Source organism: Diceros bicornis, chromosome 8 (genome assembly GCF_020826845.1).
Source record: "Diceros bicornis minor isolate mBicDic1 chromosome 8, mDicBic1.mat.cur, whole genome shotgun sequence".
NCBI lineage: Eukaryota > Metazoa > Chordata > Mammalia > Perissodactyla > Rhinocerotidae > Diceros > Diceros bicornis.
Genome location: NC_080747.1, coordinates 12,723,032 through 12,867,210, shown reverse-complemented (window position 1 = coordinate 12,867,210; position 144,179 = coordinate 12,723,032). Strand labels below are relative to the sequence as shown.

Sequence of the window (144,179 nt, the reverse complement as noted above, 5' to 3'; positions counted from 1 at the left end):
TCCAGCCTCCAGAACTGTGAGAAATAAATTTCTGTTGTTTAAAAGACACCCAATCTGTAGTATTCTATTACAGTCCTATGCTGCACAGCGATGTTTCAGTCAATGTTGGATCGCATACACAATAATGGATCACGCATGCAATGGTGGTCCTATAAGTTATAACGGAGCTGAAAAATTCCTGTTGCCTAGCGACATTGTAGCCATCATAACGTTGTAGTGCAACACATTACTCACGTGTTTGTGGTGATGCTGGTGTAAACAAACCTACTGTGCTGCCAGTCATATAAAAGTGTAGCACATACAATTATGTACAGTACATAATACTTGATAATGATAATAAATGACTATGTTACTGGTTTATGTATTTATTATACTATTCTTTTTGTCATTATTTTAGAGTATACTCTTTATACTTATAAAAAACAAGTTTACGGGGCCGGCCCCGTGGCGGCGTGGTGGTTAGGTGTGCTCACTCCGCTACTGGCGGCCCTGGTTGGGATCCCAGGCGTGCACGGAGGCACGGCTTGTCAGGCCATGTTGTGGCGGCGTCCCACATAAAGTGGAGGAAGATCAGCATGAATGTTAGCTCAGGGCTGATCTTCCTCCCCAAAAAATCAAAAAAACAAAAAACAAAACAACAAGTTTACTGTAAAACAGTATTCTGTGTTATGCCAGCAGCAGCCTCATATGTCTTGTGTTTACTGTGTCTCTTGGTTGCATCATTTTCTCTTGTGCTTGATTTAATCTCATGTTGTTTTGCTCACCATGGCCCCTAAGAGTACAAAATTCACTGCTATTGTTGCCAGTGAGAAGCTACATTGAGTGATTGACCTGTAAATGAAATTAAAAGTGATTAAGGGCTGTGAAAGTGGAAAATCAGTGATGGTTATTGCTTGCCAATCAGGCATGTCCCATTCCACCATAGCTACGACCTTGAAGAACAAGAACAAAGTGAAGGAAGCTGTTAATGGGTCTACTTCATTGAAGGCCATGAGACTCACAAAAATTCAAGAAGGGCCCGTATCAGACATGGCAAAACCTCTAAGGATCTGAATTAAAGACCAGACACAGAAGTGTATCCCTCTCAGCACGATGACAATCATGAAAGCAAAAAGTTTGTTTGCAATGTTGAAAGAAAAGGCTGGACCTGAGTGCAATATTGAATTGACTGCTAGCTCTGGGTCGTTTAAACAATTCAAGAATTCTCATTCACTGCATAATGTGAAAGTGAGAGGTGAGTCTGCGAGTGCTGATATGAAGGCAGCTGAAGAATTTTTGAAAACTCTAGATCAGCTGATTGTGGAGAAAAGATATTTGCCAGAGCAAATATTTAATATAGATGAAACTTCTCGTCAAATACCGTATGATTTCCTTCATTAAGTAGTAGATAACAACAATAAACAAACACATAGAGACAGAGATTGGATTGGTGGTTACCAGACGGGAAGGGGGGAGGGAGGAGGGCGAAAGGGATAATTCAGTACATGTGTGTGGTGATGGGTTGTAATTAGTATTTGGGTGGTGAACATGATGTAATCTATGCACAAATAGAAGTATAATGATGTACACCCGAAATTTATACAATGTTATAAACCAATGCTACTGCAATAAACAAAAAAATTAAAAAATAAATAAATAAATAAAAATAAAAAAAATAAAGTATAAAGTAATAAAAAAAAAAAGATGAAACTTCTCTGTTTTGCAAATGGATGCCTGAAAGTGCTTTCATCCATAAGGAGGCCAAGACAATGCCAAGCTTCAAGGCTTTTAAGGACAAGATAACACGTCTTGCTTGGACACCATGTTGCAGGCTACAAATTGAAACCGTCTGTGATCTGGCATAGTGAGAACCCCAGGCCAGGCCCTTCAAGCATATCAATAAACACACACTGCCAATGTACTTCAGGAGCAATAAGAAGTCATGGATGACCCAACTCCTCTTCCAAGATGCCCTCCTGAATTACTATGCCAGCAAAATGGAGAAGTACTTTGAAAAATAATATAACTTTCAAGATTTTGCTTATTGTTGGTAATGCTCCTGGACATCTTCCTTTTATTGGTGACCTTCGTCCCAATATCAAAGTGGAATTTCTCCTTGCAAACATCACCTCTTTGATCCAATCAATGGCCTACTACCTGAGGAGAACATTTGCCCAGTCTATTGCTGCAACTGAGGAAGACATTGATGCAATTCTGGAAGGATTTCAACATCTATGATTGCATCAAGAATCTTACTTTGGCTTGGGATGATGTCACCAAGGAGTATATGACTGGCATCTAGAAGAAGACACTTAAAAAGTTTGTCCATGCCTTCAAAGGATTTCCCAAGGATGAAGAGGTTGCAAAAATCAACAAGGTTATGGAGGAGATGGCAAATACCTTTAACCTGAGTGTGGATGAGGACAACATCGAGGAGTTCCTAGAGATGGTTCCTGAGGAACTGATCAGTAGGACGTTGTTGGAACTGAAACAAGAACATACAGCTGAAGTAGAGGCAATAGAAAAGAAAACTGCAAGAGAAGAAAAAGAAGAGGACTCCCCAAGAAAATTCACAGTGAAGAGTTTAGCAAAAGCTTTTGCAGACCTCAGCAAGCTCCTTAGAAAGTTTGAAAAGGTGGAACCCAACACTAAAAGGTTTTCGTTAATAGAGAGGAATGTTCATGGTGCATTATCTGCTTACGGGCAAATCTATGATGAAAAAACAGAAACAAACACCGCAAACCACCATGGACATATGTCTGAAAAGAGTGACACCTCCCCAAGAAGAGCCTCAGGCGAGTCCTTCAAGAGGTGTTCCAGAAGAAGGCATTGTTGTCATAGGCGATGACAGCTCCATGCGTGTTATTGCCCCTGAAGACCTTCCAATGGGACAAGACGTGGAGGTGGAAGACAACGATATTGATTATCCTGAGCCGGTGTATGCTTAGGCTAATGTGTGTGTTTGTGTCTTAGATTTTAACAAAAAAGTTTAAAAAGTAAAAAAAAAATAAAAATAGACAAAGCTTGTAGGATAAGGATAGAAAGACAGAGAATATTTTTGTAAATCCCAGCTCAGTTATGTTTCTCACTTTAGGCACGTCCAAAAAAGAGGCCATCATAACTAGGGAGACAAATAACAGCTTGTAAGGTCCAATCTTCCTAAGCAAAGCTGAGACCTGATTGTATATACAGTCATGTGTCACTTAACGACAGGAACATGTTCTGAGAACTGCATCATTAGGTGATTTCTTCATTTGTGTGAACATCATATGCTTTAACAAACTTAGGGTACATCCTACTATATGGTACTAGTTTTATGGGACCCCCTCATATATGCTGTCCATCATTGACTGAAACATCTTTATGTGGTACTTGACTATATATATTGGGGAAGAGGAGAATTCAGAGATTGATGGATTTTTCAAAAGTGAAGGTGTTTACAGATTGGATTCCTGTGCAACACTGTTGCTGACTAAACGACTTTCAGCTGTGTAGGTGCCAATGTAACGTAGCTATCAATCAATTAGGATGGGTTTATTTATTTATTTATTTTTTTGTGAGGAAGATCAGCCCTGAGCTAACATCCATGCTAATCTTCCTCTTTTTGCTGAGGAAGACTGGCTCTGAGCTAACAGCTATTGCCAATTCTCCCTTTTTTTCCCCCAAAGACCCAGTAGATAGTTGCACAGTTGTCATAGTTGCACATCCTTCTAGCTGCTGTGTGTGGGACGCGGCCTCAGCATGGCCGGAGAAGCGGTGCGTCAGTGCGCGCCCGGGATCTGAACCCGGGCCGCCAGTAGCGGAGCGCAAGCACTTAACCGCTAAGCCACGGGGCCGGCCCAGGATGGGTTTAAAACCAGGTCTGGCAGTGACTTGTTGCTTTGGCCAAAGAACAATGAGCTCTTTCCTCTAAAGGTAGGAACTTTCTATTCTCCTTGAAGCCATTTCATTTATCTGCAACATGAGAAGACTGGAGATATTGTAATAACAGCTACTGTATATTAAGTGCCTATTATGTGCTGGTTGCCATACATTCTCTGTTGCAAAAACTCAACTCAACCATTGTAGAGCAACAGTTACTATAAACAGTAAGGAAACAAATGGATGTGGCTGCGTTCCCATAACACTTTATTTACAAAAAAAAGCAGCAGGCCAGATTTGGCCTGTGGGCCATAATTTGCTGATCGTGCCCTAGATTATCTTTAGTGTCAGCTGTGTCATGCTCCTTCTCCTCTCCTGGCTTCTGGACATGCTGTCCCCTCTATCTGTATCACACTCTCCCTTCTCCTAAAATGCTTTTCTCCTGCTCATTCTTTAGCTCTCAGCTAAAGCATCACTTCACTGTGGGAAGGTGTTGTCCCCTTTAGACTATTACAGATTCCAGCTATGTGCTTCCCTTCATAACGTATTTCCTCCATCATAACCTGCATCTCCCTTTATTGTGATGATGTGTTTCTGTGTCTTCCTTCCCTGACAAACTATGAGCTCCATGCAGGCAGAGATTAGGTTTGTCTTGTGTACCACTTGATTCCCAGGGCCTGGCCCAGTTCCTGGCACATAGCAGGTACTTGATAAATATAGGGGGAAAGAATGAATGATATTACAGAAAGCATCTAAGACAAATTTTGAGCACTTCACACTTGTATCTATCTTTTTTACAATTTTTCCTAAAGCTACGTTGTTCCCAAGAAGCAAATTCTAGGCTTGTATATTTTGTTAAACTCACCGACAATTTTGCCTCTATTTTATAGTGTAAGACTTTCAAAATGAGGAAATGTCTGTGAAATTTGTGTTTAAGGCACTTTCATTCTCTTGCCGCTACTTCCCCGCAATGGTGACCTTTAAATTTAGCCTGAGTATAAGTGGGGTTGTCAGAACATCAGGTTACATTATACAATGCAGCTATTTGTGCCTTTTAAAGACGATGTAAGTTCCAACACGGACTGCACAGCGGGAAAGATACCCTGATCATATTCTCGAAACCGCAGCAGCCAGGATGGAATCTGGAAGTGGGTCAGCAGTCAAGAAGGCACACGCTTCTTGGAAATCAGTTTCACTGATTTATTTATCAGTGAAAACAGGTCCTCGTTTATCCTTCCAGAAAATAAGTAACCCTTGGCTCATGCGTGGCCTTGCTTCTTCAGGCAGATGGGAGCGAGCCTTGTGTTTGAGGGAGAAGCCTGGAATTGTGCTGAGGGAATTATTTTTCTCTTTCAGAGGTGGTGTGTAGAGCTGTGTACTGGGATCTGCAATGAATTGTGGAGTCGATTGTCCCACCTATGCTGAGGCTCAGAGGGCTCCCGGCTGGCGGGCAGCTACTCCTCTCAAGCTGGGCCATCCCCCCACATTTTAACAACTGTTTGATTAGCTGCTTCCACCTCCTTGTTGATAAGCAGCTCAAAGGTTGAGCTAAGTGGCTCCCAGAGACAATTCCAGCTCTGGGTCATGCAGTCAATTTCTTCAGGGTAGTTTCAGAGGCAGAGCTGCTGCGAGGGCAGGTGGAGGCAGGAGGGAGAGGGGATCGAGCCCCAAAGGATGAGGCAAGGGCTTCTCCACACGCTGTTCTGTTGCCATAAAACAAGGCCTCTCACTCTGCTCCCAGGCCCAAGGAATATGCTATAAGCAGAACTCTGAGAAGAAAGACGAGGAGCAAACAGTGCAGACACACAGAGATCATCAATGGGAAAGAACTAGCCCAATGCCCAGCTGACTCCTTGTGGAACTTCAGCACAGCCTTAATCAAAGGACTTGTACCCCTAGCCTTGTACCCCTAACCCAGTCCAGATTAAATAATAATGGCCCCATGCAGTCTTATAGTTTTTAAAGCCCACTTGCTGGTAGACAGGCAGGATCATCTAATAATAAAGCAAAATATTGTTGGGCACTGACTATATTCCAGGCACTGTACATATAGTAGGTGGAGCCGTTCTTCTAGGCCAAAAATGGCTAAATATCAGCAATTTTTCCTCTCATATTAATTCTTTTGGTTTTTACAACAATACTCTAAAGACTGTTGTGTTCTGGTGTGACGAGCTCTAGCTGCCACTCTGGTCAAATGGGCCTTAGCTTCCCTCCCTGTAAAATGGGACTAATAATGCCAGTTGCTTCCTAGGGTTATCAGAGGATTAAACAAGTTAATCAGTGTAACAGTGTCCAGCACATAAGCATTCAATAAATGTAGGTCATTTCATTAGCTCTGCATAAAGTGATGTTTAAGGTCTTTATTCTAGAAATACCCCGTGCAGCAACATCTGATGTTTTTTCCTGCCAGGCACTTATTTCTTCTTCTGTCACAGCACTCCAATTTCGCCTTCACATAACTGGTCCTCCCCTGGCAGGGGCTGTCAGCCAAAGACCACAGCCTCCCCTAGCTGTGGAGTATACACACGGCCCAAGGTGGGTCAGTTCCAATCTTTCCTGCATCCTACAGTCTCCAAAGCCAGACTCAGCTGCTTTTCCTCTGATTCTCCAGCTATTCGGGGTCCTTCCTATAAATTCTTTTCTGCACAAAGGGAGAGGGGAACACTATGGGAGATAATTTAGCAGATTGTTAGCAAGTTAATTGGTTTCTATTGTTGCAACCAAAAATCCTTAACGTATGTATCATTGGAAATAGGCATTTAAATCTATTCTTTCTAAATAATGAAACTAGCTAATATTTACTGACTCTCTGTCTATAGACCTTTATTACATGGTTATGTTTAACACAACTTGGCAGCAGTAGGTATCATTAGCCCCAGTTCACAGATAAGGGAATTGAAGACCTAGAGTTTCATGCCAGCTCTCCTAGTGGGTGGCTGTGCATCCTTGAGCAGGGCTTTGAACCTCTCTGAGTCTCAGTGTCCTGATGTGTGAAGAGGGATTGGTGACACTGCCCACCCACCAGGCGGTTTTGAGAATCAAACAAAGTGATAGAGATATAAAAGCACTTGTAAACTGGTTAAGTTCTATATAAATGTAAAATTGTATTATGATTGCCTTTGGCCCAAGGATACATTTTAACTCCTCTTCTTGGTGCCTAATTTAAGCCATTTGTTCTTTCCCCATAATAATAATAATTTTTAAAATGCAGATTTTTAAGTGAAAGTCCCAACTAATATGCAACCCAGAATAAAGAGAGTCTTTTTCTTGAAAGCAACATCGCACCTCCGTGGATTTCCCTGCTGCTTTATTCCCTTGCCAGGCTGACCATGGCTGAAGCTTGCATCCTTTGCTTTTCTGATCAAACTTAGGGCCCTTTTCTCTCCTTCCACTCTTATTTCCCTCCTGTCTTTCCCAATCTTACAGCTACCCAAGGACCAATATATGCCAGCAATGACTACACACAGCCTTATGAGGGTCCTTAGTAAATTAAGGATTAGATCCAACTTCCTGTATTAGAACTGGGATCAAATGAAGGTTTTCCAAAGTCTACTGAGGATTATATAAAGAGTAAGCAGGAATCGTGAAAATGAGGGATATTATTTCCAAATGCCAGTATTTTTAATAGATAAATAATGGAGGGGATCAGGCTGCAGTATATTAGCAAATGATAAAGAAAAACCGAGAGGAAGGTAAACACGCTTCACTGGTGAAGGCAAGATGAATATTCTTATTGGCCCATAGTGCCATCTTGTGGACCATTTCTAAATAGGGCTTAGTTTCCTGTTGTGATTGTGCTAGCTTTACTATTCCTAACCATGTGAACCATCCATTAGAGCCTGTAAATGCTTTCCTGATGATCCAAGAAAGCACAGATGCTCGCACCTGGTAGAACTCAGATGTTTGTTGATCTCTCATCCTCGTTAGGCATGGTTAATTTTGCCTAAATGTTAGGCAAGTCATCCCATGCTGTGGTTAACTTTTCCCTCTTGGCCCTCTGCAATAGTAGATGTTCATGGTTTTTCTCTGACAATTTCCTTCTAGCCTCCTTCACCAAGTCCACTTTGTCAATGTAACTCCTAAGGTCTGTTCTTTGCCTTCTCATTCTATGTGCAGTGGTTCTTCACTTGTCATAGGTTATCTAACCCATAGATAGCCAGTGGTCAGCCATAGACCATGGTCCTTCTTTCCAGAAGATGACATTCATATGACCATCCCCTCCACATACACAGTCTCTCTCATAAAAACACACAGACGCACACACACTCTCATACACACATACACACACACATATATGTTTGCCAAAAAATTTCAGGGGATCCACAAAGCTCCTGACTCTATGTTTAGAATGTTTATCTTACAGTATTTCCTTCATTGATGTTATGGAATACCAGACAAGTAACTCTCACATCTATGAAGATTCATCTGGGATTCCCACGTCCTTTCTATATTCAGTCCTTCATTTCCAACTGCCCTCACTATTCCTGATTTAAACATCCTGTCCTTTTCTATAGCTTTGGCTTTAAACATGCTGATCTCCTCTCATAGAATGCTTCTGGGCACATTCAAATCCTGACCACCATTCAAAGCCCAGCTCATGTGCCACCATCTCTGGGAAGCCAAGCCCTAATCAGAGAGAATTAAACTTTCCCTTTTGTGATCTCTCAGACCATTTTTTTTATTCTTTGCATAGAATATTTCAGACTTCCCACAATTTATAACTGGCCAAATAGATGGTAAGTTCTTGAGTAAAGACAGAATGTCCTATTTATCTTTTCAGCTTCCGTAACACTACAGGGAGGGCCTTCCCTTGAAGCAGTTCCTTTAATATCTGTGAAGTGGGAAGACTTGGTTTAATTTTCGCTCTACACCTTACTAAGTGACCATGAGCAAGGCGGTTGAGCTTCCAAGCCTCAGTTCTTCATCTGTGCACAGGGCTCTGATAGTTCCTACACGGGGGTCCTTGGGAGGACTCAGTGAGGTGGTGTGTGCAACGCACTTAGTACATTTCCAGGCTCACAGTTGGGTTCAAAATATGTTTCTTAAATAAAGGTACCCCCAGAGGAGGAAAAGGAGCTGAGGTCACTGACTCCAAAAAAAGTCTTTCTATGATTTTGGAGACAAGTGGCTTGTCCCTTCTTTCAATAAAAAATGATTACGAAATCCCTAAGTGTTAGGAAGTAAGCTAGGTACTAGAGATACAAAGATGAATCAGCATTTTGCTCCGATAGGTCCAATCTTTGAAACTTCCCAATCAATATTGAGATGCCTCCCCCAGGAGGCATTAACGTATTCATCATATTTATTAAAGTAATTTGTTAAAGCACTATTTTATTTAGGCCTGTGTGGCTGGTTTTTCAATCTGAGCTGACAATTAGCAAGAGTAGTCTGCTATGGCTGGTTTCAGTCTCGTGGCAATAATGGTTTTAACAGCACCTGCAAGGTGTCCCTGGTGCAGTAGAAAGAGCACTAGAGTTGGAGGCAGAAGGTCTGACTCCAAAGGGCGTGTCCTTTCCTCCAAACCACACTGCCCAGAGAAGAAGAAACCTGGACTTCTGCCATTCACTGAGGTGCTCATAACTGATAATAAAAATATATTGATGTCCCCCAGCATAATTTTTGGTGCCAAAAAATCTAGTTAGAAGCTCATGTTTCTGATTAAAAATCTATTTTGCAACTTAAAAAATAATATCTTCCTGAATTCTGCCATATTACTCACCAGATCACTCCCCAGAATGTTGATCCACTTAACACTCCCACTGGCTGAATGTGAAGCTTCCTGTTTCCCCACAGTCTTGCCATCCTTGACTGACTGAATATTCTCCTATAGTCTGATTTTTGTCAACCTGATAGGTGCAACGTGTTCTCACGGCTGTTTAAAAATCAGGCATTTCTATGATTATGAGGGAGGTTGAACTCTTTTCCAAAATTTGTAAGCCATTTGACTTTCCCATTCTGTGACTCTCCTACTCAAGTCATTGACCATTACGTTGGTTTTCCTGTCTTTTTCTTGTTGATTTTCAGGAGTACTTTGTACATTCCAAATACTAATTCCATTCAAAAATTCTCCTATTTTTTTCATTACCTTACAGGTTTGTGCTTCATATTAAAGTCTCAAATTATCTAACAGGTCCCCCTTTTGTGTATGGTATGAAGCAGAGATCCTACTTTATTTTTCTCCATAACATAAATCCATTTCCCAATATCAACTTCTTGCAAACCTGTCCTTTCTCCGTTGGTTTGTCTTGCCATCTCTATCGTATATCAAGTTCCTACATGCGTGTGGATCTGCTTCTAAACTTTATATTCTGTTCCATTGTTGTAGTCGGTGTTTCCTGCACCAGCACTGCTTTTGTTACCAACGGCTTGGTAGTATGTCTTCATATCTGCTAAGGAAATTCCCCTTATTTGCTCTTCTTTTTAAAAATTGTTTTGGTTATTCATGGGCTTTTAATATTAATCACAAATTTGAGAAATAGTTTGTCAACTTTATCAAAAAATAATGCTGGATTTTTTTTTGAATTGCCTTTAATTTATAAATTAATTTTAGGAGATTTGACTCCATTACAATTTTAAGTCATCCCATCTGTGAACATAATTATATAGTTATGTATTCGGGTGTTTATCTATGTTCTTAAATAAAGCTTTAAATTACTCCCTGTGAAGATGTTATTATGCATTCTTTGTTAAGTAAACTCCTAGATGTGCTATAGATTTATCACTATTGTGTTATTGCTGTCTAGAGGGACACGAAAACTTGAATGGTCTCTGTTAATATTACTGCTATCTCGGATTAGTTCTAATAGTTTGTGACTCTGTTTGAGCTGTTATGTGGATTGTCATGTCATCTTTCCCAAGGTAATCTGTACCAAGAGGAGAGGCTAAAGTCCAGCCCCTAGTTGTCTCCCAGTGAGTTGAAGGAGGAGAGGGGACCATGTCTCAGGACGCTGAGCCCCTGGTATTACACGTTGTTCTCAAGCTCCCATTGCCACCTGCACCAGGCAACACTGGCCTTTGTATTAGCTTCCTGAGTTTGCCTTAACAAAGTACTACAAATTGTATGCATTAAACAACAGAAATTTATTGTCTCATGGTTCTGGAGGCTAGAAATCCAAGATCAAGGTATCAGTAGGGTTGATTCCTTCTGAGGGCGGTGAGGAGGAACTTATTCCGTGCCTCTCTCTGAGCTTCTGGTGGTTTGCTGGCAATCTCTGGTGTTCCTCGGCTTGTAGAATTCTCAGCCCGATCTCTGCCTTCACCTTTATGCTGCATTCTCCGTCTGTGTGTACCTGTGTCCAAATTTCCCCTTTTAATAAGGACACCAGCCATATTGGATTAGGGGCCCACTTTACTCCAGTATCACCTCATCTTAAATAATTACATCTGCAATGATCCTATTTCCAAATAAGGTCACATTCTGAGGGGGTTAGGACTTCAACATACAAGTTTTGGGAGACACACTTCAACTTGTAATAGCCTTCAAGGGACCTTCCTGGTCCTCTGTCCTGAGTGTTACAATTTTATAATCTAATCATCTCCTCCTCAATATGTAGGGAGGAATGAAGAGGAGGTTTGCCCTCACCTGCTATTTGCTAACTGCATGAGAGTGTCATTTCTCTGTGGTCTCAGCTGACCTTATGGTTCTGTTTTTCTGATTTACTTTGGCAGAAAACAAGGAAGAGAGAAACAAACACAAGAGAGCTTCCTCCACCTGCAGTGCCCACCCTCGCCGTTCTGAGCCGCCATTTTTCCTCCATATTGTGGCCCAGCCGCTGTTTTCTCTCTGGGACTTTATTATAGTTTTTATTCATATTATCAGATCCATCACCTTCTCTATTGCTTCACCCATTTCAAAGGTTGCTTTTGAGGGAGGGAGACATAGTCCACGTTCATTTGCTCTCTAGTCAGAATCATCCTTTGTCTAAAGTTGTTTTCTAGACACCTCAGTGTGCAGGCCAACCCTTAGCTCACCAGCTATCCCTGATTTAGGGAAGAAGAAAAAAATGAGAGCTTTCACAAGTCTCACAATGGAAGCACATGGATAGGTAATTAAAGCTAAAAGCAAGGTTTTAAAATATATTTTAAAGTTAAAGATTTTTGCTCAATAAAGAGTAAGCGGCTATAGAAAAGTTAGGACATTGATAAATGATGGTTTTCCAGACATAGTTATTGTTGAAAACAAAGCATGCTTGTTACAGGGCCACAGATCCGTGCGATTTTCTTTTCAGCATTATTCAGTTGATACTTCGTTGAGGTAATGATGTAACTTCTCTAATGCACTTTGAATAGCTACATGTAACTGCAGGTGCCATGAGGTGAGAAGCAAGGTGCCCAGGGCCCTGCCTTTGTCACTAACTAACTGAGTCACCTTGAGCAGGTCACAGGGCCTCAGTTTTCCTCTCTGTCAAGCAAGGAGTTGGACCCACATCCTGTCCAAGTTCTCACCAAATTTAACATGAAGTAGAGTTTGCTTGTCATGAAGTGGAGATGCGTGTGTGCTGTGTTTTTGCTGGTTTCTCTGAGAACATAAAGGAGCTAAATCACTAAGAAATTTTGCTCTTATTTTCTCTCATATTTATTTAGCTCACAGAGAGATGAGATAACCTATTGAAACGATTTGAAATTGAGTTGGTTTTATATATCTGATGGTAACATGAGATTCATAAATACACAACTTGACCCTAATGTCTAAATCTCTACTGGGATAAATAATGAATACATTCTGAAAACATCTGAAAGAATGCAAAAAAAAACAGGTGCTCTTTTGATTTAAGGAATTTACTTCAAAAAATGAAGGAGTTATAAAAGGCCTTCAAAAAAAATCTCTACATATGACCTGAGAGCTCTGATAATTACCACCTTTTCTTCTCACGGAAAAAAGGCCCAGGCCTCAGAACAGGGGCGCCAAGAATGCTGTCCCCTTCTGAGAGAGAGAGACCATACACCTATCATGAGGGAAGGAAACATATAACGCCATCAAAAGTCCTTTCAGTTTAGAAATCATGCTTGATTTTTTTTTAATAGACTATTTTTTTAGAGAAGTTTTAGGTTCACAGCAAAATTGAGCAGAAAGTAATATGCACACCCTGCCCCCCTCACCGTCACCATCTGACATCAGAGTGGTACACTTGTTACAATCAGTGAACCCACACTGACACATCATTACCACCCAAATCCGTAGTTTACATTAGGGCTCGTTCTTGGTGTTGTACATTCTGTGGGTTGGGACAAGTGTATAATGACACATATACACCATTATTATATCATTCAGAATAATTTCACTGCCCTAAAAATCCTCTGTGCTCTGCCTATTCATCTCTCTCTCCCATATAGTGCTTGCATTTTTTAAAATCTCAATAAACCTTTTTATTTTGCAATAATTTTGGATTTTCAGAAAAGTTGCAGATATTACACAGAGTTCCTATTCAGCCCTCAGCCAGTTTCCCTCGTGAGTATCTTACATTTTCATAGCACATTTGTCAAAACCAAGAAACTGACATTGGTACGTTGCTATTAACTAAATTCCAGACTTTTTTTTGATTTCATATTTTTTCATTAATATCCTTTATTGTTCCAGAATCCAACTTAGGGTACCACATTGCATTTTGTTGTCATGTCTCCCCAGTCTCCTCTGGTCTGTAACAGTTTGTCGATCTTTCCTTGGTGGTTATCACATTGAGAGACTTGAGGAGGACTAGCCAGATAGACTATAGAATGTCCCAGAATCCAGGTTAACTTGATGTTTTTCTCATGATTAGCCTGAGATTCTGGGGTTTTTGAAAGAAGACTACAGATATGAATTACCTTTCTCATTATATCAAATTAGGGTGTGCATGATATTTGCATGTCATCATATCACATGACATCGTGATGTTAACTTTCATGGTCTGGTTAAGGTAGTACTTGCCCCAGGTTTCTCCACTAAGTTCCTATTTCTCCCATTCCCTATGCTCTTCTTCGGAGTCACTACGTATAGCCCACTCTCAATGGTGGGGAAGGGGTAGGAGAGTGTGTGACAATTAAGCTCGAAGTCTTGAAGGGGCGACCATCTACATATATTATTTGGAATTCTCCTTTATTCTTGCTCTTTTGATGTATATGTTCCATTTTCTTTTCTTTTGTTTTGTTTGCTTTAGCCATATGCCAGTGGTGTGGAACAGTTGGCTCATACCAGCTTGGAAAAGCCTATTGTTAAATTTTCAGGAATTTTGCAAGCTGGTTGAAATACATTGGTGGTCTGTAATCAACCATGGCGGGGGTATTTACACCACAGATATTGGCAAACACTACAAATGAGGGCTCCCCCCACCCACCAAGAGCTGGTTGTTAAACACCTACCGCACATCTCTATATGATATATATGCCAGATAAACATAAAATGCCAAAAAAGGCAAGGAAGATAGTGATCAGATATCACTATGGACCCTTTATTTCTTTGCTGATTGAAACAAAAAAGACTCAGAACGTCCTCTCTCTGCCTTCTCGCTCCTACATCAGCCATTTCACTGCATTTGAAGAGGCTCAGCTGTAAGGCTAGGCACCCCATCTGCCATTTGCCCCCACCAATGAGTAAAATATACCACTCTTCAGACTCCCAGCTGACAAGCTTGTAATATCTATATTTATTTATATTATCCTGAATGCAAACATGAGGTTTCTGGATCAAGACAACCATTACTGCTTATTACAGCAATGACCGCATCCATTCCTCATGCTCCGATTCCTCTCCCTTCTGGAGGGATGCAGTGGAGCCACATCAGCACATACAAACAGAAGTACTCAAACTACAGGGGAGGAACCCTAAAAATATGAATGTGGGAGTTTCTATCCATCTTACCCCCTCCACTCCAGAGAGAGGGAGAGAAACCTAATCTCCTTAAGGTACCTGTATTCCCTTTGGGAAGAGAAGGGGAAAGTTGCTGGGTTTTTACCCTTTGGAATGTAAATAAATGTGCCCAGGGGGTAGATAAGACAAAGGAGAGTTTATAACCAAGGGTTTTCTCCTCCTTTGAGACATAAACACAAGGAGAGATAAGCCTCTTGGCTAGTCAGTCGCCCTTTAACTTCCCAGGCTGGTCCTGTAATTCAAATCCCAGATTTCTCTGCTCAGAAAGCCCTAACCATATAGAAACATAAAAATATTTTCTCTGCCATCCCACACCACCTTCTGGTAACAGGACAGATTCTGAAGTTTTATTTAACAAGAACTAAAAGGAAAACAAAACTCTTTGGCTGTGCTCAGTCTCTGGGGTCTTGCATTTTCTGTTGTTATAATTCAAAACACCAATGTTACATTTTTATCAGAAAAGGTAGCCCCAACTTACAGGAATCTAAAATCGAGCACATAAAGTTTTTGAGGACGGCGTTTGTTCTCATGAAGAGACATAAGGAACAAATCCTGCTTCTCTGGGGAATGATAAACAAACTCATCAGGCAGAGTTAGTGATATGTCTCCCAGGGGCAGCCCTAGGGGTAGACTAGAAGCCCTCTGAGGACAACAATTCTCAAACACAGCCTATGGCGACTGTATCTCCAAACCGGAGCTCACCGCAGACCTGAATTGGAATCTCTGAGATTCTGGTTCCCAGGAATCCATATTTTTACAGTCTGCCAGGTAATCCCAAAAAGCCAACAGATTTGGCATCAACTGCTCCAAAGTTCCTCTCAAGTCAAATGATAGCTTTCTGGAAAAGGTGTACAGCTCCACCTACAGATGTTACTCGGTTTTGCAGCAACTCAATATACACCAATTACCAGAAATATTTCGGTGGGATGTACACATGGAAACCTGAAACATGCAGTTTTCAACAATCATTGCTTTCAGTTATACTCTTTAGAATGTCTTTTGAAATCTTTTAGGGAAATCTTGGGCAGAGTCCATAACTTTCTAGACATATTCAGTTATTAAGAGTCTAGATCAGTGTAAAACTTCAGACTTCAACACTATTTAAATCTCATCTCCTCTCTACACCCTCCTCACACCGCCCGACTCAGGCTGGACTGGTGGCATAAGGGATAAAGACAGAAGTTTGGAGCATCATCTACTCATTCCTCAGACCCCTGAAAGTGGGAGGAGAGATGTGGTCAGCCCTGAAACACAAACCCCTTTCCCTCCCTCTTTTTGGTCTTGCTCTCCTGAGGTTGGTGGAAAGCTGGGAGGAGAGACACTTGCTGGAGAGGGTGGTGCGCAGGGGATGCCCAGCCCCCTTTCTGAGTGAAGTGTCCTCTTGGTGGTCACCTGGGGAGCCCCTCTGCTCCTGCCTTATCCTCTGACTTCTGTTTTCTTCACATGGAGCCGATAGGGCTACGGGTTCCTCGTCTACATCCTCTTGGTCACCCTCTGAGGACAGTGGGGTAGGTGTTTCTCTCATTCTTTTCTTCTCAGAGACTTGTCCTGCTGTCACAGAGGGCTCAGCAAGCCTCCTGCCTTTGGGAATGTGGAAGCAGAAAGCAGTTAACAGGATCTTTGATCATGTGTGCCTCCAGGAGACATGCTGTGTCTCCCAAGATCTCCTCACCACTGTTCACTCCACTCTGATGGAAGCACGAGGGGGCCTGTAGGTTCAGCTGCACCTCATCAAGCTACAGGCAGGGAAGCAAGACGGCAGTCTGTCCTTCATGCAGATACCTCTGATCCCTACACATGGCTTTCTTGGAGCATCCTCTGGTTGGGCTTATGGAGGAGGGAAGTATCCCTCTCTTCCCTAACAGCCCTGGACTTGGGTGAAGGAGTACGGCATGGCTTATAGTGGTAAGGCCAGTTTCACCCACCTCTGCATAATCCCCAGCAGGAGCCATCAGACCCCAATCAAAGGTTGGCAGCTCTATTTAAAACAGGGCATACTCCATACCTGTTTGTCTTCAGCCTTGGGTCCTTGTCACCAACAATAGAGGACAAGGAAAATCCTAATTGGTACTCTGTTACACAGTTGTATCCCCCACAAGACTGACTGTAAGATAGACCTTGAATTCCAACCAGTTGTTCACCATTATATTTGTCATGTCCAACAAGATGCCTGTGACATGGTAGGCACTCAATAACTCTTAAAGGAATTTGGTTCTAGGTTGCGAAACAAATTAGAGAATAGATTCTGCATTTTCTTTACATTGGTACTCATGGGTTTTGCTAGAAGGCAGAAGACACCCAGCAGCTAGAACTGATAAAAGTAATAGCACAGACACACACAACCAAATGCTGTGTAGGGATTATAGTTTTAAATCCTTCAATACCCCTCTGAAGTAAGTATTATTATCCTCATTTTGTAGATGAGAAAACTGAGGCTTAGATATTTTAGTAAAATGCCCAAGTACTTTCAGGATATACCTGGTTCTTACCAAGATTTCGCTCATTAAGCTTCTTTTCTTGGGGCCGGCCCCGTGGCTTAGCGGTTAAGTGCGCACGCTCCGCTGCTGGCAGCCCGGGTTCAGATCACGGGTGCGCACTGACGCACCGCTTCTCCAGCCATGCTGAGGTCGCGTCCCGCATACAGCAACTAGAAGGATGTGCAGCTATGACATACAACTATCTACTGGGGCTTTGGGGGGAAAGAAAATAAATAAACAAAATCTTTAAAAAAAAAAAAAAAAGCTTCTTTTCTTGACCAAGAACTTGCAAGTTTTCATTTTTGACTCTTCAGAGTAGAGGTGGTAACTAGGTGCAATTTCACATGACAACATTTGAATGGTAGTGATTGCCTGGAGCACTAGGTTGATGACAATGATGGTGTCCCAGAATGGTCAATTAATTATGCCTGCCATAAGTATGTAAGGGGGCAAGTGGTGAGACCCACGTGCCATCCCTGATCCAGGCGTCAATACTTTTTCTAGTCAAAGTTAGAAGTTGGCAAAATCTATCTTTAGAATCTCCAGCATTCCTTCCCTTCACCACCTCATTTCCCTCCTCTTTCTTGGGCTTGGTAGTTTTTCCCCCACTCTTGTTTTGATACAGGTCACTTTTATTTCAATTTACACATGTCTGTATTTTCTCTCCCTGTGTGCATTTGCATTTAACCTTTAGACTCATCAGGTGCTCTGCTAGAGTAAAGGGTGCACTGGACCTAGAATCAAATGGCCTGAGTTCAATCCCACCTCCAGTCTTTACTACTTGTGATCCTGTAAAACTGACTTAATTTTACTCAGATTACCATGACTCTTGCCAATCCAACTTCCAGGGCTGCTTTAAGAATTAAATAAAACCATGAAACTAACAAGCAATACAAATCCTTATTATCGGAACATGCCAACATTTGTCTGCTGTTGAAGGAGGTTCAGGACCTGGTGAGAAGCTGGAGGAGATATTCTCCACAACCAGTACAGCTTCTCAGAACCTCTCCATTACCTGTGTGGGCAACATCAAGCAATTAAATTATAGTGGCTAAGATGCTGAGTTAAAATTTCAGCTCCACGGTGTACCAGCCATCTGACTCTGGCCAGTCCAAGTCTTTTTCCCTATCTGAGAAATGGAATGACAGCTTCTCCTCAGAGGGTTGTTATGAGGATTAAATGAGACAAAATGTAGAACTCTTATAACAGTGCCTGATGGCAAGTGCTCAATAAATGTTAGCTATTATTTTCTACCTAAGCTTCCCCTTCTCCCTAGCTCTGATCATCTTCATCTTGGCTTGGAAAGCCAGTTACTAACCAGGGAGAACTGCATGAGGGGTAGACATCTTGGAGAGGTGAACACTCCCATCTTAGGCATTTCTCGTGTCTGAGCCAGTTCCTACACCTGCTCTCGTCGTCCCTTCACAGAGAACTCCATAACTGTGACTCCATGGCTATGGAATAAATGGCTATTAGGGCTTATCCTGTGTATTAATTTCCCCACAAGGCATTCCTATGGATTGTTAGGAGAGTGACCAGCATCAGTGATGTAGTGAAATCATACACTTTGGAAGTCAGCAGGCAGAGTGTGAATGGCAATGTGATATTGCACAAGTTACTTAACCTCTGGTACACTCTAGCAGACATTCTTGTTTGGTCAATCCAGTATTTATTTTCATCTCCTGTCTCCTTTTTCATCCTCTATTGTAATGGTTGGAAGGCTAAATACCCGCTTTCCTAACTTCCCTCTCAGCTTGATCTGACATCTGACAATGTATAGAGAAGTCTTCTGGGGTTGCAGGGAGCTTTTGGGGAATTTTCTACTCTTCTAATTAAAAAAAAATTCAAATGAACCTAACGCGACCCCTTTCTCCTTCCTCTTGCCTTGAATGCAGATGTGATTCCGCGTTCTTGAATGCAGGCTGAAAGCAGTAGCATCCATCTTGCAACCAGGAAGAAAAGACCAAGAGAATTGCACAGACGTCAACCCTGACATTGTTGAACTCCTGAGTCAATACCTAACTTCCGTGAGAAAAACAAATGCTTATTAGTTTCAGGATTTTTTAGTTGAAAGCATTTCTACCTGAAAGAATCAATTTCATAACTATAAAATGAGATTACCTGATTCATAAGGATGTCAAAAGAATTAAACGAGATCCTGTATGTAAATCACTTTGAATAGATGTTCAATAAATATTAGCCCCCAAAGACAAATTCTTTGCCTTTCCTCTCACTTCTTGCCCTTTGGATTTAGTGAGTTGTATCTTAGCCAACAATTACATCAGTCACCATAGTTCTCCACTCTTCTTGTTGCTTCCCAGAAACAGTTCGAGTAGCAGAAAGCAGTACAGCAGAGTGGATAAGGAGGGTAAACTTTGAGCCAATGAGATTTGGGTTCAAACCCCAGGTCTGCCACTTATTAGCTATATGACCTTGGGCAAGTTGTTTAACCATTTCTGAGCCTTGGTTTCCTCATCTGTCAAATAATATCAACGTCAGAGTGTTGTGGGGATTATTATAAAAAGTAATTTGCTTATCATGGTGCCTGGCACATGGTAAACAGTTGATGTAATTGATGGTAGTTGTGTTCTCACTAATCTGTAACTACAAAGAGGGCTAGGACTGTGTCTGACTTTTTCTCCTTTGATCCCCAGAGCCTAGCAAAGACTAGCCACCCAGTATGAATTGGCCAAATGAATCAATGAATGACACAAGATGCTGTTGGAAAGTAAGTTCCAGCCATCATGTTTGCTGTTGTAACCCCACATCTAGGACTGTTCTCTGCAAATTGTGGGAAATCAGGAAGTATTTGTTGAATGAATTTTTGGCCTGTAATCAAAATGGGTCTCCGATTATATCATGGAAAGCACTGAAAGATGAGATTCGATATAAGAAACGTCATTTTGTGGACCTTTCCAAGATAAACCTATTTCATTCATCTGAACATACCCAATCTTGATGCCCCCTCCCTTTGGAAATTGTATATAAATAAAATTCTTCTATATCATTTCTTCTTTGTAAATGAAGACAACCAATGATAAAAGTCATTTTAACGTCACATTACATTTTCTCCCCTCTTTGGCTTAAACAAATATCTCTGTGATACAGGCTGAATTTTCAGATCTATATTTAAAAACTTGCCATTTTCCCATTTAATGACATCATTCTCTGCATTTTGAGAAGTTTACAATTTTATCTAATAGATTTTTCAGATTCACCAATTTTTTCTTCTTTTTTTTTGTTAGTAATATACGCATATCCCCTTCAGAACTTTTTTATAGATTTTTTTTATCTGAAGCGCTAGCAGGCCCTCCCATGAAGGGTGGTATGGCCTATCACCAACATCATGCTCTCTATTGATCTGAATTGAATTATTGCCAATGGCTTTTAAAATACGTTGTCTTTTATAATGTTCAATTTTCTACGATTACTTCTCCTGTTCTACCTACATGACTTCTTTCTCTTTCATTTTCCAGAACCCAGCCTAGAATTTTTCATTGTCGTTCAATTGTTCTGAATTTAAAATAATATTAGTGGTTCTCTTTAATATTTTATCAGAATAAAAAGGAATAATTTATAGTCTTTAGTGTTCACATTATGTCTGAAGGAGCAACCATTTTTTATTTAAGGAAAACTGTTGCTGTCATTACCTCTCAGTAGTAACTCAAGATGTCTATTATTAGTAGATATGAAATTAAGTTAAACCTAGAACTCACTGCTTATGCCAAGAACTTTCCAATATTCAATATCATTATAATCATAACTCATATTTGTATATATTTTCTGAGTTTACAAAAGCATTTTCACATTCGTTATCAAACTTACTCAATATTACAGCTCTATGAGGTGGGAATTGTTTTACCAACTTGGAGATAAGGAAACTGAGGATCAGCATAGTTATCCAAGATACAAGAAGAAAAGAGCCAATTCTGATACCAATTCTCAAATTCACTCATTATTATTCTGTAGCTGCCTCATGGAAACCAAAGAATGAAGGGAATTTAGAGACAAGCTGATGGAGGCAAAAATGGCCACTGCAGCAAACAGACCTGGAATTGAAGTTCATTTATGCATTCCACAGGAATCAGTTGGGTGCCGACTAGCTTCTATGCCATTGTTGCTCAGTGTTGGGATAAAATGGTGAAAAAGACAGAGGTGGTCTCTGCCCTCCATGAACTCACACTCCAGTGAAGAAGAGAAATAAATAAACAAACATCCCCAGTAGAATTCAAGGCACCTGTAGAGAGAAGCACATAGTGCTGTGGGAACCCCCAGAAGAAGGAGGTGATGCCTGAGCAGAACTCTTTCTGGAAGGGCATGGAGTTAGGAACTGCTGGAGTGTCACAGTCAAGGAGCTGTGACAATGGAAGAGGCTGATGAGTTATGGAGGGACCAGACTGCAAAGGACTGTTCTTGCCCAGCTGAGGAGTCAGGCTTTATCCTGAGGGTAATGGGGATCGGGGAAGGATTTTTAGGAAGGCAGTGATGCATGCAGAGCTATGTTTTACAAAGCTCCAGCACTTACTGTGTGACTTCAACCTGATAGGTTTTAGTGAGACAAAGATATGAAACAAATAAAACTGACATAAGACAGATGCTTAATAAATATTAGTTTTGCCTACCACTCTCTGCTTCAATGTCCAGCTTCTGTTTTTACCCCTCATTTATAGCATGAAAAATAAAGGCTATGATTCTTAGAACATACAACTGTTCTCACAAGTGTATTAGTCAGGGTTCTCCAGAGAAACAAAACCAATAGGATGTGTGTATATATAGAGAGAGAGAGATTTATTATAAGGAATTGGCTCATGTGATTGTGGAGGCTGACAAGTACCAAAACCTGCAGTCAGCAAATTGAAGACCCAGGAGAGCCAATAGTGTTGTTCCAATCCAAGGGCCTGTAGGCTCAAGAAGCAGATGTTTCAATTCGAATCCCAAGGCAAGAAAAAACGATGTCCCAGTTCACAGGCAGTCAAGGCAGAAGAAATTCTTTCCCGCTCTCAGGAGGGTCAGCCTTTTTGTTCTAATCATCCCTTCAACTGATAGGATGGGGCCCACCCGCATTAGGAAGGGCAATCTGCTTTACTCAGTCTACCAATTCAAATGTTAATCTCATCCAGAAACACCATCAGAGATAAACCCAGAATAGTGTTTGACCAAATGTCTAGGTACCCCATGGCCTAGTCAAATTGACACATAAAATTAACTGTCACAACAAGGAAGAAAAGAGAGCTGTCGACTTTATTTTGAAAGACAGACATAGATATAGATGATATAGATATAGATGTATAGGTATAAGTATAGATATAGATATATGGGTATAGATATAGATATAGATATAGATATAGATATAGATATACATATACATATACATATACATATACATATACATATACATTTACATATACATATACATATAGGTGTAGGTGTAGGTATAGATAGAATCTGTCACATATGCACATACATACCTACATTTTGTTGCCCTCAATTTTCTTATTTTTGCCGCAGGCCAATGAAAACTTCATCGTGGCCTGGCTTTGATCCATGGACCCGTACAGCAGACATTGGAGACATTACCACATCTCCCCTCTGCTCATTTCTGGATCTGCCTGCAGCAGAGGCGAGCAATTCCTGGCTCTCTAAGTGCAGGGAAGCCTGGAAGAGCCAGGGATTAAACAGCTTCAGGGAGATTTTCAGGGAGAGAGAAGGAAGTCTGCCTATAAATGACCAACGTCCCTGTCCCCTAGTGGGACAATTTTGACAAGTGTTCTTCACAGTTCCTCAAAGAGTCCCCAGCAGAACTAAGCCCCAGTTTCCCACAGCTGCAACCTGCTGATCAGCTCACGCTTTGTGGTTTTCTCCCTTCCCTGTCTCCGTTTACTTAGTCCTACCCCCATGCTTTCTGGAATTACTCCCAAATAAGCTAAAGGCCAATGTTTAGGAGATCCCAAATTGGGACAAATAAATATTAGGAAAACATTAGCATGGCCCAATTCCAAACCCATGGAGAACATCACGGTGCTGTCTGGGATAGTCTTTTATTGCTCCCCAAGCTTCTGGGGATTTCTGATGGATCGAATACTCCATAAGATGGTCTTTGGCTAGTGGCATCCTTCCTTTGTTGCCTCAGCCATGATGTCAGCTGCCTCGCTATTCTGCTTCTAGGTCAGTCATTAGGCTGCTTTTCCACCCTTGAAGCCTTTTATGCCCATGTCTCTTTGTAAAGAGTGGAAGCTGGTGGCCCTTCATTTCCCACTTCTCAAGCAAGCTCCTTCATCTCAGGGACTCAACCAGCTCCAATTGCCACGCTTCTCAGTGATCATCATGACCAAGCAGCCCGAGAGCCTCCAGAGCCCACTTGGCTTAACCTAAGCTCGTGGCCCACCTACTATGCGCTAAGCGCTAGAGATACAAAGATGACTAAGACATGGTCACTGCCCATCTCAGCAAATGATCCCACCCCAGATGCACAGGGTTCCTATTTGGGTTATCAAGCAGAATTGCCCTACTTCTGAAGTCATCAATGAACCCATTTCAATTCTCTCTCCTTATCTTTCAAGCACAGTCAGTAAATCAATTCCAACATATACTCTTTGACCTCGTAAAATTCCTTCTGAACCTCTAGTTCATTAACCCCTAGAATTTATCCTCATGCATTCCCTCTCTGTATAACTTCTCTGTCTATTTCTATGCTTCTAAGAGATGCTTGAGAAAATATTTCAACACCACAAACAAGTCTCCAACCTTCTCTGATATCTCACCTCTGTCCACCTGTCTTCCTTTGTTCTCTATTCAACTCACTCTCCCATCCTCCACAACAACCATATCAAGTCTTTGCCATGGATCTGTCCTTACTTCTCTCCTCATTTTTAAGGAATCACTTCTCTTCTTAGTTTGCAGAGGAAATAGAAGTCATAGAGAGATTTGTTATAACCTCTCATCACCAAATCTACAAACCTACCTGAATCCATTCCTCGCTATTCTTTTCTTTCCTTCTGTGACCATAGAAATATGTCCCAACACTTGTCGGGGGTAATTCTCCCATGTACACTGTTGATCACGCCTCTCCAGCCCCATTAGGAGAATCTCACCCTATTGATTTTCCTTTCCGTCTTTTTTATCTTTAAATTTTCCCTCTCTGCTAGATAATTCCATCCACATTTTTATATGCTCTCTTTTCTCCCATCCCGAAACAAAAATTCTTTTAGTGAGACCAAGTCCCCTTCCAGTTAATACCTATCTCTCTCCTCCAGTTCTCAAACTTCTTGAATAATTTGTTTATTTTTATTTTCTCCATCATTTTGCCATATTCCACATACTCTCCAATCCACGGCAATGTGACAACTGCCCCAACAATCCACTGAGACAGCTCTTGCTGAGATTACCAACATTACCAAGTCTGAGATACTTTTAATTCCTGATCTTACTTGTTCCTTTGGCAGTTTTAGACACTATTGAAAATGTCCTTCTTGAAACTCTCCCTTTCGTGGCTCCTGTGACATCATACTCTTCTGGTTTACTCCTTTCTCTATATCTGTCTCTTCGCTGCTTTTTTCTATTCCTTTTGTCCTTTGTTTTCACATTGATATCCCCAGAGTTCTCTTCTCAGAACATCCATTCCAGGTTCATGGTGTCATTCCTTCCCATGGTGTTAATTACCATCTATATTTCTAGCCCACACTTCCCTCCTGAGCTTCAAACTCGTATGTCTAATTATACAGTGGACATCTTGACTCAGGCAAATCCTAAACCTCAAAACTTGCCCCTCCTTCCATGTTTCCCATCTTGGTAAATGACTTAACTCTTTTAGTTACTCAGGCCAGAAGCACGAGAATCATCTTTCAGTCCTCATCTTTCTCTCCACATCCAATCATCAGTCACACTAATTATACCTCCTCACTTCCCTCCATCCTCACTACCATCACCCTAGTCCATACTATCACCATCTCTCACCTACATGATGACGTGGCTACAGTCTCCTACCTGATTTTCCTGACTCCTGTCATACTTCCTGTATTAGTTCCCTAGGGTTGCCACAATAATTTATACAGAGTAGCGTTAAACAATAGAAATTTATTCCCTCATAGTTCTGGAGGCTAGAAGTCTAAAATCAAGGAAGTGTCTGGGGAAGGATCCTTCCTTGCCTCTTCCAGCTTCTGGTAGCTCCAGGTATTCCTCTGCTTGTAGCAGCATAACTCCAATCTCTGCCTGCTTCTTCACAAGACTGTCTTCCCCTTGTCTCTGTGTGTCTCTGTGTGCTCACATAGCATTCCCTTTGTGTGTCTATTTTCTCTTCTTGTAAGGACTCCAGTCCTATTGGATTAGGACCCCATCCTAATTGAGTACAACCTCATCTTAACTTGATTACATCTGTAAAGAATTTATTTCCAAATTAGGTCACATTCACAGATACTGGGAGTTAGGAATTCAACATATCTTTTGGGGGACCCAATTCAACCCACATTTCCCTTCAAATTATCCTTCACAATGCTACTAGAGTCATCTTAGTAAAAAGGATGACGTGTGCTCTCATAGTTTAGCTGTTGACATTCACTTCTCTTGCTGAAAGTGATACACAAGAGGAATGAAGTCGGTGAGAATAGGCCAAGTAATTATGATGATCATGAGCGTCCACGGGACTTTCGATTTTTTAACTAAAAAGAGTAAATCACATCATTGTGCCTGTAATCTGCAGATTATGGGACCTTTCACCATTTGCTCGCATCTGATAACACTTTGGCCACTTGACAGCTTTGAAGAAGTAACAGTCTTTGACTCTGAGTTAAGGGTGTGCCAACAGCTGTACAACACAATACCTCAGAAGGGTTTAAAGCATTATTAATCAGTTATTTTCTCGTGATTTTAGACTCTGCCCTCTTAGAATTTGGCCCTTTTCACTTAAAAATTGCATTTTTTTTTTCATTTGGAGTCCATGTGCCCGGAATTGGATTAATCATAACCTTTGGCTTATAAGACATTGACATCATTGGTCTATGCACAGCCTTCATTTATTTGCTTATTTATTTTTGATCTATTCACTCATTTTTCCAATCATGTGATAAACACCTGTAAACTCATTACCCACACCCCAAGAACCAAACTCTCACCAATTCATTCAAATCTGCCCATTCACTCCCCGTTCTTTCATGTATTAACTTTGCCATCCTAGAAGCAGAATTCAGAATTGGGAAGGGCCTTCGAGGTCTCCTTTTGCAGCTCATTCAATTTGCAGGTAAAGAAACTGAGGTCCTGAGAGTGAAAAGATCCATCCAGAATCCCACAGGCAGATTGTCAGAAATCCAGGACAAGAAGCTACAATTCCCAATGTCCAGTCTAATGGTTTTCCCGATATATAAATATCATTTTCAAAATTATTGTTGAATAATAGGCCAACGAAAACAGCGAGACTTAGAACCGGAATTCTTATTTCGCTGTTAACTTCTGTGGGAATGACAGCACACTCATCATTTACATATCATGTGGCTGCTGTCACTAAAACAACAGAGTTGAACAGTTGTGACAGAAACCTAAGGCCTGCAAAACCTGAAATATTTGCTATCTTGAACTTCACATAAATGTTTGTCTGCTCCCCTGGTAGTGGAAAGAACCCTAGGCTGGAATCAGAAGATATTCATTTTAGTACCATCTCTGCCCCTCGCTAACTGTGTCCTAGAGATAGCCTAACTTTTCACCTGCCCAGCATCCATTCCTTGCTCCTTCTAGTACATCACCCAGGTAAAGTTTCCCCAGGTAAACTCTCTGTGATGTGATAGTTGCATCTCTTAGGAGGGGCTTAGCTGCAAGTAGCTGAAGACCCAAAGTAGAACTGCTTTAAATAAGAAGGAAACACACAGAGAAACCATGGACAGCAAAGCCCATGCAACAGAATGCTTGGTGGCTCAGTGATGTCATTAAGGACCAGGGATCTTGCTACCTCTCCACTCCACAGATTTCAGCAAATTCTTCATCCTAATGCTTATTCTCTTTGTGCTCACAAGATGCTACCAATTTTTCTTGCGTGAATCACCTCTCTTGACTGAAACACTTTATCCAGAAGTGCTTTGTAAACTGTAAAGTGCCACACACATATAAGAAGTTCCATTGGTATGTTGTTATTTTGTGAGCTCCCTAAAAAACAAATAAGAAACAACATTGGGGATAATGAATAAAAGCAATGCCTTGACTCTTGAGTACTTGAGATATCTATTAATTTATTCATCCATTAAGAAAATATATTTGGGCATATACTCTGAGTCAAATATGGTGCTAGATGCTGGGACACAAGAAAATTAACATAAGGAGATTCTATAATGATTCATTAATAAGGCCACATTCTGTGACTTTTATTTAAGGAGTATTGCCTGGTCCCAAAGTTCCTCTAAAAATGTTTACCCTAGTGGTTGAAATTTGGAATCCCAAAGGTTACATTGAACCATTATGACCTTTTGGTTTGCCCAAACAGTATTTTAAATAACTGGAGAATTTTGAATAATAATCCAGATTTCTGCCTTCCACATAGGACATTGTCTGGATTTGAGCAGCGGTTCTGTCCTTAGATGTAGATAGGAAATGAGCTCTCTGGTTCCCAAATATCGACATCACTGTCTTTGCTTTACATATTGCCTGATTCACTCATTGACAGGAGATCACAGGCTCTTGTGTAGACTCAGATGTGCAGGAAAAATAACTTTATTCTGTCTAATACCTGTCTTTAATAGAAAACTGCACTCAGTGGAAAGTAGGAAAAATTTAAATTCCCTAAGTCTCTTCTAGTTTAAAACAATGACATTTCAGGTAAATAGTCAGCCCAAATTTCATATGGCTAAACACTTGTAATCCACTCCACCCATCACTAAAATTTACCCATGGAGCTGGATTAAGAAGAGAATGAAATGTAGGGACATTAGATGACTAGTGCCTGCCATCTCTGGATTGGACATACCAAAGGGAGTCCTGGGAGAGAGGAAATAATAAAAACTTCACCACCACCCCCCACCCCATTCTGGTCCCAGGGGAATCCACGGGGAGGTGAAGGTAAACAGCAGACGAAGAGACACAGGTGTCCTCATTTCCCCTCTCTGGTCTCTGGCTGAGGGAGGAGTGGGTGCATCCAAGAAATTAGGGGATGCCAAGGGAAGAGGGTGCTTGCCCCACTTGCATCTGGAGATCTGGAAGGTGATCACCTCCCAAGATGAGCCAGCACCACCACTGAAGAAATAATCTCTGAGTGTCTTTGACAAGTCAGACACTGATCTAATACATCAGGAACAAAACCACATTCCCTCATCTCATGAGGCTTACGTTCTAGCGGAGAGATACAGGCAGTGAACATACTATCTAAGTCAACTATATAGCGTAATCTTCAGTCGAATTTCAAAAATATGACTCTGGCTGCTATGTTAAGAATAGACTCCAAAGGGGCCAAAGTGACAGAAGCTATTTTAGTAATCCAGGTAAAAGATGCTGGTGGCTCCTACAGAGCGGTAGCAGCAAAGTGGTGAAAAGTAGTCGAATTTGGGGAACACTTTTAAAGATAGAATCAGCATGAGTTTCTGTCCCATTGGATATGACAGTGGAAGTAAAACAGAAGAGTCGTAGATGACGCCAGTGCTCTTGGCCCTATGCAACTGGAAGGATGAAATTGGCATTACCAGAGACAGTAACGGCATGCATAGAGCAGTTTTGGGGAAGATCAGGAGTCCAGTTTGGGGCATGAAAGTCTCAAATGTTTAGTAGTCATCAAAGTGGAGCTATCGAGTAGGAGCAACAGGGAGAGATTTGATGACCTGTGGAAAGCAAAGGCTGAGACACCCTTGGTTTCCAAGCAGTAAGAATGGAACCCAGAAGTCCCAGCACGTATGTCCTCAGGGAGGGATGCAGAAGTCTGCTGAGTGGAGTAATTGCCTGCTGGGGGTCCCCTGTGGCAAAGGGCTAATGTGGAAGTGACAGGAGCCCGGAGAGTTCTGTGGCGCAAACAAAAGCTGACACGAGGCCAAGTGGACTGGGGAAGAGCACCAGGCCCTGACTAGGCCGAGCAGGAGCAGATGGAGGGCCATACCTATTGCAGATGTCCCCGGGCCTGCGTGTCCACCAATGTAACACCCAGGGCAGAGTCAGTGGCCCCAAGAGCCCAAAAGACATACCCCTCTGCAGAGCCCTTTGAGGGTCCAGACGTGTTTGAGAACCATATTTTTTCTCAACTGCCCTCCAGATCTGGTCACATCCCTCCTTGAGCTCAGAACTCCGGAGAAGAGAAGAGCTCTCACCTTGAACTCAGACCCGAAAGTCTCAGGTTGTCTGAGTGACAGCTCTTTCCTGTGGGATCCTATGCTGGAGGCATTATTTTACTCACTTTTTCCGAGTGGGAAACTGAGGTTCAGAGAAATCAAGTGATATGTTCAAGGGCAACTAGAAAGTGCTATATATACTACATATACCAACTGAAATATCACGGAGACAGATAATCAGATACTAGAGGTCAAAGGGAGACATCTGGGAGCTGGGCTTTCAGCCATCACGTAAGCTCTGGTCCCAGGAGTTTCAAGTCTGAGGCACTTTGGGCTCTGCGTAGACTGGCTCCAGAAGCCCCAGGGCAGTGCTCGGAAGAAGAGCCCGAAGCAGAGGCTTTGGAAATAAAGCCTCTGAAACTAGGAAAGGGGTTCGCAGATGCAGTCAAAGGGACCCAAGAGGATCTACGCAGAACACGGTGTCCAGCGGGATTTATCTTTTATTTTTTTTATTTTTTATTTTTTATTGTGGTAAAAAATACATAACATAAAATTTACCACCATAACCATTTCTGAGTGTACAGTTCAGTGGTTTAAGTACATTCACATTTTGTGCAACCATCACCACCATCCATCTGCAGAGCTCCTTTCATCTTGCGAAACTGAAACTCTGTACCCGTTAAACAACAACTCCCCGTTCCTCTTTCCCCCAGCCCTTGGCAACCACCATTCTACTTTCTGTCTCTGTGATTTTGACTAAGTACCTCACATAAGTGCAGTCATATAGTATTGTCTTTTTGTGACTGTCTTATTTCACTTAGCATCATGTCTTCAACATTCTTTCCTGTTGTATCATATATCTGAATGTCCTTCCTTTTTAAGGCTGAATAATATTCCATTCTATGTGTATACCACATTTTGTTTATCCATTCTCCCATCAATGGACACTTGGATTGCTTCTCTTGGCTATTGTGAATAGTGCTGTTATCAATATGGGTGTGCAGAGGGACTTATCATTTTTGAGTATGGACTGCACCAGGTATCATCTCATTTAATTCTCCCAACCAACATGTGACATGGGGTGGCAGACTGAAAGGCAGCCCAATCCCCATTTCCCCTTCTTCCTTAATAGTAGAACCCCCCCAGTGTTAAATGAGCACGTGGACCACCAAAGTAAAGATGCTAATGCCCAGCTTCCCTTGCAGCTAGATGTGACTGTACAACTAAGTTCTCTCCAATGAGGGTGAACAGAGTGGCTTGTGTACCTTCCAGGCAGGCTGTTAAAAGCTAGGTGTGCACCCTCACCTTCTCTTTCCTACAGTATGGACTATGGATGTGGTGGTGACCTATCTTGGATCTTGTGGACAAGAGTACCCCCCCTACCCAGGGATGAGGAGCAACAAGATAGAGTACGAGTTAGGCTGTTATGTGAGGGGCATAACATCCTTCTGTCTTGTCTAAGACACAGTGTCTCGGAGTCTCTGCTACAAGTGTCGAACCTGTATCCCAACAAATACTGATAAATTATTATTATTGCTGCTTCGCAGATGAGGAAACTAATGCTCAGATAGATATGCAATCATAGTCACGAATGGACCAGCTCTGCCTGCTCTATGCCTGCATTCTTCCCATTATACCACCTTGCCTCAGACAATGTTTAGGTGATGTATATGCATCTGTGATTGTGTGTGCGTGTGTATGTGTGTACATGAATTTAGAACGTTTCATTGAATTAATCTTTCTGAAAAAAATAAAAATGTTAAGATTAAATAATATTTTAATTACACCAGGGGGGCTTGGGATTCAAAGATATTTTTTAAAAGAATCCTTTTGTAAGGTAAAGGCTAAGTCTCCAGTTTTGTTCTGTTTGTTATGCAAACTCAGATTTTCCTCTACTAACCTTAGTTTACTTAAAGCAGATTATACACACACACACATACACACACACACATGACCAGAGATAAATGTGTCTCTTGCTTTGATAACCTATGATATTGGTTTGCAAGCTTCATTTGTCATATTGGGGAGGGAGAAATCTAGAAGAGGGGAGGAAGACAAGATGGGTAATTCACATTGTCGAATTTTTTAAAAAAATTTCCAATCACATTTGCAGTTTAAATTGTTTTTCTGTTGCATGAGTGGTTTAGAAACTAAAAAACATTAGCGGAAAGACAATGGAGCAAACAGAAGCATTGGTTTAGAACCTAAAATGACCATGAGTTTAGTGAGAGTCTATTACTGTACTTCCTTAATTCTGCCATCTGGCAAGATTTTCCATGTGATTAATGAGAGACCATTGAACCACATTACCAGGAGGGAAACAATTCCAATTACCAATAAAGCTAAACCATAATTACTATGCAAATGATTTCAGTAATATAATAAAGTGGAATATCTGGTCATTATAGGGAGCTACATTCACAATGCTAATTGGGGTTAGTCTGTTTTCAGAAAGTAAATAATGTTAACAGTAAAATAAATCCAAACTAATATTAAGTTTGATTTTGCTTATAATCAAGGGGATTGGTCTGCTTCTGAAATTACGTTTATGTTAAAAGGATAAACCATGCTTGCTGCAGTCTCTATCAGAAGTAAAATGACTTTGGATTGAAAATACTGGGGACAAAATGATACTGAGATGATATTTAGGATTTGGGAGGAGAGGTCAGCAGTGGAGAGTCTTCAGGCCAGAAGATAGATGTGGAAATAGACAATCTTTAATTCTCAGAGTTGCCCAAATATGCTTGGAGCAGGATGTGATGGCTCGGAACCTGAAGAATAGGGAGGACAGAGAAAAAGAAAACTGCTAGTAAGTCATGCTTTTAATTCCTCTATTTTCTCCCCAGTCTCTCTTCCATTACTCAAGTTTCAATCCTACATTACCACCTACTTGTTCTACTATAATCATTTTCAAATCAGTTTCCCTCTCACTCCCTCCTCCTCCCCATCCATACTTCCTTCTTCCCCATCCGGTGCTATAGTAAAGCATGAAGTCCTTCCCTCCTGCTACTGAAGTCCCACACTTTCTACCTCCTGGTGGAAGTACCCAAAGTCTCTTTCAGTCAAAACCTTTCTCTCCTCATTCTGTACAGCCACTGGGAGGGTACATGAACGAGCTTGGACAATCAGACTCATTCTCCCGAGACTCATACAAAATGGAGGCCATTATTCCAGCAGCAGTGCCCTGAATTTTGAGCCATTCCTGCTGATTATCCTCCCACAGCAGACGCAACGTCTTTTTGTGGTTCCTCCCAGCCCATTTTTAAGCCAGATTCTCCAGCTTCCCTCTCATTCTTGATCCACACAACATCCTTCTAACAAATTCTCCCTTTTTGTGATCTTAGCCAGAGTTTGTTTTTGTGGCTTTCCAAAAAGGGACCCTAACTGACACACTTCTAAGAAATTTAAGCCAGATCTACATGGCATCCAATGGAGGGGGAAAAAGAAGGCCATGATTATCTGATAAACTGGGGCTGTTTCTAAAGATTGCTTGTGGTCAATTTAAATTTGGAAATATCCGGTGAGTAGATGACATCATCAGAAGCAGTGGGAGTAGTGGTTAAGAACCAAGCTCCAAACCCCAGGCTGTGTGGGTTTGAACCTCACTCCCTCCTCTTCATAGCTATATGACCTTGGGCAAACTGCTTACAAGTAAAATGGGGAGAGCAAGAAGACATTCCCCCTAGGACTGCTGGGAGAATGAATGAGTTACACGTGTGGAATTCATAGAGCAGAGCCTGACACCAGCGAACATTGTAAGCATGTAAAATGTGATTAAGACTTCTGAAAAACAGCCTATGTGGGTAGGCAAATAAGATTTTAAAAATAACGACTCATACCCTTACTTGACATCTGTACAAGGAGTTACGTAGCATCCAAAGAGTCCCCCTGGAGCTACACATATTCCCATGATATTACCGTTATTCAAGTAGTTTGGTTTTGGGGGTGTTTTTCAGAATTTGTCCTTTAGAACTCTATTTAGAGCCTGCCTTTCATAGGTTTGATTGCTCTTGTTTCAGTTAGAGAGGAATTTAGTTACTAAATACCAAACGTAACTACTGGAGATTGTAGACTATGTGTGACCATTCCTTGCTGCAGTCACCACACCTGAAAAGTTAGTGCTGCAGGTCACTGCAGAGGTGAGGAAGGAAGAACTTTGCTCCCACAGGCCCCGCTGGCTCGGGGAAACCAAGTCCTGGGGAGCAACTTGACAGCAAATCTCCAATCCAAGACCCTACGTCTCCTCGTGGTGCTATCATCCTCCAGTAGCAACTAATGGTGAGGCAGTGGGCTGCTGCCTCGGCAGTGACGCGGGCCCTCGGAATGCTCTGAGCCCAACTGGTCGAGCTCTTCGATGAAAGCTCATTTGTCAGAGACAGGTTGTCTCTGACGCCAGTAGGTGCCATGGGCGCCAAGCGCAGCTCACTGAGGGGGAAGAGGCTTGGGAACAGAGTGGGTAGGCCCCTCAGCAAAAGCCAGAGCTGCTCAGAAACAGGGCTACAGATAGGGATCCCCTGTGGAAAGTACAAGCTTCAGGGAGGGAAATCTCTGCTGGTGCAGGGATGGGGCGTAGTCCCTGAATGTGAGGCAGACAACCCACGGAGGAGGCCCATTCACAACCCACGGAGGAGGCCCATTCACAACCCACGGAGGAGGCCCATTCACAACCCACGGAGGAGGGCTTCTGAATTGGAGATCCCCAGCACAGGGCTCTGTAGAGACTTCTGCAGCACTTACTAGGCTGAGCCCAGTGGGTTTCAAGGGTAACAGGTTGGTGTGGATCTCCTTCCACAGTTTTGACACTGAGTACCTAACAGAGGATAGCAAAATGTGCCAGGTAGCCGCCATTCGAGTTCTGAGCACTGGCAGATGTTGGGATCAATGACCTATCTCCGTAAGCGTTTACTGAGCGGGGTCATTTCTACAGAACGAGCACATCACCACCTCCAGCCACACATTGATGTAAAAATAGGATGAGGATGGGGCAGAGGTTAATTTAGGGCTGGAGTAGGAGGAAATTTAGATGGTATAGAGCACCAACCTGCCCTCCTTTCCTTTCAAGACGGGGACAATGTCTCCCATTTACCATTTTAGCTCTAGCACCCAGGGCAATGTCCCTCATCCAATAGGAGCTGGATAAATATTTGCTCAGGATTGTTCCAAAAAAATGTTCAAGTCTTCAGTGGGGAACTACAGACGATAGAAAGACGTCTCCTTCAGTCCTACTAGCCTCATTCTACTTCCAAGTTGAAACAGGCAACTATCATGATCCTTTATTTTTCTCCCCCAATTTTTTTCTAATCTAGACAAGGATATAAAATATAGTTTAAAAACTAACATTACAAAATAGAACATGATTAAATTTCTAGTGAGCTCTGTGGAAAAGAAACCTCACCATGTTCAGAGGTAAGCAAGGATATGCAGCCATGGTGGTCTTTTATCCATCCTCACTGTATCCAACCTCAAAAGGCCCGTCTCAAACAAGGCCAATGCCAAGATTTTCCCTATACCTCCTCACCCCCACAATAAAATCTGCTCCTTATCTGAATCACCAAATCCCCATGGTTGTTTTGGTTTTTTGCTCTCTGTTTTGGGGTTTGGGTTTTAAAAGTAACACAAAAAATAAAAGCAATACAAAAATGTATAAAGCAAAAACTAAAAATTCTCTCAGCCCTCAGCCTTGAAGACTGTTTTTATTTCTCTTACAGGATTTCTTTACTTTCCTTTCTACTGTAATATTTCCAAAATTTGTCTTGTCTCTCCCTGTCCTCAAACTACTTGGAAGCTCACAGAAGGAAAATAATGCATCTTACTCACTTTTGATCTGCTTCAGTATTGGTAAAATTTGAGATTTGAGTTGAACCTTAAAGAATGGGTAGGTTTTAATAGGTGGAGAGGGTAGGGAAAGCTATTTGGGGCTAGCACAGTGCCTGGCACTCAGGAGAAAAGTTACGTTTGTTGAATGAATGAACCAAGATATCCATTCTCTGTGATAGTAAGGTGATGAGTTGAGATAAATTCAGGATTAATAAAGTTTATGAATAAAAAGTTCCCTAAAAGAAGTAAGAGGAGGAGAGGAGAAGAAGAAAACAAAAAACTTCACCTTAGTGATCATGTCTTCAACAACTTTGCTAAATTTAAGCTGGTACAAATTAGACTTTTTATTTCCCAACTTTTTACACTTTCTCCTTCCTTTACTAAATCTTGTTCGCATATATAAATGCTGAATTACACGTATTAATGCTTTATTTCAAGTTTTAAAAGTACATATTCTGAAAGAAGATTGACCTATATTTTTATTTCTCCTGGTGTCCTTATTCTGTTTTCCAGGGGATACCCGCCTCACAAATGAATTTAAGAGCTGGCTGACTTTCTCTAGTTACTGGAAGAGCTTGCATAAGCTAGTGCGTAGATTCCTTCACAATCTGGTAGACTTAATCCTGAAAATTGTCTGATCCAGGTGAGGGAGGATGTGTGTGTGTGTGTGTGTGTGTGTGTGCATTTTTGAACACTAATTCAATTTCTTTAATGTTAATAGGGTTTTTCAGATTTTTCATATCCTCTTGAGTCATTTTGGTACTCTGCATTTTTCTACAAGCTTACCGAATTATTTCCAAATTTATTCGCCTAAAGTTGTTCATGATATTCTCTTGCAATCTTTTTGTAACTGTATTTGTGATCTCTTCTGTATCTACAGTTATCTTTTTCACTTCTAATAGTAATTATCATTACCATTAATATTAATGTCATTGCTGGAAATATGTCTATTTTGTTGGTCTTTTCAAATAAGTTGTTTTAATTAATGTTTGTTTATTCTCCATTATTTTTTGCTTCCTGTTTAATTAATTTCTGCTCTTATCTTTAGTAGTACCTTCTTCTCTTGCTTTGGGTTTATTTCGCCATTCTTTTTCTAACTTGTTGAATCAAATAGCTTTATTTTGTAATTTTATATCTTCTCTAGTAAATATATTAACTCATAAATTTAAAGTAGTGCAATCACTAAATCCCATTATCTTTTATTTGTAGTGTTTTTATTGTTATTCAATTATAGTATTTTGTAATTTTTATTATAATTTCTTCTTGAGATACAGTTATTAATTGATTGCTGTGATTTTTATAATTTTTAAAACTGGGGATTGTTTGCAGCATTGATGGCTAGTTTGATTGCATTTTAGTAGGACAACACAGTCTATAGTATGCTTGTTTTCAAGGATTTGCTGAGACTTTCTTGTGGCTTTGTATATGTTAACTCTCCAATTGATGGATCAGGGCGGTTCTCTTACCCTCATTTTCTTGTATTCCAATTTTCTAAATCCTTAAAAAAAATTCCTTCTGCCTTATTTATCAAATTCTGGAAAAGAGATGTTACGCTCTCTTCCAATTGGTAAGAATATACCCAATTCTCCTTGAAATTCTTGCAATGTTCGTTTAAATATTTTGAAAGCAATGCTGTTAGATGAAGATGAGTTCAGTGTTATTCTAGTTCCCTGGTGAGTTGTTTAATTTATTGTTATAAATGTCCTTCTTTATCTCTAACATCGATTATACTGCTATGAAAAAGCTTATATTAATTATTAATATAATATTAAGCCAATATTAATCACTAATAATTACTATAATAATTAGGCTAATATTAATATTGCTATAACTGCCTGTTGTTTCTTTTGGCTTGTATAGAAGAGGGCATTTCAGGAGTTAAAGAGGGTGGTTTGGGCTCAACCCCATTCAAGCAAGCTGCCAGCCCCAGGAGCTCAGCATCCCTCTGCGTGTAGCCAGCCCCTCTGGTGAGGGAGGGAGACGCATGCGCTATGATTTCAGTCATGTCTCTCCTTGCCCTGCATGTCCTGGGTGGGGACACGGGGAGGCTCCACAAGGCTGAGTGGACAAGACTTTGCTGACAAACACTTCCTCATTGGCTAGAGACCATTCCAGATGCTCCAGAGCTGAGGTTCCCTCTTCTGACTAGGGTCATCCTGCACCTGCTACCGCATTGCATCTCCTCTCCCTCCCAGCTCAGCCTTATCAAGCTCTCTTATCCAGGACAAGGAGCACGTCCTAGTGTCTAGGACACTCAGTGGCCATCAAGACACTTCAGCCTCATCTCAGCTCTGCCCTGAAGAAGCTCTGAGACCAGAGAAAAACACATGGCCCATCTGGGTATCTGTTTCTTCTACAAAGTGAGGGAGGTACATTTTTTCAAAGTCTGAGGTCATTTCTAGCTGAGGGAAGTTCTATGAATCTATGAATCTTATTGCAATAGGTGACCTTCTTTTCATATACTGAGAATTTCAAATCCTACGTTCTTTTCTGAGAAATTAAACAAACGAATCCCCAAAACTAGGCACAAAAAGGTTCAGTGAGGGAAATGATGGGAGGTGCATAAATATGAGAAAATACTTACTAGGGTGGAGCCTAGTGGAGCAGGAACACTTCTCTTTAAACAAACTAATGATGACTACTTTTGCAGAAAATTCCCCTTTTTTCTGAACTTCCACATCTCTAAAAACTGAAACATGAAAATTTTTAAAAGAAAGCAAGCTCTATGTAAGAATAAAACATTTAAAAAATATGTAACATGGGGGCCGGCCCGGTGGCGCAAGCGGTTAGGTGCGCGCGCTCCGCTGCGGCGGCCCGGGGTTCGCTGGTTCGGATCCCGGGCGCGCACAGGCGCACTGCTTGGTAAGCCATGCTGTGGCGGCGTCCCATATAAAGTGGAGGAAGATAGGCACAGATGTTAGCCCAGGGCCGTCTTTCTCAGCAAAAAAAAGAGGAGGATTGGCGGATGTTAGCTCAGGGCTGATCTCCTCACAAAAAAAAAAAAAAAAAAATATGTAACATGCTTTTGAATTTTATTTTAGTCCTCCAAAAATCTAACAAAATAACTTTCTGTTAAAAAATATTAAAGACATACATATTATACAGACCACCTATTTTCCAGGAAATCTTGCCTATATCAGCACTTTCACTCTAAAGTGTAATTTGGGGGAATCATAACACTTACAAAATTCAGATACAAAAAACACATCTGAAATCACTCACACAGCCCTTGTGTCGTTTCACTAGGTGGCAGCATGTAATAACAAATAATGATATTACAAAGTTAATGCACAATACAGTAGCTATGAAAAGCTACTTAATAACAAGTGTCAGCCTCACAAAGATTCTAAAACAATAGAAAGAACTTTAGTGCTTTTTCAGCTGAACTTTAAAGGACAGTGGATCTATTAGAGACATCATTTTACTCCATACGTTCACACATTCTATTTTAAGTAAAAATAGTAAAGTAAAAATTGTTGAGACTAAAGTACAATGGACAGAAGGATTGAATTCTCCAATACAACTTTTCTTCATTAGCATTTAACTAAAGGAAGTGAAAACTCATCTCTAAGCAAAGAGAGCTTTCAATAGATAGAACACCAGTTATAATGAAGCCTTTCTCAAAGTCACATCTTCAATTTTATTTGGCAGTTGATGATCTAGAAAAGAAAATCGAAATTTTAACTTTAGAGAAACACACCAACGCAACTGAGAAATGTGAGGCCAAAGGTAACAAATTGGCATTCTACAGGTTCAGGGCATGAACAAGTTTTGCTTGGCTTGAAGAGAGTGTGTGTGTGTGTGTGCGCTTTAAGAATTGCCCGTATTCAAACTCGAGTTGTTTCCTACAAAAATCCAGACTCCTGGCTTCTCTGGAGTATACAGAAGATTTGCTGACACTGAGCCCATGTTTTCACATGCAACAAGAGGCTGGGAGCAAGTGATAGCCACCTCATTTTAACCAAGCATGAGCCCTCCAGTTTTTCTTTTTTTTCTCTGACTCTCTGTTATCTATTTCCTAGCTATATTAGTTTTCTATTGCTGTGTAACAAATTACCACAAACTTAGAAGCTGAAAAGAACACCTACATGTTAGCTCACTGTTCTGTGTGTCAGAAGTCCAGGCATGGCATGACTACATTTTCCGCTCAGGGTCTTACAGAGCTAACGTCACTGTGTCAGCCAGGTTGCATTCCCATCTGGAGCTTGGAATCCTCTTCCAAGCCATGTGGTTGTAGCCCTGAGCTCCCCATTTCCTTACTGGTTCTGAGTGAGGATACTCTCAATTCCTGTGGGCTCTCTGCATGCCTTACCATGTGGCCCCTCCATCTTCAAAGCCAGCAATGGAGAACTTATCATGCACCAAATCCCACTCATGCCTCAGATCTCTCTCTAGGAGGAGTGCAGTCCCCTTTAAGGACTCACCTGATTGGTTCAGGACCATCCAAGTTAATCTCCCTTTCCTAAAGTCAAGTGTGCTGTGTGACATAAACTAATCATGGGAGTGATGTCCCATCATAGTCACAGTTTTACAGATTATACAGGCTCTGTACACCTCGAAGAGGAAATCTTAGAATCCTGTCTACCACACGTGGCTAAGAGTCAGTTTACCATTTATTATCAAACTTGTACTATTTTCTTTTTCAGAAAAGAGTTTAAAGGAAATTGAACGATTTCTATGCATACGTTTCTATGCAAAAGATGAGAAAATGAAAAGTAGAAAAGCCATACAGTTAAAGAAAAACAATAAAAATATTCCTACACGTTTCAAATGAAAATAAAGTGGACATTTTTAGACTCAGGCTCATGACTCATTCTTGCTACCCACCTGGGCCCTTTGTGGGTTTCAGTTTGTGCCCCCTGCTTTAAACCATATCCTGAATCTATTTCCACTGAAAACAAATGAAGTGCCTCTCAAAATGCATCTCATGTGACTCTTGGCTCATTGCTTGGCTCCTCAAAGCGAGTGTGCTTTTCTATACCAGTGCTCCTCAAACCATCTATGATGAAGAAGCTTTCTTCCTCCAATCTGTCACAGACTGATACTTTTGTAAAATGCAATGGAAATAAAATGAGTTCACTGATTATGTTCTTGGATGTTGGAGCAGTGTTAAATTACTATAAAAGTTTCTAAAATTTATCTTGTTAGAGACTGGTAACAAACTGCTCATGGACAGCTACCACCCCCCTGACCACACAAAGCTAATAACAACCTTTCATCAAACGTATTTTCAGTGCAAATCCTGTGTAGTATCAAATTACATATATTGCTACAGTTATAATAGCTAATTTTTCTTGTGGAATTATTATGTGCCACTGCCATGTATTTTTCTAGCGCTTTGTACATTATCTCCTCTAGTCCTCAAAATCTACTTATGAAGTGGATTCTACTCTTATTTAGTAGGTATGGAAATCAGGCACAAGTAATGTAAATAACTTGCCCATGTTCACGTAGATAGTCGGTGTTCTCAAATACCACACTCTGTGGCCATCGTGTGACCAACATTTATGTGGCCACAAGGGATGTTGGAAACCGTATGTGAGTTGGTGTCAGGGACCAGGGCTCAAACCATAACTCCTCCACCTCCCACATTCATGACACGGGTCGAATTATTTAAGCTGTGAGATTCATTGTCTTCCTTGAAATTCAGCATTATAATATGCAACCCACTGGGATATAAATAGGGAGGGATGGTTGCATGATACAATTTGAATTAGTACTTTACAAATCATAAAATTCTCCTCAAGCATTAATTATATTCAAACATCAATTTTTAAAAGGTAATGTTATCATAGTCTCTAAACAATCTACATCAAATCTTCTTTCAAATATGCGGCACTAGTGAAGGCTCAGCTGGGAAAGAGAACTCGTTCTTTTATACAGGGGGAATTGAATACAGGGAATTGATTACATAGTAGATAGAAGAGCTGAAATCCAAACAGAGAGTTGAAACATAATCCAGAGATGATCTGTATCAGTCAGGGTTTCACCAGAGAAACAGAACTAATATACTATATATAGAAAGAGATGGATATAGAGAGATAGAGATAGTGTGTATATATATAGAGAGAGACGTTGTAAGGAATTAGTTCATGTGATTGTGGAGGCTGGCTAAGCAAGTCTGAAACCAGCACAGCAGGCTATCAGAAAAGGTAGCCTGAAAACTCTTGAGCAGGAGGTGAAGCTGCAGTTCATAGGCAAATTTCTTCTTCCTTAGGAAAACCTCAGTTATGCTCTTCAGGACTTTTAACTGATTGGATCAGGCCCACACACATTATTGAAAATCATCTTCTTTACTTAAAGTCAGCTGATTGTAGACGTTAATCACATCTATGAAATACCTTCACAGCAACACCTATGTTAGTGTTTGATGAATAACTGTGTACTAAAGCCTAGACAAGTTGGCACATAAAATGACCATCACATTATTGATAAGAAGAATTGGTACCAGCATGTGGGCTGGAGGAACACTGGGATGATGCGGTATCCTGGAGTCCAAGGCTGGATAAGCGCAGTGGGAACTGCCTCGTAAGAGCCGGGACCATGGAAGAGACACAGCAGGTAGCAGAGATGCCCCATTTGGTGCGAGGAGCCAAAGAAAAGGAAGAGAAATATCTGGCTATTCTCCTCTTTCCATCCTCTGATCTTCCACTAGTGTTTCCCATTGGCCAAAGTTTCAGGAAACCAGAAGACAAGGGAACCTGGGAAATTTAGTTTTCTGTGATGCAGAGCAGACAGGTTGCAGGAATGAAGGGCAATGGGACTGATACATCTCCATATTTCCTAAAGAAGGGGAAAAAAAAGATAATATGCCCTTTCCTAGGGATGCTTAAAATGTAGAAGGCACTCATTTGCTTAAGATAACTTGAAAGAGAGCGTCTTCAGAAACCAAAGAATAGCCATGTCATTCCCACCTTTCATTCATTTAGCAAACATTAAAGCTCTATGTGCTAGAGATAAAGCTTCAGAAGAGGGGCTGTGTGTGTGCCAAGTAGCCTGGGTTTTTTTCCTGTGGGTCCATGTGCCTCAAAGTATGACGCAAGTACCACTTGCATCAGGATTATCTGTGCACTTATAGAAATAAAGATTTCTGAGCCCCATCCCAAACCTATGGAATCAGAACCTATAGGAACAGAGTGCGGAATTGTGTGCTTATCAAGCTGCCCAGGTGATTCCTAGGCAAACTAAAGATTGAGAACCAGTGGTTTAGGCAAGGTGGAGCCACTGGGAAGTATTAGCAGGGAACAATCATGGTAAGATTAAGTTTCAGAAAATACTAAGACTACAAATAACCAACATTTATTGACTGAAATACTTATACATCAAACAGTGCTCTAAGTACTTCACATGTGGACTCATTTCACTACTCTGATGTGGAAGGTAGTTAGTTTGTTGGCTCTGGGTACAAAAATGGTAACTGTCAGTTGTGTTTACCAATTCCAGATATCTCCAGTAACAGCTGAAGGAAATAAATCAGAACTTCATTAAACAAGCATTATCTGCTCCTGATTTTTTGAAGATATCTGAACGCATACCATTGAATGAAAATCATGTGTGCTTTACTCAACCACTAATTTGAGCATACTCACATATATCTACAAATAATACTCAGTGAGTTTCTGGCAATGCAATGTAGTACATTCCTTTGGCCCCATTATTAGCTCCTCTCTGCACCCACACCCTTTGCCTTCAAAGTGCCCTACACAGTGAGCAGGATGCTGTGCTGGACCCCTTGACCCTGGGCTTAACCATGTAACTGTCTTTGACCAATAGGATGTTAGCAGACATAACACAAGCAGAGGCTTGAAATGGGGTTGCACACTGGGGCTTGCTCTCTCTTGTGCCTCTGTCATCACCATGAGAGCAGGCCCAGGCTGGCTTGTTGGAAGATGAGAGACATGGAATAGAGCTGCACCATCCCAGCCGCACTAGCCAAAGCTAGTGTAGGTCAGTCAGTTTACTACAGATGAGTGAAAACCAATTCTTATTGTAGAATGTACTGAGGATTTAGAATTGTTTGTAATTGTTTGTTATACAGCATAATTTGACCACATATAGCTCTATCAGCACTACATTTCAATTCCACTTCATTGCACATTGGTGAAACTCTTAGTAAACTGTACTTGATGAACACAGCTTGTCTCTGTCCAGTCATTTTCTTCTTTAATTGTTCTCCTTCTGAATTATGCTACAACCATCTTCCATATTCAATATTTTTTATGGGTCATGATGCTAAAGTCCCCATTCCGGGACTGACTAGGAAGGAAGTTAGCTTCTTTGAGGTTCATGCTGCAGCTGGAGTGTGAGCGAGGCATTTCCGCCAAGATCACGAGAGACTCCAAGATCAGAGGAGCTGGTGAGGTCAGAGTCCAAAAGAGAATGAGCCAAGGTCGAGCCACCGAGGATGGAGAGGGACAACAAATTCAAAGAAATGGGATCATAGTTCAGCTCTCAAACAAAGCATTCACAGATGTGGAGCCGATTTTTAGAGTGAATCATACATAGAGAACCCTAAGGAATCTTAAAAAAAAAAAACAAACTGATAGAACTAATAAACGGATTTAGCAAGATTGTAGATACAAGGCCAATATACAAATTGTACTTATATATATTAGCAACAAACACATGGAAACGGAAACTTCAAAAATAAGCCATCTATAATAGCATCAAAAAATATGAATTAATAACAAATTTAATAGTGTATATGTATAAGATCTGTACCTTGAAAAATACAAAATATTGATGAGGGAAATTAAGGAAGAGGTAAATTAATGAAGAGCCACATGCATAGATTGAAAGACTCAATATTGTTAAGATGTCAATTCTACCTAATCAAAATCCCAGCAGGTAGTCTTTTAAAGTTTGATTCTACAGTTTATTTGTAAATCCAAATGACATAAAATTGCCAAAACTACTTTGGAAAAAAAGAACAAAATTGGAGAACTTACACTACTTAATTTCAAACTTATCTAAAGCTGCAGTAACCAAGACAGTGTGATATTGGTGCAAAGAGAGACACATAAATCAATGGAATAGAACAGAGTTCAGAAATAGAGGCAAATGTAATTGGTCCGTTGATTTTTGCTGAAAATGCCAAGATAATTCAATAAGAATAGTCTTTTGCATAAATGGTGTTGGACAACTGAATATTTATACACAAAAATTAGCCTCAACTCTTAATTCACAGTATACATAAAAATTAGCTCCAAATAGATGAGACCTAAACATAAAAGCCACAACTATAAAACTTCTATAAGAAAGCATAAAAGAACATCTTCACAACCTTGGAAATAGGTAAAGATTTCTTAGATAGAACACAGAAGGGCACAGTATAAAAGAAAACTTTAAAAATTTTACTTTAACAAAATTAAAAACTTCTCCTCTTCAAAAGACACCATTTAGAAAATGCAAAAACAAACCACAGATTGGGAGAAAATATTTGCAATGAATATATTTGACCAGGTACTTGTATTCAGAATATATAAAGAATTCTTACAACTGAATAATAAGATAAACATCGAGTAAAAAATGGGCAAAGATTTAAACAGACACTTCACGAAAGGTATATGAAATGCCAATAAACTCATGAAAAGACAAGCAACATCATTAGTCATTAGAGTAATACAAAAACTTAAAACCAAAATAAAACACAATTACACATCTATTAGAGTGGATAAAATTTAAAAGATTGACAACACCAAGTATTGGTGAAGATATGAAGCAACATTGCTGGTGGAAAACAGTTTGGCAATTTCTTATAAAGTTAAACATACACTTACCATCTCACTCCTGAATATGTATCCAAAAGAAATTAAAATATATGTCCATGCACATGAATGTTATAGTAGCTTTATTCATAATAACCAAACACTGGAAACAACCCAAATGCGTGGTTTGATTGGATAAACAGATTGTGGTATATTTATACAATAAAATACCACTAACAAGTAAAAAGGAACAAACTACTGATACATGTAATAACACAGAATTTTTAAAATATTGTGTTGAGGAAAAGAATCCAGACAATAAAGAGTGTATACTGTATGTACCATTTATACAAATAGTCAAAACTAAATTGAGATTCCACACTAAAACAGGCAAAACTGGTCTATACTGTCTTAGTTTGCTTGGGCTGCTATAACAAAACAATACCATAGACTGGGTGGCTTAATCAACAAACATTTGTTCCTCACAGTTCTGGAGGCTGGGAAGTCCAAGTTCAGGGCACAGGCAGATCTAGCGTCTGGTGAGAGCTCTCTTCCTGGCTGGCAGAAGGACATCTTCTTGTTGTATCCTCACATGGCGGAGAGAGCAGAGAGCTAGCTGTCTTTCTTTTCTTATAAGGGCACTAATCCCATCATGGGGGCCCCATCCTCACAACCTAATTATCTCTCAAAAGCCCCACCTCCTGATACCCTTCTATTGGGGGTTAGGGTTTCAATATATTAATTTGGGGTGACACAAACATGTAGTCCATAACACTAAGAGCAACCAGATTGGTGGTTTCCTGGAATTGGGAGCAGTAGACCTTGAATGCAAAGGAGCATGAGAGGACTTTTTGAGTGATGGAATCAAAACTGTACCTTGATTGTGCTGGTGATTACATAGATGTATGTATATTTCAAAACTCATCAAACTGTGCATTTAAAAGGGGGGAATTATTTTATGTATATTATACTTCAGTAGAGATAAACAAGTTAATGGGCCCAGCAATGGGGGTAGGGGGACATGGCAGGGAGGAGGCCTAGCAATCACATCAACATAGCTGTTGTCTGCAGCTTGCCTTTAATACATGGGTGATTCTGGTCACCACACCCCACCCTTTCTGCACTAGAATGTATTGAAGATTCAATACAAACAGCAAAGAATTCTGTCTCTCCATCTACAAAGGTTTCACACTTTCACCTATTGTTCTGCATTTTTGTACATCTGCTTTTCTTTCCATCATCCTCACTGCTGCCCTAGTCCAAACGAGTAACTTTCATATATATATATTAATAAAATATGAAGTGCAGAGAACATCACATATTTATGTCTAAGAAGTTGTATTTTCACCAAATAGCAAGGCCCTGGAGAAGGTGGAAAGGACAGGGCCAAGCACACGAGTAGGGAAGCTGGCCTTGAGAAAAATCCAGGAAACCCGTTCATTGAAATAGGGAGGGAGAAGGCTGAAAATAGAGGTGTTTTGAGGGAGATGCTACAGAATAGGTGGCCTTTTGTCTCTGCACAGTGGGAGGTGAAGTGGACCAGGGTGGTTGGGACTTGAGCGAAAAAAGTTTACAGGGACCACTATGAGGCATTGGAAATCAGCTCACTACAGAGGGGCAGCAGTGAGTCTGCTCAGGACCAGCTGTGGTCAGAAGTTATCAGTTCCTGAGTCTTGAGTCAAAATTCATCACCTCTGAGAGTCGAGATTCTGCTCGCTGCCTTTCACATGTGGGCATTTGTGCATTTTGAAAATGCAGAAGATCTAGCTCTGTCTTACACACACATTTTATATCTCCAAGCTGTGAGAATATGAAGGTGTTACTATCCTTGTGTTACTGTGTGTCCGTACGTCTTCTCCTTTCCAGTTTATCATCTCCGCCTGCAGCAGCCGTCTTGTCATCTTGGCAGCTTTCTCTTGGAAACAGATAAATAACAAAAAATTAATAATTCTTCACATTACCTTATGTGATGGTTAATTTTATGTATCAACTTGGCTGGGCCACAGTGCCCAGATATTTGGTCAAACATTATTCTAGATGTTCCTATGAGGATATTTTTTGGATGAGATTAACATTTCAATCAGTGGACTTTGGGTAAAGCAAATTGCCCTCCATAATGAAGGTGGGCCTCATCCAATCAGTTGAAGGCCTGACTAGAGGAAAGACTGATTTCACCCATGCAAGAAGGAACTCTGCCAGCAGACTGTCTTTGGACTCGAACTGCAACTCTTCCCTGGGTCTCCAGCCTGCTGGCCTATCTTATCGGATTTTGGACTCGCCGAACCTCCACAATTGCATGAGCCAATTCCTTAAAATATATCTCTAGATAGATAGATTTAGAGATCGATATAAAGATTAGAGAAATGGAGACAGAGACAGAGATAGAGATAGAGACATCCTGTTGGTTCTATTTCTCCAGAGAACCCCGTCTAATACACCTTATAAAAAGTGCTTTTACAGAAGCTATCCAGTAGGGGGATCGTGCTAATCAGCTTACACAGCCATTTCAAACTTCTTTCACTTGGAAAAGGACATAAACATGTGTGATCCCTCCTCCATTTCTCTTCACTAACTATAATTGCCAAACTCCAAAGCCCACAGAGGCCACCGAATTTTCACGATATCTAGTGTATCAGTGTAGATCTGAAAAGAGTTACACAGAGGACTGGTAAGGCTCAATTCATTTACCAGTTGTAAATATTATTACTAAAGTGGATTTGAGATTCAGTGTTGAATCCATTGAGAATGATGAAGATTTTGTTGGAATAATGATGACTAATAATGATTTATCAAGAGCAGCAACAGTAGGGCTGATGCAGCTGGCAACTCACCCACGTATTTCCAAAAACAACCCTCCCTTTACAGACTCCAATATAAAACTAGCACCCTCCCCTCACGCTGAGCAACAGGGTCTCATCTTTGACGCAGTTCATCGACAGAGCGTGAATTTCAAGCAAACCCTTGTTTGTGTGTTTAGGATGAGAAGCCAATGGGACAACAGTGTACATAGGATATATTCTCTCTGCTTTCAGCTCTGGTTTACGTAGGACTTAGCTTTAGGGGCAGGGCTGCTTCAGATCATTGGCACCAACACAGCCGACCCAGAAATTAAAATAGCAAAATTGTTTTGTGCTTGTTGGAAAATGGCTACTACCCTACGCAAACCCCGCCACCCCACACCACCTCTTCCTCTTCTCTGGTCCCTCCTGGGACTCCTCCAAGACCTTCTCACAATTTCTAACTAAACAGACAATGCTTGGCAATGCGGGGGCCCTTGGAACCATACTCTGGAGCTACTGTCTGCACCCATGCCCTACTGATTACCAAATGTTCTAAATATTGTACCTTATTGGTAGGCTTTTAATTACTCAATCTATTTTTGTTGAAAAAATAAATAACAAAATAAGAAGCAGAAGCATTTTTATAACAATCTATACTTTGCAGCTTTTCCAGTACATTAGCCTAATTGACAGCCAGCCCTGGTGGTCTAGTGGTTCGGATTCGGCGCTATCACTGCAGCAGTCTGGGTTTGTTTCCTGGTCAGGGAACCACACCACCCATCTGTTGGTTGTCATACTGTGGCGGCTGTGTGTTGTTGCGATGCTAATAGCTATGCCACCAGTATTTCAAATACCAGCAGGGTCACCCATGATGGACAGGTTTCAGCAGAGCTTCCAGACTAAGACAGACTAGGAGGAGGCACCTGGCCACCCACTTCTGAAAAAACTGGCCATGGAAACCCTATGAATAGCAGGGGAGCATTGTCTGACTGGAAGGGGAGAGGCTAAAAGATCGGGCAGGGTTCCACTCTGCTGTACACAGAGTTGCTAGGAGTCAGAATCGACTTGATGGCACTAACAACAATGGAGCCTACTTAACAACTATTTATTGAGTCCAACCATGCTCCAAGTGCTGAAATAGGTATTTACACACACACTGTACACACATCGTTTACTCCTCATGACAACCCTGTGACTTAGGTGGTACTATAATAATTTTTCCCCAAAATCATATTAATACTAGCTAACATTATTCCGTGTGCTAGATGACAGGCACTATGTGAGCACTTTACATGGATTAGCTAATTTAACCTACAACCATGTCATGATATATGTGCTTTTTCATCCCCACTATCTAGATAAGTCAGCTGAGACTGGAAAAGATTAAATAACATCCTTCAGGCTAACGAGCTGGTAGAAACAGAACAAGGACTCTCATCCAGGTTTTCCAATTCCAACTTTTCCACTGCTTTCTCCCTTGTTCCATGTCCCCTTGCATTAGAAGTTGATGTTAACAGAAGTATTGAGTAATAGGGCTATTGCAATTTCTAAATGGCTAAAAGTATCTTGAGCTTTAACTTTGAGCTTTAGTATTGGCATCCTATATCTCTGTCACAGCAGAAAAGTGACACATTCATACCAACAGCCAATCAATCTCTAGATGAAGCTCTGCTCCAATTTGTTGTTGGTAATTCTTATCTTTAAAGGGTGGGCGTTTTGCCATCCTTTAGAGACTCTTTCGGCAGTTTTATTACAGATTGTATTTAAGATGAAAAAACTGAGACTTCAACTTCCTCAGGATGTTATGGAGTAGGGTGGTTCCTGGAGACTTGCCCGATTCCTGCCCCCTCCCCACTTTTCCCTACTCATGTCCAATGGGGACTGCGGATCATGCGCTTTAAGGACCGAGACTGCACCTATTCCATTGTATTCCCAGCCACTAACCTAGCACCAAGAACGTGAAAAAATAACAAATATTGTTTGAACACAAGAATAAGCGTGAGTGAGAGGTGGTATTTTTTAAATGCATCCAAAAGAGACAATTGCCTTAATTATGATAGCGGTGTGTTTCAGCTCCACACATACTTCCCACTCCACTAGGTTAAAAATTCACCACATCCAGTACACGGCATCTGACACCTGGTCCTCCTTCATTCTTTCATACAACAAATATTTACTGAAATATTCATTCATGTATTTAACAAGTATTTGCTGAGCACCTATGAGGCAATATTGTAGGTTCTGGGAATATAGTGACGAACAAGAAGATAAGCAAGGTCCCTTTTTCAATTAGGGACTTTACACAATTAGAAGCTTATGTTCTAATTCAGGGGTCAAGGGAGGAGGTGGAGATGAAGGCATCCAAAAAACAACTCAAAAAATAATGCACAAAATAATTACCAATTGTATGAAGGGCCATGAAAAAAATAAACAGGGAAAAGACATGGAGTAACTAGGAGTAGCAAAGAGAAGTTGACATTTGAGTTGAGATCTAAGGGATGAGGAGGATCTAGCCACACAAAATGACAGGAAAAGAGCATGCTAGGCAGAGAGAGGAGCAAGAGGAAATGACAGGGCTCCTGAGGAACAGAGAGGAGGCTGGTGCTGCTCAAGTCCGTGGGAAATGGGGAGAGTGTGAGGGGAGGAGAAGCTAGGCCTCGCGGGGCTCAACGATACAGAGTTTGACTTTTATTCTCAGAGAAATGCAAGACCAGTGAAGAGGAATGAAAAGAATTTTTATCTACTGTGGAGAGTGGACTGAAGAGGGAAGAATATAGGTAGGAGGTGATGGCGGCTTGGACTAAGAAGGTGGAGTAGAAAAGGAAAGAAATCAATGGATTCAAGTTCTACATGAGCTGGGTGTATTGGATAAGGCAGGGGGAAGGAAAGGACCTGGCTTCAGCAAATGGGATAGGGAGAGTGAGATAGGACAAGGTGACAATCAAGAATTTTCATTTTGTTAATACAGTCATGCATTGCTTAATGATGGGGATATGTTCTGAGAAATGCATCGTTAGGCCATATCGTCGTTGCACACATCACAAGGCTATACTTACACAAACCTAAATGGTATAGCCTACCACACACCTAGGCTATATGGTACTAATATTATGGGACCACTGTCATATATGCAGTCTCTCATTGACCAAAATGTCATTATGTGATGCATAACTGTATTAGTTTTCCACTGCCTCTTAAATACCCAAATGGGAATATCAAATAAGCAGTTGGATATAAAAGCCTTGAGTTCAGGAGAGAGATTGGAGCTAGAAGTAGTAAATTTGGATATCACCAACAAATGGACAGTATCAAAACCACGCTAATATATACAAGGATCTTTCTTTCAGTACAGTCATAACCATGTTAATTTTATGATCTTGAGCAAACATCAACCTCTCCGTGCCTCCATTTTCCATCTGTGAAATAGGAATGAAAGTACCACTTCTTAGGGTTGTTGTGAGGATTAATAAAATACTCTGTGTACCCTAGTCCTGGATCAGCACTCCATGAATGTTAATACAACTGGTTTCTATTTTTCTCCCACAACTGCCATCACACTCATTCTGAGTGTGACTGTTCTAAGACAACTAAAGCCTGAATGCCTTCAATGGGGTCCACTCAGACATGCTTACTTTAGCAAACTCTGGAAGTCCTGGCCAGTCCCCCTGCTGCGCTAAGTCCTCACCTGCCATCTCAGGCAGCTTCAGCCAGCCTCGCACCCTCAGAATTTTCCGGCCAAGAGGAAGGCACCAGTCTCATGGGGTGAGATGTCAATATTCCCTCCTGGCAGATACTCCTGCTTTCTAAGTTTGCTTTGAGGACTACCCTAACTTGGCTTAAGTGGACAAGCCCTTCTTTCCTCCCCCAGAGTGAAGAACAGAGAATTTCCATAATGCTCCTATACCTACAAATCCCATATAAAGCATCTTCCCAAAGTTTTTCTCATATAGTTGAAGGTGGTTGATGGAGTTGACAAAGAATCTGTTTGTTCATCTCGCAGTAAGTTCTACAGAAATGTGTCTAGTATTCTCCTTATAATGCAGGGAATTTGTCATACATTGTAACTAGCTTTGAGTTTCAGCCAAAATTCCAACAGGAAACATCCCATTTCTCATCATACATATTTTATTTTTAAGTTTTTTTCTTAGTATCAAATTTATTAGCTCATTATGACCTCCATGCAAATAAATACTGGCCCATGAATCTGAAGTCTAAAGAGATTTATGAATAATGACAGTATATAATACTGACTCTTCTTTCTATATGCTTGTGATATTGGATTACAAATCTGAATAAGACATTATAAAAATCTGTACTATAGAGGAGTTCATTAAAAGGGTCATCTGGGTGATGTTTGAGTCTAAGGAAGGGTGATAATTCCTCCTTCTCTTCAGAGTTCGGAACTAACTAAGAAAGAGAGTCAGATGCATAGAGGCCAAAATATCAGACTTATAATTCAGAATGGCTAGATTGAAGAATGTAGCTTATCCTGTAGCAAACATCGCTTCCCACAACTTCCCCCAACTACCAACCCAGAAAGGCAGGCCGCTCCATCCAGCAAGATGAAAACCTGTCTTTGGAACCTTACCATATGGAGGTGGGAGCCATGAATGCATCCTTATTGTTGGCAGCAGACCAGAGAGAGAACCACGTGGCTTATTTGGAAGGAAGGGGCAAACAATCAGAGAAGCTTGGACAAATGGAGATCAGACTTTCTGGGCCTTCCAAATCAGAATGATGAAAGAGGAGAGAGATACTAAAAGTGTTCCTTGCATCTTTTTCCTTCTTTCTCTAAAGAAAGGTAGGATGGGGGATAAGAATGCCCCATTCACAGAAAGCACTAAATGCTGTAAACACGCAGAAAGTAGAGAAAGATCACCTAGAAGTGGAAAAACCCAGGGAGGAAAGCCTCATGACTTTCATCTGTTCTGGGCCTGCAAGATGTGAATTTTCCAGGCGAAGGTGTGCAGGAAGCATTCCTGTTGGAGGGAAAGAGTGAGAGAAGGAGAGGAGGAGGAAAGGTAGTTGTGCTCAGGAAGAAGTGAGTGGTCTAGATTGATTTGAAAATCAAGAGCTTCCATGGGAAACGGAGGGAGACAGTGAAAAGACAGTCTGAAGCCAGGTTGGGAAGGATCTTGGTTATAAGCCAAGGAGTTTGTATATTATTTGGTCAGGAATTGGAAGGCAATCAAAGTTTTTGAATAGGAGAGGAACATAATTATGGCAATGCTTGAAGAAGAATAAGTGTGCAGCAGGGTTCAGAATATATTATCCGGAGAGAGTTTGGATGCAGGAAGATTAGTTAGAGTCTCCTGAATGGGTTGGAAGCGCAAGTAACATTAATTAGTGTCATCTCAGTGGGACTGGAAGGCAAAAGACATTTGTGCAGTGCTTTAGAGTTTACAAAGTTCTTGTCGCATAACTACCTCGTTTGATATAGCAGTTGTGGGAAAGTAAGTAGCTCAGTGATAGACGCAGTGTAGGACAGTTTGCATCAATAAATGTTAACTGAGAACACACAAGGAAGACTTTAAAGGACTTGGTGACTATACACAGGAAGGAAGGCAAGTGGGGAGTCAAGACGACTCATAGCCTTCAAGAACTAGAATAATTAATTCACTCATCAAATATTTATTGAGATCTTACTATAATGCCAGGAACTGTTCCAGATGCTGTGCTGCAGCAAAGAACCTGATAAACAAAGACTTTACCCTCAGGGAACCTGTATACTAGTGAGAAGAGATCATCAATAGATATATAAAGAAATATAAAAGATCAAGATGTAAAGGAAAAAAGTCTTGGTAAGAGGATAGAGAGTCAGGGAGGTGCTTTTTAGATAGTGCAATCAGAGAAGTCCTCTTTCCAGAAGTGACTTCTGAGCAGAGACTGTAAGGGAATGAAGTAGTGATCCACACAAAGTTCTGGAAGAAGAGTGTTGGAGGCAGAAAGATCAGCAAGGGAAAACCCCGCAATGGGTCTGGTGTGTTTAGGAAGGAGCAAGGAGGTCAGTGCGGGCAGAGCAGAGGCCACAGGGGAAGGCAGTAGGAAATGAGTCCAGAGGGATAGCCAAAGGCCAAATCCTGAAGGGCCTCGTAAGCTGGGCTAAGGACCTCTGGCCATTGTCAGGGGGAATCATTTGTAGAGGGGCAAGAGCGGATGGAGAGAAACCAATGAGAAGTCACTACAGGAGTCCAGGCAAGAGATGATGGGTGGCCTGGACTAATGCGAAATTGTTAGAGAAGAGGAAAAATGTCCAGATTCCCAATATATGATAAGGCTTATAGGATTTCTTAATTGGATTTGATGTGGAGTGGAAGAAAAAGGGAGAAATTAAGGATGCTTCCGAGGTCTTTGCTCTGAGCAGTTGGGTAAATAGTTGTGCCCTTACTGAGAAGGGAACAGTGGGCCGAGGAGTCAAGAGCTTTGTTTAGAACCTGTTGTCTTCGATAAACCTGCTGAACATTCAGGTGGAAATGTTGCAAAGGAATACAATTCTGGAGTTTGGGGGAGGAGTTAGGATTAGAGACATAAATTTGAGATGGCTTTACCATTATCAAAAATAGAGAAGCCAGGAGGGAGAAGCTGGTTCTTGTACTTATTCAGTATTTATTAAGTCCTACTATGTGTGACAAGGCCCTGGGGGTGCAGAGACCAAAGACACAGTCCTTCCATTCTAAGGGCTCACAGCTTAGTTGGAAACACAAGTAAGGAAACCACCAAATACACTGTAGTGTGATAAGTTCTACGATAGAAGTTTCCATGGGTTGCTATAGGACACAGCAGAGGGGCACCAGATCCAGGAGTTCAAGCAAGCCTTCCTAAAGAAGGTGATACTCAAGTGAAGTTTTGAGGATTGAAGAAGGGTTGTCTGCGGAAAAAAAAAAATCCAGGCCCGAGGAGAAGGGCCGTTCAGGTGGAGGGAACGCAGTTGATAGCACAGTGGCACGCGATAGCATGACGCGTTTCTGCAGCTGCAGGTATTTAGGTATGAACGGAAAAGAGGGGCCCCGTGGGAGAGGGGCAAGAGATGAGACTGGAAAGGTAGGCAGGGATAGATCACCAAGGCCCCTGCTGGCCATGCTAAGAAGTTTGTTGGATGGGGAAGGGGACAAGTTCAGTTTTAGAAATGTTGAGTTTGAAATACAAAAGGGATGTGTCTAGAAGTTGACAGAAAACAGAAGATCAGAACTCCAGGGAAGGTCAGGTCCAGCTTCATATTTTTATGTCTATCTATATCTATAATATTTCAGAGCCTCCCTCATAGAGGTCATCATTGAAGCCATGGAAGTGGATTAAATGTCCAAGAAATAGAAAATGCAGAGAAAAGAGGAGCAGGAAACAGAGTTGTAGGCAACGCCCACCATTCGAGGACTGGGAGAGGAGGAGGAGGGTGGAAATCAGGGCAAGAATAGTCAGAGACACTTAAGAACTGGAAGATCATGCTGTCACTGGAGCCAAGGAAAGTGGAAGATTCATGAAGGAGCCTGTGACTGGCAATGTCAACACTGAGCAAGGTTAAGGAGGGTAGAAATGGAGGGAAGGTCATCAAATGTGGTGACCAAATGGTCCCTCGTGACCTTCGAGAGAAAAATTTAGGAGAAGGCCAGGGGTAAAACTCAGCAGCAGAAGTCAGAATGATAAGGATTGGAGTGAGAAGGTGAAGAGAAGGTAGACTTCCAAATCTTTATTCCCAAGCTCTTCATCCTACTTTTCTGCCTGGCATCTGCCTTTTGTACTCAACCTTCATCTAACCCACTTCTCCTGGCTTTCTGTCCTGTTCTCTTATTTCCAATGTCCACTGTCCCAACGTGACGGCATCTCTTGCCAGCAAAAGTTCTAGCATTCAGCCAATCAGCAAGCTATGAACTGAATTTTCAAGTAGACTTCATCAGATAAGGAATAGGTCAAAGATAACCTTGATGAAACACGTGCTGTCATAGATTCTAAAATGAACAGCATCTATTTAAGGACACCTTCGACCTGGAAGAATCCCCACCAACCTATTAACAGTGGTTACCCGGGGTCGTGGCCAATGGGGTCGGGGGTGGGATGCTTTTTCATTTTTACTATATACATCATTTTATTGTTTTAGATTATTGTTGTTGTTGTTGTTGTTTTACAACAAGAAACGTGTTAGTTTTATAATTTTAAATATTTTGGTTAAAAAAAAAAACCAAGATGTGCCCTCCATGCTTCTAATCTGCAGAGGTACCATTTGGCTAAGACCATCTATATTTCTTCTCCCTTTCTTTATGTTCTCCTCCATCATTCTTGGCAGCCAGAATTAACTCAATGGAAATGTTGGCAAACTCGAGTCAGACATTTGTTCTCTTTAATGTCATGGCCATATCTAGGTAATTGTTCTCCTATATCAATTGATATCTAGCTTTTAATGTAATTGGATCTTTGCATATCCAAAAGCCACTTGTGCAAATTAAAACAATGATTCCACTCAATAAACTGGAACTGATAACAACAGTCATTATGAAAGTAAGTGAAGCTAATCAAAGACCTATCTTCCTAATTTTCTTTTTAGAGACCAACAGCTGTAACAAGAGGAACCAGGAAGGGAATAATTGGCCTCTTATTCCAATCCCCACTATTCATAATAATAATAAACAGCACAAATAGCAAACAAATTAAGCACTGCTCCCCCTGAGCAGTCATGACAGATTTACCTCCTACTACTTGAATCTTTTCCTTCTATCACTGGCTCATTCAGGCTCTGTTCCTCTTGCCTGGACCATGACCACGGCCTCCCAGACTCGATTCTTTTTCCTATTAAATGTATCTTCCACACTGGTCACTGGAATGAGCTCTCTAATACAAAAACCCAGACACTGCCTTGCTTAAAATCCTTCAGTAGCTATTAAGGCAATATGGAATGTCTAAGCTCTTCACCATAGCATGCAAAAACCATTAGTTTCCCTGGCTCCTACCTACAGATCTTCTGAACTGAGGCTCCTGGTGTGCCAGATGAAGCTCTTCCTCTTGATTTGGGGGCTATCGTGTGGAGCTCAGATCACTGCCAGACTCCATGTTTTCTTGCGGCGAGTTTCCCTTTGGGGAAATTTAGTGTCCTCTTCTGTCACTACACTTTGCTCAGGACCACCATAGTCCACTGTGGCAGGTTTTCCTAATTTTAACATTTGGTAGAAGAAGTTGATGCCTTTCTTCCTTCCCTCTCAGAAGGCTTTTAGGATCCTTATGCAAATACATCCACTCCCTCCCCCAACCTCTGCAAACTAAGAAGTCTGCTAGACCACAGGATTGGAAAAAAAAAAAAAAGTTAACTGTATACCATTTTCCAAAGTCAAGACACGCTTCAATTCTTATTTATATGAGGATGCTGCTCCAATATGACTTCCCATGTTCACCTCTAAATAAAGAATTCCACCACACCTGGCACCCCATTACTCACATATAATTGGATTCGTATAAAATTCAACTCACTATAGATATAAACACACACACAGATCTTATAGCTTCACATCTTTACTTAGGAAAAGATTTTTCTGATAACATCCCTTGATAATATTATTGCTGTTTTATAGGTGGTCTAACAGATCATTTCATGGGGTCAATAGCACTAAAATTAAAGCTTACTCCGACTAACCAGAACCCAAATGAAGGAACCCTCTCAATTAACTGCTTATTATTTCTTCTGCACCAGACTTCTAAATGAAAGAAGGAAAGAAGCTAATAATTACAGGTTTGTCAGAGACCATTTTCAGGAGCTCTTGAAACAGCTTCTATGTTTACAGACCTCAATCACATATATACACAAAAAATACAATATCTACAGTTCTTAGGATCTACTGACTCTTTGGAGGGCAAAGTTTTCAAACTTGGCCGATTCAAGCCCTTTTACTATAAGCAACCAGACTCTTGGAAGATCGTACTCTAGATTGGGCCTCTAGAAAATGATGACTGCAGAGATAGGAATTTCCATTGAAGACCAGATGGGAGAAAACTTTAGAAATATAATGCTGGACCCTCTGACGGCGGTAGAAATATCTGTAAGACCCACAAACGTCCAGTCAACTAGCAAGCTATGTTCTTTTTAAAGATGCTTACACATGTAAAAATACAAAAGTTGGCCACATGTATGTCTTCAAGTCCTCCAGCTTTCTGAGTTCATCCTTTCTTAAAAGTCCAAGTTATAATAGACAAGGAACTTATTTAAGGACATTAGGCAGCTCGAGAAACTCTGGGAGGGCCAAATACTCATGTTTGGAGCTATCTAGCTAGGAATAATGCTAACCAAGTTATGCAAGGAGTCTAGCCAATTTGGCTTGAGATTATTGGGAGAGATTAATAAAGCTTTGTGTCCTTTGTCACATTATAGCTCTTGTTTTTTCCCAAATAATAAGAACCTTATAACCTGACACTTATCCTATCTTTGTCTCAGCTCTCAGGGAATGCAGAGCTCAATTCAGAGCTGTAGAAGTAGTAACTGTAGTAACCCCAATGAAAGGGCTTAGCAACATCCACTTTCCTCTTGGAATCGCCTTGTTTATATGGGTTAAACTTTACAAAACCAGCATGGAAATTCCAAATAATTAAATTAAATAGAAAATATAACATATCACCATGGTCAATTGCTGCTAGACCAAGATACAGACATAGCAAAGCTATGGCTTTTTAAATAGGCCCTGCATTATCAAAAAACAAATATCTGCCACTTCACGTTTGCTAAGTCCTGGTGTCTTCTCAGGTCATCATTCCTTAAATATCCCAATAAAATTGTCTAGGCCCCATACCATATACCTCAGGAAACTCTGTGAACACCTTCCTCCAACACAGGCACACACATACAGACACCATATGCACATACATCTCCCATCCCCACAGCATTATCTCCAAAGTTTTCCCAAATGGGCTCGTGTCTCTAGTCATTAGTGTATCCTCGAAGCTGTCCTTTTTCCACACTTCTTTGCTCCAAGATTGTTGGCGTAGCAGACGCTGTTGGTGCTCAACCAAAAGGAGCTGCCGCATCCAAGAGGTTAGGCTTCCACAATACCCCCTTCAAAAAAACATAGGAGACCATGAGTGGCTGACACAAGGGTTTGAAAAATCATACCCTTTGCCTCAAGAGGGACTAGCTCTGTGGTGTAATTCATGCTCCAGAGCTCCCTGTGGGATCAGGCCCAGGTGCGTCCCTGCCAAGGCCACATCCATGCTGGGCTTTCTTCTCTTTCCCTGCTCTTCCTCTCTCACTCCCCCTTCTCCTGAGAGCCCTCCTTTAACACTTCACTTTCACAACAATCTCTGTCTCAGGCTCTGCTTCTGGGGAACCAGACCTACCACAGTTGGGGTCAGTAGACTTTTTCTTGAAGGGGAATGCTAACTCAACATCGAACAGCAACGATTTAGATCTGAGTTCAGTGCTACTTGCTAAAACAAGGAACAGCAGAGTGAACAACTGCAGGGTAGGTGGCCCTCTTCTCCATACAGGACAATAGGACAATATCATATCTATTGTCATGGTTTCAGAGGCCTTTAGTCTGTCCCCTCTTAGCTGCCTCTCAGGGAAGGAAGTGAGCACCAAAAGAAGAGGACAGCAAATCCTTGGTGGAGGGACCTCTCAGACTCCGACACTTTGTATTAAAAAGTTTCTGAAAGCTCTTGAAGCAGACCATTCAGCTCATAAATTTGTCCTTCCCCAAACCCATTCTCTCATTTTCTTTCTCAACCACTTTTATCCACAAACTAAAGAACACTTTCCTCAATTCCTTTAGGGACTGTGACAAGTGCTACAAAGAGGAATGTGTGATGCCATGAAGGAAGGTAGAATGGGATGTGGTCATGAGGAAATCCCGTGGGAGCCGAGATGGGCAGGAAGGCATGGCGTCCCCCTCTATAGGCATGGCTGACATGGAGTGCATACACATTCACACTGCCCTGGCTGGTGGGCTAAGTTGGAGGGATATACTAATTGCCACAGGACTGCCAGAAAGGAAACAATCACCATTACTTGGTGATGAGGAGGGGAGGGTCAGCAAAGTTTTCACTGAGGATATGACAGTTGATCTGTGCCTGGAAGGATGAGAAGTGGATTATTACCAAGGAGAAAAGAAGAAAGAAAGAAATCCCAGGAAGAGAGCCCCAAACGCACAGAGATGTGAATGCAGATGGCAGTGGCAAGACCAGGTAAGCACAAAACCCTGCAGAGCTGTGCCAGGAAGATAGCCTGGAATCAGCTTGAGAAGGTCCAGAGCATCATGGAAGTATCATAAAAACCAATCTGCACACCATATGGGAAACAGAGAGAGAGAGGAGGTGGGGGTTGAGATGAGAAGGCAGTGAAACCAGTTAGGAGGCTTTTGAAATGATCTCTAGTGCTTATTGTATACTTATTACACGCCAGGCACTCTTCCAAGCATTTTCCACATTTTATTTCACTTAATCCCACTAAATTGAATGTGACAAATACTATTGTGCATCTCAAATGACAGGAGGAAATTGAGGCACAGGGGGTTAAGTAAGTTGCCCAGGGAGTCAAAGCTAGGAAACAGAGAGTAATGAATTAAACCGTGGAGTCAGGCTTCAGAGTCTGCAGGCTTTTCTGCTCCCCTATTCTGAAATCACCCAGGGGGAAAATGTCGAGGGTCTGTCCTAGGGCAATAGTAGCTGGAATAAAGAAGAGGGAACTAAACAGATGACATTTGCAGGGTGAATGTAGGTGAGGCAAAGAAATAAGCACAAATAACTGAGGTTTCTAGTTTCAGTGAACCAAGGTAGGGGATTAGAATTAGTAAGAGAGGGAGCAGCAACTTCAGGGTGAAACACGATCTTCGTGTGAGGCACGCTAAGTTCACAGAGATTGGGAGACATCTGGTAAAATGTCTGAAAATGTGTCTTACTCTTAGCCTTTCCTTCCTCCCTCAGTCCTAAGACACTCTCTCCCATCTTCCGCAATTCTGCATCGTCACACTTGCTCTGTCCTCTGCTCTATCAAAATGTCTTCTCAAGAAAGTGCCTGGTACAGACACCATTTACACATTAATGTCAGCAAGAGCTCCCATACCTGGTGGCTCATAAACGAATGGCTTATCTCTGTCAAAGGAGTCAGTAAAAATCAAGAGAACATGCTGGAGAGGAGGCTTCCTGGCACCACACGCCCTGCTTAAGTGGACAACAGTTAGCCCTGCCTGCCAAGACAAACCCAAACATTCAAACAGATCAGGGTCTCCCATTCATTCTCTGGCTGTGGATCCACTGGAGTCATTCTCAGAGCCCTCTCACAAGGCACAAAGGCCATCAGGAAGAGAGAACACTCTGGAATGTCAGCTAACTCCCAAGAGCACCCAGGCCTTCTTTGAAAAAGGTTTTTGTCCAAGGGACCATCTTCTAAAAAATCAAGCATCACTCTCTCTTCATCTCCCTCTCTCCCCTGTCCTCTTGCCCTCACCTCTAGTTGTTTTTACTTAAAGAGAGTCATTGACAAATGCAAAATACTACTCATTTGCACCATCATTTATCATAGCAGAAGACTGCACACAATCCAAATGTCTATCAATAGGGGACTTATAAACTATGATATGTTCCCACAATTCTCTCTATTCAGCCTTGAAGAAAAATGAAGAAGATCCATCTGTATCAATATGGATACCAAGATAAATTATGTGCAAAAAGCAAGGTGCAAACTTGTAAGGTATGTCATATGCCACCTTTCATATATATATTCTTATGTTTGCAAAAAGAAATATCAGAAGAATAAACCAGAAACAAAATTAGCTACTTCTAGACAGCTGAGGCAAACGGGATGGAGGGCACAAGGACGCAACAGTGTGCTGGGTATAACTATATAATTTGACTTTGGAATCACATAAAAGTTAAAAATATTTAAAAAGTAAAACTAAATGTAAAAAGTCAATGAAAATATCTCGTGCAGAAATTAAAAGGAGATATTTTACAGAAGTAATCCACAGGGAGAAATCAAACCGTGGCGTAAGGCCCTCTGAGTAAACCCCCAAAGTAGGGGAACCTGCTAGTGTCTGGTCAGCCCACTCTAATCGGCCTTCCAGGGATGATTTAAGATGAGCTTGAAGGACAATGGCAGGTGAGGGTGAGAGAAAGGGAGACAATATGGCTCAAGAAGAGAGCTGCCATGGGGAAGTGACAAGAAATCGGGAAGGGAGGAGCAGCACAGACATCACTTCCCCAAACCACCTCCTCCACCATCTGCAAAAACTTCTCCTCCATCCTGCCAGAAATCTCTGTCATTTGCCAATGCTTTTCTTTTAAGTTAGAAATATTTGTTCTAAATATTTAGGGGATACTCTCTTCTCTATTAGCACTTTTGCTTGTGTCGCAGGATACTAACCTAAGATATTAAAGTGTGTCTTTTTGCTCCGGGTGTATTCCTTCTTCCTTTCGCTGCTCCCCTGCCCCCATTGGAGCATGGAGGTACCTGCGTGTTCCTTGCCTCAGGGAGTGGATGTGGAGGGAAGAACAGAAAAGCCTGTCTGTCTAACATTCACTGCCCCACCCCCTGCCCTAGGGAAGGGCGAGGAGGAAGAGGGAGAAAATGACATCTGAGATCCTGAGAAGAGAGGATCCATCTATCACTTCCAGCAGAGAGGGGAAGATTCATGCCAAGAATGGCCATGCGGCCAGGACCCACCATAGGCAGCCCCCACCTGAGTTCTGTGCTCCAAGCAAGACAGAGAAAAAGGGAGATACACTCAGTGTAAAGGGCTGTGCAGAGAGGGACCTGAGGGGACCATGAACAAAGACCAGACGGGCCCCCACTCATTCTTTGGCAGGGGACAAGATCTAGGAACTGTGACACACATCAGGGAGGAAGAGAGAGCCCTGGGAAGGAGTGAGGGTTTCCTTTCCTTTCCGTTTTCCAACAGCCTACCATAACATTAGTCTCAAGTTAGTATTAAATTGGTTTACAGATCATTTTAATATATGTTTATTGCACACTTCGATTTTGGGCATGGAATATACACCCGATATCTCTGATTCTTTCTCAACCTAATCTGACATGCTTGGACTCTCAGGGGAATAGCGGCTTGGTGCAGGGAAACAAAAGCAGGCGTCTCTGGGTCCCCAGAACTGTCCCATCTCAGCGTCCTAACCAAACTGGGTGCTGGGACCGAAGGCAGCAGCACGTCACAGCAAGCAAAGACAGAGACTTGGAGGACTTGTCAGGGTAAGATGCAGACCATGACCGCTCAGTCCACCTTTATTTTATTTATGTGCCCAGAACTAAATGCCACAGAGGTCAAACAAATATGCTTGACTCAAGAGCGGCCAACAAAATTGTCCTGCACCTTGTCCTGAAGGCAAAAAAACAAAAAAAAGGGTTAGCACAGGGACAGGGTGGAAGAGGATGCCAGCTAAAAATATGAAGGGATTCTAAGAGAATGCCCTTTCTTCACCGTCCTGGAGGTTCAGGAGCTGATTTTGACTGCTACATAAGGAGACAGGCTTTCTTCAGGGTAATTGCAGTCCTGGAACCTACCCAGCTTCAAAAAACAAAGTTAACCTTTGGAGCTGTGTGAATTGGCAGATGAAACGATTACACTAGGATAAGAAGAGCACATTTCATATGGTCCATTGACCTCATAAGATTGTTATAGATTCTACAAAAAAAAAAAAAAAAAGTTAAGGCAATCCACCTGCCCCTGTTTACCTAGACTAACTGGTTCTCCACCTTGCCCACCTTTCACACGGTATTGCAACGACGATGGACTCACCTGTTGAACTCACCTGTTGGAACGTGAGCTCCGAGAGGGCTGAGACAGTGTCTCTTCATGTTTTAACCTCCACTGTTTACTACAGAGCCTGGTGCTAGTAAGTGCCTGACAAATAGGAAACAAAGAGATGGATGAATGGCTAAGTGGGGGCTCAATGGATGGATGGATGATGCGTGTGTCGACTACTGCCCCATTATTTGTGAAGCAACTCAAGTTCTGCTGTAACTTGTGCAGTCTCAGAACAAATGGAAGGAGCAGGGAATGGGCAGAGTCATAGCAGAGTGTTGTGTTTTAGTTTTATCTAACATCTGAGTGGTGGCTCTAAGTAGATGTGATGAACCTTCAGCACACAACTGGAGAGTGAGGATATCTGAAGTTGTGGGCAATATGTGGCAGCAGGACATTCTCAAAAGCAGTAATATTCAAGGATCAGGGCAGATGATAGTGTTGTGGGTGTAGGGACAGTAGATAAAATCCCCTTGACTCAGGATTTTAAGTGTTAAGCAAATAGTGAAAGTTCTAGGCAGAGCTCCAGGCCCAGTAAGGAATCAGAATTAATTAGGATGCCAAAGTAGAAGTTCAATTGGATGGGTTGATTTATGATGGTTACATCTGGTGGGACACATGGCTGCTGATGACTTCACTGGATATGGAGCTTTAGGCAGTAAGACTGATGTCAGCTCCCCACTCCTGGAAAGGAGTGGGCTCCTAATGCACTCTTCGGGGATCCCATTCCAACTCTCCCTCCAACCTGTCAGTGCTTAACCATGCTCAAGTCTCTCTCCTATTAAAAGGGAATAAATAAACCAGTCAACAAATAAGCAAACAAACTCCCCTTCTTACATCCCCTTCTTACAGCCAATGTTGGCTGTACAATTGTCTCCACTTCTTCACTTCCTTCTCACTCCTCTTGTGAGTACACCCAGCTGGGTATTTCTTTCTCCACTCATGAGATGGCTTTTACTGAGGACAATGATGGTGTCATTGTTGCTCAATCTAAAGAACGTGTTTCAGTATGTATCCTAAGTGCCCTCTGCAGCATCCATCATCGTGGACCACCGCTCTTCCTTGACTTGACTTCCATGAAGTCTTCCTCCTGAAGATTTCTTCCTACCTCCTGCCTCTTCTTCATGGACTCTTCCTCCTCTGGCCATTTCTTTCCCAGATGTTGGTCCTCCTCCTAGTTTTTCTGGGTGCTATTTTCTCATGCTATACACCCTTTCATGAGATGTCACCCACTCCCTTGGCCTCAACACCCAGATGCAAATGACTCCCAAATCTATATTTGACCCCAGATTTCTCTCCAAATCCCCAGACCTATATACCCACACCCTATTTCCTAGACATCTCCCCTTGGCCATCCATAGACTGAAGTACACCATTTTGATTCTGTCAGTCGGAGGCAGTTTGATCTTAAGGACCAAAATGAAACTGACAAGGCCCAAAATGATACATAGTAAAATTTGGCATAGATGAAAAGCTGACTTGAAGATCACATGTCATTGGTAAATTTAAAAAATGCAAAAAGTTTCAGGAAAATATTAGGCTTGGTAAAAAAAAAAAAAAAGAAATGTAAATTACAGCTGACAATAGCAAAGACAGCAAATGATAAAAATTTTTATTGCTCATAAATAGATAAAAAGTCAAAAAGATTTGATAAAACTTTACCTGTGTAAAATTTGACACAGTAAAAACAGTGGACCTAAAAGGAAACTTACCATGGAGAAAGCTATAATCTAAAAATTTGACAAAGATGAAGAAAAAGAAGTTGAAAAATTAAGACTTCCTTATAAAATGTACAGGAGATTTTATCTGGATGCAAATAATATTGGTAAAATAAAAATGAATTGGAAACAATTTAAATATGCCATATAGAAAAGGGATCAAGGAATTAAATTGCCTTAATGGAGTTCACCCTGGAATAAATCTTTGCCACAAAATTCATCAGTGTTGATATCATCCTAACAGAAATGTTTATGTTCAAAAACAAAAAACCAGATAGGTCAACATTTACAAGAGCTGAAAATGGTGAACTCAATATGTCCCACACTTCTCATGGGTACTTCAAACCCCACAGGTTCCAAATTGGACTCACTTTGTATTCCCCACTACACCCCAAACCACTTCTCTTGTTTCCTCTCTGTGACTCCTTTCCTTTCCTTACCTCCTTTTTCCCCACCACCACACAGGATCACATCCTGCCTTATCTGGCTCCTAATCCCTCTCAATACATTCTCATCACCTCATTCCCACTGTAACTCCTGCTAGGGGCCATCATCCCTTCCAGGCAAAAGCCACTTAACTGGTCATACTGATGCCCTTGACTATCTCAAACCACTCCACACACTGCCAAGGAAGGAGACCTTTCTGAAAGGCAAACCTGATCATCTACTCTTCACAGGTTCCCCCTGCCCTGAGCCGGGCTTACAAGGCCCCTCCTGGTATTTACATCTCCAGCCTCAACCCCACGGCCACTGCTATACTATGACTGCCTCTGTGTCTTGACTTGCCATCCTTTCTCTGGCATCGCAAATGCTTCGCCTTCCCCCCCAAATCCTGTCCTTAGAACCCCTCTGCTAGAGAATTCCTACTCGTCTTTCAAGAATTATACTGCAATGGTCTGTTTTCTTGTCTGTCTTTCCCACTAAATTATAAAGTTCTCAGGGCAGGATCATGCCTTATTGACCATTATACTCTTAGTACCAAGTACAGTGGCTCACATGTAATAGGATCTCTCTATGTATTAGATAAACTGATGGATGGATCTTACGCAATCTTCACAACAATCCTGCAGAGCAGGCGTTACTACTCTTATTTAAAGAAGCTCATAGAAGTTAAGTAACTTGCCCAAGTTCCCATAGCAAGTAAGCAGCAGTTAAGATTTAACCTATAACAGTTTAACTATATGGTGCATGTTCCTGTTATTCCACCATGCAGTGCCTTTTAATTGGATGCAACCAAAGTAGATATGGGGACACAGTTCCCACAAATATGGCATTGAGAGTCAACAGGGGGAGAATAATGCATTAAAAAATAACTATAACTCAGTGTGGTCAGGCAGTTGTAGATGTATGGACAATGACTATACACCGAAAAGAGAATGGCCATAGGGGAAAAGGAGGGAAGACTGTGAGGGGAGATATTCGAACTAGGATTTAAAGGATGAGTAAGAGCTTGACTGGCAAAGCTGGGAAGCGAATCGTGGGCAGATGGAGAAACAAGTTTAGTTTTCTTCAACATCAGTTGCTGCATCAGAATAGGCTTAAGAAATTAATATTCTTTCTGAGTGTGGTATAGATGACAAGGCTGCAATGCCAATATTTTGACATCTCAAAACACTAACGTGATTAAACGTATAAGAGTGTAAGTGCCAGTGAAGATGATTTCTCAGAAGCATCAAGCATTATGCCGAAAGCGTCTTTCCTGGATGCTGCCCGAGTCCTCAGGCAGGCCGTTATGAACGTATTTCTTCATGTCTTGTACCTCATCAACCTGCTCTGCTGTGTTCCAAGTGCTAATTAAAATTGTATGTCGACTGCCAAAGTAGAAGCGCTTACATTAAAATAATAAGTGACTAAATTAAATGGCTCAAAACAGAGTCTGATTCCAAGTTGACATACAGTTCCTACCCCACAACTGTGGGGGAAGAAGGCTGGGACTCAGTCATAAAATTTAATAAATACTCTCTTCTTTTTGTTAGTTATAATTATTTAAAATAATCTAAACCTTAAAGTTGACAAAAAGCAGCTTCCAAGCCATCATCCCATTTTAGCCTTTCAATAGACTGAAACAATTTGATTTGGGATTTTGAGGTGAAATGTGATAATCTTTACGTGAAGAATATGTTGCCTCTCATTAAAACATATCTGTGATTCCCTGTCAAAACCTAATCCTTTGTCTTATAGCCAAACAAAACAAATTTTTTAAAAATGTTTGTCCTATAAATGTTATACTGAGATAAATTTTCAGAAAAATGATGTTAGTAAATGTTTTTAACTAGATATTGGACTTGGACATTGAGAATAAGACTTAATACATAGTAAATGCTCAAGTAACGCAGACGAATGTTCTAATCGTTCTACTCAACAATTATGGGTAGAAGTGCAAGCAAATCTCACTATATATGAGGCTCAAAAAAACTACGAATTATTATTCAACTTGTGAAGAAGTCCCAGAGGTAGTGTTAGCAACCTTTTGATTCCCTAATTCCTCATTTCACTTCCAGAGCATTCTTGCCCATTATTCTGTTTAGTCAATGCCCTGCCTCACCCATCATTTGTTCCCTATGATTTAGCCCTGGAAACTGAAACTCAATCTTGAAGACTTACTCAAACACTATGTACCTTTCTCCTCCCTCACTCTGCCCATGCCCCTGTCTGCCTGTAAGGCCCTTCAATTACCTCCTCAGCCCTGTTTTCTACACGGCAAACACATCTGCCAAGACCCCTTCAAATGCCACTTCCTTCTCAGCTGTCCCAGCTCCCCCCAAAGCAGAATAAATCAACCTCTCCTTTGAACAACCACGGCACTTCATTCATTCCTCTATTGCAATACTTTTCACATTGCAATGTCATTACTTGTGGACAGTAACTAAACATCTCATTTATCTTTGTTACTCTAGGCCTTTGTACAGTACCTGGCACACGAAAAACATTCAGCAGCTGTTTGCTGATAAGAAATACTAAAGTTTGTTGATCAAAGGTAAGCAATTTAAGATAAACATTACAATTTAGAATAGGGTACTTGAGTTCATCAGAAGAAAAATAATATTAAAAACTTATGCCAAGTCAACATTTAACGTTAGCCTAAAAAACCCAAGAAGTACTTAAAATTTCATAATTGTAGAACTGAAAGGAAATTTCAAGACAATCTGGCCCACCCTCTGCTACATGGATCAGGAAACTAAGGCCTAGAGCTCATCTCAGGTTTCACGACTAGTAAGTGCCAGTACGGAATCCTAACCTAGGCCTCCTGACTCCCAGTGTATGGCTTTCTCCATTTTACCCTGCTGTCTCTTTATCTGAAGACCTTTTCTAGTCTACTGCCATCATTTGAGATTAAATTCTAGGGTCTAGTCTCAAACAAATATTTCACTCACTTTGGCCCAGAAGCAAAAAAACAGATTGTTTTGAGAAAACCATTTGTTAGCTAGAAACAAATATTTTCATGGGTGATTCCATCTGTATGTTTACATAGGTCCCTGAAGGATTAACAGCCCCTGCCCATCTGAAAATTTAGTTTAAAAAATTACAGACTCAGAAGAAAAATATTTGCTGATACATTATTTAAAAATATATATCCTTGGGCCGGCACCGTGGCTTAGCAGGTAAGTGCGCGCGCTCCGCTACTAGCGGCCTGGGTTCGGATCCTGGGTGTGCACTGATGCACCGCTTCTCCTGCCATGCTGAGGTCGCGTCCCACATACAGCAACTAGCAAGATGTGCAACTATGACATAGAACTATCTACTGGGGCTTTGGGGAGAAAAAGGAGGAGGACTGTCAATAGATGTTAGCTCAGGGCCGGTCTTCCTCAGCAAAAAGAGGAAGATTGGCATGGATGTTAGCTCAAGGCTGATTTTCCTCACAAAAATAAATAAATAAAGTGATTTAAAGATATATATATATATATGTTTCCTTAATACAAAGAAAATTATTTGCTTTCAAGGGAGAAGCCAGTTCATACTGTCCCTAAAACAGAACACTGTCTATAAAATACCAGTGAAGAGACCATATGATACCAATTAGGTTTTATCTCTGGAGTATTATTAAAATGTGAGAGGGAAACAAATGGCAGAAGATTTAGAGTAGACATTAAATTGCCCAAAGTCAATGGAATCAATTTATTTTTGTACCTTTAATTACTTAATCCAAGATTGATTTTATTGTCTATATTTAGATAAACCAGAAACTGAAAGAGTGTATGAAACTTGTAAAAATAAAATCAAATTACGTGCAACTTAATATTGTTTAGAAAAAGGATATCTAGCTAACCATGTCAGATCATAAATTCCAGCACAATAAATATTAAAATTGAATATTTAAAAATGTTTTGCAGCACTAGAAATTAATTTTTATTTATACAATTGGTGTTATTACATAGCTAAGTATATAGATGAAAGGTCAGAGTGAAAGTTAAGAGATGATAAATAATGATCAGTGTCTGATTTAGCCTCAATTTTCTTATCAATCAAATGTTTATGTATGAATTACACATGCCAGATTTTTAACTCAGCATATATCTGTCATCAGTGGGCATATGCTTAGTAGGATGTGAATTAATGTTAGTACAAGCTCAGGGAAAGCATAATTAGGAGGATAAAACTGTCCCAAGAAAATAATGTTTGCTAAAGCTACAACACATATTTTCTTTTTATTGCTATTTTGAAAAATTAGCCACAGTACTATTCTCCTCCATGAAACTGTACACCTAAGTTATAGTATTTATTAAGCATCCACATGGAAGATGAGGGGTAAAAGCTGTTCATTATTTGAAATTGATACTAAATTAGAAAACGTCAGAAACAATATAAGGATTTTACATATAAACTTTAAAACAGAGTACTGAAAAGACAAGGAGAATATAATAGATGCATATATAAAAGAGCAATTTGAAAATCTAACGTGTTGAACTCAGATAAACAAATTTCTAAAACGTGAAAGCAGAAATCGTAAAAGGAGGATTATTTTGAAAATCTGAAAATCTATTACACATTTGCAAACAAAAGAGAGTGAGAAAGACAAAAGAGAGAGAGAAAAATACTTAGGTTTGCACAAGAAGGGATAAAATTTAAACAATAGATCTTTCTAAGACCCAGAGAGTACATTTACTCTTAACTATCTCATAAACAACAAGGAGAAAGAAATAGAAACATATATTAGAATGGAAACACTGATTAATGAGCAGAATGAAAGCTAATTACAAGGGCAAGAGTGCATGATTACAGGCCAAAAGAACTTAAGGGCATGGAAGTAAAGAGAATACTCAGTTATCTTGATCCATATAAGTTCAACTAGAAACATGAGAAAAAAGTAAAAATTTATCCTAAATATCATGTAAAATCTTCTGATTACCAACTACTATTTGGTAAGTGGCCAAAAGAAGCAATAAATCACCACCACCAAAGAATAATGAAAACAAGACAATAAAAAATTCTGAAAGGCAAAATCCAAAGGGGTTACCACATGAACCAAGTGATAAATAAAATCTCCACCGCTGTGTGAATTCTAAAATTAAAGTCTTTGCTAGCTGGAATTAGAAAGAAGGATGTTGACAGTTATCAACAAATTTACTGGAAAGTCTGAGTTCATTCTGCAAATAGATTCTTGTTAATTAACTGACTAAATGATTAAAACCATTCTAAATACGAACATCCATTTTTTTATGGGGATAATGAAAATATGAACAATGTTCTTTCTTCTCAAAGAGAGAAATCTGGAATGGAAAGCTTGCTAAGTCATCACCACTGTCCCTTTCATCAGTATTTTGGAATTTTCCAGAAATTTAAAATCTAATAGAAATCTTATATCTGATCATGAATAAAATGTCCTATTAGTCAAAAAAAGCAAGGATTTATGTTCATACACTTTTATTACATAAACAGAACCTACTTTTAGGTCTTCAGCATAGAATATGTTGTATAAAACATCCCTTTTAACAAAATAGTTTTCAATAGGTCCTATTTAGAATGGTTTCAGTCCTATATTCTTGTGCCAGAGAAATGCTTTTAGAAATAAGATTTTGCTCATGACCGTCTTAGTTAAGTTGTTATAGGTACATTAGAATCAAAGGCACATTATTCAATTTGTGCTACATCTTCCAGAAACAGAGTTGATGTCCTTTAGAAATCCATGGAAAAAAGCCCAGACAGAATAAAACATAATGAGTATCAGTCCAAAAATGATTGCCGAAGATAGAAAATATTATTACTGAAACTCAGAGATTCAATAAACTCACATAAATTTACTGCAAAGGCTTGCTCTGGGCCCAGCAGTATATTTTATTTCTTTAGAACATCAGTGCCAATGCTGTTCCAATTTTTTCAAGACATCAAGTCTTCCTTTTCTCTTTGAAGACAAAATAGTGAATGAATTCAATTCAGCACTACATTTTGTGAAGACACGTGGCTTTTATGGTTTGGAAAACAGAAGTCACATACTGCTGAAATAAATTTTCAACTGAGAAATACAGAATTAATTTAAACTGTACTCTATTTGGTGGCTGAATCTATACTACAAAAATTAACTATACAACAGTAATCATCTCAAATACCATTTCAGTTGCTGTTAAATGCCACCTTGAAGCAGTGTTCTCAGACTTAGGTATGCATGAGTACAATATGGGAAACTTGTTTAAAATGCAGAAACCCTAAGGCCTGGGGTGAGGACTGGAAAAGTCAGGGAGAATCCATTAGTTCTCCTTATGCAAAAAGATGAAGAACTAATGTAGATCATAAAGAAGGTACATTAAAGGTACATTAAAGACTTAAACACCTTTGATGTGTTATCAATAAAGTTACTGCATCTGAATTCCCCTCATTAAATTTTAGATCCAATTACAAAGTCATTCTGTAATTAAGAATTTCATACTTTTCTACAAATCTTCATAATGTAGGCATATCCAGCTATTTTTAACCCCAGGGTCCAACAATCTGAAAAAGAATCTGAAAATCTGGAAGGATTTTACCACAAAATTTTGGAAGAGGCCATCAGGGTAATCTAGTCCAGTACTCTCTAGTGGCGAAAATGAAGCATAGAGAGGTCATACTGTTATCTTAGGTCAAAAGACTCTTTAATTGAAGAGTCAGAGAGAGTACCCTCCTCTTGATTCAGGGTCCTTTCAAGTCATCACAGAACTTGATGTTTTTGTTACTCAGGAAAAGTATATGGAAGTAATTTCAAACATATTTTAGGGGCAATATACTAGAAGTGCTATCAAGAGATAAATTGCTTTGTAGTTGAAAAGTAAAACCTACTCAGTCTAAATGAAAGGAAGCATTCAAAGTTACCACTAAGGAGAAAGAAAAAGGGAAATCGTATTTTTTCCAGCTCCTGCTATAGAATAGATATTGCCCCATTTACCAATGAAAGACATTGAGAACCAGAGTTTACAGGCTTCCCAAGATAATTTTCTGGAGCTTGAATCCATGATTCACATACAATGGGTTCAAAGTTTTTGTTTAGTCACAAAATCACAATGATTAAATCTTTACTAAAATATGAACTTATGTCATTTATTTTAAGAAATTATGTATACTACTCACCAAATTTCCACTCTTTCTAAAAATGTTATTTTGTGTTTGGCTATTTTCAAAATACAATAGCCACATGATGTAGATATTACAACTAAAAGGTATGGAATATACACTCAATTAACATTACACGTAGATTTTATAAATTCTCAATTGACTTTATATAGTCATAGTTATTATGCATATAATTTAAAATATAATTTTGAACATATAAATCTCCTATTTAAGACAGCTTTCTTAACTCATTGAATTTTTTTCCTTCTCTATTGTTTACGAGTAAGACTCTTCTCAACTTCTCATTCTCATTCATCGTTTTCCTCTATTGAAGTTATTTCCCACCAATGGCATAGAGCAGCTGGTACAGTGACAGGCTAACAGCATATCTTCTTAATGTTTGCTGAATTAATGTTCAAGTTGAATTACTGTAGCTCATTGTCATCAAAAACCTGTTTTTATCTTATATGTTAACTCAGAATGTTATTTGATGTCTCTTTAAGGGGAGGGTTGTCATGTTTTTGAAATACTCCTATTGTTCCCTAACAGTGATATTATAAATCTAGGCCTATATTTTCTTTTTACAGCTGATATAAAGAACATTATGATATTTTAACTGCTATTTATTTTTCTCAGAGAATTGCTGGTTCTTCTACACTGTGTAACTATTCCTCACCTTAAGACTATTTGTAACTTGAGGCCTGCCCCATGACTTAGCAGTTAAGTGCGTGAGCCCCACTACTCGTGGCCTGGGTTCGGATCCCAGGCGCGTATCGATGCACCGCTTGTCCGGCCATGCTGAGGCGGTGTCCCACATACAGCAACTAGAAGGATGTGCAACTATGACATACAACTATCTGCTGGGGCTTTGGGGGAAAAAAGGAGGACTGGCAATAGATGTTAGCTCAGAGCTGGTCTTCCTCAGCAAAAAGAGGAGGATTGGCATGGATGTTAGCTCAGGGCTGATCTTCCTCGGAAAAAAAAAGGATTATTTGTAACAATATTTTGAAGATTTAGAATACATATTTGAAAATACCCTTTCCTGGATTCTAAATAAGTTGCAATAGGTTGAATTAAAGAAAACAATTTTTCTTATCCTATAAACTATTGATAATATAGGTATTATCAATACCTATACAAGGGAACAGTAGTGTTAACTGAAAAAATTATATTTGTTTTTAAAATGCTTTTTAATATTTTGACTTCATGGGCCGGCCCCGTGGCTTAGCAGTTAAGTGCACGCGCTCTGCTGCTGGTGGCCCGGGTTCGGATCCCGGGCACGCACCGACACACCGCTTCTCTGGCCATGCTGAGGCCGCGTCCCGCATACAGCAACTAGAAGGATGTGAAACTATGACATACAACTATCTACTGGGGCTTTGGGGGAAAAATAAATAAAAAAACAAAACAAAACAAAAAAACATTTAAAAAAATATTTTGACTTCATTATCGGTTTGTTTGAACTTGTGCAGTTTTACAAAGTGTTGGATAAAATAATGCAGCTCCAGTAAAAAGACCCAACTGACTGAGAAGCTACAAGTCCCTCAGCCTTCCGATCTCCACTTGGCCCCTCAGGCCGTAACACCTTCATCCCTAGCCTGGACACTGCTGCTCCCTTCCTCTCTTTGCTCACTATTTAAAAGGATAGCCATAGCCTTTGGAACATAATATTTTTCCTCCGGCCTGACTGGGAGAAATGGAGAGAAATCCATTCCTATAACCGGCTGCCTTAGGAAAGAGAATTTTCAGATTCCTTCCTTTCCAGCTCCTGTTGAGTTAAAGGCAGGGGCAATAAGCCAATAAATGTGGTGAGACAGTAAATGGGAACCGACATAAACAAGCAATAAAAGCCTACTTCCTTCTTGCCAATCAGTAAATAACGGAAAGGGGATGGTTTTACACTATAAAAGATCAGAGAATAATAGAATTTGAGCTGTAAGGAAACTTAGAGGTCATAAAATTTTCGGAACCTTTTGATTTTCAAAATGATTCTGAAGATTTGACCAGAGCGTTTGTCTTTGATTGACTCATTAAGTCTCAGTTTTGACCCAGTATAACCCAAAGAGACAATTTCATAGAAGACAGTCACAGGAATGTTTAGAAATGTAATCCTGTGGACTGTTCTGTTTTATGAAGGAGGATAAGGATGTTCCCAAGGTCTTAGTTCCTCCTTTCACAGGGCGGGCGGAGAGTCAGTTCCCAGCTGCGGGGCCTTTTAGTCCATCTTTATCTTTCATCCCTGCCTCCTGCCCTGCTGTCATCCTGTCAGGCGGCTGTCCTCAGCATGCTGCCCCAAACAGCCCACTCTGTTTAAACTGGCTGAGAGTTTCCAACCAGGTACTCGCTAGTGACAACAAACCCTCCAAGTCTCTGCTGAATCAACACAGCTCGATTTTGCTCTATTTAGGCCCGTTTACATCTGCTTCTCAAGTTCAGGTCTAGGGGAGTTTCTAGACAGCTTAATGTTCAAGGAGGAATTATAGTTTTTCTTTTGCTAATCAAAAGGGTAACAGGCACAGGTGAGTTCTGAAGCTGGCATACGAGAAATCGACCTGCCACCGTCCCCCTGACTGGAGCGCGCAGCAACCACGTGGGAAGCGGGTGGTCAAGGTCCTCGGCCCCTTCCCCGAGCATCTTCACTTCCACGACCCCTGCGGCGGGTGGACTCGACACCGCGCTCGGTGCAGTCACGCGCCGGAGCTGCAAAGGTCGGTCCGCCCCAAGTAAAGCGGACGCCCCGGTGATGGAGCAGGGGCACCGCGGCAGCCGCCAATCGTATCCTAACCCTAACACGAGAAGACAGTCTGGTATGTCCGCGGGCGCGGTAAACGCTTAAAGCACCCTGCTCCTCCAGCTGAGTCCCGGAGGCCGGTCGCTTTCCCTCCGCGCCCCCAGCTGTTGGGCAGCATCCCCGAGCTCCTTCTTGCCCAAATGCTTTGGAAACTGTCAACAGAAACCCAGAGGCCATGGAACGTGACGGGCGACTATAACTATGCAGAAGAGATGGAGGCCAAATAGCAGACCCATGGGGCCGGGCCTCGCGGGGGTCGGGGACCTGGAGCCGGGCCCTCAGCGCCGCGGCCGCGCGGGCGGTGCCAAGACCGAGCAGGCGGCGCCGGCGCACTCCGGGCACCGAGCTTGCAAAAGGGGCCCCGAGCCGGCGGCCGGACGCCTGGCAGACAGCGAGCAGCGGGCGCAGCGGCCGCCACCCCGGGGCTCCTCGGCCGACCCTCCGCCCGCCGCCGCCGCCGCGCCCGGCCCGCTCCCGCCGGGCCCCCGACCCGAGCCCCGGAGGCGCCCGCTCTCGCCGGCCGCGCGGCCTGGCTGCATGGAGCCCGGCACAGTGCCCCGCCCGGCCGAGCCCGCCGCGGGCCGGGAAGCCGCCGCCCGCCACGGCGAGGCCAGGAAGAAAATGGCGGCGACCGTGGCGGCGGCGGCGGCCTCGCACGCGCCGCTGACGCCAATGGCGCGCGCCGGCCGGCGGGCCGCGGATGGCGGCGGCGGCGGCCCGGGCTCTGGCGAGGGGCGGGGCGAGGCGGGGAGGGGGCCGGCCGGAGGCGGAGGCCGGGCCCGAGGCTGGAGGGAGGTGGCGGGGACGCTGTGTTGTGCTCGGAACATGGCGGGCGTCGGCGACGCGGCCGTCCCGGGAGAGGGTGGCGGCGCGGACGGCCCGGAGCGGGACCGGCGCGGCGAGGCGGAGCAGCCGGGCGGCGGCGGCCACGGGCCCCCGCCGGCGCCTCAGCACACGGAGACGCTGGGCTTTTACGAGAGCGACCGGCGGCGGGAGCGGCGCCGCAGCCGCGCAGGTGAGGCGGGCGGGCGGGCGGCGCTAGGCCGCGGCGAGGACGCCCGGGGCGGCGGGGGTGCCGTGGGACTCCCGGCCGCGAGCGCCGCGGCCGCCGCTCTCCGGGGCCGCCGGGCTGTGGGCGCGCGGAGCCGCCGCTCTCTCCCGGCTCGGCGGCGGCTGACAGCTCGTCGGGCGGGGTCCGCGCGCGGCTCCGAGGCCCCCGCGCCGGCGCCCGGCCAGGTGAGTCCGAGGAGGGCTGCGGCCGGGGAGTTCCGTCCCGGTCACTTTACCGCTTTCGAAAGGTCTTAAAAGAGAAACAAACAAAACAAAAACAAAAAAGCATTGGGTATCCTCACGCCTCGATACCGTTGGCGAGCACCTTCCACGTCTCAGGGAACTCAAAACCGAGAAGCGCAAGGCTGATTTCTTATCTTCATGCCAAGGTGTCTTGTTTTCCCTGTATTTTAAGCGAACTTGAGGCCACGGAAACCTGTTAACGTGCCCTCCCAGTAGGTGTTCCACAGCCGCAGCTAACAATGCGGTAATGACCATGAAGTTCATTACGTTTTGCCCAGAACAGAAATGTTTAGCACTCCTCAAAATGTTACCTGGGAACTTTTCCTAAACCCAAACTTAAGACACTTAAAAAGGGAATTGGCTGCGTGAGATGCACTTGTGAATCCTACTTTCAATGGCCAGTTTTAAGCGTATTGTTATAATATTATTTCTTTAAGCTATAGGATTTATTGTTAAAGAAGTTTTTTAAATTGCATCCGTATTCCTATTGCAGTTGTATATTAGGCTTAAAAGAAAAAGGAAACTTTGACATGTATGTTTCATTGAATATCGACCGCTGCATTTTAATTCTTACATAGTTCTAAGTTTTGAACAGCAACTGAACCATAACTCCATTACATTTCTTCCAACTAACAAATCTCTTCTAATGTGAAGTAGGGCTTGCATTAGCCGTTATTTCTTGCAGTTCCTGCAAATAAATGTTTAAGTCCTAAGGCAGACCACGTCATTGATGGTACTTGGGTATTGAAAATGTAGTACTTAAATGTCTTAAGGCTGATCAGGTGAGATCCTGATTGATTTGCTAATTCTCAGAACTAGACATAGGTTAGATTTTGAAGAGGTTCATATCTTTGAAAAATTAATTACAGACTGTGCCATGTTCAGTCTTTTTCAATTAAGCACTTAAAAATTCTCAACTCTATTTGGTCTGGTTGTCAGTTAAACACTTGCTTGCAACAGTATTTATTTTCTGAATTGGCAGGCTCCAAGTGAGTAAATCTCTCAGCTGTCTGTTTACTTCGAGTTCAATATTAAAAGCACTCTGGTGCACATAGAAACAAATGTGGCCAGGTTTCACTATAATTTTTTAAAATATTTCTGAGTTTCAGGAAAGCTAACATTATTAAAGCCTTTTTTTGTTGTTTGCATGCACAGAAAATGAAGTTGTCAGGAGCCTTTTAATGAGCACAGGTGTTGGGCTCTTGGAGTAACCCCTAACACCCTTTCCTTGGCCCTCCCAGGATGGGTCTGGATACCCGGTATCATGGACTTCTGTGGACTTCATAACCCCACACTTGGCATTCTTCATCAACATGGGTTGCTGAGCATGGTTTACTAACATGTTTAAAGCTGGACTTTAACCCATAGTTGCAGAAAGTCGTTATCAGGGAGACACACCCAGCTTTAGTTGTTGGAGTAGTCCTCATTGTTTCCCCAATTCCTCAGTTATGTGTGAGGAGCCATGACAGTGTCAGCTTTTGGGGATCAGGACTAAAGTGAGAATCCCAGGAATATTTCACTTGGAGTTGCCAGCCAGCGTTGTTCCATCCGGGCCTCTGCGCAGGCCCCTTGTTCTTTCCTCCCGTGTCTGTCTCTGCTCTGCTCGTCACAAAGCTCTTGCCGCTGCTGGTGTCCACCCTCTAACTGATGCCGCATTGGTTGGAGGTGTCCTCACTAGAGACTGGAATTCTTTCAGCCGTTCTTAAACGCCCAGGCTGCGAAGTGTCGTCTGCATTCGCCCTGCTCCTCCAGCATTGCTCCCTTCCACTGCTTTGTAGTCTTTCCTTTTTCTCCTGTCCAGAATTTAGGAGACTGTTCCCTAGGGGCTGGCCAGGACCAGAGGGCCTTTGAGGGGGTGCCACCTAGCGTCGTGTGAGAAGCATTTCCTCCGACTCAAACATCTTCCAAGTCTAGGTGCTTGTACTTAAGGTGCTACTTGTCCATTTTTATATTCTGGTGCTGCCCCTCCCTAACTTAGGACAGCCTTTGTCTTTCCTTTAGAAACTCATGTTCTTAGTGTCTTGTTAGCCTAACTGTTAATTAGTTCCAAAGTCCCCTTTATCATTTCTCCCGTGGAATTAGGACTCATAAGATGGTCATTGGCCTGTCGTGACAGCCTAGGATTCCATAAATGAACATACACATTAGGTTCTTATCCAAACCCTTCCCATCTGAGTACAGTAATTCAAAACATAGTGCTTGAGGTTCATATTTTTATTTTATACCTGTCCTTGTTCATTTATATGTTTAGAAAATATATATGAATATTAGTTTGTGTAGATACAGCTGTATATACCATAGACATATATCTACATCAAGTATAAGCTTTCTTTTTGTTTCTGTTTTCAAACTCTTCTAATCACATGGTTCTCTGAACTTTTTTGATTTATGTGTTGCCTAGCAGTGGACTGAAGCTCTTCTCAGGTGCTAGTCCTTAAAACTTAACATAGTTAGACGCTGATATCCCACTCATCATTCCTGTTTTCATTCTCTGGCTGAGTGGTCATGGTGTATTCCACTGTTATGTTTTATGGTGTAGTGGTCATCAAGAACTACAGATTCATCTCACGTCTTCTTTTTTCTTAGTCTTAAAAATACTACCAATTTCTATTGTCCTTTTTGACATAAGACCAGATAATAAGTACATATTATCAGGTTTTTGTGCTTGTTCCCCACTTCCCTCATCTGTGGAAGTTCTAAGTGGGAGAGTTTCTGTATAGTCATTGTCCCATTAAGGAGTCTAGGCCCAGCAAGTCAACTTTGGACTAAGCATTAGGCAATCTGTTCTTGGCTTGATTTGTTGTCGAATTGCTGTGTAGACTCTGTACTTGGTTAGACTGCTTGCCTAATCCATTTGGCTCTATTTCATAACTCCGTTACTAAATAGTTTAGTATCTGAAGTATCTACATTGGCTCTGGTGACCGTGGAGACTTAACAGTAGATGACTTGGTGTAAAATAAGTGTAACACCTGCTGGCAAGGATGAAACAATACCTGTGTAATGCAGGTGTTGGAGTATACATAGGGATGGGTATTGCTTATAAAAACAAAAGAGGCTGGAGTAAGGTATGGGTGAACAGTATTGTTTCTGATTGTAACAATGCCATGGGGCCCATTTTTTTCCTTCTTTTTAAATGGTGACTCAACTGCTAGAGCTTAAACTTGTTATCCATCTCTTTTGCTTCTCTTGTCTGCCTTTACCCGTTTTAGATCTCTTGCTTTACCTCCATAAGAGAATGAGCAGAAGCAGGAAGGAAGACGAGAAAAGCCAACTGATCTCCATTTTAGCAGTTCCCACAAAAGATTTCGAGTGGGGCAAAGGTTTTAACTATTCATATTCCCTATGTCCTATATTTTGTGTAATTGAAAACTGAAGTTCTTCTTATAAATAACGTGTTTTTTAAAAATATGGTTTCATTTAACCAGTCTTCATCCTCCATAGAATATGTTACATAGTTATCCTTAGGGCCGCAAACTTATCCTGATGGAAGATTAAAGGCTGCGATTCTGAAATTATGCTCTAGAGTCAATTTCTCATTTACAAGGGAAAATAAGACTAACTGTAAAACTAGCTGGGAAATTGCTTGGAGTAACCACAACCTTGATACAGATAAAGTAAAATTGGCTGCTTCTCTTCTGGCAAACTATTGTTCTGCTTTTAAAATTCTCACTTACTTTACCTAACCTAGTACAAGTAGTTGAAACAAGCAATGAAAAGTTGTTCATTTTGGTCTTTGACCAGTTCAATATCTTGGCTTTTTAAAATGTTTAACTTCAGCCTAGTTTATCGTCCAAACTTCAGCCCTAGCAGCTCATTTGTGGCCGAGTTTGGGGAATGCTTGCAAAAAAGAGGTCTTTGGAAAGACTATATAGCATTGACCATCAGAATAACGGTATTCTGTTCTCATTTTTAGTCCTTTATTTTGTAACCTTGTGACTTGGAAAAAGTCACTACTCTTTTTGTACCTGTTTTCCATCTATAAATTTATAAATCTGTGAATAGTCTGCCTGTTCTTTACTTCCCTAAATGAGACTATTTATAAATAGTTTGAGGGTCTTAAAAACTTGAATAATATCTTTGTTACAGTCGACTTAGGAAGGCAGAATTGCTGTTGTATTAATTCCTAGTGGCTTTGTACAAAGGTGTGTGTGTCTCCATATTAGTGTAATAAACTTACATTTAATATTTTGGTGCAATCTTAGTAAAGTTTATTAAAATTTTACATTATTTAAGACTATGAAGATTTGCACGTTTCATAATATTTTCCTAACAGTTAACCAATATTACTTTCCACTTTTTTTAATGGTCAGTGCTATTTTAAGAAAGATATATTTAGACATATTACTGAACATATAAATATATTTATGATTACTCATTACTTTTAATTAATACTTTTCTATCCTGGGTTCTTATTTATCTTATCTATCTTATCTAAAACAAGCTATCTCAGAAGATAATTAAACATAATATTTATTTTTATAGGGATGAAGAAGAAGCAATTTATACTATACTTTTTCTCAACTTGAGATACTGGATCACAGAGCATTTCTGTGGTAGGAGATGAATACTGATTAAAAATACTCTGGAGGAATTGATTTAGATTTACGATTGCTGTTATTTTCCTGATATTAAATATTCACAGTTGGCAAAACTTAGTTCTTCTAATGTAGAAGCACTTGTTTATATTGTAATTAAATAGTAAAACACTTTTTTTTTTTTTTTTGGTAAGGAAGATTAGCCCTGAGCTAGCATCCTTTGCCAATTCTCCTCTTTTTCCTGAGGAAGATTGGCCCTGAGCTAACAGCTCTGCCCACCTCCCTCTAATTTGTATGTGGAATGCCTGCCACAGCATGGCTTGATAAGCAGTGTGTAGGTCCACCGCCGGGATCCGAACCTGTGAACCCTGGGCCACCAAAGCAGAGCGTGCAAATTTAACCACTATGCCACTGGGCCAGCCCCCAAAATACTTCTGTTTTTAAAAGACTTTTACTGAATGATATTTCTTCATTGTGAGAACTGGATAAATGAACTAAAATTGGTTGACATCTAAAAAGTTAAGTCAGTGTTCAGAAAATAAACGTTTGGATTATTTTATTTTGGGAAATAATTTACTCTTAAAACATAAAGACAGATGTTTGGCACAACAAATGAGAGTGACTTTTGCTAAGAAGGAATGAAATATCCCCACAGAATGGGAAAAGTCAAGGTACACTTAGCTAGCAGAATTCTTGAAGAGTGATACCCCAGAGAAAAGAACAATAGCCTTCCTGAATAATTAGCCAGGCCACTATGCCCGGTATCACAGGACAAATAAGTTCAGGTAAGTCTGCAGAATGCTAGAGAACAATGTTTAAATAAACAAAAACACTGAAACACAGCTACACAGAAGATGAAGTAGCATCCTACAAAATATATCTAGGGCCAGGGAAAGATGAGAGTGGACCAGGCAAAGCAGCAATGCTAACTTAATAGCTCGGGTTGCAGGGCAACATAATCCCCGTCTCCTTCAGTACGAATCAGAGGGCTCTTTCTAACCTCAGTCGAGGTTGAAGCCAGATTAGGACTAGGTCATCTTCTCTCCTGTGATTGTCAGATAGATGGATGATAATTATGGTACTGAGGAGAGAGCACACTGGGCTTGGAGTTCAGAGATCTAGGTTCTAGTCCCAGTTTGCCTCTTAACTTTTCAGTGACTTTGGACAAGTCTCTTAACCTCTGTGAGCCTCAGTTTCTTCATTTGCAAAATGTGAGCCCCATTATCTGCTCTCTTTAGCTCTCAGAATTGTTGTGAGAATTTTATGAAGTAGTATGTGCAAGACCTTGGTAAACTGTTTCTTGCCGTAAAGGGGGAGGATCCTAGTCCCTTAGGCAGAGCCAGTTCTCCGGGAGTGGAGGAGAAGGAGCTAAAGCTTTCGAAATCCTTCACCCCAGGAAGCTCAGGTCTTTTCTTAGCACTGCTTTAATGTATCTTTTAAAACTATTCCCTAGCCCATTAGAATGGTGTAAATTGTACACAAACGCTACCCTTAGATTCAGAACTCACTGTGGGCTGGACATTGGGAAGATTGGGATACAGGGTACCTGCTTTTTTTTTTTTTTAAAAACAGTTTTATTTATTTATTTTTTTGTGAGGAAGATCAGCCCTGAGCTAACATCCATGCTAATCCTCCTCTTTTTGCTGAGGAAGACCGGCTCTGAGCTAACATCTATTGCCAATCCTCCTCCTTTTTTGTTTTTCCCCCCAAAGCCCCAGTAGATAGTTGTATGTCATAGTTGCATATCCTTCTAGTTGCTGTATGTGGGACGCGGCCTCAGCATGGCCGGAGAAGCGGTGCGTCGGTGCCCGCCCGGGATCCGAACCTGGGCCGCCAGTAGCAGAGCGCCAGCACTTAACCGCTAAGCCTTGGGGCTGGCCCCCAGGGTGCCTGCTTTCACAAAGCTCGTGGCTGGTAAGGGAGCTGACCAATTAACAGTGTAACTTCATAGACGTAAACCCTGGGGTGCTATGGGAGCACAGAGAAAGAGGAGGATGGAGGGGGTCCCAGTTTTCCAGAAAACATTGTGGCCTGTGTGCAACAGTGCTTGAGACAATAATAGGCAAAATAATCTAGTGCCAGAAAGTGTGCCAGCATGTGTTAGGGCTAGACTGCTTGATTTTGAATCCTGGCCCTACACTTGCTTCCTGTGCGACCCTGGAGACTTTCTTAACCTCTCTGTGCCTTGGTTTCTTCAACTACAAAATGAGCATAACAGTCGAACCTGTCTCATAGTTGTGAGAGCTGTGCACTCAAAACATGTTTTTATCATTTGATTTTTTAAGTGCTTGCTTTTAAATTCTCCATTGTGGAATCTCAGTTGGTGTTTATAACTAAAATTCTTGCCTGACACGACACTGTTTTATATTTATAATGTAGTTTAAAAACTTTCATAGGTTTATATTGTGTAATTTGTTTACAGAAAATTAGTTACTTAGGTTATATAGTTGCTAAATATATACTTGTCAATTTACTTTTTATCCATGGAAACAGGATTGCGGAAGTAGCACCGGTAAACATTAGCTAACCACCAAACTAGAATTGGTTCATACTGCAGATCTTGTGAAATGAATAGTGAGTAGTTCAAGACATTGTGTCATGCTTTGCTGTTGTCATACAGATTCTCTCTCAGGCCCTCAACCATCCTGCCTGGAAGGCAAGCAGGAACAGGTGTTATAAAACTGCTCTAAGCCTCAGTTTTCTCTTGTGTGAAATTGAGATCTGTGGCTTGAGCAGGGTCACAGGACTAATGTGTGACAGAGCTGGGACCAGAACTCCTGCTTCTGATGGCTAATCCGCTGCTTTTCTTGTGGATCATGACAGAACTCTTAGTATGCAGAGAGCTTGGTTGTCTGCAGTCCTCAGGAAAGACACCATTGTGGAGGAGGATAATTTTCTAAATAAACAAGGGGATAGCTCTCTCAACCTTTTGATTTAATATGCTTTTTTGAATTTAAAATTGTGTGATAACCTGTTTCTGTACCTCCTTAACGCGGCTGACATCCTCGTGGGCTGCCCAGCTTCCCTCCCTGCACTTACTGCAGACACCCCAGGGCACTCGCTGGCTGCATCATGGCACCCTGTCCTCTCAGGGGCCGAGGTTCGGGTACCTGTTGGGTGACCCTTCACACTCACCCAGTTACACACACACAGTAGACGCTGCAGTGGCTGCTGCACCTGGTGAGGCACCAGGAGCTTTTCATTCTTTGCCTGCTGCCTCCACCGTCTCAGGTCACTTGTGTCTCAGTCAGTCTCTCTTCTTGAGAACCTGGTGTTCTCTGCTCTTGCCACTTCAGATTTCTGACTCTGTTTTTGTTCTCTTTGCCACACTCTGTGATTTCTCGTCCTCTTCTCTGATCCGTATGTTCTTTCAGCATTTGTTGAGCACCTGTTCTGTGCTATGCCCGAGGATGGGAGGGTAAAGGAGAAAACCAGGCAAGGAAATGAGTGTAATATGGCACAGGAGGTGCAGATGCTGTGAGAACCGAGTGGGGAAAGATGGATTCTACTGGGAAACTTAGGCACACCTTCACAGAGCAGGTCACATCTGTGCGTGTTCACCTCTGGACAATGGGAATGGAGTTTTCGGGCCAGAGAACAATGTGAACTGATTGACATGTTTGCAAGAAATGAAAAACAGTGTAACTAGAGAATTGTGACCTCGAGATTCAGGGAGGCAGGTGTGAGGCACGACTGAAAAGACAACCAGGGCCAAGTTGTAAGTGATCTGGTGTCACCACTGCGTAGGTATTGGACCTTACCTGGAGGTAATGAAGAGCCGCTGAAGGGTGTCCATAGTCAGTCTGTGAACATGCTGACTCCGGCTGCCAGGCCAAGTTGCGGCTGAAGGGAGGAAAGATTGGAAGCAGGGTGCCAGTCAGGAAGCTTTGGCAGTAACCTGAGAGAGAGGAGGAGGATTTAACTTGGGTGAAGTACAGAAAGAAAAGGACAAAGTTAATAAAATGTTCCAGAGCAAGAATCAGTAGGGCTTGGTGAGGGGAGAGAGGGGGTGGTCAGAACTGGCCCTGAGCTTCTAGCATAACTGTGTCACTGGTGATGCCATCAGCTAAAGTCAGGGCTGCAGGACAGGGTGGGATTAGTGGGGAAGATACTGAGTTCGGTTTTGAAGGTTAAAGGTGTCTGTGGGATTTCTAGGTGGAGTTGTCCAGGCTCAGGAGTCAAAGCTGAAGATATGATGACTTTAGGATTTAGATGATGGTTTAAAAGGAGAGTATATGTAGGAAAAAAAGAAGAGAAAAAGAAAGAAGGTGACTGAGGGCACATCGGAGATTGAGACCCTGAAGGATGGCCGGCGTTTTACCATAACTCGCGTTCTGTTAGGATGTGGTTAATGGAGCTCGAACCAGCAGACACTTAAGGGTCAGGTGGAGGAGAGGAGCCGCCAAGGAGGCTTAGGTCAGAAAAGTCCGAGATTCGAGAGAGAAGAGCGCCACTGGTGGGGGTCGGCCGGCAGGAATGGGGAAGCTGCAGGTCAGATGCTGGCTGGGATTATGGTGAGGTGACCTTTGGGGCTCATGACTCAGCTCACTGGCACAGTGAGAATTTGTGTAAGTGCAGTCTCTTCTGCTTTCTGAATGTGCTGTTGCTTCTCCGTTTTTACATGACAGAATTGATATTTATAGATAGCAGCTAATGAGAACATCTTTTTCTTTCTAATTGGAAAACTAACTGAACTGAGTAAGAGTATAATTTTTTATCTTTCACTAGTTTTGGCTGTTCCTGTTTGCAGCTCAAAAGGCTTTCTTTTTCTCCCCTTCAAACAGCAGCTCTTGTTCTGGATCTAGCCAGCCTACAACATATGAGCAAGTATCTAACCCAAAGTTTTATCTACATGGATTTGGTTACACTAAGGCCTTTTAATCTGAACATCTGTTAATATGTACAGTATAATACAGTTCACATCTCGTATGTGGCTTCAGCTGTAAATGTACTGACAGTACAGTGCTCCTAGTGCAGTTGATGACTCGGCCTGCCCTGCGCTAGGCTGGAGGAGGTGCAGGTCTGTTTTTCGCTCCATCTGTTTCGATCCCCAGACATCTCGCATGGTATCACTAACTCTCCAGATAGATTATGAATCTGGTATTTAAAGAAAGGTGTGTTTGTGTGTAATTTTTTTTTTATAGTATAACTTCTGTACATAAGCAAGCCACTTGAACTGATGCTCAACAATCTAGCAATCTGTTCCAGTGCTGGAGCAAGTAAGCTGTTTTAGATCCAATGGGAGCTAGTAAGTGTGCTTCTGAGTCTTCCTAAGGGCTTTTCAAGGGTATTTTTGACCACATGCTCTTTTCCCCTTTCCTGCAGACTTTGCGTCCTAGCACTCACGTAAGATGGAACTGCTTAAGCCGATACTCATAAATGAAATCAGCCTTCCCTCTCATTTTTCGGAGGGAACACCAATACTGTATTTGGTCAGAGGACCACAAGGCCAGCTCAGGGCAAAGAGGACGATTTGAAGCCTTTGGTATCCTGAGTTCTGGAAGAACAAGAGCAAGGGTAGGAAGGTATATGTGAAGTGAGAGATACTGAGAGGTCGTTGAGGTGATGGGCTGTCAGGGAAGTGTGACGTGTGGGAGATAGTTGGGATCAGGCATTAACAACCTTGGCTTCTCATCTCAGGTCTGCCAGTTATAGCCAAGTGGAAAGTATTCAACCTCCTTTGGCCTTACTTACTTCTTCTAAGACGAGATGGCTCTGTGGGTGAATTTGCTTTGGAGGAACAGAGGAAACAAGTGGGGAAATCCCAGGAAAGGAAAGTCTTTCAAATCTGGCTGAGGTTCTACTTTGTATGACTTATGATGATCATCATCATGTTGGTAAGCCTTCCCCTAGGGAGATGGCATTATTTAGACACTTTTGCAGGATCTCTGAGGCTGAAGAAGGAATATGTTGCACCAGTATCCGTGTAGTTCCCCCAGGGTAGTTCTTAGACTGATGCAATGCCTGTTAGGTGACCTGGCTCCCTTTGATATATATATACACACACACACACACATATACACATATATACGGAATCATATATATATATAAAATATCGATTTTATGTCCACTTAGTATCTACTCTTTTTACCTCCATTCTATCTCTGCATCAGTCCAAGTCCTACATCACCTGTAAGACCCAGGACTGGGTTCTCACAAAACGCTTTTCTCACTATTCTGGTTCATCATCCCTTCTATATTTCTGTGGTGTTTTCAGTTTATACCACACAGAGCAGCATTTTTCTCAACAGTCTTTGCTGATCATTTGTGTGTAGGTTCAGGTTCGGGGCACTTTGTTTTATTCTCTTATTGTTTTATACACGTATTACCTGTGGCCCCAGCTAGCGTGTAAGTTCCTCGATAAATACTGTTCTTTTTGTTTTGTGTCATTTTCTTTTCCTGTAGAGCTTTCATTGTTGAGGTTCCTCACTGCTGAATTAACAAGAGGATACTTCCTTGAACATAATGAGGCCAAGTATACAGAAAGAAGAGAAAGAGTATACACTTGTATGCGAATACCAAGAGAATTGGAAAAGGTACTATTTTTTTTCTGTTTCCAGGCATCATTTTGAAAGTTATATCAAGTGTTAATTATGCAAAAAAAATTGTGAACAGTTTGAGTTGAGTTTTAAAATATTGGAAATAATGTGATCACAGGTAATTAAATATATTGGGGGAGTAGGAATTCCCATACAGGAAGAGGCTTTAAAAAGTGTGTTTTTAGTGTAAGATCCAATGATTCTTTGCTACTTATTAAAATTACCATATTTCCATTTGAGTCTCATCCAAATAACTTTTTCCAAGGAGTTAATCTCTGCTTCTTTAGTTCTCTTCAGTTTTGTTTTACTAGAAGCAGTTTTTTATTTCCATTCAGCATGATAAATTATTTAATTTCAGCCTTTTTTAAGGTTTCAGTTTCTCAGAAAGCCCTCATATTTAAAAACATAAAGGACAGTCTCTTCAAAGAAAAGACGATTCGTCACAGAAAGCCTCATGTTGTAGGATAAGCGTAGTAACATCAGCACTGGATCCTTACGCACCGTGTTCCTGGGTTGTGTCCTAGTCCATCAGGACCAGTCAGCTATGACAGGAGGGCTGCTCTTTTTCCTCTGCTTCGCTAGAGTTGGGAGTCTGAGTCATTCTGAAATTTCTTGCTAGAAGGAAAAAATTAAGAAATAATTCAGCTTTAGCTATATTGAAACGTGTTTTCATACTTTTGTAGTAGCATAGACCTTGTAATATTCCACAATCACTTCCTTAGAATCATACTTTCTATTGGAGTGGCCATCAGAAGAGTTTTGTTGCTTTGCTTTATCAGCATATAATAACAAGAGGTGTGGTAGACAATGAGAAGTAAGGTCCCAGTGGGTTTGGCTGATGTTCTCTTATTTCTGGCAGTGCATCAGTTTGGTAGAAGGAAGAGAGTCAGATGTGGAGTGACAGTTTGAGAAGTGTTGCTTTATATAGGTTCTTGGTGGCGTGTCACATGCTGAAATTTTAGGAAGGTCAGTATGTGTTAGGGTGAGATTTAGAGAGCTGGGGAGCAAGCAGAGATTTGAGAGAGAACAAACACAACAGTGAAACAGTTCGTTGCCTTTGGTCAGGATCAATAAATATGCTTAGTTATCATTGTACTGCTGCCTTTCTAGGGAGTTGTAGGGTTCTGTGGCGGAGCCACGGGCCTGGTGGATGAGGAGGGAGACAGAGGAGTGTGTGGGGTGCTCTGCAGCACTACTGTCCAAATGCCTTTATTTTGTATATTGGAATTTTTGTGTGTGTGTGTGTGTGTGTGTGTGTGTGTGTGTGTGTGTGAGGAAGATCAGCCCTGTGCTAACATTCATGCCAATCCTCTTCTTTTTGCTGGGGAAGACTGGCCCTGAGCTAACATCTGTGCCTGTCTTCCTCCACTTTTTATATGGGACGTCGCCACAACACGGCCTGACAAGCGGTGCCTCAGTGTGCGCCCGGCATCCGAACCCAGGCTGCCGGCAGTGAAGCGCGCACACTTAACCGCTATGCCACAGGGCCGGCCTTGTATATCGGAATTTATGTAAGATTTTGTTGTCGGGGTGGTGGGTAATGTTTCTTCTGCTTGCCAGAAAAAAATTTAAACTAATTTTTGTCTTTCCTAAAACACTTTAACCTGCTTTTCAAAGCTCACTTTTTCTTCCAATGATAAGCATGGGATGGAATTGTGAGGACACACTGCAGAGGCAGTTGGAGGAGTCGTCTTCTGGGGCCTGTACTCTTGTACCAGACAGTGCCAGCCACATTGTTTATGTTTATGTCTCAGCCCTCTACAAGGAATTTTCTTCTCCCACCTGTCTGAGCAGTTCTGAGCTCCCATTTTTCTCTGGGGAGAACATAGAGGCATTTGCCTTTAGCCCACAGCCAAACTTTAGGGACACACCCAGAGGACTGCTTCAAATTGGGGAGGTGTCTGTCAACCCCTTATATTACCCCTCCTGTGGCGAAAATAATGAGCAGTGGCAACATCCACTCATAATTCTGTCGCCTCATCAGAGGCAGGTTCAACACATACATTCTTCTCTCTTCTTTACTAGCAACGTTGAAATAACAAGCAAGTTTCTGGGTAGATTTGTCACAGAATCTTGTAAGCATGTCATGCTGTTATTGTGAGTATTAAGTTGTCTTCTGGGGAAAATGCCCACAGGCTTTGATGAGACTTGAGTACAAACCAGTGCTTTTCAAACTATGGTCCATTTTGGGACCACTGATGGGTCAAGTAACTCATACGGTAAGTTGCAATCAATTAGGATTTTTTTTTTTAAGGAAAAGAATAGAAAAGTATCAGAGTGCCCTGCCTGTACTAAGGGTAAGTATTTTTTCATGAAACTTTGGTTTCGTTTGTGTATATGTAAAATGTATAACGTCAGAAAAGTTGAATTAACACTGCTTGTGTACAATTGTAATAATTTTCTAATCTTCTTTGTTTCCCATGACAGAGGCTTTTGACTTTAGGCATATTTGGGAAAATTTTATTTGTGTCTTAGAACAACACTTCAGAAATTTTATTGCTTAAAAAGTACAAAAAGGGGTCCAGCCCGGTGGCACAAGCGGTTAAGTGCACGCTCTCTGCTGCGGTGGCCCGGGGTTCGCGGGTTCGGATCCCGGGCGCGCACTGATGCACTGCTTGTTAAGCCATGCTGTGGTGGCGTCCCATATAAAGTAGAGGAAGATGGGCACGGGTGTTAGTTCAGGGCCAGTCTTCCTCAAGAAGAAAGGGGAGGATTGGCATCGGATGTTAGCTCAGGGCTAGTTGTCCTCACACAAAAAAAAATACAAAAGGATGTCCTGCTTTTTAGTTTAGAGCAGTTTCATCTTAACTTCTAAGACTAAGTGAAATGTACGGGAAAGCAGAGTTAGATTTCAGTTTAATTCCAGGCTTAGGTATCAAAACAGCATGAATTCCCTCTGATATCTCTGAGGCCTTTATTTTATATGAGTAGGCTTTTATTATAAGAGTTGGGAAGCTATCTAGACATTCATGTTAATGAATTATTTTTTGTTGGTTTCATTTGTGTTTACATTGTCTTTTCTAATGTATAATACCTTACTCATTTTTTTTCTTGTTTTTGGTAAATTCCATGATATTTTCACCCAGCTTTTCAGGAAGAGAAACTTGATTAAAAAGCACTTTGCTTCTACAAGGGTTGCAAATACTATAAAACGTGTAATTAGTGTTGATACTTTAAAGTCAAGAGAAAGGTCAACTTATTATCTCTTACCAAACCTGTTTGCTAATGTAAAAACATCCCAGAATTTTTGTATAATCTTGTCAGTGGATAAGCATGTTATGCTTGACATTTAATAAAGGTGAATTGCTTATATATTTAAAATAGTATTTTCAGTTCTTAGCACTTTTTTCACATTTGAACTTCTTGTTCTCGTGAAAGGGTATAAAATTTTGGTTGTTTTGTTGGCTTTTAGGGAACATTTCTTCTTTTCCATCACAAGTCCTTTTGCCATCTGCGCCCACACACCCCTTGGGTTCTTATCCTAGATCTGCTACTAACTGCTTTTGTGGTCCACCTTGGGGGCTGTTTTTCTCTGCCATATGACCGAGGAGATTGAACTACGCTTTCTCTGCTCTCTAAACTGAGAGACAGGATGTGAAGTGGCAACCTGCCTGGATTTGACTCCTGGCTCCGCAGTTTATTAGCTGTGAGGCCTTGAGTAGTTCCCTTCTATGTGCCTCTGCTTTCTCATATGTATATTGATGATGTGGTAAGCCGTGTGTAAGTATTTTAAAATCTTTTACAATCCTCACTTCAGCAAATTGGGGAATGCCCTGCCCTGGGAGAACATTTTGGAAGGTTTCTTGTCCAGTGGATGTCTCTTTGCAGTGGGGTACAGGTCCTGGTGCCCTGGACAGCAGGAGGTGATTGGGAAAGGCCTGGACTCAAGGTCTCCCTGGATCCCACTTTTATCTCATACGTTTAATCTTCCTGCTTCAGTTGCTACTAATCTTACTTCTAACCCTGCAAGGGACATGATTTTCTGACTCTCAGTCTTCTTGGATTGCTGACCTCAGGCAGAAAGAGTCTTTAGGGAAAACTGTTATCTTCCCTCTTTCCTTCCCTCCAGGCTGTCTCAGAGTAAAGCTTATCTCTTTCATGAAGGATTTAGCTGATGGCCATAAGAGATGACACACCTTCCCAGCCTGCCGTCTTCTGCCAAGCCCTCTCTGGCCTCAGCAGGCGCGTGACTGGAGCTTGTAGTTAGGACAGACAAGGGATGCTTTCACTAGATGCTTGGTGAAGTCAGGGCAGAGATCACCAATTTCCTAGAGGGGAAATTCCTGGTGAATGAGTACTCCCTGCTCCATACCCCACCTTGACTCGGCCAGGTACAGCCCACCTCCTGCATCCAGCTCTGTGTTAATAATAAAGCAAGTAGCATTTATCAAATAAGTGTTAGGTCCTAGGCACTGTCCTAAGCACTTTAAATGAGTTAGCATTAAATCTCAAGAGCCTCATGAGATACATGAGATATGTACTTTCGAAGTTCCGGTTCCTTCACCTGCCCTGTTGTGGCAGTCTCACTGACACCCACACAGATCTCACCTCCAACCCATGTTGTGGTGGAAACATGTGCAAGTGTATATTCTGTGTTTTGACCCTATTTACCCTGCACCATGTACAAAATTATCACTTGTCCAAGGGCTAATTTTGTCATCTGTGTGAATCCAAAACTGCAGGAAATAGAAAAGAAATGTTCACCATAGTATTTTCTAAAATGCTCAAAAATATTTAAGTGCTAATTTAGAGAGATACAGATTACTCATTCCCTTATTTGTTATTTTTCTCAGTCTTTGAGTACGTATGGTGTTCCAGGCACTTTTACAGTGTGGAAGTACGGAGATAAACCTGAGACTCGTGAAGCTAATGGCAAGGTGATGAGCTAAAGAGATCGACTTTGTACATGCAGTTTAGGGCGTGTGTGTGCGTGCATGCGTATGCACGCTCATGGGGGTGGGTATGCTAGAAAGACCCAGAGGTGGGGAATTGTTAGGTACATTCAAGAAAGGATGGATATGCTGGGAGGATAGGCTGGATCCAGGTTACCCTGAATGTTAGGCTATGGAGTTTAGACTAGCTTTGGAAGGAAACTATTAAAATGTATTTCTTAGAAATACTTTTAGCTGTGTATGCAGCAGCATACCTAACAGTGGCTTAGACAAATAAGTTTTTTTATTTTTTTAACAAGTCTAAAGGAAAGAGATCTCAATTGTTGCAGCAGATTAATGAAGCCAGCAGGAACTCAAGGCCTTTTATCTTTCTGTTTCCCCAGCGTAGGCTAATTGGCTTTCAGTCCTCTTGCTTGTTGCCTTTTAATAGAAAGATGACAGCTGCGGCCTCAGGCGTTACATCTGCATTACATCAGAGAAAAGAGGAGATGGGCAATGCCACTTTTTCGACTGTCAGACTGTCGCTTGTATAAAGAATTAAAAGCTTTCCCAGAAGTGCCCCAGCATACTTCCTTCTGCTTATGTCTTATTGGCCAAACGGAGTTACACAGCCATCCCCAGTGCATGGGAGACTAGGACAGTGAATATTATGCTTTTCCAGCAAAGGGAGAAACAGATTGAGAATGGCAATTGGGTTAGCCAGCCCTCAGAGCTCTGCTCCTGAAAAATTAGCATAGCAATGTTCAACATGAATTAGAAATAAAAGGAGCAAGAAGGTCTCAAGATCTTTCCATGTCATAATCTTTCTTCAAATTCAAATCAATAAATCAATTGATTTATTGATTTTACCTGTTAAGAAATTCATTCCTCATGTTAAAAACATGTCAGATATAGGTTGTGATTATTATTAAGGCTTTTATCAAAATTACTTCTTTTCTGTGGTTGCATATGTTTATGTAACCTTGCCTATCATAAGACGTGGAACTAAAATGAAAATTTATTTTTGACTCTTCTTTGCCTTGTAATTCTATGTTTTTTGGCAATCCTTTATTTCATTGTTACCATGCTTTGTACATTGTAGTTATTTAATACATTTTTTTAAAAAATTGAATTCAAATGCTTAAATGGAACTGCTTAGTTATCTTAAGAATCTAGCAAATTTTTATAAGCTTTAAATTTGTCAGGTTGAAGGTATGATATAAGTATTGCTTATACGTAAGGAATATTGGTATTTCTAGGCATAGACTATTGCTCTTATTGAAGGAGAGAAAGGTTACTGTCACACAGGGGAAAATTGGGGGTCAAGATTCAACAACTATCTTCTCATGTCAGGTGTGCAAGTAACCGCGCAGTGGCCTGATCAATGCATTGAACCTCCTTTGGCTTTGACTTTCTCCATCTAAGATTAGAGGCTTGGACTAGGTCATCTCAAAGGGGCTAATAGTCCATGACGGTGACTGAGTTTGCCTACGTGGAGCAGAGGAAACCAGAGCAAATGGAAGGATTCACAGGGAAATTTTACATAACTGGTGGGGGAACATAGTTCTGCTTTTTTGAGGGTTGAAGGGGGTAACATTTAGGAAAAAATAATTCAAGAAGTTCCTTTCAAAATAATGAACTTAATCAAAATATTATATAAAGCTTTTTTTTTGTTTCTCAATGTGAGTATATATTAAGAAAATGTAGTCATAGCCAACGTGTCACCTTTATTTCAATAAAACAGTCCTGGGGTTTCATTGCAAAACTAGTAGAGAATACTTAATAACTCAGACCCATATTTATAGCAGTGATTTCTTGGACGTCCTGCTTGGTTTCTAATTTCATGAAAACATGTTTGGGGAATCATCCCCTTAAATTCTTCTCATGGTGCAGCTCTTGTTTGTGCCACATCCTGCCTCACATGTGTTACCATGTGGCTGCTAAGAAGCCAGAAAGCCATGGGATCTGCACATCTCAGAATCTCAGCACCTCAGCAACCTTGGATGGCATTCCACTGTTCTCTCTGAGGCTTGTCACCCCCTGCTTGTAGTAGTGGTGACAGCAGCTTCCATGTGCCTTCTGCAACTGTCTTACCTTTCTCAACTCTCTCAGGGGACAGGGCCAGTTTGGCAGCAGCACCAGCGGCCCTTTCCAGAAGTGGGGCTTGGAGGTGTTGGGGGAACCGCCCAGGCATCCAGGGCTTCACTGGCTTGGTGTAGGCCCTGCTACCTGTTGGGCATATGGGACCCATCAGATAGTTCTAGGACAACCAGCCAAAGACTTCAGGCCTCTACTCTGTTCTTTGATATAGTTAAAAGACAGTTCTTGGTACTATGGGGTTCTCTTCATCTTTTTGGATCAGTAACTTATTTCTGTCACATTAGCTTTGGAAATAATCCCCAGTAGCTCCCTTTTGCCTGCAGCAGCTGCTAAGACCTCTGTTCCTTAGCGTGGCTCTCACATGTGCCAGAGGGTCCTGAGGGCACACCCAGCCTGTGCATCACAGCCCTGTTTGTCCCTTGCAAAATACCAAGTAGTGGTCTCTGCCTCAAGGGTCAAGGGCTTAGAATATAACAATATTCAACATGGATTAAAAATAAGAGAAGCAAGAAAATCTCACGACCTTTCCATGTGCATAGTCTTTCTACAAATTAAATTCTTCAGTTTATTTACCTCTTAAGAAATTTATTCCTGGTGTTACATTTATGTCAGGTGTAGGTTGTGATTATTATGAAGCTTTTTATCAAAATTACTTTGTTTCCCTAGTTATGTGTTTCTGTAAGCTTGCCTATCATAAAAGTACTTGGCTCGTAGTAATCCCTTTATTTGCTGTATTCTTGAGTGTAAACTTCCTAGGGGTATGAATTTTTGAATTCAGGTGAAGAAAAATGATTTTATGGTAGGGATGACCTTGAAGCAGTAATTCTTTCAAAGTTAGTCATTTGTAAACTTTATTATTGATAAGCCATTCTCCTTGACATTCTACTAATAATGGATCCCTGCATGTGGGTTTGTTGAGAACTTCTGGAACGTAGGATAAACTTTGTGCTCCTTCATAATTAACTGAGGATGATTTCTGTCCCTCTTGTAAAATGATTGCATTCTGTCCACACAGCCTCCCACTCGCATTGCACCTGTGCACGCTCTTCTCTTTGTTTGAAATTCTGTTTCTCCTTACTGTGCCTACCAAATCTAGTGCCCATCTTGTCTCTTTTGTGGGGAATCTTTGCTAACTGTTCCTCCCTCCCCTGGGTGCACATTCCTCATTGCTACCCACCCCCCACCCCCACGCCCACGCCCACCCCGCATAGACCTCCTCTCTTTGCTGATGCTTCCAGAGCATGTTGATCATCTGGCACTTACTACATGGTCTGTATCCAGCTCACTAGGTTGTGAATTCCCTGGGGAAGGTGTCCTTCCTAATGACCTTTTATCCCCCAGTGTAGAATTGAGCAAGATAACAGGCTTTGCTCTTATAGGAGTAGACCAAGAGCTGTATAAAAAGATACCAGGGGAAGGAAAGGGAGACGCTCCTGCTTTGCTCCTGCTTCCCGACCACCACTCCAGACCAGTGGCTGCTGTTTGGTGGTCAGGGTGGAGGAGATGGTATTCAGAATTACCAGAAGATGGTTTGTGTGATTCAAAGAAGCATATTCCAGAATCATTGTGCTGCCTTAATTTTAGCCATAACATTTTATTTATTTTGAAATTTCAAATGGCATTAAAAGGAAGGCAGGAGATTTTTGTCAAAAAGGCAAACAGATTTTTAAAAGGTTAAGAAAACCCTGCTCCATTCTCCACAGAGAGAGGCTGGCATTTTTATTTGTTTATTTCTTTTGAGGCTAGTATTTTTCAAATGATTAAGAGCAATATTAGTAGATTCAAGATGGATGTGGTAAGAACTGGTTGTGGAAATTTTCACTAGCATGTGATGTTTTGTTGACTGACAGTGTTACAGAACCATTGCCATTTTGTAGTTTTCTTAGCATTGAAGTCGGATGTTAAAAAATTATGTTAAATCTTTTTCTTTTTCTTTTTCTTTTTTAATATATATAAGGCCAAATCCAGTGGCAAAGTTGAAGCTGGAGGGATGAATGACAGGTGTCTTTAGTATAAACAGTGCTCTAGTTTTCAAAGCTGTGTCTTCTGCAGACCAACTGAAGTCTGTCCCTGCCCCTACTGCTCACGGATGGGCAGGCTCCTGAGTCTCCCTGCAGAGGGAGGTGGGGCGGCACTGCCTGCCTTTCAGAGGGGAGGTGAAGATGCACTGAGGCCGTGTGCACAGGCGCCACGCACAGCACCGGCCGGTGCCCGGCTGTATTGTCCAGGGCCTGTAGACGGCTTCTGCATCCTTCCAGACAAGATCCCCCCGGGATCTTAATCATTTGAAAAGGCCAGTGAACGTTTCTGTCCTTTGATTGTTTTCACTTACAGGTTTTTTTTTTATTGTAAAGAATCACAGGAACTACCTCATTAATTAAGCAGGTTATTTTGAGATATTTTTCCATATAAGTTTTTATAAATCTCTACTCTGAGAATGAATTTTATGAGAAATATTTGTGTGTGTGTGTGTGAGGGAGATCAGCCCTGCGCTAACATCCATGCTAATCCTCCTCTTTTTGCTGAGAAAGACTGGCTCTGAGCTAGCATCTATTGCCAATCCTCCTCCTTTTTTTTTTCCCCAAAGCCCCAATAGATAGTTGTACATCATAGTTGCACATCCTTCTAGTTGCTGTATGTGGGACGCGGCCTCAGCATGGCCGGAGAAGCGGTGCATCGGTGCGCACCAGGGATCCGAACCCGGGCACGAGAAATATTTTTAAGTTGAATATCTGCAGTTTGTATCTCAGTGCTTTTCATTCATTTTTGTGCAAAGACCTTCCTGGTGTGTTCCAACTCGGATACTCTCTGCAAAGCTCCCTGTAGCCACTTTGAACTGTCTTCACTGCCTAGTAAGTTCGAACCAGCCTACCTGTCTGGGAACGTATTTTTCAGACAGCCAGTTAGTACCCTTTAGTGGGTCATGAATTTAGTGAGACCAGTATTGTTTTTTAAAAGGAAATAGAAAATTATCAACCTGTATTTCATGGAGTAAAAGTTAGTATTATTTTGAGGAACTTTTCTTGTGGGTTTTTGAGTGTGTATGTGAAAGTGTGTCTAGTGAATTGCAATGTAAAGTGTATTTCTAACTGTGGATTGTGGTCAGAGTTTGAATCCTCTTCTTTGGTCATTAAGCTCCTCTGTAAGACTTTGACATCTTAAAACAGTGAACATAAATTTTATCCAGCTATTGCAGTCTCTGCCACATTAGAGTGTACAATAAATGTCTGGTTAAGAGAGAGAAGGAGGAATGAATCTAAGAATGAGTTAGCCCTGGAAGGTTTTCACACAAAACCTTGTGTAGCGTTTTGTCTTCCTTCCCCAGGAGAAAGCAGAGAATGGAAAAGAGGTAAAAGCCAAAAACTCCAGTGTATGATTTCTTTTTGAAGTATTTTCATTCTGCTTTGGTCCTTGGCATCTTTTGGTTTTCTGCTTTTTGTTATTTACGTAATTGCCAGTTCAAAAGATGACATATTCATTATAAGGCCTTCCCCCTGAAGGTGAGGTACCACATTCTACACAGCAGATAAAGCGAGGTGAGACTGGAGTGGCAGTACTAGAGGAGGAGAGAGAAATGGGACAAGAGTGATCCCATGCACAAGGCATGGCTGTCAACTAGAAGGATAGATTTTCACCTGTGATTTAAAGAGGCATATTTCAGAAGCATTGTACTTCTTTTATTTTAGCCCCAATTGTATAGATTTGAGATTTCAAGTGGCATTTAAAGGAAAGCAGCAGATTTTTGTATTTCTCAAAAAGGAAACAGAGTGGCATATGACACCGATTTCTTTACTTTATAGTCATACCTTGTATATTTCAGGGGAAATTTTCATTAGACGTTACTTAAGACCGCTTGAATACGTTATGGTTATTTGGTCCAAATAAAAAGGAAGCAGTAATTGCTTTATCAAGATACCATACAAGTTAACTGAACGTGTGAAAAGTACAGTCGTGTGTTGCTTAATGACAGGGATATATCCTGAGAAATACTTCGTTAGGCAATTTTGTCGTCGTGTGAACATCATAGAAGGTACTTAGACAAACCTACATAGTATAGCCGTCTACACACCTGGGCTCTATAGTACTAATCTTGTGGGACCACTGACCTATATGTGGTCCATCGTTGACTGAAATGTCATTATGTGGCGCATGACTGCACACATTATTCTCATTAATAATATATACTGTTCAAAGCTTTTAATTCTTAATAACATTTTCAAAGCTAGCAATAAATCTAAATATGTGAAATGTTTATGCCTTTTGTAAGTTTGATTCATTAAATGCTTGTTATTTCTGCATTTTTTATGACACTAGGCAAATTGGCAAAAAATGAATTAGCACGAAGATAATTACATTAACCTCTATGCCTAGTAAAAATAGCGAGTAAGATCTTTTCGCTCTGCTCAAACTGCTTCAAAGAGAGCGCGTGGGGCCTTGTGCCAGACAGACCCAGGCTTGAATGCCAGTGCCTGTACCCTGACCCACAGCCTTGGGCAAGCCTTCAACCTCCAGAGCTGTGGTTTCTTGATGTGTCAAGCAGGGGTGATAATCACTACCTCAAAGAGCTGTTAGGACGATTAAGTAGTAAGCACTTACCACCTCACCTGGAGGACCAAGAACTAGGAGACATTCTTTGCAGAGCCCCTTCAAACTCCTGGGTCACCAGGTAAATTAAATGAGTATGCCCTACAGCATCCGGCAAGGGTGCCAGGCTCACACTAAGCCCAGCATGGATTTCTTTACCTCTTTCAAGGATGAATGTTTTCAGAGTTATATAGTGTTTACTTTTTTAGGAAATTTTCTCATTTTCATTTGTAAAGAATTTAGAAGAATGCTGTACTTTATGAGAATGTGTAACATCTGAACAATAGGTACTGTAGTTGGGTCACTTTTCCACATTTCCAAACCCTGAAAGGCGATTCTGTTGCTTTTCTTCTGTGTTGTATGTTTGCACACACGAGAATGCTTTCTTTCCACCCAGTTGACGTTTCTTTAGATTGCAGCCACTTGCTTTCCTTCCACTTTAATATTGAGATCTATTGAATGGACAGCTCCAGGTGATCATTACATGGTTGGTCAGCTTGCAGTGGGAGCAGATTATTGTTTGCCCACTGAGTTTATTGGGCTGGTTTAAAATGTGAAGGGGAAGGCCTGTTAGACTTTTGTTACTGTTGTTTACCATAAATGGTACTAATACAGATTCCTCTAAGCCAAAGAAGGGTGACTGTAGTTTTATTCTTTAAGAGAAAGTTTTAGTCTTCATAAGCACTTTCCTCCTCTGTGCTCCTGCTCCTGCTTCCTCCCCCTGGAGGGCTTCCTCCTCTCCCCCACCACACCCCCTCTCTTCTGCCCAGTCCACACTCTCCATGTGGCAAAAGCTCTGTCTCCTCAGGTGTCATTAAGGGTCTCCTCTTGTCTGGAGCTCTTTCTAAATCTCCCCAAGTTGGGTTGGCCATTCTCTCTCCGGGGCTCCCTCCAGCTCTCATAGCAGCTATTACCACTGCATTGACCTCCTTTATCTACATGCTGGTGTCTGTATCTGCTAAAATATGAATAAGCTTGCTGAGGGCAGGGACCCCATCCTGGTGTCCTGCCTGGCTTTGTGCCCACTGGGCTAAGCACGTTACTTGGCCCATAGTAGCAGCTCAGCAGATGTTGGATGAACGAGTAGTGTGTTCATTGCTAGTGTAAGGTCATGAGAATGACAACCACTTACTCTCCTTCCCAGCGTGCTGTGTCCTTAGGCATACAGACACCGAAATACCTTCTGGGAACGTTGGGTTTCTGCATTGGGTTTCTGGCAGTTTCAGCCTTTGGAGTGCAACCAACAGTCCACCAGCAAACAGGGAAAGGATTCTCATTGGTTGAAGAGTAATAAATAAAGACCACTAGTTTTACTTGTTCAGTCTTCTACAGCATTCCTTTGTGTGTAAAACAAGGAAACAGACGCAAAACTGTGACTGCTGACGACAAAGACAGAATGCTGACTGACCAACCATCATGGAGGGAACGCTAAAAAGTATAGTCTGCAGCGCATGACTTAGTAGTTTAGCACTGTACTTCCATTGTTGTGCATAATGAGTCTAAATTGTTTAAAAAAAAAACTATTAGGCTGTCTATATTTTGATTAAGAAACCTGGCCCATATTTATTTATTTATTTATTTATTTATTTATTTATTTATTTATTTATTTTTTTTTTAAATTTTCTTTGAGAAAATGTGTCCTTTTTTTTAAAGATGTGTTATTAGTCTCCTAGGGCTGCCGTAACAAAGTACCACAGACTGGGTGACTTAAACCACAGAAATTTGTTTTCTCACAGTTCTGCAGGCTGAAAGCCCGAGATCAAGGTGTCAGCAGGGTTGATTTCTTCTGAGGCTTCTTTCCTTGGCTTGTACATGGCCATCTTCTCCTTGTGTCTTTGTTTTGTCTTCCCTCTGTGTCTGTTTCCAGTTTCCTCTTCTTTTCAGGATACCAGTCATATTGCATTAAGGTCCACCCTCATGACCTCATTTTAACTTAGTTCTTTCAAGACCCCTATCTCCAAATATAGTTACATTTCTGACGTACTAGGGGTTAGACCTTCAACATATGAATTTTGGGGGGAATGCAATTCTGGATTTTAACTACTAAGAAGGTGTGGATTTTAACTACTTACTATGTTTATATAGGACAATTTATTAACTAACGATACATGGAATGTTATGTGTGAGGGCATACATATCGTACCATATTTGTGTGTCAGACATAAGTCACTGCTCTTACAACGGCAGAGTTTGATAGCCTAGATGTGGCTCCTTCTCTAAGCCATCAAAAGAGTCCACCCTCCCTCTGTGAAATACAGTCTTAAATTCAATGGGTAAAAATTTATAATGTTACAAAAAAATAGGAAGGATGTGGTGAGTACACGAGAAAGGGGGAGAGATACAAACATCAGTAGTTACTCCTCAATTAAAAATAATGCCTTCTGAGTATAGCACGTTCAAGGGCACATGAAATTGTGTTAAGATGAGTAATCATTTTACATGCTTTTAACATAAAGAAACAGTATTTTAAGTCAATATATATTACAATCTTTCCCATCCATGAAGCAGTCTGGTGAACAGGTAACAGCAAAATTATGAAGAATAAAATTGGAGTTAAAAAGCTTTATCTGAAAGGTTTTCTGTAATGTCTTTAAAGTTTAAGGAAGTACCCAGAAAGCCACATCAGATGTTCATAGCTGTGACCAAGAGCAGCTTGTCTTTTAAGTAATTCACTTCTGTAGGTGGTAAGCCAAGGCTCTGGGAGAAGAACCACAAACTTGCACTTAGAAAAGGGATTTTGCATTAAGATATCTCTCATCTACACAAGTAGAACTATTAACTTGTTATTTCCATAGCTAAGTTATGAGAAAATGTAACTTACTAAACATTCTAATAACGTTTAGAAATTCCTTGATTGTTTGAAATTTTCATCTACAATTATTTAAAGAATGTTTATTTTATGTTTTGTATTCTTCTCTCGTTTTAAAATCCAGCTCATGGTGTTTGGAATCTTTCTGTGCCTGGATGCGTTTCTGTATGTGTTCACCCTGCTTCCTTTGAGAGTTTTTCTGGCACTGTTCAGGCTCTTCACTCTGCCTTGCTATGGCTTAAGGTAAGCTTAAAATCATGAACTATTTTAAATATTTAAATTATTTTTACTACTTGTAGTTGTTAAATAATCACTTGGATAGGTTTTGCAGAATAGGGATAATTCATACAGTTTCATTCACACTTTGGCCTTTAATGCATAAACTAATCATGTTTATCTTTGTAGTGAATATTATATAATTATACTTTTTATGTGCACACTTTTTTTCTGAATCTTTTTGAACCAGAACTTTGCTTTGGCCAGTAAAATAATGTTAAGTATGCAGAAGGCTGTATGGGAGAGGAGAAAGGAGCGAGGACCAGAGTCAAGGACCTCGTTGCCACTCTGCTACCTTGCCCTGTACCTTTGTTTTCTTGAAGTCCCTTGGCCTCCTGGGCATCCTCTGTAAAGTGCGGACTGAGTTCTAGGCTGGAAGGTGGGGGGCAGTGGTTTCAGAATCTCCTAAGGAGCTCTTACTGAAGGGGTTCCTCCTCTATCCCATTTGAGGGTCACTGTCTTAGTGGCCTAGGAGCCTTAGTTACTGATGACAGGTGAGACTCACTCTGGTTTGTGGGAGGGGAAACTTTTTTTTTTTTTTTTTTGAGGAAGATCAGCCCTGAGCTAACATCCATGCCAATCCTCCTCTTTTTGCTGAGGAAGACTGGCTCTAAGCTAACATCTATTGCCAATCCTCCTCCTTTTTTTTCCCCCTTTTCTCCTCAAAGCCCCAGTAGATAGTTGTATGTCATAGTTGCACCCCTTCTAGTTGCTGTGTGTGGGACGCTGCCTCAGCATGGCTGGACAAGCGGTGCGTTGGTGCGCACCCGGGATCCGAACCCGGGCTGCCAGTAGCGGAGCGCGCGCACTTAACCACTAAGCCAGGGGCCGGCCCCCAGGGGAGACTCTTGAAGACCGTTGTCTAGTAGGAAGGATCAGTCCGTCCAACCCAACATCAATTAGCTGGTGAGTTGTGGGCAACCACCTAACTCTTCTAAGCCTGTTTCCCCATCAGAAAAAGGGGATATTGAGAGCCCAGCATCTTTTACCGCAAAGACTGGGAGATGTGAAAAGAATACGTATCATAGTGCCTGGTTCATAATAGACCGGAACAAAGATTAGTTTCCTTCCCTTTCTTTTCTTCCAAAACTAGGAACAGTAAGATGAAAATGTTAAGCTTATGTGAATCTTAATGCTTTATTGGTCTTGAGGTCAGAAGAAGTTTGGATTTTACTGTTTTCTTTTTTTGTACAGTTATGTCAGCGTGTCTTCACTCTGTAGTCGCTTTCTCTATGACATTCTTAGGTAGTTCTTAGCATAGTTGCCCAAGTGACATTTCTAACATGTATCACTTTTTTAAATATGTTTCATTCCAAAAAGTTTTAAAATGCTGAACTGGACAATAATATGTGAAACTTCATTTAACTATAAAGTAGGTGACTATTCCATGGTATATAAAATATATAATTAATAAACTTATTATCAATAACTTAACTATGGAACCTGAGTTACAAAATTATTGGTCAATATACAGAATTATATGTTGATTTTTTTTAAAAGCTAAAGTCATGGAAGATTCTCTTTTAAAGTAGTAAATGAGCATATACTTAATATTTAGTAAGCACTGAATAAGAGAATCTCTTCAAAAATGAGCCTTAATCAGTTTTAATAAGGAAGAAATTCTTCCAGTATAAATTGGAAGAATTTATTAATCATGATCATATTGTGAAAAGAGTAAAAATTCTTTTTTGAAAGATTGCATGGAGTAAAACAATTATAAGTAAGATCACAGCATTGTTATATGTGATACTTTACATTCTATAACCTTACCTTCGAGAATGAGAGAATTATGTTACATATTTTATTAATTACATGTTAGTCAAATGGGAGAATCTTTTTAGCAATTTAACCATCAGCTTTAAGATATTCAAGTACATCCTTTATACCTCTGAGAAAGTTTTTAAGAAAGCTTTATTCATATCAGCAAACCTTTTTTAAGACATTTGTAGGATAGTATTTTAATAGTAACAAAACCTAACCTCACATACAGTCATGCACTGCATAATGACGTTTCATTCACCACGGACCGCGTATACGACTGGTCTGATGAGATTAGTACCATATAGCCAAGGTGTGTAGCAGGTTGGACCATCTAGGTTTGTGTAAGTACAATCTGTGATGTTCGCACTACAAGATCGCCTAATGATACATTTCTCAGAACATATCCCCATTGTTAAGCAACACATGACTCTACTATTTTATCACTATTGGGAGCTCACTAAAATCATGGTTATTTCAGTTACCTTTTCAGAAGACCAGAGAAAAAATCTAATAAAACGTTACTAAGTATAAATCTTCGTGTGTGACTGCCTAACAAGGATGACACATGGAAATAGTCTGGATAGTCTGGTCAAACTACCCAGTGTAAAATAACTAATGCCTTGGAGAGGTGTTCACGTCTACACTATGAGCTAGATTACTTTTTAGTTGTTCTTTGATCAACAGTGTGAGGCAAGTTCATGTTCTAGCCATCTTTAAGAGAATGGCGCTCAAAGACATCATGTTCTATGTGGCTATTGGCGTGATGAGATAAAACATGAAAAGGTTATGTAACCTAAAGACTCTCTTCCTTCTAGAGTGGTTCCTTCCTCGGGTATGTTATCACAGTGGATGTTCACTGTGGTGACATCACTGAGTAAGTCACAGTGGTGATTTGCTAGTATTCCCCAAGAGCATCTTACTTTAGGCTCTTATTTGAAGACCCATCTTATACAGGCATCTAGGATGGTGTCATTTCTATGTATGTCTTGTCACTTGGGGAAGCAGGGCACAAAGTAGCATTAGAAAAGTTTTTCAGTGTTCATTCTGAAAACTAAAAGATGTTGCAGGTAGCTGGGAAATCTTCAATCCTCTGCTCCATTTGCTTTATTGTGAGTGGCTGATGGTCCCTGGAGCCAAACTTTTCTAGATATTCTAAGATTTTTTTTAGCATATAAAGTAAAGATGATTGCTTTTGTATATTATTTTAAAATACTGTTCAATCTAAATTAATTTGTCACATTTTTTTTTTTTAAGATTTTTATTCATTTATTTTTTTCCACCCAAAGCCCCAGTAGATAGCTGTATGTCATAGTTGCACATCCTTCTAGTTGCTGCACGTGGGACGCGGCCTCAGCATGGCCGGAGAAGTGGCGCACTGGTGCGCGCCTGGGATCCGAACCCGGGCCGCCAGCAGTGGAGCGCGCACACCCAACCGCCAAGCCACGGAGCCGGCCCTGAGTCACATTTTAAAACAAAATTAAATAAAATGTGGTCTGTGTTTAAGGTTTTATAGCTAAAATGACACTAGAGGGCAGCTTGTTACGCACTACATTTGAGACTCCATCAAGTTTTCCTATGCAGACAGTTCCTGCTATTTCTGCAGTTTGGATCAACTGAAAAATTACATTTTATGCTGTCACAAATAAATATATATAAAACATGAAATGCAGTTAAAATTATATAACAGAACTTCAGCAATTTTAAGTAGTATGTTTGAGTGTAGGCCAGATTACACAGAAGATGAAAATACTGCCTTACTGTCTTAGTGCCTTGAGTATGCGTGCTTAGAATAATATGGGTTGCAATTTATATTTTCTTTCAGTGATTTAGAAAACAATGTCTTTTTAAGCATTATTTTTGAAAGCATCAAACTTTAGTTGAAATTTGAAATATAATATGAAAAATTACATTAACAAAGCTATTAATATTTTTTAAATCTAAGATCTTTCAAATGTTTTAGGAATATAAAAATATATTTTATTTTTGCAAAATTATTATTCAGAAATAGCCAAATTCTGCCTTCTTATAGTTTTCCTTCTAACATTCTCTACTTCCATTAAAGATTATTTGATTTGTCAAGCTGTATCATGTTCCATCTTTTTCAGCAAGCAAAAAGTGCTCTTTCCTTCAGTCTGACTTTATTTTTTCAGAGAGATAAGAAGAATTTGAAAAGACCAGCAAAGAAGTTGATCGTATTCTTTTTTCTGTTTTCTTTTTCTCACACTCTTGTATTTCAGTCTTCTTTCTGCAAAAAAAAAGTTGCTGTCTTTTTGGTCTCTTAGAAATTATTCCCAAAAAGGAGGAAAACAGGATATTTGTCAAAGTAATCAAGGTACTGACATGAAAACAAGAACTATTTGCAGTCTCCAATGCTGTTTGTTTCAATCGCGCAGTAATAGTAGAGCAGTCAGTAGTATTGCCGTCTTTTCTTGTTTGGTATTAGTGTCCTCACCTCCTCTACTTTCAGAGTTAGATCTGTTACAGCATTTGTGAGAGGCTTTTGAAAGCTGACAGCCTTCCAGATTTTCTGCTTTAGAATTTATTCTTTGAACCTATGTCTAAATCTTCTGCCAACTTGCCATGGCTTTTGGTTTGGTTTTTGCCAGTACTGACAACTAAGTAGACTCGCAGTCTTTCACTAAGACTGAGGGCCAGGGCGATTCTGCATCTCCTCAGGAGACCCAGCCTTCATCGTGATTGCTCCACTGGCGGGCATTTTGCCTGCTTTTAACTCTGTTAAAATATTATTCATTTTGAGATGTTGGCAGGGTAATTATCTTGACTCGGTAGGGGTGTGTGTGTGTGTGTGTGTGTGTGTGTGTGTGTGTGTGTGTTGTCTGCAAAGGATGCACTGCTTCCATAAAAAGTTTACATCTGTCCTTAGTAATCTCAGTAATCTCAAGAATATTTAGGGGAAAACTGTTGTTAATGAATTAACAATCTTGAAAAATCTTTGCCCCAAAATGTTTGTAGACTGAAATAAAGAAATACATCCAGATTCTTTAAAAGCAGATTCAAGTATTTCTTCCCTCTTTCTTAGATGAGGTAGTATCATTTTAGAAAAACATTGAAGAAACCTCTTGAATTAGGATAATTTTTTTAATGATGAGGACTTGGAAATCAGAATTAAGTTCTGATTCATTATAACAGGTATCTGTGTTTCTTAGAAGAATGAAAGTATTTTGTTTTTTAGAAAAGTAGACTGCTCTGTGTTATGCTAAAGAGGTTCTAGACATCATTTTTCCATATTTACTAACAGAATAAATAAAGAATAACCAATTATGTAAGTGTTTTTAACTTACCTGGCATTTTTGTGAATCCTTTTTCCTCCTCAAACTTGTGACTTCATTTTGTGTTTTAGAAATTTTAGTCACGTTTGAGTTAAAAGTTGAGAGAAATCATAGAGAAAAACGATACTATCTGGTACCAAGAACTGACAGTTTTTTCTAAAAAACTTTGCTAAAACATTTTAGACGGTAATCAGTGTAGAGTAGGTTTAAGTAATAAATGCTAGAGTGTTTTTCTTTTAGAGCAAAAAGATACGTGCAAGCAAATTTTCTGATCTCTCACCTGAGTTTTAGGCATAACTCTTATTTGAGGCCTGATGGCCTTTTTTGTTTTTAAGAGGCAATGGTATCTTTTTCTTTTGAGAGTTTACCCCATAGGAAAGCTCTTATCTCTCAGAGGAATTATGAATTTCAAATGCTTGAGTGTTTCTTAACCTGCTGGATTTCCTCTGTATTCTTTACCTCCTTCAAGATAATTCTACTTAAAATTAACTTCACACACACACACAGACACGCGCGCGCGACTTTTCTCTTTTTAGATGTAAGCCTTAATTTTTCCCTAAGTGATTAAGGCCACCCCTGCAGCACATGTAGGGAGAGCTCTTGGTAACTTTCTCTGGGGAAACAAGTATGTCTATTTCCTCTTACCAGGGCTGATCTTCGTGGCTGATCTGTGGAGAGCAGTGTATTTGTTTTATTAGAGAGTCTTCGTAACATCAGGTTTTGTTGTCCCTGTTTCCTCACCATGACGCTCTAAGTAGCGTAGCAACATTACAACCTTCTCTCTCTCTTTCTCTCTCGTAAATCAGACCGAAGGGAGGAGCACTTGCACTTCCTTTATAGAGTGGAATGTGGTGTCACAGGGACTCCTTGTGGTGAGTAAACCCTGATTTTTCTTTCTGTACTCTTGGCCAAATTGACATCAGTACAAACGAATATTAATTATAATGAAAAAATAACAAAACAAAACAGCGTAGGCAGACATAACCATTTGGGGATGGACACATGCTGAGGAAAATGTGGTTCCGTATCCTTACTTTGTCGTAAAGCTTTGTTCGTATTTCTGCAGGATTTGACCATGATCTCACCTAATATAGGAAAATCACTCAATAAAATGATCTTTAATTATACATGTTGGTCTAGACTTGACAGCAAATACTTCATCCCCAGTGCCTCAGCAATCAGCTCAGCTTAGTTCCTTCCACATAAGCAGGTTTATTTTGTATCACTCCAAACACCAAACATAGCTTTATAAAACCAGTTATGTTTTTCTAGTATAGTTTGAAATTATTATAAAGCCCAAGGAAAACTTGAATCATTCTGTTTAAGCATGTAATGATTTTTTCCCCACCAAATGTCATGAAAAGTTAAGATTTAAACGTTTCAGTTTTCTAATTAAATGAAAACATCTTAATCTCAGTACTGTATTTAAATTAACTTCAAAATTATAGAGAGACTTTGTTTCAAAAATGGGAACCCTATTTAATATTTCACATTTAACTAGGCAGGGATTATCCCATTCCTCTTGCTCATTTGTGTTGCCTCCTCTTCCTTCCTGATCTTTCTGTCTGCTACCAGTTTTTACTTTAATCTTAGTCAGCATGTTATCTTCTAAAGAGAGGAGGAAAAAGCCTACCCTTGATCATCTTTGTCTATTATCTCATTCTATTCCCATAAATCTACGAGGCTTTTGAAACAACTGGAACACTTTAATTGGTAATTGTGCAAAACCCAATGGAAGTATTTGAATGAGTAAAAGATAAAATTTAGAAATGTAGAAAATTTGGTTTCTCTAAGAATAGTTTAATTTGAAAATTTAAAAAATTTTTCAGTTCTGTTGAATATCCCGTTTCATCTTGTCTTGTGATAGCTCACAGCCAACCTGTAAATTAGGTTAGTGGGTTTTTCACTTTCACCACCAGTTTACTCCACTTGTTTATGCATTCCTATGGGATTTTCAGCATTTGCAAAACTAATTGCCAGTAACTACTGTTTAACAGGCATTTGTAAGGAAGAAGTTCACGCTGAAAGTATCGTTCAAAAGCCAATTCAGAGTTGATTGGCAGAGCTGTGCATAAGCTCCTTATGGGGTTGGAAATACCTATCAGATAGCCATCTAAAAATAGCCTGGTAGAGAAGGAAACAAATACTGGGGCTCATTCAAGGCATTTTAACCAGGTGAACTTGTTTCGAGGTTAGGTCTTTTCTTATTCAGAGAAGCTGTGATACGTACAGATGTCTTTTTAGATGCCACCTTAGAAACAATTTTTTATTTTTTGCAACTTTTCTTTCTCATTAAGAGGGACATTTATATGAAAACAAGACCCTTGTTTCTTAAGAGTTCTGCTTCTTTTATTGTTTATTTGAATAATACTTAATTTTGAAAATCAGATTCATCTCTGTAGCAACCAATTATCGTGTTAGCAATGGAAGATTTTCACAAGAGCAGAGAGGGCACAGAAAGCCTTAAATCCAATGGAGTATAGTCCTGTTTTTTTCTCTCTTTAGAAATAAAGAGAAAAAATGATAGATATATTTGGTTTTTAGCACAGTTTTTCCAAAGGACGACGGTACAGTGATAAATTATACAGTATTAAATTATACAGTATTAAATTATGCTGAAAGATAAAAGGTACTGAGTTGTTGATTCCTGTAAGTTTAAAAGTTCTTTTAAAGAAAAGTCTAGAAAGATGGATGGTAGTGAAGAGCATGTCTTCTAGAGCAGAGTGCCAAGGTTCAGATCCCTGTTCCCCACTTCTTAAGTTATTAGCTGTACAGCTGCAAGCACATTCTTGGCTGCTCTTTGCCTCATCTGTAAAATTGGGATGGTGATAGTACCTTCCTCATCGGATTATTGTGGAAGCTAAAATGGATGTCTGCAACGGGCCCAGAATGGTGCCTGCCACATGGTAACTGTGGATTGTAGCATAAGGTGTTTTTACAACTTTTCTATTGTTTTTACAACCTGGTTTAATCCTACACAAGATAAAGCGAAATTAAAATTGTTTATGCTAAATTTTTAAATTTTATTATCATTTTGGTTCAAAATGCGTGGTACTGTCTTATTTTGGGATGTACATTTCCCATTTCGGTAGTTCTAACTTCTAACGATGACTTGTATTAAATATAATATTCCTCCATGGATATAATAACACATTGTTCCTTTGTTGCAGATGTTTATAAAGAAACACAATTGGAGATATATATATATATATATATATATATATATATATATATATATATATATATAAAAGCCTTTTATCTCTTAAATAAAATTGCTTTGACTGAGATCTCTTAACTAAGTAGATGCCAGTCTAGTACCAAAAGCTCTTAGTGTTCTACTTTAATTAGTTATCAAAATCATTTTGGTAATCAAATGATTTGGTAATCATTTGGGTAATGCCCAAATCCATTAATATTCTACTTTTCGTTCCTCTCATTTTCTGTAATTCATAAACCATGACCTAGAGTGCTTAGATACAAAGGCCACACTGTGGTGATTTGTGATTTTCAGCTGTGCCTGCTCTTCTGAGGAGGAGGTTCATGGAGTACTCCATGCTGATGCTTCAGTTTGTCCCCTGGCCGTCCCAGGGGAGACAGTCACACACAGGCCCGGAGCCCGAGGATGTTCAGAATGTCTCCTCTTCTCATTGTTTGAATTAAAAACATGTTTAGCTTCAACTCTCGACAAATGTAATACCTCTTCCATTTTCAGTCTTGTGGGTGAGGGGACAGGGAATTCCCTTGATAGTCAGATAGCTCTGGGGAGCAATCTGTGTCCTGGGCAAGGTGTTTGGAGATGGGAGATGAGGATCCCTCTGGGTTCCCTGAGGAGAAAAGGGCCAGAGTTTGCCTGGGAGAGGTGAATGGCCTGGAGAAAAGAAAGGGGCAGACCAGTGAGGGTAGAGATTGATCAGCTTGGTCCTTGCTGCAGTTTTGCCCAAAACTTCAGCTTCAACTGCTGAGAGTAATTTCCCTCAGTTTATTATGCCCATCTCAAGACATGTGGTCTGACTCAGATTCTGACCTCTCTCTCCATTTGGGCTCAGTGGTTCAGTCCAGTGGCTTCCCATGTACTCCTAGTCCTTCCTGGACACAGTCTTCACAGAATTTGTGTCTTTTCAGGACTTCTGCAATATCCCATATTCTCTCTGTGACCAGATCACGTTCATACCTGCCTGAAAACTGTGTGCAGTGTGCATTGTAGAAAACAAGAGTGAGGTTCTGTATCAACTGCTCACAGAATCGGCGCTGCACACTTCATCGTCATCTTGTAAAACAGTGCTCCGGGTAGCAGTTTGGAAAGCTTACAGATTCCCTTGTTGAACTCTGCAAGGGTCTTTGAAGGAAAAGAGTCCCTGATGTGAATGTGGACAAGGGTTAGGAGAGAGCTCCAGAGAATAGGTAGCCAAGGAATACCAAATAAGTAGATAGCTTAGAACGCTGACGGCCGGCTGGAAACAGCTCACCCTTGAGGTATCTGCTAGAATGTTGTCACGATGGTGGAAATGAAGAGACTCTACAGCTCCTAATGAAAACACTCGGGGCTTTTTACTGATTTTACTATACATCAAAGCTGCCAAAACAGGAGACTGAGCATTTTCTGTCTTGAGGACTCAGCCTCTAATAGATTTAGAGAGAGCATCTTTCCCGTTCTTGTCACAGGAATTTTATATCTAGTGAAAGAAATCTTAAATTTCTTCTTTCTCATGTATTTTTGCTGTGTTAGTAAGAAGTTTCCATTCACAATTTAGATTTAGCTCTTCATACTTGGACCTGAGAAGTAAGGAATGATTCTGCTCACATTAATTAGGAAAAAAACTATTTTCAACTCAAGTCACAGAGGACTAAGTTCTGTAATATAAAAGCTATCCTAGTAAGAAAAAGATATGAGGAGAGAATTCAAGGAAAATATAAATAACTTAAATATGTAAAGAAGATGTCAGTCTCCCAATGAGAGAAATTAACATTGAAACTATACTAGATACCATTTTTCACCAGTGGGATTGGCAAAGATCCACAAGTTGATCAAACACTGAATTGATGCACATGGGCGGCAGGCTTTCTCATGCTTTTCTAGTGGAAATATAAATTGGTACAACCTCGCAGAGTGCAGTTCAGCTGCTTCTATCAAAATGTCAAGTGAACATAACCTTGAAATTCCAATTTTAGGAATTTATTTTACAGATACACTTTCATATATGAGACATGATGTGTACATTGCATCATGGTTTATAGTTGCAGAAGACTTTGAAATCTGTCAGTGATAATGTTAAATAAATTATGATGCATCCACACAGTGGAACACTACACTGCCATAGAAATATGAGTTGCATATGAACCAATGTAGAAAAATCTGTTATGCTGTTAAATAAAAAGTACAAAGTACAGAGCAATGTGCGTAGAATGCTAACATTGTGTCAGAAGGGCTGCTCCCGTGGGCTGTAGGGCTTCATGATGAGGTGAGGGCATACGTCATAATCAAGGCGATCCACTCACTGCTGTAAAGCCGTCTATCAGCAGACTCCTGCCCTCAGTGATCACTTGTTATGTTTGCCCACTTCTAATAGCAATTCTGGTTTAACATCTTTATAGTCTGTACTTGAGCAGGAAATGCCACACTGTTGAGTGTCTGTATAACTTTCATTGTTAGTTTGAAGTTTTTAAAAGATCAACCTAATTCTCATTACCTTTGTATGCCAGTGTATGTCCAGTAAAGATGATTTATTTCAAGAACATGTAAAGTAAAATTCATGTTTTTATTCCTCCTTATATCTTTCAGGGACAGACGTTTGCTCCAGCCTGCCCAGGTGTGTGACATTTTGAAGGGTGTCATTTTGGTCATCTGCTATTTCATGATGCACTATGTCGACTACTCCATGATGTATCACCTGATACGGGGGCAGTCGGTCATCAAGCTCTACATCATCTACAATATGCTCGAGGTGAGGCCCTCGCTTATCGCCCAGCAGTCCAGCCCTCGACCTGCACAGGCTTGGGTGATGGCACACAACCGCTAGCTTCTAATACACAAGACTTTCCTTCCGGCTCTGCTGATGGTGCTTCTGGCCTTTAGGGTTCACACAGTCACTTGGGGACCTCGTTAAAATGCAGATTCTGATTTAGTAGGTCTGGGCTGGGGCTGGAGAATCTGTCTTTCTAACGAGATGAGGTGTCTGCTGCTGGTCCTAGGATACACTTAGGGTCAGAGGTCCTCAGGGCGTGACATGTCCTCATGTAGGGAAGAAGCAAACCTGCTGCCTGGACATTTTTGTGTCAATACCCCCTTGAGAATGTAAATTGTCAAATGGTAGAGAAATTCATTGGAAATTCATGTGTGCTTTTTTCCAGAACTTTAAAAATTATGAAGAAAGTGTTAGGATTATCTATATTTGCTATAATAGATTTACATTTTAAATTGCTTTGAAGGGGCCGGCCCCGTGGCTTGGTGGTTAAGTGCGCGCGCTCCGCTACTGGCAGCCCGGGTTCGGATCCCGGGCATGCACCGACGTACCGCCGCTTCTCCGGCCATGCTGAGGCCCTGTCCCACATACAGCAACTAGAAGGATGTGCAACTATGACGTACAACTATCTACTGGTGGGCTTTGAGGGGAAAAAAAGGAGGAGGATTAGGCAATGGATGTTAGCTCAGAGCCGGTCTTCCTCAGCAAAAGGAGGAGGATTAGCGTGGATGTTAGCTCAGGGCTGATCTTCCTCACACACACACAAAAAAAATTGCTTTGAAATTTTTACATAGAGCAAGTAAACATGTTTCCCAATTTCTCTAAGTACTTAACATTTTTAATACAACATATCTCACTTTAAAGCAGTCACTTTGTGAAAATCTGCATTTATACCAAAAATAAGCAGTTACACAAATCAAAAAAGTACTTTGCTTTACGGGCAGAATCTTAATAAGTTTTTAAATGGTAAGCTACTCTAGGTTATGTGATAAACTTTTGAGATTCAAATTACATTTTCCTATACTTCTTTTTAGGGACACAAGTAAGGTCTACATATCTTTTAAATTAGCCATGAATGGATTTTTCCTAATGAGTGGACAGATTTCTGCTCTGAAGCTGTATTGCTCTGGTAGATGAGGTCTCCCCATCTCTTCACAGAAGCCGTGGAACTCTAACCGTCCTGTTTACTCCTAAATTCACGACAGAGATGATTTAAAACCACACCGCAGCTTCCTGGTCTAGGCTCGTTGCTGTATGCTTGCTTTGCCCCAGCAAGTAGGATGTGGATGGTGGGTGTGGGTGCAGTTTGTGGAGCCAAGTAGCCATCCTGCTCTCCCCTCCCTCTCACTGAAAGAAAAGTTGAGGCCTCATCTCCTGGCCTTCCGCCGTTTGAGTGGCTCTTATGCCAGGGCCCTGCCAGTCTCCTTTACTGCCTTCCCTCTTAGAGGGTTGTGGGTGATAAGGGCTTCTCCCCACCCCCAAACTTAATGTGTTTGCCTTCTGATTTACAAAGCCCTCTACAAGGTGATATTATTACTGTCGTTAGGAAAGGGGCCGAGAAAAAGGATCCACGAATTGCTGAGCGAAATGGTTTAAATACTTACTCACTTTGTAGACTACGGTTGATGATGTGATTTAAGCATAATGGACAAGAGTCCAGGCTCTAGTCTAGAGATACACTACCTCCAGTCCTGCTGGTGATACTGGTTATCCTGCACGCAGCTACTGGTTGCCGAATGTCTCTAGTCCTCAGCTTCTCATCTGTGAAATGGAGATACTAAGGGAATTATGAGGATTAAGCGAGACAGAACGTAGAAAGGGATTCGCACAATGCCAGGCATATGTGGTAAGAGCTACTAAGTGGTGGCTGTTCTTCCTTCATTTGGCAAATATTGAACCGACACTTCCTACATGCCAAGTGCTGTCTTAGACCCTGAAGGTCCAGAGGGGAACGAAGCCTGATCTTATAGAGCTTATATCCTACAGGTGGGAGAGACAGTAAACAGGAGGTATTAGGAGATGAGACACGCTGTGATGAAGAAGCACAGGGGGATGCTTAGAGACCCGGAGCCACAGAGATTGGATGGTCTGGGAAAGGCCTCTCTCAGGATGTGGCATTCCTGCTGAATCCTGAATGATGTACCCTCCTTTTTCCTTTCTTCTTTTCATTTATCATAGTGTATTCATGGAGATCAATACCTGAAAATGTCTTTAGGAAGTAAATCTGCATATTCTATATAATAAAGCTCAAACAAATTATAGCTACTGTTGTTTACAGATATTAGGTGTGAGTAGAGTGGGTCAAATGACACATTTGTCCTAAAGGATTTAATTTGAATGCTGAATTTAATTTAAAGAGTTAAAACCAGAGGAACTATGATTGTGATGTGTCCTCTTCCTTTTATTTTTGCCACCAGGTAAGACTTTCCTTGTTGCAAACAGAGCTAATTAGACAAAGTCTCATTCACATAATAGAAGAATTTGAGCACTCACTGTATGTCAGCAAATAAAGAAATGTCAGGGGATAGCTAAACAAACATCCCTGCTCTTTTGGAGCTTATCTTCTAGTGGGACTTAAACAGTCAGATCTCCAGTATTTGAATTGCATCTGAATTTTAGTGACATATTTAAATGGAATATTAAGAAACACCTTTTCAATAATTTTTCCTTTAGGTAGCAGATCGTCTGTTTTCATCATTTGGACAAGACATATTAGATGCTCTCTATTGGACAGCAACAGAGCCTAAAGAAAGAAAAAGAGCCCACATCGGGGTGATTCCTCACTTTTTCATGGCCGTTCTCTATGTCTGTATCCTTTTAGACTTATCAAAAAATTCCAGGAGTCAATGCATATTCTACATTATTTTATTTGGTTAGCTGTTTCTCAGATTTAAAGATATCCATGTGTGTGTATCCTGAAGATTAATATGAAATGTCTACTTTCTTTTGAGAAATTGGTTATAATGGTAATTGTAAATTAATTTAAAGAGCCTCATGTATGCATGACCCTCTGAACTGCTAGAAAACAGTTCTATTGTCAGTGTGACTGATTATAAGGAAGAATTTTAGAATAAAAGTATAGTGTATTTATACACTATATATAGTGTATAAATATCTTTATATATCTATATAACTATTTCATACTAATATTGGAATTTTTCTTGAAGTTATCTTTATACCTATGAATTCTTTGTTATAACCTTGGGCTTAAAATGTATACAGTTCATCAGGAGTAAAATTTGAAATTGGTTGGGGAGGAATTTTGGATGTTTTATTTCCCCCCATCTCCACCCCCATCTCAAAGCTTTTCTTTTGGAGAATAAGTGCTTTACTGTATAACACAGTGTGCGTGTGTGTGTAGTTGTACATATATATTTACACACACATGTACCTACACTTAAGTTCCATTCATTCACAGAACTGTGTCGTGATTTTTTTCATAGTGTCTCTGAGAGAGTGCTACTGGAAAGAATTGGATCAATACTTGGGAAGTTAAGGGACTAAGTGGGAAGGTTCTATGAAAGTAAAAGCTTGTTGCAAGTATAATGGAGTAAAACAGTTACTGTTGTAATTTAAATAAACTATTCCATATGTAATATGACTATAATTCTGCAACTTGTGGATGTCTTCAAAAATGACATATGAAGAAGAATCTTAATTTTCAGACATTTCTTATTGTCTTACATTCCCCATCCCCTGGAGAACCATAAAGGAAAATCATTTCCAGACTAACTTTTTCATTGAGTTTTCTCTTTTAGAATGCAAATTATCTTAATTTAGAATGTATATATCTAAGTCTCTACTTTCATTATTTACCATAATTTATTCCATTTATTTAACAAACTTTTTTGAGGTCCTAATTCCCAAGCTTTGTGCCAAGTGCCAGAGACCAGAGAGAACATGACAGCCGTGTTCCAGGACTCAAGGTCTTGGTGATTGGATGCAGAGATTCATTTCTGCTTTTGTTTGTTTCATATGGGTTGCATACCTCTTATCCTGTCAAATTTATATCAACTATAACTAGTAGAGAAATTACAAAGATAATAAAATACTTATGTAAGACTTGATTTAGAAAGCATTGTCATCTTTTTCCCCCATTATTTACTTTCAAAATTTTATAGTATTATCTATTAATATAATATGAAAACAGGCTTAAGTTTTTTCCTTGACATCACTTACTGCTAGTTTTGCATGCAATTCTTATAATGGTTCAAGCAACAACTCTCAACGTAGCTTTTAATTCACACAACAAGTCACTGCTTACTATCATGATGTCTAATAATGTAAGTATGAGATTTTATTTTACATTTTTGAGGTTATATGGGTACTTTAACAGTAGTATTCTGGATGGGATAAAATTATTTTTTTTATTTTCCAGGAAGCTTTATATGTAGCATGTCCATTTTTAAAACTGTTATAATGATAAAGGTGATATTTCTGTTTACTATTTCAGTTTGTTGAAATTAAAGGAAGTGTTTTCAAGAAGTTTGAAAAGAACAATCTTTTTCAAATGTCAAATAGCGGTATGTACAATTAGATTCTACTTGCAGCTTTATGCAGTATTATTTTGCAATTCATTCTGAAACTATAATGTCACATTTCCTCTGAGCCACTGTTTCTTAGACTTAAGCTGTACTTTCTCTTATTCTCTCAACATCTTTACTAAGTTTTCTTATTATTTTGGTTATGGTAATCTCAGGATGTTTAAGATGATTCTTATTGTCTTACATTCCCCATCCCCTGTAAAAAATTACAAACATTTGTGTAGCAGCCTACCATACTTTCAGAAGGTTTTTATTAATCCAGAAATTTCTTGGAAGCAGATGAGATTATTCCATTTTATAGATGTGGAAACTGAAACACAGAGAAAGTAATTTGACTTCCCCAAGGTCACTCATATAGCTACTAAGAGGAGAATTATGACCACAAACCTCAGATTGTCTCTCTGTTCTCAACTTTTTCAGTTATGCCTTACTGCCTCCTTTCGAATTCTGAGAAGTGTGAAGGCACAAAGTTTATCCCTGGAAACATTATCTTATGTAGTTATGAAAATTGGAGCAGCATAGTGTCTTGGTTCTCAAAGTAGAATCCTGGAGGGGAGTCCTGAGAACCTTCCAGGGAGTCTGCAAAGTCAAAACTGTTTTCATAAGAATGTGAAGACATTAGTTATCTCTTTCACCATGGTGACATTTGCACTGTGGTGTAAAAGCCATAATGAGATATCACTGCACACCCACCAGAATGGCTGGTCCTGGAGCCTGACTGAGCCGAGTGTTAGGATGTAGAGTGACTGGCATTCTCCTGCATTGATGGTGTGAATGTAAAATATTACAACTGCCCTGGAAAACCTTTGGAAAACTGTTTCTTAAACAGTTAAATATTAACTTACCCTATAAGTCGGCAGTGAGAGCACATTTTCACAAAAGGACTTGTACAAGAATTATTATGGCAGCTTTATTCATAGTAGCCAAAAACTGGAAACAACCAAATCCTACTATCAAGAAGAAAGTAGATACACAAATTTTGGTATGTCCATACTGTGGAACACTACTCAGCAATTAAAGAAAACTTAACTATATAGATGACTCAGAAGCCTCATGCTGGGTGAAAAGAGGCCAGCCACAAAAAGTACTCTGTGTGATTTCATTTACATGAGGTTTATGATGAGACACAATTAGTTCATGATGCTAGAAAGAGAAGAATGATTGCTTGTTGGGGTTGCAGATAGACTGGAGGAGAAGTGAGGGGGAGTGAACTTCCTGGAGTGCTGAAACAGTTCTGTATTTTAGTTATGGGAATGACACACAGGTTATGCAATCACAGTCATCAAATTGTGCACTTAAGAGCTGTAATTTCACTGTATGTAAATTTTACCTCTATATTAGACAAGGACAATAAAGGCATATGAATATATTAAAGCAAACAAATGTTTAGAATTATGGGAGATTTGAAAACTAGACAAGGAACAAAAAGAATAAATGAAAAACTTTAGCAGTAACTCCTAGATGAGTCTAGGGGGCAGTGATGGACCTTAGATCTTAAAGCCCTGAGAGGCAGTGTATGCTATGTCTTTCTGTGTGATAATAGTCTTCTCCTTTCAAATGTGTGCTGCCAAGGCTGTATGAATTTGAAATGAAAGAGGAGGGAGGGAAAAGAAGGGAAGGGACGAAATTCTAGGATTTTTTGTCAGCTTCAGGAGTTAATTACAGAATATATTGATTCACTAGAAGATTTTCATTTGTTCGTATTTTTTACTAGTTTATATTAATATCCTGCTTTCAGTAGGCAGTCTTTGTAAAGCTTTAAGTTGATTTTTGGTTTTTTTTATTTTTCCCCCAAAGCCCCAGTAGATTGTTGTATGTTGTAGTCGCACATCCTTCTAGTTGCTGTATGTGGGACGCGGCCTCAGCATGGCCGGAGAAGCGGTGTGTCGGTGCGTGCCCAGGATCCGAACCCAGGCCGCCAGCAGCGGAGCACGCGCACTTAACCGCTAAGTCACGGGGCCGGCCCCGTTTGTAGAGCTTTAAACTAGACATGCAGATCTTTAAGTTTTAAGGGTTTTCGGTCTTCATGTGTTATGAGGAGGAGATTGTGAACAATTTTTAACCTTATCACCAGCGTGTTGATATAATTAATATCGCTTTTTCTTTTTTTTTTATAAACAAGTCCCCCAAATTATACTCTCTTAGCTTAGAAAGATTAGAGATTTAATATTTGAGTTTTAGGAAAACTCTGAAAATAGTGGAATATTGATCAGACAATGCATGTGAGTTTACAAGAAATTCAGGAGTATATTTTGGCTTAAAATGGTTAGTAATCAGCATGAAAAAGTTTTACTTTTTTTTTGGAGGTAAAATAGTTCCTTACAATACAAGGTGATCTGTGTTGTACTCCCTTCTGTCTCCCTTCAGGTTTTATAAGAATTTAATTTTACCTAAGGTAGCTTTTAATTGTTTTGGGGTTTTTTTGTGTGAGGGAGATCAGCCCTGAGCTAACATCCATGCCAATCCTCCTCTTTTTGCTGAGGAAGACTGGCCCTGAGCTAACATCTATTGCCAATCCTCCTCCTTTTTTTTTTTTTTTCTCTTTTTCTCCCCAAAGCCCCAGTAGATAGTTGTATGTCATAGTTGTACATCCTTCTAGTTGCTGTTATGTGGGACGCCGCCTCAGCATGGCTGGACAAGCCTTGCGTTGGTACGTGCCCGGGATCCGAACCCGGGCCGCCAATAGCGGAGCGCACGCACTTAACCGCTAAGCCACGGGGCCGGCCCCCTAAGGTAGCTTTTAAAACCCACTCCCGGGGCCGGCCTGGTGGCATAGCGGTTAAGTTCCGTGCGCTCTGCTTCAGTGGCCAGGGTTCGCCAGTTCGGATCCTGGGTGTGGACCTACTCACTGCTCATCAAGCCGTGCTGAGGCTGCGTCCCACGTGGAGCAACTGGAAGGATGTACAACTATGACATACAGCTATCTACTGGGGTTTTGGGGATAAAAACGGAAAAAAGGGGGAAGATTGGCAACAGATGTTAGCTCAGGGGCAATCTTCCTGAAAGAAAAGAGGGAAAATTAAATAAAATAAAACCCACTTCCAAGTAAGGAAAAAAAAAATCTATCTTAGGCAGTCTCATTAATATTGCATGTGGTGCTCAGATATTAAAGGGATAGGTGGGGAATCCCTAAAACCTACTTTTTGCATGGTGACTCTGAATATGTTGCCTTCTTCACATGCATTAGCAGCTACAAGATGAGAGCCAGTCCCCAGAATACTGCTGGTCACACACCAAAAAAATTCATCAGTTTTTATTAATCTCTACAGTATTTTGAAATAGTCTGCTTTTCTAAAATCTGTTTTTCCTTAAATATCTGTCTATTAAGATGGATTTTTTTTCCCCTTTTATTAGTATACTTAGACTTGAGATGATTGTAGATTTTCTCTCTGCTGGTAACTATCATGTGTCCAAGAATCAGATATGATTAATTTGAGCACTGCTATTGTTTTTGTTTTATTATATTAGAATTCGTAAAAATTATGGTGGCTTATTTGAAATAATATTTAAATTTTTCAAGAGTTTCTTTCCAGATAATTCTGTAATGAACCAAGTTAGTATTATATGTCCATACTTGGTAGAAGGATCAGAAATAAGTACATTTGTTTGCTAAATTTGTTTATGGAAATTAGAAATCCAAAGGACTTAGCACACACAGAGATGCAGCTTTGTGAATAATTGTATAGAATTCCAATTAAAGGTACATTGGCAAATTTAATTAATCCCATGAATTAAGTTCCACAGTTAATTATAAGTAGCAGAGAATACATTTTGTTTCAGATTATGGTGGAAATTATTCTAGGACAGACTTTTCTTAGCTTCTTCCTTTAACTTGTATTCCCTTTTGAAACAAAATAAATTGAACATGTGATCTGTAACGTGTACTTTAAACCCTACACGTGCTTCCTCCCAGCTTTGTGATGCCCTTCACGGGAGCATACCTCTACCCCACAGCTTGAGACTCACCATGCTGACTTTAAACCCCAAGACGTGGTATTTCATGAGAAATAACTCTATGGTTTCATAATAGAACAGCAGTTTGTGCCCAATGGCCTTCAAAGAAGTCAAGGTACAGCTCAGACCCCTCACAAATAAGAGCTAGGAGCTGAGCTGGCCTGGAAAAGAAGGTGCTGCTCCTGACTAGAAAGAGGTTTAGGGATTAAGGGAAGACACAGATGGAAAATGCCAGCTCGCTTAGAGACCAAGGTTTAGCTGTAGAATAAAAGTCCAGACCATTTCCTGTAGATTAACAGGGAAGGGTGGAAATCAGGAAAGAGGCGCAAAGATAATCCCAGGAAGGACTTCAAGGTGGAACTGAAATGTAGAGGGCTATAGCGGGTCCACAGTTCAATGGCATGGTGAAGCCCAAATTATTGAGGTAATAGAATAGATAATAGAATATTCAGGAAATGTCAGCAGATGTATACAGATGTATTGAGATGGGTTATTATATGAGTGATGTCTTCTAGCCGTAGCCCCCCACCATTACATAGACACACACACGTGGCTATGCCAGACTTGCTGCAGACATAGATTTATTTCATTCCATTTCTTGATTACATAGTGTCTTAGACTGTAGTAAGAAAATAACAGCTTAAAAAGTGAAATGTGTAAACTAGCCTTTAGCGGGAATTTAGTTGTTTGCTTTTATTAAATTCATTCAGACTAAGCTCAGAGTACTTAGTAACTATGGTACATATCATTATGAAACCTAATTTTGGGGTTTTCTTTTCCCCCTAAGTTCTACATATACCCTAAGAAACGCTATTGTAATACTGGTACTCTTCTTAGCTAGAGATTTCGTCAGGTCGCTGCTTGTGTGCTTACTATTTACCAGATTGGAAATAGTCTGAGATACCCACAGGGGTTTTATGTTACCCACGGTCTTATTTTACTCTCTGCTTCTGTTTTTTTCCTCCTATAAAATGAAAACAGTGTCGTATGTGCCCAAAGAGCATTGCAGGAATCTGATGACTCAGTCTTAGCAGATTGATGGTTTGAATATTTTTTTAAGTTTGAGGAAAATTGGAATTTTCGTACTAGAATTATGTTGGGGCAAGAAGTAAATGGCTTACCAATGTAGCACCACTCTCTTTCTCTCTCTATGTATATATAGTATATTTATTTTATAGACATCTATATTCAATGTAATAATTTCATGTTGCAACTAAAATTATTTTATATGTACACTATATTTTTGTTGTATTATTTACATGCACTATAGTGTTTATATGTTAAATGTCTTTTTTTTTTCAGATATTAAGGAACGATTCACAAATTATGTGCTTTTGCTAATAGTGTGTCTAAGAAACATGGAACAGTTTTCTTGGAATCCAGGTGAGTAACTCTTAACAAATACAGTGCCTTCTAATTTTACTCTTTGAACCAAAAATCATTCTTTTACGTGGAATAAAGTGAGTATTGCAGAAAACTTCAAAAAACTTCAGCTGTTCCACTCTGAGTATTAGAAACACCTGTCTCGGTAGAATGGGTTGATATATTTTCTGTGGTGTGGTGGGATGCCATACCACATGCAGTGGTCTTTGGCTCACTCACCATTTCTTATAAACCGCACAGCATCTCCAGAGCTGTGTACTCAGTGAGGGAGTGGACCCTGCTAAACACTGCAGCTTCTAAACTCCTTTATTTATTTATTTATTTATTTATTTATTTATTTATTTATTTATTTATTTATTTATTTATTTATTTATTCATTCATTCATTCATTCATTTATTTATTTATTTTTGAGCCTAACATCTGATACCAATCCTCCTCTTTTTGTTGAGGAAGATTGGCCGTGAGCTAACATCCGTGCCCATGTTCCTCTACTTTATATGGGACGCCACCACAGCATGGCTTGACAAGCAGTGCGTCGGTGTGTGCCCAGTATCCGAACCAGCGAACCCCGGGTTGCTGCAGTGGAGCACGCGCACTTAACTGCTTGCGCCACCTGGTCGGCCCCGCCCTGGCACAATTTTTTGAAAAGACTGTTCTTTCCCCATGGAATGGTCTTAACACTCATCGAAAATAAATTAATCGTAGATGTATGGATTTATTTCTGGGCTCTCAATTCTGTCTGTTGATCTGTATGTCTGTGTCTTATGCCAGTGCCACAATGTCTTGATTACTATAGTTTTGCAGTAAGTTTTTTTTTTTTTTTTTTATTGATATTTTAATGGTTTCTAACATTGTGAAATTTTTGGGTTGTACATTTTTGTTTGTCCATCACCCCATATATGACTCCCTTCACCCCTTGTGCCCACCCCCCACCCCCACTTCCCGGGTAACCACAGTCCAGTTTTCTCTGTCCATGTGTTGGTTTATATTCCACATATGAGTGAGATCATACAGTGTTTGTCTTTCTCTTTCTGGCTTATTTCACTTAACATAATATGCTCCAGGCCCATCCATGTTGTTGCAAATGGGACGATTTTGTCTTTTTTTATGGCTGAGTAGTATTCCATTGTATATATATACCACATTTTCTTAATCCAATCGTCAGTCGAGGGACACTTAGGTTGCTTCCACTTCTTGGCTATGGTGAATAATGCTGCAATGAACATAGGGGAGCATAAGCCTCTTTGGATTGTTGATTTCAGGTGCGTTGGATAGATTCCCAGTAGTAGGATGGCTGGATCATAGGGCATCTCTATTTTTAATTCTTTGAGGAATCTCCATACCGTTTTCCATAGAGGCTGCACCAATTTGCATTCCCACCAGCTGTGTATGAGGGTTCCTGTTTCTCCACATCCTCTCCAACATTTGTTGTTTTTTGTCTTGGTGATTATAGCCATTCTAACGGGCGTGAGGTGGTATCTTAGTGTTGTTTTGATTTGCATTTCCCTGATGATTAGTGATGTTGAGCATCTTTTCATGTGCCTATTGGCCATCTGTATATCTTCCTTGGAGAAGTGTCTGTTCATTTCCTCTGCCCATTTTTTGATCGGGTTGTTTGTTTTTTTGTTGTTCAATTGTGTGAGTTCTTTATATATTATGGAGATCAACCCCTTGTCAGATGTATGTTTTGCAAATATTCTCTCCCAGCTGGTTGGTTGTTTGTTCATCTTGATTCTGGTTTCATTTGTCTTATAAAAGCTCTTTAGTCTGATAAAGTCCCACTTGTTTATTTTTTCTTTAGTTTCCCTAGTCTGGGTAGGCATGTCATCCGAAAAGATTCCTTTAAACCCAATGTCAAATAGTGTGTTACCTATATTTTCTTCTATGAGTTTTATAGTTTCAGGTCTCACCTTCAGGTCTTTGATCCATTTTGAGTTAATTTTTGTGAATGGCGATAGCACATGGTCCACTTTCATTCTTTTGCATGTGGCTGTCCAGTTTTCCCAACACCATTTATTGAAGAGACTTTCCTTTCTCCATTGCATGTCCTTAGCACCTTTGTCGAAAATTAGCTGTCCGTATATGTGTGGTTTTATTTCTGGGCTTTCAATTCTGTTCCATTGATCTGTGTGTCTGTTTTTGTACCAGTACCATGCTGTTTTGATTACTATTGCTTTGTAGTATGTTTTGAAGTCAGGAATTGTGATGCCTCCTGCTTTGTTCTTTTTCTTTAGGATTTCTTTAGCTATTCGGGGTCTTTTGTTGCCCCATATAAATTTTAGTATTCTTTTTTCTATTTCTGTGAAGAATGTCATTGGGATTCTGATTGGGATTGCATTGAATCTGTAGATTGCTTTAGGTAATATAGACATTTTAACTATGTTTATTCTTCCAATCCACGTGCATGGGATATCTTTCCATTTCTTTATGTCATCGTAGATTTCCCTCAATAATGTCTTGTAGTTCTCATTGTATAGGTCCTTCACCTCCTTGGTAAGATTTATTCCTAGGTATTTTATTCTTTTTGATGCAATTGTAAATGGTATTATCTTTTTGAGCTCTCTTTCTGTTAGTTCATTATTAGCATATAGAAATGCAACTGATTTTTGTAGATTGATTTTGTACCCTGCAACTTTGCTGTAGTTGTTGATTGTTTCTAACAGTTTTCCAACAGATTCTTTAGGGTTTTCTATATATACAATCATGTCATCTGCAAATAGTGAGAGTTTCACTTCTTCGTTACCTATTTGGATTCCTTTTATTCCTTTTTCTTGCCTAATTGCTCTGGCCAAAACCTCCAGTACTATGTTGAACAGGAGTGGTGAGAGTGGGCAGCCCTGCCTTGTTCCTGTTCTCAGAGGAATGGCTTTCAGTCTTTCCCCGTTGAGTATGATGTTAGCTGTGGGTTTGTCATATATGGCCTTTATTATGTTGAGGTACTTTCCTTCTATTCCCATTTTATTGAGAGTTTTTATCATAAATGGATGTTGTATCTTGTCAAATGCCTTCTCTGCGTCTATTGAGACGATCATGTGGTTTTTATTCTTTGTTTTGTTGATGTGATGTATCACGTTGATTGATTTGCGGATGTTGAACCATCCCTGCGTCTCTGGTATAAATCCCACTTGATCATGGTGTATGATCTTTTTAATATATTGTTGTATTCGGTTTGCCAATATTTTGTTGAGGATTTTTGCATCAATGTTCATCAGCGATATTGGCCTGTAATTTTCTTTCTTTGTATTGTCTTTGTCTGGTTTCGGTATCAGGGTGATGTTGGCCTCATAGAATGATTCAGGAAGTGTTCCATCTTCCTCTATTTTTTGGAATAGTTTGAGGAGGATGGGTATTAAATCTTCTTTGAATGTTTGGTAAAATTCACTGGAGAAGCCATCTGGTCCTGGACTTTTATTTTTTGGGAGGTTTTTGATTACTATTTCAATCTCTTTACTTGTGATTGGTCTATTCAGATTCTCCATTTCTTCTTGGTTCAATTTTGGGAGGTTGTATAAGTCTAAGAATTTATCCATTTCTTCTAGATTGTCCAATTTGTTGGCATATAATTTCTCATAGTATTCTCTTATAATCCTCTGTATTTCCATGGTATCCGTTGTAATTTCTCCTCTTTCATTTCTAATTTTATTTACTTGAGCCTTTTCTCTTTTTTTCTTAGTTAGCCTGGCTAAGGGTTTGTCTATTTTGTTTATCTTCTCGAAGAACCAACTCTTTGTTTCATTAATCCTTTCTACTGTTTTTTTGGTCTCAATATCATTTATTTCTGCTCTGATTTTTATTATTTCTCTCCTTCTGCTGGCTTTGGGCTTTGTTTGTTCTTTTTCTAGTTCTGTTAGGTGTAATTTAAGGTTGCCTATTAGGGCTTTTTCTTGTTTTAAACTCCTTTATTTATTTTTTTAACTGTAGCGTACTTTTTCATTTTAGGGGTTCACCAAAAGAACTTTTGCTCCTTCTTAACATTTGTCTTTTACTCTATTGCTGCCTATTAACCAGCATTTTGAATAAGGATAGGTTAAAGGAATATAATGGAAAGCAGTAAATTTTGTTGTGTATATACACCTCTGAAACAAGGCTGACAGGAAGTTGTCAAGGCTCCATGAACATCCATTCAGTTAGCAGACACTGAGTGGATGCTATGTGCCGGGCACAAGGCTGGGCACTGTGGCACGTGTGGAAAGTACTGAGATTGTGTCGGGCTCACAGGCTAATAGAGGAAAGAGGGAACTAGAACGCAGTCTGGTGATGCTGAAGTGAGCTTGGTGGGAAATGGTCGTGTGCTTAGGTTTTTCAAGTAATTTAGAATTTTTTTACGTCTGACATTTTTGTACAACCTTCTTCTTAAGGAAAGAGATTACGTTTTGCATTTCATTTATTACACCCAATACCATGCCTGTTACGGGCATTTAATAACTTCCTCTTAATTTATTTTGATGCATTGCTAGTTTTTAGATACCTGTGAAAAATCAGAAACAGATGTAAAATGAGATATAAGATCTTGGAAATATGTTTCCAGAAGTTATTTTCTTGTAGAAGCTATAAGATCCAATGATATATCTTACAGTGGCTTAAGTTCTAATCTGAATAGATCCAAAGGCTACCTGACTTGTGGCAGCAAAGCCCCTCCTCTACACACACACCTAGATTCTCTGTGTGCCTGGATTCTTGGTTTATAACTAAGTCAGCTAATGGTGTCCATGAGAGAGAGTAGTGGGCATGGGTGGCTGGTCCCAGCAGAGCCCATGTGGGATCCCACAGCAGGGTTGTTGTGCCAAGGGACAGTAATCCCTAAGCCTGCTGACAGCTGGATGTTTGAAATCGTATTCTCGTTTGTACTTGACTTTCCACAACTTATCTTGTCTCCTTTATCACTACTGTAACAGAGAGTATGATGAAAGGAGCCCTTAAAGTTGGTGAATTCCTCTTTAGTTTTTTTTTAAAATCAAATACTATTTATGGAAGCTTGCCCCAAGTTCCCAAGATCGTGAATAACGTGAGAAGAATACCAGCTATTTTGTGTGCCAGGCAGAAGGCTATGCACTTTACATCATTATCTCATCTAATTCTCCTAGTGGTGAAGTAGATACTTTGCTTTTGTAGATGAAGAAACTAGAATTTAGATCATGAAGAAACTTGCCCAAGGTCATATAGTTAGTGGCAGAGTTTATTGTTGAAAGAGGTCCCCTGATTCCCCAAACCTCAACATGATGCAGACTCACTAAACTGCCCTGCGATGTCAGCATGTGTAGCCCCATCTGTGTTGTCTCCACTGCACCCTCCGGCCATCCAGGTCCTGAATTGCCGTAGGTCCTTATCAACATTTCTAACCTGTTTCTGGCTCTGTCCCACTACTATATCCTTCTTCTGGGTCTTAGGAGGTTATCTGTTTGTGGGGTTGTTTTTTTGTTTTTTGTTTTTTTACTGAGGAAGATTGGCAACATCTGTTGCCAATCTCCCTCTTTTTGCTTGAGGAAGATTTGCCCCTGAGTTAACATCTGTGCCAGTCTTCCTCTATTTTGTATGTGGGTCGCTGCCACAGCATGGCCACTGATGAGTGGTGTGTAGGTCCACACCTGGGAACTGAACCCTGGCTGCCAAAGCGGAACATGCAGAACTTAACCACTAGGCCACAGAGCCGGCCCCCTGTTTGTGTGTTTTATCAGGTCTTTGGTAGTGAATTGACATTTTAATAAATGTGGTAGAGGTGAGCAGACTTGACAAATTACATCTCTATGACAGGGAAATAAATGATTGATCAATATCTTTGTCATAGTGATCAAAGAGGGGGAATATTGTTCAGTTGACTTCAGCACATGTCCCTACCAGCTGTTTACTGTCTCATTGAGGCAGCTATAGAATTAAAGGATTTTATAATGAGCCTGCCTAATTAGTCATCCCACCAGTACATTGGCTCCGTGAAGGAAGGCAGGGACTCCACTCACCACTGGTCCCGCCCACCAGGTAGGGCTTGGCACAGAGAAAGTACAGGATAAATATTTGTTGAATGAATTATCCTTTAACTTGAGAAAATATGGCTTTTTTGATATTTAATTGAATGCTAGTTCTAGCTCTGTTATTGTTTATTGAAAACATTATAGTTTTGCCCTGTGGAGATTTCAGATTTCTATGGTAGCCTATGATATTATGGATTCTGTTCATATTAAGAGATTTAATTGTCTCTTTTTTCCTTTACTTTATAGATCATCTCTGGGTGTTGTTTCCAGATGTCTGTATGGTGATTGCATCAGAAATTGCTGTAGATATTGTAAAACATGCCTTTATCACCAAGTTCAATGACATTACTGCAGACGTATGTGTTTTAATAAGCTATTCAATGTTTAATATTGAATTATGCTACTTAATCTTATAAAATCGTAGAATAAGTTTAGGTTTGCATTTATGAAGATAATAAAAGAGCACTACTACTTAAAAGTTAGAATTACAACTTTAAATTTCTAAAAATTATTACATTACTGAAAGTATATTATATCACTATAGAATAGTCCTGGTTCCATACTTTTGGGTGGAGGTATAGTTTGGCCAGTAGTTGATGTCAGAGTGCCACTGATTTGGAATCATTATAAACTGTTAATACTATCATAATCTCTTTACTTAATCACATTGTTTCTGTTTAAAACATTAGACTATCAAAACTTTTCTCTCTGCTTGGATTTTTAAAATATTTTATACTTAAAAATTGATTCTTCTGTGATGATGAATAGGTTTCTCGTAAGTTATAGAAAACAAGGGCCTATGTTTTTCTGGTGAAAGCATTTGATGAAACTTTGAGAGATTTGTTTTATATTGTAACCAGATATTCCGTAGAATTTCCAGAAATAGATATGTGGCTATAGGCTCATTGTGTACTAAACGTAAGAGAGTTTCCTAGTGCAGTCTTCCTTCCTACTTCAATCCCAAAATGAATAGTAACTTCAGCAGTTTTCTAGATTTTACTTGTACTTGGTCTTACTCTAATACTTAACTGTTTTATTTCAAAAGGCAAAGATTTAAAATCTAATGCATTTGCAACTAGTACAATATGATGATTTGATTATGAGTTTCAGAATACTTTTAATATACTTGAATAAAATACGGTTTTACACTTTTTTTTTTTTTGGTGAGGAAGATTGGCCCTGAGCTAAAATGTGTTGCCAACCTTCCTCTTTTTGCTTGAGGAAGATTGTCCCTGAGCTAACACCTGCACCAGTCTTCCTCTATTTTTTGTATGTGAGACGCCACCTCAGTATAGCTTGATGAGTGGTGTGTAGGTCCATGCCCGGGGTCAGAACCGACAAACCCTGGGCCGCCGAAGTGGAGCCCGTGAACTTAACCACTACACCACTGGGCCAGCCCCTACACTTTCTTGTAAAACACTGACAAAGTAATTTCACCATTTCCTCTCTTGGCTTCCTTTAATACAGAATGATTCCCTTTTCATGGGATCATTTTCTCAGCATCTGAAATCAAAATTAATAGGCATGATTCAGATACTTAGTGCTGTTTTTAGTGGAAATGACAATTTACAAGTGCCTACATAACTACTGTGTTCTCTAACTCAGTTTTATATCTTACTTGGCATCCATTTTTCTAAAAAGGAATCAGTATCATTACATATACAGTACTAAAAATTTTTTAAACTTTTAATGTAAAATTTCAAATTTATTTTATATATATATTATATTACTTAAAATGGCCACTCTTCCCAAAATTCTAGACTCTCAGGATCATAATCATTGAATATTTATCTCTTTGAAGAGAAACCTTTAAAAGGCCCGTCAACATAACAGTTGGGGGAATTGAGGCTATGTTTTACCCTTGTAGCAAAACAGAGAAACACCGCCCAGGTGTCTGCTAGGTTGTTAGCACCTTTTTCCTGGTTAATTATTAAGCATTTTCATCTACAAAGTCTAAGTCTTTCCTCTTTATATATTTGCACTGTATTACTTAATATTGCATTCTTATTTGTCCTTAGGTCTACAGCGAATATAGAGCCAGCCTCGCTTTTGATCTTGTTAGCAGCCGACAGAAAAATGTGAGCGTTATAGAGACAGTCTGAAATTAACTGAACAGTGGTTTAATTTAGCGTGGAATATTACTTAAGGGAGAGCTGCGTAAACTTCCTACTTATCTCCATTCTAAATCTTTGGAAATTAATAAAAATAATACTTAACATTGAATAGGGTATGATTTTTACAACATTGTAACAGTTATACAACTTTGTATTTAAAACTTCTTATGAACATTTAGATTTCTATATCATTTTACTAAATTACATGATAGGTGCCAGGTTCTCTGCTTGCTCCTAGCTTCACCTGTTGAGAACATTTGCTGATGATGAGTGAATAGTACTTTTTAAATGCTGTTTAAATCCCTTAAATCCTTTTTTTCTTTCTCTCTCTAGGCGTATACTGATTACAGTGACTCTGTGGCACGGAGGATGGGGTTTATTCCTCTCCCACTAGCTGTTTTAGTAAGTCCATACTTTTTTCCCTTTTTTATGATGAGATAGCCATCATTATAGAGTATTAATAAATAGATTATCAGTAAGTTTTTTTGAAAAGGACTTGATATAAAAATTAAAGGTGAATGATTTGGAAGGAAATTTTGTTTTAAATTATAGCATTATCCTTTTGGATTTTGAACTATCCAGTAGATAAGTGATATTAAGGAACTGTTTTATATAATGTCTTTCCTAACAATGAGAATACGCATTTTTGCTTCTTCATTTGGCAAAGATTTTTGTTTTTGAATGGAAATACCTGGTGGGAGGCATTGGCATGGCCATGGTAACACACACTGGTGGAAGTATAAGTTGATCCTACATTTCTAAAGGGGAGTTTGACAGTATTATGCTGTGATGCAGTATTGTAGTTCTAGGACTTTATCCTAAGAAATAGTTTAAAAAAGTGATATGATTTATAGACAAGGTTGTACATTGCAGTGGCATTTATGGTAATAAAAATTTGAAGACAAGTGAAACAGATTAAATAAATTATGGTATGCTCAAATGAAGAAATATTTTGTATCCAATATAATTACTACTTTTTAAAATTTTTATAATGAAAATTTCTACTGTTATACTTAGGAAATATCATATATTTTTTAAATAATAGCACTGAAATTTACTAGATCAACCAAAAAAATAGTCATCAACTTTGAATATTTTAATGAATTGCTCAGAACAGCCTTGCAAAAAGTTACTAGTCGCATCAGGCTGTAATGATGTTAATTAAGATTTGCTGGCTGTACCTGTGTTTGATTATGTTCCTTGTTGGCACCCTATTCTCAGATCAAAAGAAATGCAACCATCTTACCAAGACATCTAGAGTTCTCTTATACATGCAAAGACTCATGGAAGTCAACTAAGAGATGTATAAGGAAGTTGTAGGTCATGCCAACTGTATTTTAGACCAGCTTGCCTGACATTTTTTAGAGGGTGGATGATTAATCAGTTTAATGTTGTTTAGATTTCCATGTGACTCTCCAGCTAACCATGTCCTAAATGTTTTCAATTATATTAGTAACTTGTTTATTACATAATAATATAACTTTCTTTTGCGTGGGAAAAGGAACTCTTAGAATTTTGGTAAAAGAGAGGATTTTAAAGAGTAAAATTATTTGTTAAAGGTTTAAGAGAGAGATAAAACAGAATATTAAATTTTTCTGTTTGTTTCTGTTTCCTGCAACTGGAAACGTGATATATACAGTGTGAGGATAAACCTAGGTTGCCTGACTGATTTTTTTAGAAAAGCGTGAGTTAAGTGGTTAGATTTAAATGTAGCCCTGCTTTTCCAAATAATAATTGACTATCTAGTAACTTATTTGCTAAAAAACTCTGTTTATAATTAGTATGAGTTTTTTATTTAATATTTTTAAATTTTCTTCCAGCTTTTGTTTTATTTTTTAGATGAGTTTTCATTGTTGTTATACCAAAAGATTTAAGCTTAATTAGTAATTGATTAGCAGAACACTTCTGGAACGTCTCCTGTATTTTCCAAGAGAATTACACAGTTATGCGATGATCTAGCAGGTTTTCTTCTGCAGCACTTTTCCCAGAGAGCTCCAAAGTGACACTGGAGCTTTGGCAGACATCCAGGAGCCTTGAGGAATATTCCGAGGCCTCAGTAATCAAGTTAATTCTTTAATTAAGAGTGGCAATGTTTCTTTCTAAATGTTACCTTAGGTCCTAAAATGAATTCATATCCAAAAAAAAGGAAAATAAATCATGTATTAAGGTCTTGTGGAAATCAGACTTTGGACCTATGTATCTTAAAGTTACTTAATAATATACTGGATAAAAATGAAGTCATTTAAGCCTTGAAGGTGATAATTGGTTTGCCTTTCCTATTAATGAGTAAAATCTTAGAGCCACGTTAACCTCCATCATAAATGTTTGTACAACAAGTCCTTTCCCTGTTAGAGATTGTGACAGAGAAGATGACTTCTAGATCAGTTTTCTCATAGTGAAACTTTAACATATGACAGTCTATTCCCTCTGTCTCCTCCCAATTGTTCTTTTGTTAAAAGCATTTTAAAAATATCGTTTAAAATATATCTTGTGATATTTATTTAAGACACCGTAATAGACCCTTCCAGTCGATGATAACATTACTAGACCAGGTCACTTATTTTCCCTGACTTCCATTTCCATAGAGCATCCCCCAGACCCTAATACATGGGCACATTATTAAGCTCAACCTATCATGTATAAACATTTTCCAGTGATAGATCCCCTCAGATTTATTCAGCAGACTTACATGGATAGTGCTGTTACTCCTATATTTCTGTGAGATAAGTAAGAAATAGGTGTTTAACCATAACTCTCTGAAACAACTTTTCTGACCTTTAAGTAATTAATTTTGTGATAGTATTTAGTTTTTTTAAACAGTACAAACCGCCTAAGTTTCCCTGTTCTCTCTGCTCCCTATGAGTCATTGGGGGTGCTTAAAAAGAGTCACAGAACAAAAGAGAGAAAAAGCAAGAATAAGGGACGTGGCTACGAAGTGGTTCCAGCTCTGGTAGGGACATGTGTACAAGATGAATCCGTTTGTAGTTCCCAGAATAATTTTTTGTTTAAAAACCAGCGGATTTGCATCTCTGTTAGGTACAAGTGCATGTCATTCCTGCACTAGGTGTAGTGTCTGACCTCATAGAGTCCATAGCAGGTGAATGTTGCCTTAGCCACAGGCCTGCTGTGTTTGCTTGATGAAACCCAAATCTACCACAGAAGACTCACAAGCAGCCAGGTTGTGATATGAATCAACAAATCTAGAACTGCTTACTTGGATTTAGACAAAGGCTCAGAGATGTGCCTGTAGTGTTAAAATCAGCATGGAGAAATCTTTATTTAAATATTAACTAATAATTCTGTGGTTGTGTGTTTTGTTTGTGTGTTTTGTTGTTTTGGTTTGTTTCTGGCTAGCTCATCAGAGTTGTAACAAGCTCAATTAAAGTGCAAGGAATCCTGTCTTATGCCTGTGTCATACTCTTCTATTTTGGGTAAGATTAACTATTCTTGAATATGTTTTTGGTTATACAGTAAAGTATAAATGCAAAATGTCATGGAAGTTAATATCAACCAAATCATACTGCACCCACTCTTAACTGTCCTGGGGGCTCCCTAACAGCTTGTACCTCCACATGTATTTGTGACTCGTTGAATTCTGGTTAAATTAAATATGCTGCTATTTGGTAGTAGTATTAATAGCCCTTTAGATTTTATTTTAATCTTTAGTGAAATCATTTACATAAAGCCCTTTTTGCTTAGGATTTAAGTTTCACCAATATTTTCTTTTATAAAGTCTGCCATTGCAGTCAGACATTTTTCTATGTTCAAAACGTCTTTGAATTTCTTCTGTTTGCCACAGTAATTATTTAGCATGCTCTGGGCCTGTGTCATATAAACCCAGAGAAGATGCAGAAATGTAGTTTCTCTGTGTATGGCTGGCTGGACTTTTCTCTGCAAATTTGGTGATCTCATAGCTTACACTCTGGCTAGGGAGACAAATGCTAACAAGTAAACAACTCAAACAATTTAGGAGAGTAATAAGTGGTATGAAGAAAATAGCAATATAAAATGGTATTTTTTCCATTGTTAGTTTTCTCAAGAAATGAATTTATGATAAAGTAGCCCAGCCTAGCTTTAGATTTACTTATTTAAAAAGAGAAAAGGGACCCTGTCCCCACAGTCATTCATGACAGGTGCGTTGCATAGGAGTTATGCCCGGAGTGTCGCCTGTGAGACGGTCAGAACTGACTATCTCATGAGGAAAACCATGGGGCGAGAATAAGCCTGGCAGTAATCACTTCAGTGGTAGATGTACTCAGAATCTTCTTCTGGGATGAAGTCTGCCTTCCAGAGACTTCTGAGGTGGTCCCAGTTTCATGTTTTGAGTGCGTTTTTTACATTGCTCTCTACCTGGTGCCTGGCACGTGGCAGGTGCTCTGGAAGCTTCTGTCACAGGGGCACGGGCACAGTCACTTGTCATTGTCTGCACTGAGCATCATGAGGTGTAAATGTGCTTCCTGGCACCCTCAGAGCCATGTTCAGGCAGTGCTGCTGATCTCAGTGAGACCCACGGCGAGATTGAATTTGGATCAGATTGCACACCAGTTACTGTTTTCTATCTGAATGAACATGTAAATACATTACTTTATTAAGGTAACTCTCTTCAGTTTTTTGACATTAAAAAACATAAGATCTTCCTTTTTTGGTGCAAATGTTCACACTGCTCTCCAAAGTTCTTCCCAGCATTGTGCCTTACTCATCAAGCGGTATTATAATTGTTCCCATCCTTGTTTAACAAGCTAGCTATTCTCATGTTTTTCTTTTGACGTAAACAAATCAGGACATGAAGCACGTATTCCACATCTGAAAACCTTTCTTTAGGTACAGTTGCCTGTGCACCATTCATCAAAGTAGATGTGCTTTAATCTGAATTATGTAGAATTCACCACCTCCCACAACCCTCACCGCCATATCACCTCGCTCCAGCCTCTCACCACTGCTCCCCCTTGATCGTCCAGCCGGGCACATCCGCTCCCTGACCTTTCCACTCCACTGATTGATTCTTGTTATCCCTATATCAGTGTAATACCCAAATTATCCTCTCCTCCAAAATCTTTCTCCAAGCCACCTTGTCCGTGAAGCCTTCTTTATCCTTAATCTCACCAAGCCCAGGGATCTCCCTTCAGCAAAAACAAGTCAGAATTCAGTTGGGCCTCCTGAGTTACAATGCCATGCCTTTCCCCCACCACTCCCAGTTTCAGCCTCCTTTCCCCCAGACTCACTCGCTGAGTTGTGGAAGGAAGGTTGGCAGCCCCTGCCCTCACTGATCCGCTCAGCACTCCTCAGTGAGTGCCTGCTAGGTGCCAGGTACTGGTTCCGGAGCTGTGAGGGATCAACCAAGAAGACAGACGAGTGCCCTGCCTTCGTGTCACTGACATTCTAGTGGAAAACAAGACCACAACCAGAAAAACAAATTGCTATAAAGTTACAGTTGGTAGTAAGGCATCAGTAAGAAAAATATGGAGTGTAAGGAGATGGAGAAGGACAGAGGTGGCTGCCTTAGAGCGGCAGGGGAAGCCTCTCTGGGGAGCTGATATTTCAGTGGAGACCAGATGGAGGAAGGGAGAGAGCCACGCGGCTGCCTGGGAAAAGAGCAGGCTTGGCAGCGGGGACACAGGGCAGGCCTGACGTAGGAACAGCGGGGAGCTGAGGCAGCTGGAGCACAGCAGTCCAGGTGGAGTGTGTGGGAGAGGACCCAGCAGCCATGGGAAGGGCCCGGGTTTCAGCTCTGAGGAGCTGGACGGCTCTGAGCAAGAGAAGGCTAGATCCAGCTGGCTTTTTTGCAAGGCCTCTCTGGCTGCTGAGTAGAGAATGGACCAGCTTGTGTCAAGAGGAGAAGCCAAAGTCAGGCCAAGTCAGGAAGCCATTACAGTCATTGCAGGGAAAGGGGACCGTGGCTGGAACCGTAGTGGTGGCAGTGGAGTCGTAAGAATTTGTCGACTAGGTGTGTATTTTGAAAATGGAGCTGGACAGGACTTGCTGATGAGTTGATTGGGTGTGCAGTGTGAGGGAACGAGAAGAATCAAGTATGATTACAAAATTTGGGGCCCAAGCAATTAGGGCAATGGGATTGCCATTTACTGTGATGGGGAAGCCTGTGAGATATATATGTGGGGTTTTGTTTTGTTTTGTATTGTTTTCTCGAGGGTTGAGGTTGGAATCAAGAGTTCTGGTTTGGATTTAGTAAGTTTGAAATTCTATTAGACATCCCCTAGGTGGTATCAAGGAAGCAGTGGAAGGTGTGAGGAAGGAGTTCAGAGGAAAGTTGGGGGTAGGGGTAAATTTGGGAGTGTGTGCACGCAGAAGTCCTTGTGGCTCTGGGTCTGTGTGAGGCCCTCGGTCTTTGCATCCTTACCTCCTGGCCTGGGGAGGCTGGGGACTGTGAGGGAAGCCTGTTTGCTTCTTGCTTTGACCTCCTCTCAGGCCCCTCCTCAGACTTGCCCACACTGACTTGTAATTTCCTCTTATTGCCAGGATTTCATCTCAGGCATAAGAAACAGCAGCCTGCTTCTTCACTCACTGTAAAACTAGCAGTGAGGTCCTTGATTCTGTGTCATTTAAGGGCCCTGTATACGAGAAGATATCAATATGAAGAGGAGTTTTGTTTGTTTTCAGAATTTTCTGCCAGATTTGTGTCCACTGCTTTAAAATGTTATGTACCTTTTGGTCCAGAAATTCCACTTCAGTAATTATAGCTATCCAGGAATTTATCTTAAGGAAATACAGATTTAACATGTTTTCCTATCAGAAACTTTTTAATAGAAGGAAAATATTGGAAGTAACCTAAATATCAGAAGTTAAGGGTTTTGGGGGGCTTTGTTATACGATAAAACTTACAGTGAAATGTTATAAGACCATTAAAATAACGTCACTGAGGAACATTAACTGGTATTGAAAAAGATTCATGGTATATTGTTACGTGAAACAACTGCAATAATAAAATAACAAAACTGGTTGACGTTTCTGTGTGCCAAGCGCTGTTCTGAGCACCTTACTGAAATCATCTCCTTTATGGATTAACTGGGTAAGAACCTCACTCAGGTTCTAAGCACTGGAGTCGGGATGTGAACTCAAACACTTGGACCCCAGAGTCTATGCTCTGGCTCTGAACTCCAGTCCCCTACTGCCTTGTAAAAGAGACCCCGTTTAAGAACAGCGAAAAAGTACAAATCGGTGTATGTTCACAGCAAAAATGACAGAAAAGTAATATACCACATGTGCCAGTGATTATCACCAGGTGTAGAATTATAAGTTATTTTATTGTTTTCTTTTTTGTTCACCTGCATTTACTAAATGTATTTGTTTTATAACGAGAGAATAAATGTTAAATAGTTTAGTACCAGGTAAGACTTCTAAGTAGTATAATTTCTTCTTATAATGAGAACTAAGGAATTTATCAAAAGTTTTCCCGTGTGGTAAAGAAGCCTCGGGGAGCTTGGGCTTTGCATAAGGAGCTCCCACATCTCAGACCCGGCCTTCTGACCTCTGGGCCCTCTGACCCCTGGTCTGTCCTCTTTCCACCATGCCCTGCAACTTCTCATTAGCGATGGTAGTGGATGGCATTCGCAGTGACTGAGATAAATCCCAACAGGTTGTTTGTTTCTCTCTGGTTTTAGGTTGATATCCCTGAAAGTACTTAATAGCATCGTGCTATTGGGAAAATCATGCCAATATGTGAAAGAAGCCAAAATGGAAGAAAAGTTGTTTAACCCTCCCCCAACCAACACTCCAGGCAAACCATCCAGTAAATCACAAAACAGATGTAAACCTTCCCAAGGTATGTTTGGTTCTCTTCCTCGCTTCTCTAAAGAGTTAATTGTCTGAACTCCCCCTAGTAAATCACTGTTCTGTCAACGGTTAGCAATGCTTTCAAGATCTGATTTCACTTTGTTTGGTTGCTATTGTTCTTTGGTATTTATATTTTAGCTCTCGTCACAGACACACTGATGCAGCACTGAGTTTTTACCTTCATTTCTTGCTCAGTAGATGGTTATTGAGCACCTATCATATGGCAGGTCCAGGAGACACAGCAGTGGGGAAAAGGCAGAGTTTATTCTAGATTGTTGGGGAGAGGGGAAGAGCGCAAATAATGAATATGCACTATGTCAGGTGGCAGTAAGTGCCAGAGAGAGATCCTTTTAAATCTCTCGGAAGGGAAGTGTGGTGGGAGTTGTGGCCCTCCCCAAACCGAGGGGGAAGGAGCATCCCAGGCAGAGGGCCCACAGGTACATGCAGAGTCCCCAGGCAGGAACATGCTTGGCATGTCGAGGGACAACAAAGGCCAGGGTGCTGGAGTGGACCCGTCCCTGGGAAGAAGGGCTGGAGGAGTCAGAGAGGCCGCTGAGGGCTCCAGGCCTCCCAGGGCCCTGCAGGCTGTTGTGAGGACGTTGGCTTTTACTCTTCGTGGGAAGGGGCCGTTGTAGGGCTTAGAGCAGAAGACTGACGTGATCCAGCTGACATTTATTTAAAAGGATCCTTCTCAAGGATCCTTTCTGTGGAAAACAGACTCAAGAAGGGTGAGCCCAGAGTCAGAGGCTGGAAGGAGGCTGGCTGCCTGGCTCAGAGTAGGGGTTAGTGGTGTGAGCAGGAGAACTGAGCCAGATTCTGGATAGATCTGGAAGAGCACAGAATTTGCTGATGAGGTTGTGCATTGTGAGAAAGAGGGAGAAGTTAAGGATGGTTCTGGGGTTTCTGGCCTGGAAGATTTGGAGGGACACTGACTTAATTTTTAAGTCATTACATGGCAGTTCTCTGTTCACATAGGTATTTGTTCATATGTCTTTTAGTTTAAATAGTTTATTTTTAAATGTATGGAGCAACTGTGAGCCAGGTAATATGTGAGATGCCGGAGATACAAAGGTAGATAAATCATGCTTTGAGGGCCTCACAGACTGACAGGAGAAACAACACAAGTGGATAATCCAGATAGGTGAATGAGGTTATACACAGAGGTGAGGAGGGGACAGGAGAGGGTCCCTGCTTGGCGGCCATGATGCCTGAATTAAACGTTGAAGGATGAGAAGAAGTAGGCCCAGTGAAGATGGGTGGAGAGGGCACTTCAGGAAAGGGACCAGCGTGAGCTAAACCATGGGGGCCTGAAAAGCATCCGGAGAACTAGCAGCTCAGTATTCCGAGATTGTGGAGTTTGCTCTGGAAAGGGGCAGAAGATGAGACTTGAGATGGCCGAAGTCCAGTCTGAAGTGAGGGCCGTGTTCATAGTGTATGTTTTCCAGGGAGCTAAAATAAAGTGAAATAAAAACTTGTATAATCACTTGAAAATAATTTTTTCATTGTGAAGAATATGAGTACTATTAGTGACATGAGGATTGCATTTGTTTCAACTAACTAGATAATTCATAGCAGTCCATATGTGTTCTGTTATACTGACTCCTCAACACATTAAGAAATTAATAAGTGTCCATCTTGCTCTCAAGTAGCCTCCAGTCTAATTGAGGGATAAAACCCTTAAGCACATACTGCAGTTCAAGGCCCCTGGATCTGGAGCCATATTATAGGAAGTACATTTTGGATGTGCATGTGAGTGTCTGTGTAGGCTGTCTTGGAGGTGAAGAAACCACAGGCTAGAGACCGTGCAAGAAGGTATTGCAAGTCAGGCAGCTCAAGCCCGGTTTGAGGATGGAAAGTGGGGCCGACTCTGAGGACAGCATCGTGTTCCTCATGTTCTAAAAGAGGCAAAAGATGGCAGCAGGGTCGGGGGAGTAGGGAGGGCGGAGGGAGTGATTACCAGGAGAGAGATAATATGTTCATTATCTCGATCATGAGGATGGTTTCAACATGTATATATGTGTGTCGGCACTCATCAAATTACTCGTTTTAAATATGTGCAGTGTGTGGTATATCATTTTTACCTCAATGAAGCTGCTCTTATAAGGACCAAATGTATGATTCAGAAATTGGTGGATCCAGACCCCAGCCCAACTATCTGCAAGGCCATACTCCCAGATCCCTGTGGCCCAGAATAAACATTTGGGGGTCTGTTTGTTGGTTTGTTTTTACTCTGATTTGGACTTCCTGGAGGTGAAATGCTGGCTAAGTCTAGCTACAGTGACTGCCCATGGAGGTGGAGTGTATTCGGGCCTGTTGAGCCCTGACATCCTAACTACAGGAGCGAATGGTAATTTTTCAGGTCTGGCTACAATCATATTAGGGTTTGGTCACGTAGGAGGGAGTTTGTTGTGTAGGAGTTACGATCTTTCCAAAATCAGGTGATGGTGTTATTTTGTGATGTGATCCACATAATAGCCCTTCTATAAAATTTGGGATGAGCATACAGAAATGGCATAGCCTCTAAGTTTCACTATAAATTATGGCTGCTTATATAATATGCTCTCTGGTTATCATTTGCCTTATCTAAAGGCGTGGATGATGGACAGTTTTTTTCAGTATTACTATATTAGTAAGCTCATGTTTATTATAAGGAGAAATCCTTTTCTAATTAAATGGATCTGTTTTTCCACAGAAGAAAACCTTTCTGCTTCGGTCACCAGCCAGCCGGTTCATCAAAAGGAAAATGTCATACCATTACTTGTGACAAGTAATTCTGATCAGTTTCTGACAACTCCAGATGGTGATGAGAAGGATATAACACAGGAAAACTCTGAATTAAAACACAGATCCTCAAAGAAAGATTTGTTAGAGATAGACAGGTTCACAATTTGCGGAAACCGAATTGACTGAATTCTGCGCCTCAGTGTGCCGAAGCTGCTGAGTCCAGGACGGACACGTGCTAAAAATGGCACTTCAATATTTATTTAAAACCTTAAGTTATTAATGGAAAGCAGGTCTTAGTATCCTTCCAGTAATGTGGTCTGGCTGAAGGTCAGGTCACGGAACAGCAGCAACCTCCAGCCTTGACTCTGGAAAACGTGGTGGATTAGGAAAACTTGCTCCTGCTTGGTGAAGCGGCAGAGTCACTTCCAGGCCGAGGGAAACAACATCAGATCACTTTCGCTTTGTCAGTCTGGGCTTCCAGAACATCGAATTTTGCCTCGAGGCCTCTTCAGTATAAGGATATACCTGGAAAACTGTGAAGCTTTTACCACGACGTTACCTTTCCAGTCTCATACTATTTTCACCAACAGTTTTCAAACTTCATCTGCCAAAGCATTAAAAAAATCAATTAAACTTAAGTCAAGATAAATGTTCTTACCACCAGAATAATCCTTGAAGATGTATCTGAATTAATCAGAATAAAAGGCTACCTTAAATAAGACTTGATGAATAGTAGCGTTTTATAGAAAAAAAGACCCCAAGCCAGTTCGTTTATTTAAAACAAATTAATTAATGAAGGTTATGCATCACAGAGAAAATGTTTCATAATTTTTCAGTTTACTCTTTAAAGCAAAATGTGAGCTATGCATTGTTTAATTGCAGTGGATGAAATAGAAATTCCCATACCAAAAGGCACTTTTTATACTGAAAAAGCAGAGCAGTGTTAACTTGAATGTGTAGTTAACTGGTTTCGTTTTAAAACTGATTGCTTCTAAATCATTACAGTTAAAAGGATTTGGTGTTGAATAGGCTGAGGAATTGTCAATGTACAAAGTTCAAAGATGTCAACTTTAACTGGGTTCTTAAAGTAAATGCTCTAAGCAAATTGGGCAGCACCGTCATGCTTGGGCTTATAAAATGCGTTAGTCTCTCTGTTTGGAGTGTCAGTGGGTGCCTGTGCCTGGGATGAGGTCTGTGTTCTGTGGGAGAGCGTCTGTGTGGGGAGGTTGGACTGTCGGGCCGTGTCTGCTGGGCGTGGGCAGGCCCGTGGTGGGAGAAGTAAATGGGGTGTTGGGGATGTGGTGGCTCACTGGGTATGGGGAGGTGTTTGTGTTGTATGGATGTTGGGAACAGCAACCAGAAGGTGCTTTTTGGTTTTGTTTTGAGATCAAGATTCCATTTCTGCTCAATTACTAGTTTGTGGCCTGCATCATAGGACAAGTTATTTTCCACCACATTTTATCTTGAGAGACCTTTCTGCATTTTTATAAAAAATTTATGACATCTAATTTCAGAATGTCCAGATGTTACTGTTAATTGTTATTCCTTTGATGTTTTCATTTTGAAGTTCAGCTCTCGTGCCGCTGTTTCCGGCATATGATATGCAGAAGGTAAATTTTAGGTGATTTGTCTATTTCCTGGGTGAAATATAAAGCGAGATTTAATGCTTTGGCTTGTTCACTCAAAATACAAAAGTGAATTTTAATGTTTTGCGTTAACTAAAGAAATCTGGACATTAATGTTCACAGAGGGTAAAAGAGGAAACTGTACAAAAATGCTTTTGTGAAACCAGGAAGTATTTTAAGTTAAAAATGAAAAGATTTTTAATTGCTTTGTGTATGTTTCAATGAAGCTCCATTTTAGAATTATTATTCTTTTTTCCATCTTCTCTTCACCACCAAAAGGAACAGTGTCCATGGTGAATGGAAGTAGTTTGGGGAAAACTTTGCCAAACATAGCCCTGATCAGAGCAAGAATAGGATTGGGGTATATCTTTCAATTCAGCGTGAATTATTCTGTCCTTGTACTGTCAGTTTTGGAAGATTTTCATTTCCTTTGCAGAATATATTGGGAGTTCAGAACGGTGTTCATTTCGTCTGTTAAAATGGCATTCAGTACTAATTTTATAAGTGCATCTTGTGTGAAACTCAATAAATTCAATTTTGTAATCTTTTTTAAAAAGGTCACTGAATTTATTTTAATAATGTTTGATGTTATGTTTGGTAGAGTGAATTTTCCACTCTGTA

At 40.5% G+C, this 144,179-nt stretch overlaps 1 protein-coding gene across 1 annotated transcript; it reads left to right on the top strand.

The window, feature by feature from the left end:
* The first annotated feature begins 75,542 nt into the window (after positions 1 to 75,542).
* Positions 75,543 to 142,151, top strand: TAPT1 (transmembrane anterior posterior transformation 1). The gene is made up of 14 exons (XM_058546778.1): positions 75,543 to 76,455; positions 87,675 to 87,805; positions 102,297 to 102,415; positions 113,279 to 113,441; positions 116,133 to 116,268; positions 117,645 to 117,742; positions 117,913 to 117,982; positions 123,260 to 123,340; positions 129,554 to 129,663; positions 131,326 to 131,385; positions 131,755 to 131,823; positions 134,776 to 134,852; positions 139,038 to 139,198; positions 141,902 to 142,151. Exons 1-14 carry the CDS (start codon positions 75,642 to 75,644, stop codon positions 142,117 to 142,119), a joined length of 2,307 nt encoding a protein of 768 aa, XP_058402761.1. The 5' UTR covers positions 75,543 to 75,641; the 3' UTR covers positions 142,120 to 142,151.
* The last annotated feature ends 2,028 nt before the right edge of the window (positions 142,152 to 144,179 follow it).

Excerpts from the sequence above, each read along its gene's own strand:
- TAPT1 (XM_058546778.1), top strand. The coding sequence starts at position 75,642 with ATGCAGAAGAGATGGAGGCCAAATAGCAGACCCATGGGGCCGGGCCTC. Across the intron at positions 87,806-102,296 it reads TACCAAGAGAATTGGAAAAG|CTCATGGTGTTTGGAATCTT; the intron begins GTACTATTTTTT and ends TTTAAAATCCAG. Across the intron at positions 131,386-131,754 it reads TTAGCAGCCGACAGAAAAAT|GCGTATACTGATTACAGTGA; the intron begins GTGAGCGTTATA and ends TTCTCTCTCTAG.